This window comes from Argopecten irradians, chromosome 10 (genome assembly GCF_041381155.1).
Source record: "Argopecten irradians isolate NY chromosome 10, Ai_NY, whole genome shotgun sequence".
Lineage (NCBI taxonomy): Eukaryota > Metazoa > Mollusca > Bivalvia > Pectinida > Pectinidae > Argopecten > Argopecten irradians.
The window spans coordinates 40917297-41039192 of record NC_091143.1 but is presented as its reverse complement, the minus strand read 5'-3'; the positions used below and the strand labels follow the sequence as shown (position 1 = coordinate 41039192).

At 34.7% G+C, this 121896-nt stretch overlaps 2 protein-coding genes across 5 annotated transcripts; one reads left to right on the top strand and one right to left on the bottom strand.

Moving 5' to 3' along the window:
• The first annotated feature begins 17880 nt into the window (after positions 1–17880).
• LOC138332833 (uncharacterized) lies at positions 17881–20514 on the top strand. Its single transcript, XM_069280792.1, has 2 exons — positions 17881–18020; positions 18259–20514. The coding sequence occupies exons 1-2, from the start codon at positions 17943–17945 to the stop codon at positions 18679–18681; spliced, it is 501 nt and encodes a 166-aa protein (XP_069136893.1). The 5' UTR covers positions 17881–17942; the 3' UTR covers positions 18682–20514.
• Positions 20515–29482: 8968 nt separating this feature from the next.
• LOC138333921 (protein amalgam-like) lies at positions 29483–121089 on the bottom strand. Of its 4 annotated transcripts, none has more exons than XM_069282577.1 (9): positions 120833–121089; positions 96985–97291; positions 45313–45437; positions 39187–39397; positions 38766–38786; positions 37413–37445; positions 34933–35223; positions 34172–34195; positions 29483–33175 (listed from the first exon to the last, which is right to left on the bottom strand). In XM_069282577.1, exons 2-9 carry the CDS (start codon positions 97055–97057, stop codon positions 33033–33035), a joined length of 921 nt encoding a protein of 306 aa, XP_069138678.1. In that variant the 5' UTR covers positions 97058–97291; positions 120833–121089; the 3' UTR covers positions 29483–33032. The 4 variants fall into 4 exon arrangements, with proteins under 4 accessions (XP_069138678.1, XP_069138679.1, XP_069138677.1 ...); XM_069282578.1 differs by lacking the exon at positions 120833–121089 and adding an exon at positions 104801–105484 and having other exon boundaries at positions 29483–33169; XM_069282576.1 differs by lacking the exon at positions 120833–121089 and adding an exon at positions 104801–105473.
• Positions 121090–121896: the final 807 nt, after the last annotated feature.

Below are 121896 nucleotides of genomic sequence, written 5' to 3'. Positions count from 1 at the left end.
CAGACGTTGAAGGTACATGTAGGGAGGCGATCAAGTACAATTATCAGTTTGTATCATAGCTACCTAGTTATAGGTCCTTGTGGTTGATGACCTATAATTCTGTAAACATTTACATTCTAGCGAAGTAAGAACACATATTTTTTTATTTTTTATTTTAAGACAAACTAGGACTTGAGCACATCGAAGGTATTGTGCCAAAACATTTTACATTTATGAAAAGTATTTCTGCAGGTACTTCTTCAATTGTTTGGCCGGGTTTGACTTTATAAACGCTACATAAGAATGTCTATTTGACTTCGATATATGCAAATGGCGGTTATAAAATTTAATACAAAAGCCTTGCATATATGTAGGCTTTCCGAATGTTAAATGTTTTAATGCTATTAAATGTTATTGAAGCATATACAACCATTCCGGCAATGTCTTTCAATATCTAACATTAACTCACTCTTGTTGCTATGGGAACCGTCCTTTTATGGTGTTTAGATATTTTATAACAAATTTTTATTGGCTTAAACAAGTTGGAAAACTAACTTTAATCTAATTATTCGAAACATATTTATCTAGAAACTTGGGACCGACTTCGTGGGAAGTTAAGTAATTATATTACAAGTTTATGTTGTGTAGTTGGTCATCCTCAGTACTCTAGGGTTACTACCACTGACGTGAATATGGTAGTATTGAAATAATGCTTTGGACTAAAATGCTAAGGCGTAGTTTAACGAACATGAATTAACTTCTGACTTCAGGTATAAAATTAAAATTCCCTACAGGAGAGCATTACATTAATAAAGGAAAGTTTTTTTAGCAAATAGTATTACATTAACACTTGAAATGGTTTTCTATGAAAATTTTAAGTAACGGAATTCATAAAACTAAAGAAATAATTTATTATGCAAGATGTATAAGCATATTCCTTGGCTTTAATTTGCTCATGGCATTGCAACTAAGTTTACTTACAAAAATATCGATTTATAACAAAGCTACCCATGATCGAGATGTTGGTATAGCTGTAACTTGTGTTTGGAAATATACTCTGCTATAGTTAAAAAAAATATGATGCTTTAATAATGTACAACAACAGTTAGAAGATAATTGTATGTTATAATTATTTTAGATTAGAGTCTCTCATAAGCCAATAGAAGTTTGGTGTCAATTGACTTTTGATTTACTTTTATTTCTTTTATTTCTATGTGGGGATTGTTGGAGTTTAACATCCGACCCTCCAACAAAATAAAACTTAAACTTAAGCTCAAATGTTCACGGTACTGAATTATGGTACCATTACTTTGTGCTTTTACAAAAAGCACGCGCCAATAAAACGACCGTGAAGAGGCAGTGCACTAAAAACCAAAACTCACTTTTTCTAAAGATATTGAAAAATCTGACTGCAATTGTGTTCATACATGTACAGTATACTGAAAGACAATGAAGTCGTTTGTGTATGCTTTAAATAAAATTAACAATTGATGTTCTACTTGTTTGTAAGTAAGTTTCTTAACATATTCAGTGCAATTGTGTTAACCTTCGGTATTGTAGCAGAAACTACAGTCACTGGTTTTCAGTTACTGATTATACATCTTCTATGAAATAAGGCAACACAAAATCACAACAACATCACTATGAAGTATTGTGACCAGGATACTAATCATACATGCATTCATAATCCGTTCTATCAATTAAGGCACAATCCTATATATGTGTTTGTTTATTTTTATCTCTGTTCTTTCTTTAAAAACAACATTTTTTTATTTTTTTTTTTATTTTTTTTTAGAATCTATCAGTGGTCTCGTTCTTTCGTTTTCTTAATTTCTGCGTTTGAGACTAATTGTCTGCAAGAATTGCTCTTTAGAAGACGTATACCATGAGAAGACTCCGTGAAGGTTAGCGAATTTTAAAAAACGCAAAATTACCACATTGTTTGTTATTCAGTAGAGAATCGAAAAACTAATTTGTAAATGTTATTATCTTGTAATCACATACAACTGAAAATCGTAAAGGTAAGATATACGTCATTTACAGGATATCATTATATTTAGCATTGCCTGATATTACTAATCAGTTAATGCTTAACCTTGTAGACGTGACAATGAGAGAAACACAGAGGAGCATTATATATCAGAGAGAAACAAAACTGCTAAAATATTTTGTTCACGATAATTGCATATATATAACAAATTCGCATCACAATTTTAATTGTGTTTTGCTGCAGGATCATAGATTCAAACAATCAGTATACAGTATATGTTTATTCCGTCTTTGCATGTTACAGAGTTAGCTACCTTGCGGGCAGGTATCCATGGTTACATATACGTCATTATGTTGTGAGAACAATTCACGTCGTTTTCTCCGAAATATATGACGTTATACTCGCAGATACATGACGTCACAATCAATACCTACCTGCAATGCCAGATATTTCTGTAGTATGCAAATGCAGAATACTTAGTCAATCATAATGACATAACATTTTGTAACGCCATATCCGATTGGTTAAGCCATGTGTTAAGACTGAAGACCGTTTCATGATATTGAGGTTTGATATTCTTAAAACATTTTCTGCAATTATTACTTAAATCAACGATGCATTGGGGAGGGAGCATATATCACATTGCTAATCAAGATCTACATTTGATACCATAATTTCTCAAAATCGTCCTTTATTTCATTTTGAAACTTAAATGCGTTGTTCAGTCAAAAAGACAAGGTCGCTTTGTATTGTGTTTAGAACTGGTACGTGACAAAAAAAACCCCCAAAAAACTGGCAACGACAATGTGTATATTTTTTTATAACGTATTGCGGACTAAAACGTGTTATTTTGCTATTTCACAACAACTACCGGCCGAAATTCTTACATTTGACATAATGTTCTTATTGAACCAAGATTTAAGCTATGGCAAGTTTGATTTTCAACAAAAAATAGAGCCTGCATTTTTGGCTTACCGTCAACTTTGGCGTTATCGATCCGCAACCTTGTAGGCAGAATATACACGTATATTTTACTGGTACCATTAAAACCTACTTAAAACTTCAAATAGAAATAAAATATGTTTTCAAAGTTACACAACCTCACGTTTCCAGTAGGTTGCAGGTATTACTTGGCTGTGAGAATCGTTGGCGACCCATTACCTCCAACGTTAAGACATTTCTCTTCGTTTTTTTTATGGAAATATTTTTAATCGAGATATTCCGGTATAAACGCTTGTCCCTTTTGGCGTTTTCTGACGTACAAGGGAGGAGAAACGACAGTTGTGTTTGCCCAACACAGACATATATAAACGAATGATGACTCTGTAAAAATGAAAATAGAATTTAAAAAGCACGTGGTTATAGAGTTATGGACTGTTGTCTCCAAACCGGCACACTTTTTATCGACAGTATACTAGCTAAGTTGATACCATATAGATATATTTATTCTTGAGTTATTGAGTTATCTACATTTATCTCACACAAATAAGTAAGTATCGAAATAATGTTTCATTTGCAACTTACATTTTTCTAACGTACAAATAGGCTTTCTCATCATCAGAGACCAATGGTTTCTTGCACTACAACAACAATATCACTAATAAATGTGGCGTAGCGTAAAAAAATGTCACTGATAAGTAAAGCGTAGTGCGATATTACTTGTAGTGTAGTATAGTTCCATATCTGATAAGTGTAGCGTAGCGTAGTACACTATGACTGATAGTGTAGTGTACCGTAGTGCAATACCACCAATAATTATAGCGTAGCGTAGTACAGTATCACTGATGAGTGTAGTGTAGTGCAATATCACTTAAAAGTGTAGCATTGTGTAGCGCTATATCACTGATAAGTGTAGCGTTGTGTAGTGCAATATAACTTATTAGTGTAGCGTAGTATAATATGACTGATAGTGTAGTGTACCGTAGTGCAATACCACTAATAAGTATAGCGTAGCGTAGTACAATATCACTGATAAGTATAGCATTGTTAAGTGCTATATCACTTAAAAGTGTAGCGTGGCGTAGTTCAATTTCACTTATAGTGTTGTGTATCGTAGTGCAATATCACTGATAAGTGTAGTGTAGTGCAATATCAATGATAAGTGTAGTGTATCGCAGTGCAATATAACTGATAATTATATAAGTGTAGCGTAGTACAATATCACTGATCAATGTGACCCAGTGTAGTGGAATATCACTTATAAGTGTAGCGTTGTGTAGTGCAATATCACTTATTAGAGTAGCGTACCGTAGTACAATATGACTGATAGTGTAGTGTACCATAGTGCAATACCACACATAAATATAGCGTAGCGTAGTACAATATCACTGATAAGTGTAGTGTAGCGTACTGCAATACCACTTATAAGTGTAGCGTTGTGTAGCGCTATATCACTTATAAGTGTAGCGTAGCGTAGTGCAATATCACTGATAACTGTAGTGTAGCGTAGTACAATATCACTGATAAGTGTAGCGTTGTATAGCGCTATATCACTTATAAATGTAGCGTAGCGTAGTACAATATCACTTATTAGTGTAGCGTAGCTTAGTACAGTATCACTGATAAGTGTAGTGTAGTGTAGTGTAGTGCAATAGCACTTATAGCTGTAGCGTTGTGTAGCGCTATATCACTTATAAGTGTAGCGTAACGTAGTACAATATTACTGATAAGTGTAGTGTAGTGTAGTGCAATATCACTGATAAGTATAGCGTTGTGTAGTGCTATATCACTTAAAAGTGTAGCGTAGCGTAGTACAATATCACTTATTAGTGTAGCGTAGCTTAGTACAGTATCACTGATAAGTGTAGTGTAGTGCAATAGCACTTATAGTTGTAGCGTTGTGTAGCGTTATATCACTTATAAGTGTAGCGTAACGTAGTACAATATTACTGATAAGTGTAGTGTAGTGTAGTGCAATATCACTGATAAACTGATAAGTATAGCGTTGTGTAGTGCTATATCACTTAAAAGTGTAGCGTAGCGTAGTACCATATCACTGATAAGTGTAGCGTTGTGTAGTGCAATATCACTTATAAGCATAGCGTTGTATAGTGCAATATCACGTATTAGTGTAGCGTAGCGTAGTTCAATTTCACTGATAGTGTAGTGTACCGTAGTGCAATATCACTGATAAGTGTAGTGTAGTGTAGTGCAATATCACTGATAAATGTAGCGTAGCGCAATATCACTGATATGTTAAGTGTTGTGTACCGTAGTGCAATATAACTGATAAGTGTAGTAGTGTAGTGTAGTGTAGTCAATATCACTGATAAGTGTAGCGTTGTGTAGTGAAATATCACTTATAAGTGTAGCGTAGCGTAGTTCAATATCACTGAAAGTGTAGTGTGTAGTGTAGAGCAATATCCCTGATAAGTGTAGTTAGCGTAGTGCAATATCACTTATAGTGTACTAACTTGTGGTGCAATATCACTTATAATTGTAGTGTAGCGTAGCTCAATATCACTGATAAGTGTGGTGTAGTGTAGTGCAATATCACTTATAAGTGTAGCGTATAAGTAGCGTAGTTCAATATCACTGATAGTGTAGTGAGTGTAGTGTAGTGTAGTGTAGTGCAATATCACTGATAAGTGTAGCGTAGTGTAGTGCAATATCACTGATAAGTGTAGCGTAGTGTGTAGTGCATTATCACTGATTAGTGTAGGGTAGCGTAGTTCAATATCACTGATAGCGTAGTGTACCGTAGTGCAATATCACTTTAAGTGTAGCATAGTGTAGTGCAATATCACTGATAAGTGTAGCGTAGTGTAGTGCAATATCACTGATAAGTGTAGCGTAGTGTAGTGCAATATCACTGATAAGTGTAGGGTAGCGTAGTTCAATATCACTGATAGTGTAGTGTACCGTAGTGCAATTTCACTAATAAGTGTAGCATAATTATCACTAATAAGTGTAGCATAGCGTAGTGCAATATCACTTATAATTGTAGCGTAGCGGATATATACGTAGTGCAATATCACTTATAATTTTAGCGTAACTTACAGCAATATCACTGATAAATGTAGTGTAGCGTACTGCAATATCACTGATACGTGTAGCGTAATGTAGTGCAATATCACTTATAATTGTAACTTTGTTTAGTGCAATATAATCGACACCTTTTGTAAGTGTAGAAATGCGTATTACAATCCACTGTTGGTCTGCAGCGATGGGTATGTAGTATATAAATGGTGATATGTATCAGTCAAAAGTGACAAGACTATTGATTTTTACATGTATTTTCAACACATTACAAATGGACTTTCTTAGAGAAAAAAATCCTTTCATTAACTTTCTTTGCAACATTTTGATGGGGTTTATTAATTATTAAATCGGGTAGATTATTTAGGATTCATAGAAATTAATTCTCATTTTGTAGTTTGTTTTTTACGGCGGCGTATTAGGGCCACTACAAACTTTTATTTATCTTGTACGTACAAGTTATTATCTTGTACGTACAAGTTAGTATCTTGTACATATTATCTTGTACGTACAACTTAGTATCTTGTACGTACAAGTTAGTATCTTGTACATATTATCTTGTACGTACAACTTAGTATCTTGTACGTACAAGTTAGTATCTTGTACGTACAAGTTAGTATCTTGTACGTACAAGATAGTATCTTGTACGTACAAGTTAGTATCTTGTACGTACAATTTAGTATCTTGTACGTACAAGATAGTATAATGTTGAAACTCTCGGTATTAAAGGCTTTGGCTGGTTTACTCTCACAATGGCATCGCATGCTATACGTATATTACGTAAACTTTGTTTAAGCCAAAGGGAGAAAAGAATATATGTTGTGGAGTTGTAATGCTGTGATAAGTTTCCGAACACATATATGTAAATGTTTATAACAGAGTATTTACTATGATCATCATTTGAACAATAATTGATGTGTGTATATATGTCTAACAAACACAAAAACACATATGAAATATTTTGTTTTGCTTTTGTTGTATTTGCAATCAGTAACTCATTCGAATTAGGGCATAATGCCTAGGATTTTTTTCGGAGGCAGTTAATTATTTTCAATACTTCTATTCTGAAGTAAAATAAATGCTCAAACATTTCCAATAATGGCACCATTGTGAAGTATTTAACTTTTATTACTGAAGAATATTACGAATTTGTTTAATAGATCAAACTTATCATTCATCGGAGATGTATCATATCCGTTTTATCACTAAATATATCTTATCTATAAAACAAGCGACTATACAGTTTTCTCGAAAGGAACTATACAGTGTCAGTTTCAAAATAATGCAAGTGACTATACAGTTTCAACTCATAATCCGGCAATTTCAAATTACGATTGTGAAAAAGATATTGTTCTCATTAATATATATTCATATTTCTAATATTGTCTAATATTTCTAATACAGTTAATAAACCTGTGATCGTGCTAAAGGAATGTAAAGTAGACCGACTATCTTTAATTACGAAAAATATCAGGCGGGTGACTCAATTCTGCGGTGTTGAACAGCAGTTCAACTCAACTTGTATATTCAAGATACTAAGTTGTACGTACAAGATACTATCTTGTACGTACAAGATACTATAAGTTGTACGTACAAGATAGTAACTTGTACGTACAAGATAGTAACTTGTACGTACAAGATACTAAGTTGTACGTACAAGATACTATCTTGTACGTACAAGATAATAACTTGTACGTACAAGATACTAAGTTGTACGTACAAGATACGAAGTTGTACGTACAAGATACGAAGTTGTACGTACAAGATAATAACTTGTACGTACAAGATACTAAGTTGTACGTACAAGATACGAAGTTGTACGTACAAGATACGAAGTTGTACGTACAAGATACTTAGTTGTACGAACAAGATACTAACTTGTACGAACAAGATACTATCTTGTACGTACAAGATACTATCTTGTACGTACAAGATACTAAGTTGTACGTACAAGATACTATCTTGTACGTACAAGATACTAAGTTGTACGTACAAGATACTAAGTTGTACGTACAAGATACTAAGTTGTACGTACAAGATACTATCTTGTACGTACAAGATACTAACTTGTACGTACAAACTTTTATCATTCAATTTGGTACGGAAGGTAATAATTCTTCTGTGTGAAGACATAAGGATAAAACAGCGAAGATTAATGAAGATTGTCTGCAAAGCTCTAGGATGAATATAGACCATGGATGCCATAGGAAGATAGTTTAATGCTTAAGCATTAAATCGAAAAATAGCAACGAATAAGTAAGCTTATAGTCAATGATTAGATTTCTAAGAGACGTTTGAGAACCCAAGGGATCCATGACACAAGCCACTTCTTTCTATAAAGGCGATCCACCACAATTTGATTCGATGGAATTCAAAAGTTAAAAAAAGGTATGAAATTACACAATCCCGAAAGGATATGCTGAAATTGCATATAAGTGCTCTACCCCATTTCAAATGACCAAAGAAACAGCTTCGGCTATCGATGTGACCGTTTTCTGTATGTCTCACACTGTACTTCTTCTCGCATCAAGGATTAGATGTTTCTGTGACGTCATTTTTCACTCCTGATAACCTGTCGTCTGGACATTTAACCTTGTTGGTAAGTCCGTAGTGTTTTTACACAGCCAAGACCAAATTGACGATGGTCTTCATTCTCGAGCAGTGCCCAGACGGGTCTGTGCCATTACAAGTCCTTTTCCGATAACGAAGTCAGAGTGTACGGCGCCCGCCTCGAATGATGGAACTTGGCTTTGGCACCACAGTGTAAGTACGTAATAAGTTTTGTTGGAAAAAAGGAAATAATTCATATCTTAGGAAAATATTGACTACTATGAGGTATTTATTCATAATGGAAAGCATTTCCAGAGGACTCCACATCTTGGTAAGAGGTCATTGCTCCGATGACCTGACAAACACTGCTGAATTACCCATACACTATAAGTGTTACTCAGCCCAAATGGCATCCTCGATACTCCATGGGTAACTATCACCGACGTAATATCCACTCCTGGACTATCTGATGGTAAAACTGGAGGCAGTTTAGGAGAAAAAAATACATGACCAACCACAGGCCTGCAGAGACTTTAATTCCTTTGAAGAGATAATGACGCCCGGCAAACTTCAAAGTCACAAAGTCAATCTTTGTGTACCGTTACTTTAAACTTCTTTTGATGTCTATCAACGGATCAAATTACTGGTGTCTTCTGCTGCCTTCAGTTTTACCATGAGATAATCAAGGGGTGGATATAACGGCAGTGATAGTAACCCCTGGAGTATCGAGGATGTCCAAATTATGCTTTATTGGTGTGATTGTTTCAACTTCATCACTTGTTGTGCTGAGAAGTATGAAGTCAGGCCGAGTGGTTAAAATGTCCCGACATATTACCGTATTATACAGTTGCAGTAAATAAATTATCTTCCATTATACAGTTGCAAATCGAAACTCCTTGGATGTAAAACATTACACCGGATATGATAGTGTAGGAATATTTAAGAAAATTGTCTTCATCGGAAAACCTTATTACTGCGCATAAGAAAATAAATAGTTATTAAAATGTTCGAACTTCTGCAGTCGTATTTTAAGAAATTGAGATGGACAATATACAGTATTGATGAACTAACATTTCTCGAGGGGCTGTGTCCTCGGTGGCAACAAGTTGTTATGAAAATAGTTCCTTAGTTTTAATACGGATGCCTTCGTGTCACATCCGAGGTCAACAATATACGACAGTGATATCCGAGGAGTTCCGATTGATACAGTTTCAGTAAATAGATTATCTCTCTTTGATTATAAACTCTGTATCGCAGTATCATTTATAATTACGCGAAATTGTACATAAACACCATGCAACACACGTTACATCTACCAAACCCAAACCAAAAATGGTCACTCAACAGATGCCAACCATCGTGGACATGCTTAGATGATGCATGCAACAGTTGAACTGACATCATGCCTTTTAGCTCAATGAACAACCTCATAAACTGGAAGAACCTATACGATACTGATACCCAAACAAAATGCACGTGCCTTTAAAGTTCCGTGCGGTATTAGAATTACGATATATAGCTTCGGTTTATCTGTGAGATAATTTAAAACTGTTCAAAAATCATTTTTTATCCCTAAAATTAAGGTTAACAATTGAAACACCATATGCATTTTTTTCCTTTTCGATGAGAGCGTTACATAGGAATGTTCTGGCGTTCCTGAGATGGAAATTTCAAGGAAATTCAGAAAACAGTTAGTAGTGCTTTTGATTACACGAAATCGGAACATGTATCATAAGTCATTCTCTCAGTTTACACTACGGCAATTAGACTTGAATGTGTTGGTGAATTAGAAAGCTGCTGTGTGCATACTAGTCACTGCAGTGGCAATTAGTGCGACGTGTAATTTATTTCTAGCATCACCATGTTCATTGCTAAGTGTAGCCAAACTACCTAGTCCTCAGAAATTAACTTCCTATTACAAACACTGGGATGAAGTAATCTAGCGAACGGGGCGATTAGGCTAGAAAACGCAATGGAAGCCATTTTAGTATTCTTTGGAGACAGGTGCGAGTAATGGCAGTTTAATTGGGGAGTCAACTCGCTACAAGTAATGCTTTCCACAATTAATGCGCATCCTTTAAAACGTCTTCTTTAATTGTTTCGAAATTTAGGATTTTCAATTTTGCCGGTATCGCAGTGAAATATATTAAAACCAAGGGACATTTTATTACTCATAAGAGACAATCCGTGTTAATTGCTTCGAAATACCATCCTTGTTGATATTCAAACGTAGACAATACGGTTCGGGTAGAGTCTTGAAGACGGTATATCGGATGACGATGAACATTGCGTTGCCTTGACGACCAATTCCAGCTAGACCTGAAAAATTTGCAGCATTAGCATTTATTGCGGTCATGAGGGTCGTAACACAAAGAAAAGTGATTTTGAATGCAAAAGATTTACGAGAACCCGTCAATCAAACTTGAGCGTAATGCGGTGAATTCTTGTTTGAGCTTGTGTATAAAGGGAGATAAGTCGTGTTTTATGAATTGCAAGTCAGGATATTGGAATTTGACAGACATTGACGAAACAAATTGTGTAGTTAAATATCTGTGATAAATTTGTGTTCTTATGAAAACGTATTTCAAAAATGTCCAATACTCCACCAACCTATACTAAAATGTCTTAATATACTGATAAATGCAAACGCTATGATTAGGCAAAAAGATGTACAATGCATTTGTCTCATATGCTACATCCGTATCTCGTACATCTTGCTAATTCAATGACTATGGTCATTAGATAATGAAAAAAAACAGTCTTTTACATTTCAATATAACATTAATTTAGGTTCAACATATGTTTGCGGTCCCATGTCTGTTTTTTCACTTATATCAAAACCGCATGGTCAAGTTTGATCTGGTGTCATTTCTCAATAATTCAATATTTTCTACCACTTAGTTTGGCATGCATGTATTGTTGAAATTCCGAGAAGTTGACCACGTTAAGGTACATGTAGCTTATATTACAAATAAACGCACATGTACGTATACATGGTACATCAACTTCGCTAGCCAAGGGTAATAAGTCCGATTCTCTTCCTAAAGAGAAGTTGATGGTATTAATACCCTTGGCTAGCGAAGTTGATGGTACATACACAGGGGCCAACTCAATGAAAATGGATGTTGTCATACATTTTTTTGTATTTGGAGGATGGACTGATGAGTATATATGACAGTCATGTGGTGGGGTAAAAAATCCAATATGGCGACTGTCGTCCCTTTCTCTGTTTTATAGTAAATATCCCGATTTTTTTAATAATTTTTCAAATCTCGTATTTTTTTTAAAAAAATCACATGACTGTCATATATACTCATCAGTCCATCCTCCAAATACAAAAAAAATGTATGACAACATCCATTTTCATTGAGTTGGCCCCCTGTGGGTACATATGCTATAAATTTACATTTTTCACCAACCTCTCACTTACAAGATAGACATGAAGAGTTCGGTAACAGTTTTCGTCTGATACTAACTTCGTTTGGTTAAGTCAGTGGAGATGGCGTGATCGGAAACTAGCTCCGTACATTTTTTTTATGTCGCCTGGCAACTGATGACGTGATCGTAAATAAGCTCCGCCCATTTCAAAGCTGATTGGCTCGACGGAAATACCCGATTGCAGGTGAGTATCTAGCTAATGAGTTCGAAAGACCAGCACCCAGTTGACTGAGGAATTTTTTAAAAAAATGTAGGGAGATAGCAAATTTAACAAAGTAACGTTCATATACATGTAGTGAAAATAAAGTTGATCGAGGTACATTAAATCATATAGTTTAATGAAAACACAATTACCAAACGAGATAGCTTAAGACGTTCCGTATTAACCATGTCGACTTAATTACAGTTGCGCCCAGGTTTTCCATGTAATAAAAGTTGTCAGATGTCGATACCGCAAAGTTTGCCTTTCTGCATCCAATTCCTTAATTATCTTTCTCGATCTTGTTAAAATGAATATCTTCATAGGCATTATGTTTCCTTTATCATAGACTGTCATACGATAAAAAAAGAATATGACGTTGTCGTCTGTAACGCCGATTCCAAATGGCTCTCACGGTTGTGTAATAACTTAATAAATGGAGATCAATACTGTATTCTTATCTATTAAGTCCATAATGTATCATTTTCCATTTGAGTAATACTTTCTTACATCAATGAATCCCTTCAAAGATTCAAAATTCCACGGAAGTAGATTGAATGAACTAATAAATACCGTATCACATGTACTTATCAAGGAAACACTCCACGGTTTGTACTTTTCATCTTGTTATATAATATCTGCCAAATTAAGCTTATATTATTTTATCAAAAGAACGGAGAAGTGCAATTGTATTGTGTAGTGGATAGTTCAGATGATAAAATGAGTCCACAGATTTTAGCTCTGTACGTGTATAATAATAAGCATCCATAGGCAAGCATGTATATTGTATTATTTTTACAACCCTCAGAATATTGCGAAAACAGTTTCGAATCGTTATAATCTGTAATGTTAGCTCCGGAACACGATCTATAAATATACAAAATGATGTCTGGGAAATGGATTTTCATTCCGCCAGATTTCGTGTGATTACATCATCGACATGGTTGAAACAAGGTTAATAGTGGACGGAAGTGGGATTATTAAGTGCATGTACGTCTAGAAATGTGTTACACATATGTTTAAGTCGTTTCAGAAATTCGGCTGTGTAAACTTATCATTGATGTGCTCTAATGGCTTCGAAATGGTTGTATCACCAATTTGAAATAATCAAGTTGGTATCAATATTTGGGTTTTTTACCGAAATGAGTACCCATGATTTTAGAAGTGACAATCCGGAGTACTAGAAGTAAAAACACCTATCTACATGTATGACTTTGGTAAGTAACTGCTCCACTGTCGAGATCTCTGTATCATTGGATGCTTGAATATCCGTATTAATTCATATAGCAAAATACATGTACGTCTCTTTTCAAAATGTACTCTTTAATACGGAACTTTCATATGGGATTTTAACGAAGTAAGCAGTGGAAATTTTGTTAAAATTACACGCCCCAAAAAAATCAACAAAAAAATATCATTTGTACAAATTCCACATTGTAACATACGAATTATCCATTTATATACGAAGTGAATGACACGTAAATTCCAGTTCAAATGAGGGTTGCCTCCCTTTAAACCGAAAAACCAGAGTTGCTGATATTGAAAACCTTGAAATATTAATGTCGGTGATTTCTATGTATCAATTACAAGTAAAAAAAAAATAACATCATTTGTATTGTTTCCTACCATGGAATCAAAAAGTGAAAATAGCTGCAGCATAAATCTATGCATAGTCTTAATGTATCACCATATGCATACCCTATAAGCTAACCGATCCAGTGCATTGCACGGACGCCTTCCCCTGTTATTGAGGTCTACACATCCCTATAAAATATGAATAGAAATGTGTTATCCTATGTAAGGTTATGGTTGTATATTTATATATGTCCTTATTTAATAAATGAAAGCGCAGAGTTTGCGTTTAAAGTAGTGCAATTTGTTATGTCTGAATCTATAATTACATTCATATGCATGCTGTCAACTTAACGCAATAAAACACTCGCCAATCCATATTCATATATGATAATATTAAGGTTCTTCTGTTTTAGGTCAATTTGAATTGTATTTAAGTTGCGAGTAGATAATACAAATGAAAATACAAAAGATGATACACTGTACATTTATTTATACATTTTGTAATTATAACAATATTATAAATACCTTAATATTAAGGCCTATAGTCTATGGTACAATATTTGGAAAGTAAACATATTTGTAAGGATATGCACTCTTCATTTATGTTTAAATCTTTTCTCCATAAACAATATTCTTAATCCTTGGTGCTTACAATTGTAAAACCCGGTCAATGCTCTCTCTTATTGAGTTGGAACCTTTTACTTCAGATAATAGTTTAAGACATTATAATAATATATTTCACAAAATAATAAATTGATACGCCTTTTTATAAACAAAGCCATTAGGGAAGATGGATGGATTTTCGTGGCCGATAATGAAGTATGCTCTTAAGGTCTTCCTAATGATAGGGTTCGCCAGCTTATTCAATCTCAATAATAACAGGTCATCGTGCACAATAGCGTGCAAGGGCTATAGCGTTTTGCTTAAACAGCTGAGGACGTTCTTGATATGGGCAAATGAGCAAAGAAAATATATCTCTTTCGATATGATTTTGAAATTTTAGGACACACCGTTCCATTATCGTCTTAGAAAGGCGATGAAATATATCTGTGTCGAGCAGCTGAATACGTAAAATTACTATGTGCGTATAGACATTTGAAGATTATTGAGTGTTTAATGTATTATTCTCCGTGTTGAAGCCACTTCTATCCGAACTCTGGAATCCATTGTTTCCATAATGGATTCTAACAGTATCATTTTATCATCGGGGAAGGAAAAATGCTTTATGCATTCCCGCCTAGATTTTTTTCTCAGCGGTATTTTTTATTCTGATGTCAATCTTCCCATTACGTTGCTATATAAGGAGCAAATGGGGTTCAACGACGGAATTATAAATATTTGCATTAACGCGGATCAAGGATTCTTTTATTCCTTTCTATGTAATAAAATGCAAGCGATTCCACATGTGTAAAGTTCAAGGAAGAGAGATGAAAAATGAGACGTACAAATTTAATTTTTAGTAGCATGTAAAACATACAAGTAGTTTCAGATTTCACCGTAAAACGAGGCACATGTAAACATGTTTATAATGGAAAACTGATCACTTAGATACAATTTACTGGGGTTGTTATTTAATTAGATACTGAACAAATTATTGTCATCGCTTCGCCTTGCGAATGGGAGAATCATTTTATATTAATATATGCGTGTGCCAAATTATACGAAGTTTTATAAAAAACACGATCTTAACGACATTTCTTAAATGCATTTATACACAAAGTGATCGTTTGTATAACAAAACAAACAGTGCCGGTCTAAGTTCGGATCCTTGTGTTACTCCTGATGTTACGTTTGTCCAGTTTGATGCTGTCTGCAAGCGATCGAACCTGATGTCCAGTTCATCATTTCTTCAATTTTACATGTTACTTATGCGTTTTATGTGGAATAGTATGAGAGCTTTCTGGAAGTCCATGTTTATAATTTTTTTTTCTCTCTCATACCTACGTGTGCAATACTGGTGTGTATTTTGCGAAGTTCACACTTCACACTTCCGATTCTGTAGCGGGGTTGGACTGTGTCGATTATCGGTGACCAGGTACACGTGTATAGCTCAGCAGTAGAGTGTTCGGCTATGTGTTCGGAGGTCTGGGGTTCGAATCCCAGTCTGGCCGCTACATTTTCTCCTCTCCTGTTACAATTCTTTATTGTAACAAGTAACGATTAACGAGAAGCACATATCCATCCCCGGACCAATTTCTATTGAAATGCTGAAAAATGAAAAACGACTGTAGTGTTCATAACATGTACATTGTACATGTATAGACAATAGACAATAGACAATGTTTATTAAACCAATCAATGTCCCACACGGGACATTTACATACAAAAAATTTAGGATTACATAAAGTAGACTTCATACAGGACAAGGCACTTATATAACTAGAGATTCATGACTAGATAACTATAAAGGTCATATAATAGTATATATACAACCAACAGTACATAGATAGTTAAAATGTATACAATTTGACAGTTAGATTCCTAACTGTTAGCGACAACGAGAAGTGGCTGTGCGTTTCAGTGGAAAATTGAGATATAAAATTAACGAGGAAGGTTCCGTGAAATAAAATCAGACAGAGGCACGAAGCTATTCATGTTTTCGTTGTTCAAGAGCCATATAAATTGGTTAAGTGGAACTAAGCGTAAAACAATTGGACATACGTCATGGCATACATTTATTAATTTCTGACGTTGTCCTCTATATTTATCACAGACAAATAGAAAATGGACTTCGTCATCTATGTGTCCGTCATTACAATTTTTACAATGCCTTTTGTCCCGAGGTATCTTTAAAACACGCCCAGCTTCTATATCATCAGTCTATGCGCGGAAATGCGAAGTTTGGTGAGAGATCGTCTCGAATGGAATTTGGGCAGAGATGAGAGATACAGTTCTGTACCAAAATTACTTTTTAAATGACAATAAGTTGAGAGCTTGCCATCCTTCACCATACCGCGTGTTGTGTGCCACATTTTAATATAATGTTCACGAAGACTTTTCATAAGAATGCGTTTGAATTGATATTCAGATTTATTGATTATACTCTTATTTATGTCAGTCATTGAAAAGATTGAATTAATACAACTGAACCATGAAGATTACCGTATTCACATAATGATTTAGAGCATAATACAGCCTTATGTTGAGCGCTAAGCAGGAGCAGAAACTACCACTTTTATAGACTTTGGTGTGTCTCGGCCAGGGGACAGAACCCAGAGCTTTCCTCACAGGGGCGAACGCTCAACTCAAGGCCAAAAGTGAGCGATGCCATACATGGAGTGGGACGACTGGTTCGCCCGTTGTCAGTATAATGTGACCGGGTGGGGTGTTGTTGGGTCTTCGGCGGCATGCTTCAGTGATATAGCACTATAAAAAGGGCAATAGTTCCACTATACAGGAAGACACAACACGAATATACCGCAGTCTCCCAAAACACGCACCTCGCACAACATACACGCAACACTACGCATACATGGGAGGCCGTCCTTACATGACCATAGCTGTTAATAGGACGTTAATAAATCAAACAAAGAAACATAATACAGCCTTATGTAGCAGGGGAAATTAGTGCGCTGTATGTTCAAGATGATACCAGTACATGCCCATCCCCTTGATTATATTAAAATGGATCGGAAAGCGTCCAAGTTCCGATCGTACAGCGAAGTTCGTACTTGTTTTGTGTACACCGATTAGAAATTTGCAAAGTTTTAAATGCAGAAGCTTGCTTTCCCAATTGTTGTAGATATCATCTAGAGTTGGCGATTTTCTTTTAAATCTCGCTCGGTGCATTCGTATCAAAACATCCCCAAATTTCAGAACCGTATAGCAAAATCGGATTTATAAACGTACAAGTATATCGTACGCAAACTACACTACTTTTATCCATGTTTAACTTTTATTCGGGTCTACAGTAAACAATATGCTGATGAGCTGCGCTCTTACAAGGCATTGCCTTAATTCGTATTATTTAAGGTATATTTTCATTTTGACTGCGTATACTATAGAATGAACGCAGTTAATAAAGAACACATCCTTAAAAGCGCATATATTTATTTATAGATTCTTTGTCGTTTTTATTCGTGTTTCTGGCGATGCGTTACCACGTGATGATAAGATAATGTAAACTACGTCATCAGAACAGTTTAACTGTGACGTCATAATGTAATTGGTATCTATGCGTCATTTGTCTTATGGCGACATACATCTTGCGACTCACGAAAGCTAGAGAGAACCATGGGCTGTAATAACACAAAGAGCGAAGCAGACACTCAGAAAAGGAGATTTATATTCTTCTGGAGAAGACAGAACAAGGTAATATATATATCCCCGTGTAATTTTGTTAAAGTGTTTATCCGTAATCGACTGTAACAGGCAAGGAGAAAAAAATATAGCGGTCAGACCGGGATTCGAACCCGGAACATTAACCGAGTGTTTCTCCAAAAATAATTTAGTTAACAAGACATACGTATATGTGATGCTACCTGAATCAGACGAATGCTCTACCGAATGAGTTACTTTGTCAACACGTAAAACCAATATCATGTTTCAGGTCGTGGCCATCAATATTCCTGTACAAGATAACAGCGGGATATCGTTGGACTACGAAAGCTCAAATACCAGACGAAAAACTAAACAAACTGTCCTTATGCAATTAAAAGCAGAAGGGGTCGAACCCAGAAAGGGAAACGGGGGTGTTGCTTTCGTTGTGGAGATCGGGGGCCCGAAAGGCGGACCCTCCGCCTCCATAGTCCCCGGGGCCCCGGAGTACAGCTCCTACTCAGTAGGGGCGTACCGGGCCGGAACAGACTGCCCTCCCCGGCGGCTTCCGCCGATTGACAAGGCAGCTTTGGATAAGAAGCAGGAACGTGCAAGACGAAACCGAGAGAGGAAGACGGCGGAAAGGAGAGCCAAGTGGGCCAGGAAGTATGCCAGGGTTCAGGCGGGAATGAAAAGCCCAAGAACAGATGGATGAATGTCGACATATTGAACGCTACAGTTGATGTTAATGTGGTTGAAAATATAACACGACTTATTTAACTACATATACTTAGTTTTATGTCTACATCTACGATGGAATGAAATGATTAACGCAACTATCTTTTCAGAAATGTTTGGATAAGATGTTTAGATTTATTGCATCCACCTCTGGGTCGTAAGCAATCGAATTAAATCGTTGGTCGATGTTGTCCCGCGAGTACTCAGTCTTTACTCCATCTTCGTAATTTGTTGTGGTTCTAAGGTCCGCTACCTATCCGAAACCAACTGTTGATAGAATGTTCTTACATTGTAAAAATAAGAATAACACAAGAAAACTGATATTTATAGCTTAAGATCAGGTTACAACATTAAACAAACGCAAGATTACCTGCGTAAACTTTATTAACAGTGAAGATTCATTTCGCTGTTTTGCCGTTTGACGCCGTGGACTTTTAAATGGCCTTGAATGTTGACGGGACGTTATCCTACATGTAATAAAACTAAACTTAAATATCATAATGCTGCTTAGCAAACTATAGCTACTCACTGAAAACGAAAACCAATAGTTCTAACTAATTAGGTTTAGAATTTATATCGTGCTATGTGTGCGGATGACCTGATGGGAAATATAAATCGGGATTCTGTAGTCGGAATCGAATAATTTGGATCGTAGAGCCCTGCAATAAAATTATTTGAATTGCATAATGATTCATGCATGATGTGATTAAATTAGAACATATGACGTGTATGCTATGGAACAGAAAGGCTTAATAAAACGCGAAGATGATACCGAAACATATATAAATCAAAGTGTCATCGGAAGGCCTCTTGTGGCCCAAGGCCAGATTTATCAAAATAAGTGCCCTCGCGTGTGTTGTAATGAATGCATCTGTTTCAAGTTTTGTATTTTATGTCGCTGCAGCACTAACGATATAAATTCAACAACGCTCGAAAATGTCAAGTTTTTTTCAATGTTGACCTAGAACAGACCTAGTTTTGTTACATTTCTGTAATTGTTGTCGGGAACAGCTTAGTACTTCAGGGGAATGGGGTCGTAAATTGTATAATAAATATTTACATTATGATAATAAGTGCATGGAAATTATCTTGTCACTTTCGGCTTGAATAATTGATACATGTACATGCACTCCGACTGTTTTTATGAACTGACTTTGTGTGTACGAAGTGTCATTCAACGTTCTGTCAGGTTTTCTTTAAAAATATTGAAAGAATATATTTTAAAACGCGAAAAGGCTCACTGCAAATTCGGGGAAACATTATCATATACGCTTGTCTAGAATATTACCTGTCTACGTAGACCACCCGTTGTAGACAAGTGGTCGTTATAATCAGTTCAAATTGTGACGGGTCATTTGGGACTAAACGAAAGTACATTGTAGTAGTATTAACGCGGTGTTTATACAGGGGTGGTCGCTAAGGCAGGTCTCACATTTTGCAATTTATTTTGCGTGGCTTAATGGAAGTGGCTTTCTTTGATTACAGTAGTTCCAGTGAGACAAAACTATAAAGTAAGCGATATGACCGAACTACCCACTAACATTAATTAAAATGACCGTTTCAGCTGCGTCGTCGAATAGTAACCAGTAATGAGTGTAGTCAATTCTTTGTTGTCATCGTATAGCAAGAGAGATCAATATACAAATCTATAGAGCTTACACTGCGGGAGGTTGTTGGATATGGTATTTATTTCACCCCAGTGAGTTATGTTTTAAAATTTACGAAAGACATTACATTTAGTAGTTTGGAGTAAAGTTTAAAATTTCGACCAATCAAACGACCGGTAGGCTATAATCATGCATGTATATATTCCAGTAGTGATATATAGGGATTGGATTTCGTTTTTATGTTAACCATGCTTGTATGGAGCAATTCCTCTAAGAATATATTCTATGGGGCGCGAACATTTCCTTACGCAAGTTCAAAGTTCAATGTTACCATGCAGTTATGGTAAACAAAATCGGCTAGTATTAGCGTATAGTGACCAAGCCTATTATATTCCAGTAGTGATATATAGAGATTGAACATTGTTTTGATTGCGCAATCAAAACACCATTCAATGTAGCGCGTTATCGCTACATGTAGAATATGTCTGTATCCCATTGCGTTCATACCACCTTTAACGCAATCAAAACACTGTTCAATCTATATATTTACATATATAAATCCACTTTTACGTCAAATTTAAAACGGTGATGGTTGCTAAGTTGGGTAACTAAGGTAGTCAGGATGACTGAAGATATAGTTCCGATTGTTGAATGTTATAGCTGCAGTTTGGTTTGAAATACAACAATGACACTTTTCAATTATTTTCAAAATATATCTTTTTTTTCAATTTGATAATATATTGATAATGTCCAATTCGAATAAAAATTGAGATAACCAATGCGGAACGACTACCGGTATGCATCGTTGTCAGGGTAGTGAGGCTGTCCGGAGTGGAGCGAGCCGCCATATTTGATTTTCAACCGAGGAAAGTTACTGTGATGGTGTGACCGTTGAGCTGCTGAATGTTTGTCATGTATGTATCGGTCTAAGAACGCGATTTTGACTAAATTCTTCATAGTTATTACTTTTATTTTATTGTACGGAGGAAAGAAAAGTGTTTGCCTGTGTGTAGGCCTATTTTGAATGCAAAGACGGGGCTATTTAAAACTGATGATACTGTTTCGGATAGGTTACCTGTTTCACCAACAATTAGATGTTCTGTATATTTAGGTGAGATGAGTGACCGTACACACATGCATGTAGGCCTACATCTGACGTAACTATGGGATTTCCCGAACATTCCTGAGGAAAGCCCCCCGGTTGCAGCCCCGACGAGCGATTCATTTTGTAGTTTATTACCGTTACAATGCTTTATCACATCTTTTGTTTTGATGTAAAATACATATTTAATTGGATCTAATAAAAACTCTTTATTATTATTTTGAAATCCGTCAACTTATGACGCAAAATCTTATCGAAGCGTGAACTAGAAGTAGTCCGAACCTGCACTGCGTTTGTATTCATACGTCATTGCGATTACGCTAATTTGAACGCAACCCCCTCCCGTTGACTATACAGGGGCATACACTGTATGTAAATATATCAGTATATCTTTGCAATATCCAATACATTTTAACAATGACTCGCGAGTCGCAAGCCACGACGAATTGTGGTAGAAATACTCTCCGTTGATAACCTGTCTTGAGAGGTCAAGCTATGAAGCGACACTATTGTACACTGTATGTGAGTGCGATAAATCAAGATCATGATCTTCGACCGGAGCGAAATTTATTTATGATTGATGGTTAAGGTGGCAAGATATGGACATGGGCTTTTCAGCTTTATAGTTCATTAACCTGTCCTTTGTGGCTTTGCAGTTGGGTGTCGTGTCTAAGCATCACCTATGGACATTATGGCTTGATTCTGACATTTCGTCTTTTCGCATTGATATGTACAACAAGACGCCAAGGAAAAGAAAAAAAACTGAAATATTTTGCTTTTTCTTACACAACAAAGCGAAAAGAGGAAATGCACGAGACATCCAGCCATCACAGATAGAATGGTAATCATACTGTTGTCACACCCCCTCGGCGGACGTTACAATTAACAATACATTATAATGGATGTTGAGTCCTGCAGGACCAAACTTCAATGTTTTGAGCTGTTGATTGAACATGGAACCTGGAACGGCAAATGGCTATGTGAAAGTTTATTCACATTTCGTGTATAAAGTACTAGCAGGAAAACAATAAAAAGACATCAATATGAGATATCTGCTTTATGTAAAAGGTATTATTTACATATACTATATGTATCTATTAATGTGAAAATTACCTATTTTTGAGTATGATTATTTTTTGTGTATTTCCTGGGCAAACGGGTATCGCGATTTTAAATTTCCGCGAAAAAGTCTAAAGCACAAATAAAGATGTAGTGATCAATTCGAAATTAAATCAGCATAAATAAGCAATTAGACAAAACAACGCGAAATTAAACACGAAATTAAAACGACGTCAATAATTTAATTAGCCATTTGACAGAACAATCCAAAATTAAAACGGCGTCAATAAGCATTTTTTTTTTCAAAAATAACGCGAAATTAAAACAGCGTCAATAAGCAATTTGTCAGAACAACCCGAAATTATACCGGTGTCAATAAGCCATTTCACAAAACAACACGAAATTAAACTGGCGTCAATAAGCCATTAACCAGAATAACGCGAAATTAAACGGACGTCAATTAGACATTACACAGAACAACGCGAAATAATACCGGCGTCAATAAGCTATTTGTCAGAACAACGCGAAATTAAACCAACGTCACTATGACATAACACAGAAATACGCGACATTAAACCGGCGTCAATAATTTTATAAGCCATTTGACAGAACAACGCGAAATTAAAACGGCATCAATAAGATTTTTTTTTTTTTCAAAAATAATGCGAAATTAAACCGGCGTCAATAAGCAATTTGTCAGAACAACCCGAAATTAAACCGGTGTCAATAAGCCATTTGACAGAACAACTCGAAATGAAACCGGCTTCAATAAGCAATTTGACAGAACAACGCGAACTTAAACCAATTTGACAGAACAACGCGAAATTAAACCGGCGTCAATAAGCCATTTGACAGAACAACTCGAAATGAAACCGGCTTCAATAACCATTTGACAAAACAACGCGGAATTAAAACTGGCATCAATAAGCCACTTGACAGAACAATGCTAAATTAAACCGGCGTCAATAAGCCATTTAACAGAACAACGCGAAATTAAATCGACGTCAATAAGCCATTTGACAGAAAACGAGAAATCAAACCGGTGTCAATAAGCCATTTGACAGAACAACGCGAAATTTTATAACCTCCAAAATAAGTTGGACTACAGTGTCTTCTAAAGACAGAGAGCGGTTGAAGTTTTCTTACTCCAACCATGTTAGCAGAAACACGTCAAACACAGAAGTCAAAATATGTATTAGAATGTGCCTGCAATTACGCGATAATACGCGTTTAATATGCGTAGTTGTATTGTCGAGTTAATGTCTTTTTAAAGGTTCGTTGTTTCTCTATGTTCATTTATCCATGAAGCTTTCCGACGCTTTGACCTTGTTTCATGCAAAACCATAGTGTCGATGGAAATCACTAGAGTTGCCAAGAATTCCTGTTGATGGTATGCTGTCTTCATTGTTAAATCATGTATTGTTTTTCATCTCTTTATTTTCACATCGCACTTTTATTAACAAATACAGAATTTATAGTACAATTCCGGGGTGTACAGGTTTGTCATAAATGGGTTTTTAACTACGCAGTTAAACACACAGATATGCATATGATGGGTATATACCATTAATATTCATAGGCGTTATTAGGTGTTTATTGCCCTCTAGACGTTAAAACCGGTATAAAGAGATTTATGTATATATTGAAGTACATGCATTGTTATGCAGAAATCAATATCGCCATCCATTTTTGTTTTGTATTATCATATCCTATTGTCATACGTTTGTGACTTCTAAGCTTGCTTAAGATTTATGATCTATAAAAAGGATGATCTCAGGTAGTGATGGAAATTACATCAATTTAATTGAAACCCTAGTAAGCAGATTATTTTCTATTCGCGTTTGACATCTTAAATGGACCGAACGTGTTAATTAATGGACCATTCCGCGTGTTTCTATTTAGATTCTGACAATGCGTTCGTTTTATGAGAGTTATTAATAAGAAATTGTTTCACAGCTATAATGCTTTATTGATTCCCATTATCAACACATTTCAGGTGTCATTGGACCTAAACACAAGACAATCGCTCTCACTAATGATTCATCGAGGGATTCAATTCACCGTGGTATAAATAAAAAAAGCGTTTTACGTCATACGAATTTGTTTAAAATCAACCAATGGTGGTGTAGATATACGATGACTTAACATAAAAAGGATTATGATTAAAAAAAGGACTCATCCATTTAGCAGTATTAGAGGGTCGCTACAAGCGATCCGTTATGGTGCGGCAAAGTCATGATTTATTTCGACACTCGACACATCACAAAGCGAACTTAAGTACAAATTCGCATGTTCTAAACGCATTTGCAATGGTATGCGTTTGAAGTCTGGTGTTCAAGCATTCTTTTAGGTGAAATTAACAATTGCTTAGTATAAAGCAAGTTGAATTAATGTACCCTAGGGGAACACCATTGTAATGACAAGGTAAAGGATGTGGCATTGGAGTGAGAAAGGGGTAGTTTAAAAACGCGATTGAAAGCCTTTCTTTTCAAATGTGTTTTCCCGGCGTGACAGGAGTAAAGTACATATCGCACATAATATTGATGGAGCAGGTCATATCATTGACAGATTCATAAATATCCATCCTCTTCTATACAGAAGCTGTCAGCCATTATTGATTCATAATATATATCCACGATATTTATAAATATATCTATTGAACCTTCTGAGAGTATACTGTTTTAATAGTATCGTCTGCTTCATTACAGATGAGTATGCATTGCCTATACACACTGTTGCAGATAATTAATAAATAATCTTAAAATGATTCGACCTGGTTATAAATTGTACAAAACGGGGGATGAATTAAATATACCGTCAACAGTAAGGACACACTGTTCCCCGATAATCTACCATACATAAACAAATATGAGTATAACATGTTATTACTGTATATTCCAATGACGAAGCTTTACTAATGTTAATTTGTCAAACTATGTATTATTTATAAATATTTTCAACTCGAAGTTGAATAAAAAAAATGCATCTCAGTACCTCGACATTATACGTTTTTACGTTGCATTTACCTCAAATGACTGGTTCGCCCGTTGTCAGTATAATGTGACCGGGTGGGGTGTGATGCTTGGTGTCTTCGGCGGCATGCTTCAGTGATATAGCACTATAAAAAGGGCAACAGTTCCACTATACAAGAAGACGCAACATGAATATACCGCAGTCTCCCAGGGCACGCACCTCGCACTACATACACGCAGCACACCGCATACATGGGAGGCCGTTCTTACATGACCATAGCTGTTAATAGGACGTTAATTAATCAATCAAACAAACAAAAGACATGGTAAACTAGCTAATAATCAAATAGAAACATTATATAGTAAGTATACATAAAAGAGTGCTGCAGCTTTTCTCATTGATGGCGGTCCACTTGATGATGTTTTTTTTTTTTTTTTTTTTTTGTAAAGATATGTTTTGTTGTTAATGTCTGATCGATATATCTATTATTATGTGTGTGATACTCGATCAATATTCTTCTAACTCTATTTAAAGTTTAAGACTTAAGTCTTAATTTGGTGATTAGGGTGATCGAGTGGTGCAGTGGTTAAGCCGCTCGCCTTTAACCTAGCCGGCCGGGGTTCGATCCCCGGCACGGACGTGAAAAGGTTAGGGTCACCTTCCCGATCACTTGGGTTTTTCCCCACACTAAGACCCCTCGCGCGCTTACATCCGGGCCATCGAGAGTGATTTACATAAGTTGAATAACTTGTTTCTCAATCGATGTAAAATTAATAAAGTTCATATATTTCAAAAAAGACTTAATTCGAATAATTACAATGTTCCGATAGTAGATGTTTCGATTGTCCGGTGTTATTTCCTCAACATGCTTGTTTATAAAATAAATTTCAACGAATGGTTGTTGTTAAGATGACGCACATTGCAATCAAAGCAAGCAAAGCAAAACTGATCTCTTTGAAATCCGTTTTTCATCCACACATTCTAACAGAGTTTTCGACATCCTTTGGCTGTGTTGTGTTAGTGGGATGGTTATTCGGAGTTAACGCCTTTTCCGTAGCTTTCGGCGATAATCTTTGATATAAAGCCTGTTTGATGTGTGTAAAGAAAATCACACCGACTATCCACGAAATAACTGTATGTACTGCAAACCTATGTATGAAATCAAAGTTAGATCACAAGCTACAGTTTCCTGTACCTCATTACTTTTACAAACTTATTTGATTAGCACGAGTGTAACATAGCATGTATGTACCAATGTATCTTTCAGATTGTAAACATATATATCACAGTGTATGAACGGAAGTGTATAGTATAATCATTAGTTGCTTTTTGTATCGTCACTTGTGAGTATCGAAGCGGAATGAATGAAAACAGGCATGGTGTACAGGTCGGTAAAACACCAAATATCGGCATTATTCGTAACTACAAATATGTTTAACATTATAGACGTCTTCATAACATGTATATAAACAAATTCATGAACATGATTTTGAAAATAATACGTCGACTATACAAGTGTCCTCGCAAGCAACTATACATCGCCAGTTCAAAACAATGCAAGTGACTATACAATTTTAGCTGATCATCCTACAACTTCAAAATACGATTAAGTAAAAGATATTGTGTCCATAAAAATGTATTTATTTATGTGTTTTATATTGTTGGATTCATTTATAGACCTGTGATGGTGCTAGAAATAGTGAAAGATAGACAGAATACCTTGAAATAGTGCAAAATATTAGGCGGGTGTCTCAATTCTTTGATGATGAACAGCAGATCAACTCACAAAAAGTGTCTCAAATGTTAATGCTGGTTAACCCTCAACATTTCATTAGTCACTAGTTGTTCAAATTTCTATCCATTTCGCCGTTTATAACCGAAAATCACAACAAAAACGTATAGAACGAAAAAAATTAGCAAAAATTATCCATGATCGATTTTTTCATTTGCCTTAGCAAGTGACCGAGTACCGCTATACAGCTCGCAACTACGAAATTTAAAAAAATACTATACACTTCCGTTCATACACTGTGTATATGTAGATTTACATTGCATATACAGACCAATGGTATTTTTATATCGCTTATACAGACCATTTGTAAGGTACTTCGGTTAATTTCAGATACATTCTGTTCATTCTGATACGTTTGAATAGTTTTTATCAAGGCAGAAATCATGGCAAAACACCACCACCTATAGAAACACAGCTCCTTCATTAAGTAAGATATAATTTTATATTGGATCAAGTTTCAGTTCAGCCAAATCCAAAAGGGTGTTCGGTCTGTAAAGCGGATTTACAACGTTTTACGATTTTGCTATCAATTCTATCCCAAATGAAGTGTTCCTCTACATGAAATGACTGGCTTATGTCATAATTACACAACTATTACACTGTATCCAATAAAATATGTGAATAAAGTTATTGGTAATCATTAAGCAATTTTTCTACTGCCTTGGCGAAATTTTGCAATTTTAAAACAAATATATTATAGATTCTACATATTTATTTGTACTTCCTTTCAAGTTTCACGTTTTTTCCTAGTTTAGAACGACACTTAAAATAAGAGTTATGAGCATGCTTCTTAACGAAATTTATTTGAAAATAATTCAATTTTGCTTGTAACGAGCATTTTCATTGGCTTAAAAATTTACTTTATCAGTCCTTACAGGAAAAAATGGCGTTGCCGTTTGTGACGTTGCTTCTGATTGGCTGAGATGACGTCGTAATGATGTCATAGACAAAAAAGTCCAAAAATGAAATTTGAGTATTGAAGAGATCATCTTTAGTAAATTGAATTATAAGGATTAATTTGAATATATTTGTTATGTTATGGAGATATAACACAAAAATCTGAGTGCACTCTCATCATAAACCGCTTCGCGGGTCATTTAGAGTACACTCAGATTTTTGTGTTATATCTCCATAACATAAAAAATCTATTCAAGTTAATCCTTAAATATTATATTTGATGAGAAGCAAATTTTGCAAATTCACAGAATAAATAGACAAATTTTAATACATGTATGTTTACAAGAGAGATATATGAAGCGGTAAAATTATTATTTCGGTATGAAGAAATATACTTTCAATTTTCAACTTAACTCACAAGCAAATGATCAACATTTATTTTATCATAGGATACTGGTATTTAAAATTATTGGAGGTTTTACGAATAGGCAGTAATCAGCATACGCATCCATGCAAATTACGAAAAATACAAATGAAGCCAGCTTACAAAATACTGAACATTTTATTCAGATTTGCATCTTTAACGAATGCAACATATTCAATTGTCAACAATAAATTATTACAATACATTTTAGACTCGGTTTTTACTTTTATTTCTAATATATACAAAAACCAACCATTCGTCATTATATATATACATCATCTATTTTTACTGTTGCCATATCAATCACTGCCATACCGTTATTTTAACTTGTGTCACGAATTAATTTATCGAAACATTACAGTAAATAATCCAAAAGGTCTTTAAAACACGTAATTCATGGGATCGATTGGACTGAATAGATATGCCGTCGACTGTCATGTTTATATGGGGAACAACCCTCTAATTGAAAAAAATAGACCTTCGAAACGACCCTTGTGTATAGAGAAAATTGCGTCCAGTATATGATACTTGTCCAGACCACGGATTGGCTGCTAATTATGAATTTCAAAGGGAAAGTTGTTTTCCCGGACTTCCGTAGGTTATTCCTTAATTATTTCTAGGTAACGTAATAGTGATATCAATTTGGAATGTCGAATTTAAATTAGGTTCAAAATATCAAATTAGATAATAAATTAGTGAAACATTAGAATATCAGAATTCCCCATTGTAGAATTCACCTTATATAAATACCTTTGGTTACCATAGTGGGAGTTAAGGGCGGATGACAGAACATGACTTAATTTGATTAAGCAGTTCTAGTTCTTCGTTCTAAAACTTTAACACTGTGACGTATGGAAAAGTATGTAGTTGGTTGGTCTATACATACTGAAAGGTAAAAAGTACATTTTACATGTTTTTAAAAAAAAATCTAATTCGTGAAAACAAAAGAGTTAAAATATCAGTATGACAATGTTACAGAGAACAACTTGAGGACTGTCGATATGAAGACGAATAAATTTGAATAATGGAGAAAGGAAAAGGAAAATGATTGAAAAAATACTTGTTAAACTGGCTAGAATGGAAAAAGTCGCATACAGTATCAGGACAATAAAATGCAAATAATGACAGGGACGAATTGAAATGCAGATAATGTTGATGTAATAATTTCATGAAAGATCTTGCAAATTTGTCAAAGATATTTTGCAAATCAGCTCTTTTCAGTAAGGGCAGCAGGCAAACTTGGATTTTGTAAAAAATATTCTTCTATTCTAAATAAAATCACATATCGGTTTGTTTTTGTATTCTATAATTGCTTTGGTTAAATGAAAATTATAGCAAAATTGTTTTTTAGTATTTTTTGTTATTTTTTATATTTCAAAATTTGGCGTAAAAAATATCGAAACCAAAAACAATATTAAAATTCTTATATAAAATGAACAAATACTTTTTGCAGGTAGTTTCTTCGAGATATTAAACAAGCAAAATTAGTTTAAGACAACATTTTAAAGATCCATTGAAGGATGCCTATCTGGAAATTAAGATTACTTGCATAGTCAAATACGTCTTCAGGACCGGGCTAAAGCTTAAGGAAGAAAAAAAGAACAGTGAAACATTTTCCTTATACGTTTGATAATCATATTTAGCTACTAGATCTATGAAAAGACCAACTGTAAACTTGGAAGTTTACGCGAGAGGAAAATTTTAAGTTGATTAGGCAAAGGCTATTTTACCGCGAAAATTTTCCATACGCTTTATATTGTTTGAGTAGATAAACTATTTCATTAAAAGTAAGAAAGTACGGTATATCATTTGCGAAAATAACACTAACGCGTCGAAAGAATTATTTTTAAAAAATCGTGTAATTAAGCACTCGATATTCGTTTTTACATTTAGTAGTGTTTGACATTGTTGTATGACAGCACAGAATACGACATTTTTTTTTATTAAGGGAGACAGACATGCCTTGATAACATGACACACACGTTAATGTTAATGTGTGCATAATGGCGATATATACAAATGGCGAATTGCAACAAATGGAATGAACATAACACGTCATATTTACATCAACATTGCATTATATCAACATCGAAATATCGAAGTTTCGACATTGCAATTACAATATATCGACGGTACGATAGCCTCTATGTTTTTCAAACAAACCACACTTTGTTTTTCCGTCATGCACTACGTCTGGAGGAAGTGACGCATTCAAAATTTTCCAGCACAGCATAAAGGTATCACATTTTTTTCTCCTGCTAAGAACAAGTAAGTGGTTCATTATAGGAAATAAATAAGTACAGGAAGGAGTCATTTATAGTAACATATTATTGTAATTAAAATTAGGTATTCAATTAATAATCTATCCTATCGTTTTATCTAAAATGATCACAATCATCAATATCAAATATATCTTATCAATGTTCAAATGTCGGGAATATTTCATCTAATGAAAATTTAATTTTTTTCCTGCCTCATACCTAAGAAATATCTTATATTAACCTATTAATACCTATCCAACGTTGCAATAACATCTTGTCCAATTCTTTTGTCAGAAAACTAAAAGTAATAGTTCCATTGATGATTAACGGCGAAAAGAATTTACTGAAAAAAAACAACAAAAAAACTTACTTATATATCATTGTACTTAATAAGTGAAACTACTTTTACTGAAAGCGTACATGTTAAGACCATTTCAACATTTGACTTGAATTTAACGTTTATTTGGCGGGCCGATAGACATTATGAATACAATGAAATAATGTCAGGTTTTTAGCATTTTTATACTTTTAGATGTCGATGGAGATTTATCTATAGAAATGTTTTTAAATGTTATACATTGGCCAATCGAATCTAAATTAGTTTTTTTATTCCGCTTCATTACTATGTTCTACGATACGCTTCAATACACGGACCGTATCGTAGTAGAACATTTGGCGAACATTTCTTGAACTTCAATTTATAGCTAAAGCCATTATAATACGTTTCTAATACTATTGACAATCTATCCATCAATATTATAGTTTTGGGGTTCTAATTGAAATTATTATGATAAAATGCATTTTGGATGAAACATATATTACTCTTATGAAAATAAAAAAAATGCAACTATTAATTTTTATTTTATAAATTTTGTCGTCTTCGTCCTACCTGAATATTCACAAATCACATCACAACTACTCTCAAACAATGCTTTGGCAAATACAAAAATATTGTGTCATGGCAAAGAACGCATGTCGATTTGCAATAAAATGGACGATTCTGTCATTTCATAGCTCAGTTAGCTACTTTTCTCATTATGAAAGAAGACTTAGTGTTTTTCTTCTGAACTATATTTTGAATGATATATTTAATGATGAATCTCGTCGGAGATGCAAGATGCCGAATCCGTTAAATGCGACGACGTTTAAAATCTCAACAGGCACCCCATTCAAACACAACATACCGACAGATATGGAGGGAATACATTAGTCGTGTACCTTAGAACATATGATCGTTTTATACATACCAACTTTTTTTTAAAATTCTCATAACTAGAATTAACAAGCCGAATTCAATATATCATTACGTGGATGATTGTTTTGATAGGTAAAGTACGTACTTGCGAACTCTACAAAAATGTCATTGATAAATCTGAAAGAAATCGGAGAAAAAAAAAGGAAGTGTTGAAAACTGATGGAAAAGTCAGGCTGATTACCTCGGCAGTGTACAATATACTAAACTTCCATGATCCACGAGTCATTAAGGACTCCGAACGGCCCTTTGTACGTGTAGCATGTGACCCTTGCTTTATATCTATTCCCTGATACATTTAAATTATAATATGAGTGATACGAAACGACGGCTAAAATTCCAATGTTGTAGCCATGCGGACTCTATCAGTGGTAGTGAACGTCTGCTTTGTCCTGATCAGCGGCCATTAAACCTTCTGAATTTCCATGTCTCGTCAAACCTGGACTCTCTCGCGACTGATCAAGACCTTTAAAACGATCGGCGTTCCGTGTTATCCTGTAATTCCTTTCTGCAACGCACATGCGCAATCGTTCCCGTAATTAATCGGTCTGTGCTGGTCTGATCAATACAAAGCAGCAGACTTCCGTACCTTCCATACCGGAAATAAACCTGCCGGAAGTCATACAGAACATGCGGGACGTCATTCTAGCTTCAATTGCATAACGTTTCCGGGCATCATATTCTGACGTGGTCAACAACGGCAAGGCTAACTGTGCTTTTATTGTTCATCAACTAGGTTAAATCATATTCCTACAGTCTTTACCCGCCTTCTGAACACACGGAGCAGTTCGTTAATGCATTAACGACATAGAATTAAGCATCCTTCATAAATGTATTTTTTCTGTCGATCACCGGCTAGCCCAAGCTTATTGACGTCTCGTTTTTCTAGGAGGCACCAACTCAGTGTATGTACGTGTCTATAACGTGATCCAGCACGCGCACCACGTTGGGTGATGATTTCCTAGTGGACGTTGGACATTACATATGCCACACAGTAAAAGAACAATAGCACGTGAAGAGGCAGCACTTGTATTGTGCATTGTCCACTAAAATCTGAAGTTTTGCGTAGTTCTGATCCACCATTTATTTTTTCACCGTCTGTTCCTGAAAGAAAAACGGACATTAAGTTTCAGATCATACAAGGCATACATATGTACTTTATATATGTGTGTTTTATGTCGGTTTGTCTGGTTGTGTACACTTGTAGAAAACTTTAGGATTACTGATTGCATTTAGAAAAAAAAGTTATTTTACATAAACCATTGGTGCAATGACATAAGTATTAACAAATGTTGGTTTAATAGTTGTCGAGAATAAAATAATAATCATAAAATGTTCTTCTGCATTTGATAAGTATTATTTAAAAGTACTCGCACGACTAAGAGTGATGGTGTTTTTCTTATATAAGACCGAATCAATGACCTTCACACTGAACAAGCACGCATGGTAATTAATAAATATATGTTCTCGGCACGACAAAGACGTCATAACGTTGCGTCTGTAAGAATACGGGTTCATGCCAACCGGTCCTTATGTACATTTGTCACGTAACATTATATTTGTGGATAATTGCTTGTTTATTGTTTTAGTACATAAATGTTGTTTTATAAATATTTTACTTTTTCAAGTTATTTCCCTTTCTATACGTTTTGGTCGGTGTTTTGGACTTTGATCATTGATCTTGGAAACCATTAATCATTACGGCCAAATTTCACGTTTTCTTCGACAAAATCACATTCGATTTAGATGACGCTATTGAATACATGTATCTTTTATCTTCATTTTTGTTCTTTAATCGATTTGTATACATTGTTTAGATGTTTACTATTCTCCAGTTTGAGAAACTTATGTCCGAAAACATAATAGCCAATGTTCAACCTGATGCGAATGTTTAAAATGAATGAACGTTTGTCTATTTAAAATTGACAATACACATTTTGCAACACTAAAAGCAAGTTTGTGATGATCTACGGAATATCAGATCTGCGATCTTATTTATTTTATTTCAATTGTTGAAACGTCGCTCGCACTCGAAGCAACAAGAGATGATGATTTTACCATATAGAGATCTGTGACACATTAAGCTGAAATAGTACTCACCGCGTTTAATCTGAGTTGATTCCGCTGAAAAATATTAAAACATATGTATAAAAACTTTTGCATCATTTTTACCAGTGGTCTCAATTTGTATTAACTTTATCATTGATCTAACTTCTTCATAGTTCTGTTATAATAGTCAACTAGGAGATGAAAACCGTTTCAATATTATCTATTTTCTATTTTATCATTTTATCTGAATATTTGTTGTTATTGTTAGTGAAGTGATTATCATCAATTTCTGACAGGATCGGGACCTTAATCAAAATATACATGTATCAGAAAAACGAAACCAAAGAAAAATGAATAGTGTGTAAGAAAGAAACAGAGAATGGGATAGAATGACAAAATGAAAATTAGAATAAAAAAATTAAAACGTGCTACCAAATGAGTGTAAGAAATACGATAAAGAATATAAAAGAACGAATCAAGAAAGAAAGGAAGAACGGGAGAGAGGATGAAACAAAATAAAACGATACAAATACAAAACAAAAACCACAAAGAAAGAAGAGAATAAAACCCAGAAAATGTAAGAAAGAAAGAAAGAAAGAAAGCATACAATAGAGAATGAATAAATTGATGAATGGAAGAAAGGAAAGAAAGATTCAATCAAGTAGCTAACTAAGATAACATTTTTTCAAAGATATACAATTAATGAAAACATAAGAAAAGGAAAAGTACATTATGTCATAAAAATCATATCAAAAATATCAAAGAGCGTGTTTTAATTGCATAATTTGGGAAACGTTATTTCTGATACTTACAATTCAATACGCTGACGTAGATGCCTTTCACTTTAAGGTCTGTACTCCGACATATATACGTGCCTGCATCACTCATATTGCTGTGTTTAATACGTAGTGTACTGACTAACGTCCGTGTCACAGGCATCCTGTGTTTCGTAATTTGTATCGTATTGCTAGCACTGTTTTTTATTTTGATGCCATCTTTGAACCAGTCTATATCGTCCGGTGTCATCACTTTCCCTGTGGCATTACATGACAACGTTATCGGATTCCCTTTCTCTACGAAATCTGCTCCTCCAAGCTTCACGGCTGTAAGAGAATCGAGGAAGTGATTACATATTAGTATTTCACTTGATCGTATCTGTAACTTCTAATTGATATGCGATGCATTTTGATTACATATAATGAGTGATATTACATAATAAGAAAATAATGAATGTGATATTATATTGAATCATACCTTTTCAATAAAAAATATTTCTATCAATAAAATTTCCCAAAATAAATCGTTTCTTCATAGAAAACTAAGGTATCTGTTCGTGTAATAGAATGCAAGGAGTTTGGATGTCATTATCGTTTCGTTACCAAGGTCTAATATGTTTACTGATTTTGCAGGATGCATCTAGTAGCTAAAAATGTCCCGATTAGTCTGATATTGATACAATTTTCTCATTGGAAATGCCGTACAATTGTTTAAAAAAATAAACGCAAGTTCGATTTTAACATTCCATATTTTTGTAGAAACTAGAAGATTTAAATAGAGGGCTATGTACTGCATTTGATATTTCAGTATAAGCAAAATTTGTCATAAATTGAGGGGTATTTAGAGTTCTTAATACAAATGTTCTCATCGATACATCTTAAAATCATTTTGATACACAATTATAGTCTTAATCTAGATATAACGTCCATTTGGATAGAAATATCATATATTTGACAGAAGTAAAGCATGGTACCAAGCATGTATTTTTTTAATTGGTAACATTTATCTTTAAATTCGTATATGATAAAATCATTTTTGCAACATTCGCCGCAGTTATGGAAAAGAGTAGCGTATCGTTACATTGAAATGTAGTTATGAAATAATGTAATAATCATGGATATCTTGATTATGTTTCTAAATGAAAACTACTAAATTCTACTAATAACAACAATCATACGTTAGAAAGCTCCGAGTAGATTTAAACACATGCTAAAGTTAAAATAACTACTACAACATTGAGAAAAAAAACCAAATGATATCGCTGTGACCGCAGAAAGAAGTCATACTATAGCAGCAAACGAAAAAAATCAACTCTACATGTATATTCAATGTCAATGTGATTAGATTTCAAGTGAAAACTGCGACTCAACCTATTCATTTCTCACTGTTTTCCTTTCATGGCATTACTATATGGAGGGGCCAGGGAATAGGTATACGTTTGGTCATATTGTTTTCACGTTTGCTAACCAACTGATATTTGAACAACACATTTTGTTTCGTCTATTTGTGTGCGGAAGCATAATGATCAAACAGAAGCGACAATGGTTTTGTTGAAGAAAATAAGAATGCCCTATAACAGAAATAATAGGCTTACATACACTGTTGTGCTTTAAAGCATTATATTGTTTGAATGATAATTACGGTTATGGTTCTATAGAACATACTGTAATAGTAGTGAATTGAACACTTCTCAGTTTTTTCAGAGATGCGAAGCTTCACATAGTTATATTATCCCTTGAATTCTGTAGTACACGAATCGTGATACATTTAGACTTTCAATGATCGTCTTAGACAAATGACCAGACCCCAATCTAAATGGAAGCGCTATGTACTTTTTAAATCGAAAGAGTGCATATTGCTTGTTGCAATGAAGTACTAGACGGTTATCGATTTAAAAATCCAATTTAGCTTTGGTCTAATAAAATTGTATCGTTTGCAGTAAGGAGGTCATTTGAGGTTTTGGGAGACGAGAAGTATTACAATTAAAGTTTCTGCATGCACTTCTGTGGACAAACGGCTACATATATGGGTTAGATGTCTACGTGTTTCACAAGCTCGCAAAGAAACACAGTGGATAGGCACGCGTTAAGGATGTGAGTAGGTCGATGTGGTGCGGTAAAAAGATTATGATACATTAAACCATCCTCATTATTCCAGTGGTTACTATCACTGTCGTGATATCCACCACTAGACTTTTTCATAGCAAAAATCTGAAGGCACCCTATCAGACAACAGATAATACAGGTAGTTTGGTACTTTGATGTGCATTGGAGGAATCGAATAACGATACACTGTATGGTTTTAAAGATATGCGTCGCTCTATGTTAATCGTCGAACGGAGTCTCCGTAGGCCCGTAATATTTTCTAAATTTTGTTTTCCTAAAATGTCTTCAGGATTGCTATGACATAGCCTAGGAGTGAACATAACGGCAATGATAGTAACCCCATGGATATTGAGGATGACATTAAACTAGCATCTGTGTTCATGACAAACAAGTATACTAAATGTCTATACCTGGTAATAAAGCCTGGGGCCGTAGTGTTGGAGCTGCAATCAGACAACAAATAAACAGGAACGTAAAACAAACGAAACGAAAGGTGTAGGAAATGGCTACAGGGTGATAGACAGCATGGTCCAAATATAGGTCCGAACAGTGGAGGGTGCGACTTTTAATCAGATGGAAGCTTGCTATTGTCATTTCGAGATGGCTACATTGTACCACGATTGCTGCGCTGTGTTCAAAATACTAAAATGTATGTGTCTCAAAATATATGACCGCGAGTGTCATATATACTACATTCAAACATGTAAAAATAAAAAGTGCAATTTGGGATTTCACATAGAGTCCTACGTAGCATCATGTACATCAAATTTAAACAAAACATACATGTATGTACAACGTTTTAAATGAAAGTGAATTTTTTTCAAACGCAAAGATAGACGAAAGTCGAATAGTCACTACTTTAGTTTCAACTTCACAAATTCTACATTCTGCTTGACCATTGACAAAGCAATTGCAGCCACCGACATTCCAATGTACTTTCGTCGCCGTCATCACATTTAAATTTATATCTTATGGAAATAATGAATAGGAATTTAGACTATGGTCAATCAGAATGCAGCATTTCAGGGAAGCAGAGACTTGAAAACTGGCTAGGTGTCGACGTAAAATAGCAGATTCTCTTTTGTAAGTTGCCTACGCTATCGAAGAGGTGCTTGAATAATTAAATGCCATCCAAAAGTACGCCATGCAATATTTTCATTTTCGAAATCTAATTCCAAATCAATTTTGCCGCTGGAAAACAGTAAAATGTTGAAGGAATCATCTTTATGAGAAGCTGAAATGTGACGACAATAAACCAGTTACACTTTAAAGAAAAGCACCTAAAAAGAGACATTTTACGAACACAACTGAAATATCATCTTTTGACAACAGGATTTGTCTAAGATGGGCAAAAGCTGTCGACGACCTTTGGCCTATGACCTGTGAACTGGGGATACGCGTGATGTATAAAATACAGCTATGATTTACGACTTTTTCCAGTGTAAAAATGCTGTTTGGTATTACATTAAAATCAATTCCAGGGAAAACATAGGTGTAAATTCGTCGACAGCCCTTTCACAAGCTAATATCTGCGATTTATCCCCACTTGCCTAACATCCGGTCTTTCTCCACTTGCATAATTTTTGACCCAACTGGAACCGAATCGAAAACAAATGTGATGAAATCTACAACTAGTTCAGCAGTACGTGAAACCAAAACCAATAATGAATTTATAAAGGTAAAAATATCTACTCAAGACAAACTTTTAAGATTAAATTCAATATTTCTAATAATCCTAAGTGACTAAATGGGTGTTTAGTTACCTGGCGTTTGACTGTTAGCATCTGTAAAATAAGCAAAAAAATATATCAAAAAATGTCATAAGAATTTTATATTTGTTCAAAACTGTCTACGTAAGCCGAGGGGTCTTATCACATTTTATAAATTGAAATTTGAACGTATTTGTAGGACCATCAATTCCCAAACCTGTTTTGAGACTTCAGGAATTTATCAAAAATTAAGTTTAATTGGTTCAATTTACGTCTTCCCATGTCTCAACATTAAGACTTATTTTTAACTGAAATTATTTACATTTCTCCCATACAAAAAACAAATTGCATCACATTTTTTCTCAAAAATGAGTTAACATATAAGCTACTATGATGCATTTGCGATTTCGAGTTTCCTTATTTTATCATGAAATGACCGAAACTTAAATTAATTAATATTAATTAGTATACCTACCAAGCACAGTTAATGATACAGTCCTATTTAAGTCCTCCTTGGTACTTATTTGGCACTCGTAGTCCCCAGCGTGCTCCTTCTGCACGTTTTTGATAACTAGAGCCCATATTTGGCTTCGGTCCGCGTGTTCTACGGAGTACGAGTTGTCACTCGTGAACACAAAGTCCCCTATCGTCAAGGCATGCTTTTCTGACTTTCGCTTCCAAATTACCTTAAAAACATAATATACCAGAGTGATTATTTCAACTGTATACGTTTAGCCAAAACACGGTCTTAAAAACAGGTTTCTATAAATCTATAACTACGGATCCCCATGCTGATTTCTGCTCAAGATTCTAAGAAATCTTCAAACGTAATATATCATAGGGAAGTTATCCGTTTTAGAATATACATAAGTGTAGTTCAAGCACAATGGGATTAGTTGAATAATAACTTTCTTGTTTTGATAGAATTGAACCTTATTCCAGCACCCATTATACAAAGACATTTAAAAGTAACAAAGTAACAGGTTGGTTTTTTAACTAAATACAAAAATATGTGACGAAGATAGTTATTATATTTTCAACATAAAGAAAGATAACTTATCTATCGATTTTATTAAAGTCTTCACAAATCCTATCGTACAGTAGACAAAATCCGAAACAAGGCGACATGATAACGGAACTTAAATATCATGTTTACAAGGAAGAGACAACAGAGTGCTAACACATTAAACCAATGACTTCACCAGAAGCAACAAGGATGTCTTGAAAGTATTCCTACACAAAGTCTGCAATCAGCTCACATTTAATTTGCATACGGATATCGTCTGATTAATCATAGTCGCCCCCGGAGAGTTTAAATGTTGTCTTTAATTCCATCATCTGATGTGAGATCGACAATATTGTTATAACATTAATTTCCATGTTCCTTTTTGTTTTCGCGTCACATATTTCTGTTTTTCACTCAGGACAACATTTTGGCTACCTGCAGATTCAAGCATGATACAACATTCATAACTATAATACTAAAATATTTCATATCACGTTCTTTGCATTGATTAATGATAAAAAACAACGGTTCAGTAGAAATCGAACCAATTTACGCAATGATCTTATGAAAGATTAAAAAAGCATATGGCTTCCTAGGATTTAAACAATGACGGGAAACTCGTAAAGTATTCTCACGGGACAACTTAAAAGCAGAGAGATGATCTCTAAAGCACCCTCTTTACATCAAATTGCTGTTAGACGTAACAGCTATGACGTTAGGAAACCATTGTTTTGCGTTTCCTGTTTTGATTCAATCGAAAAGAATATCCTCGTGTCGCTCATTCGGAAACGATTCCCACATCCTGTGTCCTCTGGTCGGACCAATGGATACGTGTTTTATGGGCCAAGATATCCGTAGTGCATTCTACTATCGACCACGCACGATTTAATAAAACATAACAAGCGGTGATGCTACTAATATGAGGCTAACGTAGAATACATATCACCCGGTCGGCTCCTACCATCGACTTGCAATGCAATGCAATGCAATGTCCATATCAAAGAAATCAGTTATCTCTTTCAACAGTTAATGCAATACCGATACGATGACTTGCCCTTCATTCAAGGAGGGTTCTATGGATTCAGTTTCAATCAGAAGTAATTCTTTAATAAGTACGCAAACAGAATATTTAATTGTCCCAAGGAAATGTTCTTCAGTAATCAAGTGCTATGCGATTCAATCCACTTTTGAAGGGAAATACAAGATAATATTGGAAAGCTTTTCAGGAATAATGGAAATCAAGGTCCAGTGTATGAAAATAAATTTCCCAGTGAAAACTGAATGACATTATTTATTAAATATGTAAACAATATGTAAAGATAAGAACTAAAGACTTTATAAAGATATGTAATGTTTTGCTCAGACAAGCATGATCGCCTAATGATTCAGTGATCCATGTTAAATATTGTTATCATTATTTTTGTTTCTGAAAGGTGGCTATTGCCCTTAAGGTTTTAAGAAGTTTGGAGTTGCATTCGGTACACTTATTATGCATTATTAGTAATCTGTCTTTGATATAAACTATAATATAGAGAGAAGCTACGTCTGTAGTAAATCTGCAAAAACCTAGAAGGGTTTATGAAGATAATTGAATGGGTAGCTTGTTTGAGGAAATAATTAAATAAATAGCCATGCACGACATGACTTTACGATGAAAGAATGCAACATGGTTATTATTTCGGAACAAACCGGAAGTGCGCATACATCGTCTGATCTCAACAGGAAGTATAAAGCAAGCTTTTAAAACTTGCCGACACAGCCACGAAATGTCTAGGTGATTATGGCGAACAGCACATTTAATCTTAGCATTAGTTTTACATTGTATACCTTACACTGATTTCTTTCTTTGTTTTCTTATGTTTGTTATATACATTTGCCAAAATAAATAAATTAACGGGTACACATGAGGAAGCACCTTTTTATTGTCAGAGGACGGAAAGAAATATGATAATCGAAATAAAATGTGATATTTGCTGTTCAGTTTCATGTTATAAAGCGGCGGTATTTCTGTGTTCAATGGACGAGCCCTAACAATGCTTTATATTTTGCAACATTATGCAAATGTCATAAATAATATCAACCTAAATAGTTAAGTGGAATTGTAATGTCGAGCAACATTTAGAACGGCGTACATTATGAACATACCACATGATATCGCGGCGTGTTGAATGCATGCGAACAATATTTATTAACAATAGGCTAGGCTTCAGAAACCGTATCAAATTGTCTTCCGTTATTGTTGATCTGATTTCATGGTAGAAAGTGGGTAAATCCCCAGTTGCTATTATATGTTTAAGTTACGCTGTCTGCAAAATCAATTATTTAGCAACATTCACCTATCATACAACATAGCTTTCGCGACACTTTAATAGGTCATGTGACTAAGCAATTTGCATTCGCTTACATCTGATGATTTACGTTGGCCGTATCAGTGACAGATAATAAAACTCGAGTTACATATTTAACTTCTTGGTCCCCAAGGACCAATTCTAAAAAAATTGTCCTTTGTCTGCAGCCATCTCCACTTGTGACGTTTCTATCGGTAAATCCGACACGTTCGGAAGTAATGTTCCGTTATATTGCTATAGAGAACCGTCAATGTCCATTATTGCTCTATGTGAACTTTGTTTATAGCACAGAGGTACACGGTATCAGATAGGTGTTTCCGACTGACTAAGCTCTCACTTTCTAAATGTAACGTGAATCTTCTCTACGTAGAGTTTCATGTGAAAACATTTGATTTTATTGTGATTCGAAGTCGGGATATATATTGTTAATTTTGGATTAGTCAAGGGTGCATTTTACCCATTAAAATGTCATAAAAATTACATTGCAAAACGTGCAAATTCATCATCAGGTTTCACTTACTGCAAAATTTTAAATTTAATTATCATCAGAATAACCATTGCATTTTTGAAGTGGTACACCTCGCGTTGCTTTCGGATGACTGTCTGGTTTTTTTCTTACATTTACATTTTCTATCAGGGTCGCGGGTTTATGTAACGCGTCAATTAATTATTTCATCATTATCGGCTTCAGACTGACGTATGCGTTTTGCAAGCAACATATTCATGGACGCCATAATTAAATTTGAATTAATATTTCAATAGTTCATCACTAAAAAATTATCGACCTATTTAGTCACTGCAAAATTACCATAACGAAATATGATCTACACAAAATTAGAAAAAAAATAAAGAGCAAACAAACTCTTTCACAGCATATAGCGCCTTTTGAACGATTGCAGTCACATTTATTTCAACGGATTCTGATTATTTTTTCTTATAAAAACTTTTGACGTATTTTAATTTTTGTTTTGGTTTGGATTTATTAGTTTGACGTCCTTTTAACAGCCAGGATCATCTATGGACGTCCCAGGTTCGTTGATTGAGGAAAACCGGAGTAGCCAGAGAAAACCCACCGACCAGCAGTCAGTTCATGGCAATAGCCTCTCTTGTTTAAAGACGTAGACTTTTCACGTGAATGAAGATGAGGATAAAGCATCTGAATTTGATCATTTATTTGATTTCAACTTCTCTCGTTAGTCTATATCAATAGCCAAGACTTTGGAGAATTAATCCACATAAGGCAAAGAAAAATAACAAAACAATTATACAATATCGTCATCTCTCCAGAGTATAAGGATACCATTCGCGGATGAAACACATCGACACAATTTGTGTTGCTTGATATCGTTAAGAAAATATTTGAACGACAATTTTATTACTATTTATATACAATTAATTATCAGTTGAAACGAGCCGTATAATATCTTTAGCTTTCATACGACCTAGATAACGAAAAACATTTTTTTTTCGAAAGCGACTCCCATTCCAGTTAAAGATGTCAAATTTATTAAAAGCAATTTCTAAATTCGATAAGTTGTCAGAACTCAGAATCGATTCCGTCATAACTGTCATGTCTAATTCGTTCCGCAAGTGGTAAATTCAGTTTTAACGAAAAAAATCAGAAACTGTTTAAATTGTCACAAACTATTAATCTACCCCGCAAGCGAAGACGTGAGATCCCTCAGTACAGACATTGTATTGTTAATTATGTTTAACACCGCAGGATCCCTGGAGAATCCCTCTATCGTTTCCAAGGATGCTTCTTTAACGCTGACATCGCATTTTCAAATATCTAAAGATGAAATTGGATTATCCTGCTCTCTGCTAAACATTCACTAATTAATCAACTATGTTTTGATGCAAATCGAACATTAAAGAGAAAACGGTTGTGCTTTGATATTTTGTTTGAAGCCGTTTGCAAGATAATTTGTTTGATTACTTTATGTTCTGTATCTGAATACAAATTAGGCTATTTATGAAGATGCCATAATTATAATTTTCCTAATTTTTACGGCATGAAACATGGACATTTTAAAGATACTCCACCGCCGATAAATGTTTTTTTTTTATGAAAGACAGGAGAAGACGAAATAATATTCTTCTGCAGTTATAAACGTTACATTATTGCATCAACATTGAAAAGTTTGAGCTTCTTATTTTACTTAAAGAAAAAACCATTTGAAATAATAAACTGCGTCCCCCCCAAAAAAAAAACAAAAAAAAAAAGCATAGCACAATGCCCTTTTTGGAATGAATGACTAATTGCGTGTGTTCAAAAAGCAAAAGAAAGTATTTTATATATGTTTTTTGAATTAATAAGACATATATATATACGATTAAATGTTAACTATTGTTCGCATAATAGGTATCAGGTATGCTCTGTAGGCGAAGGAGCATCTTAAATAGTGAAAATATTGCTTGGTATAATTCTACTATCAGGTGTGCCCTAATTACATAATACTTTCTAGATATGGCCAATACTAATCAAACCGCAAGGATTTATTTATAATTTTAATTTACTTGAGCATCAAGGTGGAATTAATTAAATTAAATATTGATTTGATTATATAATTAGTAACACATCTGACTCAGCAAACTAATAGTTTCCCAGGATCAGTTTTGAATAGTTTTGTTATCTACAAAAGTAATTTCCTTTTCAAACGAGAAAAACCAAACTTGAGATAAAATAGCACAGTATTTCTTTTAATTAATTATCATATTCCGAAGAATTATCATGTTTCATCACATTGTGCTTTAAAGGGTATTACAGAGCGCGATGAAATAATATCCCGTGTACACATCGATGATTAACTGCACATTCAAAACATTAACGACGTTGAGTCATGTCCTGTTCGTTAATTTGATTGGTGATAGGCTCGGACAACTGCACAAAACCAGCCTGTGATATTTCCCCGTAACATGATTAATTTCCAAAGTCCATGATATCTGACGTTTTTCTGTTATCACTTTCATGTATTCTTAAAACCATTTAAAATGTTTGTTTTTCGCAAACGAACGATTGCTTGATATGGTTTAATCTCCATCTTACTTGCAAATGAGGCCGTTGTTTGATAACAAACGTTATGGGAGTGAATAAAAAAAACCTTCTTTTAGCCATCTGTCCAACATAGGCTGGTAACTCGCAGCCAAAAATCCAGGAAAAGAGACTTTTGAACATGTTGGCAATTCGTTGCGATCGTTACCCCCAAAAATAACAAGTAAAGACCATAATGAATAGTTAACTTACAGATTTGGTTCCAAGATTTCTGACAGAACACTCGAGCACCGCTGAATCTCCCACATACGCTGTTACGTTAGACTCCATATCATTAAACATTGGCCGTAGGTACCGGATGGCATCACTGGGAAGGGCTGCAACAGAAGAGAAACAATTAAGTGCATATTTGATGAAAGTGTCACATATTATTGTCTTACAATTAAGCATTAGCTGCCATATTTTGACATTCATTGGTGTGTAACATAAATTTGGGTGTTCTAACATAGCTTAGCGCACCATTATAGATATATGCTAGATATGACAACTAATGCTTTCATGAAACATCCACGAAAATATGCAATCGAAAATATGTCAGCAAGTTTATATTTTGATTCATTTTTTCATTCTACGGCGCGAAAATGATAACCCCGCGAATAATTTCAAAATTAGCATAGCAACATATTGCCTCCTATATAGCTATCGGGAGAATTATCAGTTATGTCTGAGCACAGCACTGAACTGAGTTTCCGATCCATTCTTTTAGGCCGACATTCAGATTCAATCGGGTATTCTTGCGATGGGCTATATAATATAACTCAAGATGTTAAGTAAATAACTGATTTATAGGAGCAACGGTTTCACAAGCTGTCAAAACAACAGTATCAATGACATTCTAACCAATCCAAAATGTAAAGTTCTATCAACACAACATGCGTTATATTTCGTTCATACGTATCTTGTCTCGACAAGGTAAAGTTTCCGTACTTTTTAACTTCATCATGACACAGGAATGTAGCAAATCAGCCAGAACTATGTTCAATCCTTTCTGATTGCGAGATTAACTTCTTGGTATACGCATATTGTGCGACAAAATTTAGTTAGTATTCCAGCAAATAGCAATCACAAATTCTTGTTTTTTTCTTTAATACCGCTCTTATTTCTTTCCATCGAATGTCAATTGGCTTAATTGTAGCCGCAAATAGAAATTGTCTACGGAAAACATCTTTTCAATCTTGACAAATCCTTTAATTACCTTAATGATAAAACACGACTGGATTCTGTAATGTGTTAATACTGCTTTGAATAGTTTACCGCAGTACTGTAACACTTCCTCTCCGAAACTATTATTAAATTACTAACGACGCAATGACGCTTAATCTTCCGTATAGCGTTTAGATAAGAATTCAGAGAGGTATCGAAAGTTCATTTCCGGTTTTTCTATATTGTACAATCATTTATTTAGCTTTCTACCCGCCGTGGGTTATTCTATGTGATCATATTTTTTGTCGAAGACAAACTTGCCTGCAATGATGAAATATCCGCTACCAAATCAAATATCACGGTCCACTTATGACTCAATCTGAGTGCGGTATTGTTTTGTTAATGATAAAAAACTAATCATGACATTCGATGACGTCAGACTGTGCGATGTACTACCATTCTGATGGTACCAGGTGACTTTATGGGAAATTGTCATGTAAACATCTATACGTTCAAGCTGAAACTGAATAAACTAGATATTTGCTTTTAAGTATTTCTAGAGTGAATTCATGAATAAATGTCAACCCGTGTCTTTTTAGTAAATATTTAGTAATCGTTACAATAATCGTTTAAAATGAAATGGCAATGGCTTAGCATTTAAATGCTAGAAAAACCACTATTTCAGCGTTGCGCATCTTCATTTAATAAATATTTGGAACATACGATAATATTTGCATTAAGACTTTATTCATTTTTTAATATGCATCTTTGGACAAATTAATACTGCAAGCTGTGCTAACTTAATTTATTTCAATCATATAACTATTATACAACTGTTTATTAACAAATGTTCATTGTTTAATCATTTAATGCCATGGACCTTTCTATTTTGAATAATCGATTTGTTTTTGCTTTTTGTCTGTTTATATTCCAAAGCTATACGAAATTAAATAAATCAACAGTTGACAACTCGTGCAGATGAATATTGAATTATTATTATTATTTTTTTTTTTGCTTTTTATCTGTTTATATTCGAACTCTCTATGAAATAAAATAACAGTGAACAACTCTTGCAGATAAATTTTGTTATGTACCAATCGGTAAATTATAGTACGAGCCAATTAGACGTATTTCATTCTCCCTCCATTGTCACGTTCTTGCTCTTCAGAATTTTAGCTACAAGCTATATCTATGCGGAATGGGAACCGTTTTGTGCCTATTAACCTTGAGTGCGATACAGCGTGTATAACAAGGCAGATACACCAGATACAGTAGGAAGGTGCCCGATAATTAGCGATAGGTGAAGCCGTGTCTGTAATGCTAACGGCATTCATCTTTTAGCAACATTTGTCTGTGACAAGCCTGACCTTTGTCATGGAGTACTGTGGCAGCCACACAGAAACCCGGAAACTGGCACTGTGTGTACACTACTAGGTTACACGATCTTCTTTTATATTGACACATAATGCTCCTGTTGCCGTTTTCGAACCGCGATACGAATCGCTATTCCAGCACGTACACCACGCGCGTAAAACAAGGAACAGTAAACAACGACATCAATGTCTTTATATATATATATATATGTATTAAGGGGGCTACATTATGTATTTACACTTAAAGCGCAATTTGGTAAAGCACTTTAATCTAAATACGTATTTTTACTCAATTTTCCAAGCAGGTTGAACATGAATATGTCTATTTCATTTTTCGCGATCTAATATTTATACAGTGAATTACACGTTTATCTTACATTTACAGAATATAATGTATCATACAATGAAAACAGAAATATAAATGTTTAGAATAGTATTTCACGTCTAAGCTAACGTGTAATTACATCTAGTAAATCATCTTTTATATTTGGAATCCTGCCATAGTGGAATGAACATTTTACACGCATTTGGAACTTTATACAACCAACTTGATATGATATTTTTTCGTATTTGTCGTATAAATTGTATATTCTGTTTGTTTTTACGATTGATAGAAGTAAATACTTTTTTTTACTTCCTTTACAAAAACAGATATTTTAAGCACATTATTTCATAGATTCGCATGTTAAATAATCTTTGTGATGCTATCATATTATGCATGTTTTGTTAATTAAATGTATATGTTTATATATATAGAGAGAGATTTTCCACACCTGTTAGAGTGTTTCATGTAATTCTTTACAAGCAGGTGCATGTACATTTCAAAGAGTAAATAAATTGAAAATTTTACTGCTGTTTCAAGTTGGATTTAAATCTGCACATGCATCTTGATACACTTAATTCAGCGAAAGGAAAGATACATATTTTTAATGCATTTGATTCATTATAAAACATTTGTTTTTCATCAATTTACATTTTTGCACAACAGTAAAATCATCCAGAATGATATGGTATTAATGATATTGCTTTATTGTCGAGAAATCACATTAGAGTTATATAAACATTTCCTTTCGTTTAACATTTTCCGTATAAGTTCCAGCACGTTGCTCTTCATAGCGTGATCTTGTTGTTGCCAAGTTGCCACTGGTCATATTCATGAAGCAAACCTTACTGTATTTCTAGGATCAAAGGATTTAAAGTCATCTGCTATTGTTACCGTAAAATTTGGCAAGCTTCATTAAATGGTTTCAAGAGTTTGGAAATTGTAATTCAAAGCAGTTGCGTATATGGGCTCATTGCCTATTTTGAAAAATTACACGGGCATGTCTTTGACGTATACGGAAGTTCTTAAGCAGACTTTTTTCGTTAAACTGCCACATGACGTGATCAAAACCGCATTTTATCTCTTGTCTTCCATGAACATAAGAGTATTTTTTTGATAGTTCATTATGCCGCTGCCACGGAATTAAATTTGGGCGCTATCGCATTGTCGCATCAGATTATCGACAGCACATGTGTGATACTTCTCCCATGGATTTATCGTCTACCATCAACTCTAAAACTGTACAATTTGCCAAGTGCAACTTGTATGCATGAAACGCTCGTTTAAGCAAGTGATCCTAACTTGGCTTCAAACTGGCATGATTGAGATGGAAGTCAAGGTTCCAAGTTGATAATAAGATTCCAACACTGGCTCCGTACATAACGATCCATAGATGAGGGCTTACTGGCAAGCATTACACATTCAAAGCACAAACACCGCGGTTTAGGTTCGCAATCCATGTCACTCCAAGGCCAAATGGTTTGTGTTGTCGCACTATACCCAAAGGTCTCGTATTCCCGACTGATAATCCTGATACGCATAGTGGTATGGAACGTTAATGACATAACTTTACAACATAGCTTTACAGCGACGCTAGATGAGTGAAGGAACTATGGCACTTTCATTGTTCTTACAGAGGTCGTTATAGCCTAGAGAACGATTTTGATACGAACGAGCCTTAAAGTGATGACCGATAATGGAGTGCGAGAAAGTAAGCGAGAGATACTATGTTTGACATTGTTATTAGATGTATTGGGAATGTTGTTCTCACTGGAATAGCGAGTTGCAATCTTACACCGTCTGTACCATCCATCATGGGCAATGTGTTTCAATGTTTAAAGTTAACGCCCGAATGTCTTTTTTGCTTTTCGTTTTTTTCTGTAAATCTTTTGTTTTTGATTTGTTACATGTATGTGTTTACTGTCAATGTTTACAGAACTGTGCACAAATAGATATTTTTATTTGAATCAATTCATTGTGACACCACTATGTTTACTTATAGAAAATAATACATTTTAATTTAGTTATGTACAAATGCACGGCCATGTTGTTTTTGTTACATTTATAACACACACATCCAAATACAGATCACTGAAATGCGACATAAAATTGTTATAAATGCTCGTTATTACTCATTATAGACACTTGGTAGTTCACGATTATTCACTAAATATTTATTCTAGAAAGATTACGATTTCATCCGAGGAAATCGCTACCAATGAATAAGCAATACAATAAGTCCAATGGTACGAAATATTGACTGTCGTTTTGTTTCAAATACACAAACATTATCGTTTATATATTCTTAACATCATTCAACACAGAACTTTAACTCAGGACGATAGTTATATTAACAAACAAATGAATTGACTCATGTGTGGGACGCCTTTTCTATTCAAACATATTTTGTTTTTGAGAGAGTGTTTTATTTGTGCTCGCTATCCTGAACATTTTTGGCCATTCTTATCTTTATTTCCCTCTCTAAAGTTCAAAGCAAATTAATTCATATAAACCTTTAACATGTAAATATACATTACACAATATATTCTGTTTTGCCCGTTCATTAAAGTGCAAAAACATATGTATACTGCAGCCCTAAAGGTTTGCTCAATACCAAACTTACGGTGTCGTTCACTCATGTTAGCGCAACCATTAGCATTTCATTGTATTGTTCAGTAGGCTTTAAAATAGTCATTGTAATGTAGTTCATAAACTAGGAAATTTAGGAATAAAGGGTGTTGTTTCTTACTCCCTCACAAAGCAACAAACACGTTTTGGCGCCAGCTAATGAATTCCTTGACTGTCTGCACTCCATTCGGAACCCCTTATCACACGATACCATGAATTTCATTAGATGTCTACGATTGCCTTGCAGACACGACTAACCCAGACTGTATATCTGAATAGCAGACATCGTTGTATAACATTACCAGTGCATTCAAATAAAAATGTTATGGTCATATCAAGGCAGAAACCTCATAGTAAGGTTTTCTATAACGATGCTCGTATTCCGATCAGCTCTATCATGGTGTCTCATTAAGTGTGCAAGAACAATGGTGTAATGTGTCAGAAATATTTGTTCTAAATTAGGTAGACAGCATATTGTGACAAGATTTTGGTGTCATATAAAACTTCTTTGTTTCCAAGGGAGGGAAATGCAAAATTGGTTAAGTTTCAAAAATGAAAATGTGCATCTTTCAAAAGAATCTGTCGTTGTTCAAAATCTGACCCAATTTGTCATTTATATATATATATCTGGTTTTCGTTTTTGCCTACACTTCTCATTGTCGTATCTAAAACAGACAATTCAGTCTAAGGTAACATTAAAATTTGCACATACATCAGAACCAATGGTTTTATGGAGATATGCCAGAAAAGCCAACTGCGGTGAAATGTGTTCGGAATGTTCAAACTCGCTCGCCATTCGCCATTTCACATTCTGTTTGGACGTCTTGTATGCCGAACCCTGGCCCTTGCCAGTGGAGTTAAGCAACTTTTCTTTAGAATTACTCAAATCGTTTTTAAACTCTTGTTTGTATCTTATAAGGTGCATCGACTGTATAGTGGTTAGGTATTGTATTTATATGTTATGTTTTTTTATGAAATGTAGAACAACAAATTTATGTCATAATTGGCCTCGTGGTTATGTAATAAAATTAGCCTCAATGATTTGTACTTTTAATTCGTTTTAAGATTAACACTCCAAATCCACGATTGCTTTATGTAAAATGTCATGGAATTTTACAATAATTCTTCCATTATTTTTCCAGATAACCTGGCTTTCCCAAATTTCTTAGCCTGAAAAGTCCTTCAAGACCCCGGCATTTAATTGGACGTTAAAACACACCGAAAATCAACAGCCCAAGAATGTGGTGACGATCAAAAGGTATACGTCATCCATTTTGTGTTTTTCAGTCTGAATTGAGTGTGTGTGTGTGAGTGTTCCAATAATGCAAGCAATTCAAACTGATATTAAACGTTCATGAAAATGTCCTCAACCACGAATGATTACAGATTAAAAGTCAAAGTGACACGTCTTCTTATCAAAAGAGAAATGTTACACACGGCACACCAATCGATGGCTAAATTGGTGGTAATTTACAATGTTAACTGCCGCAAGTGACACGTTTCAAGTATGATGAGATTAGTGATTGTTAGAAGTGTTTTTAATTGTAACGAGAGTTCAGTGATAATTAAGCGGAAGCGACAAATATCAGTCGCCCAGTAAACTATTGTGACATGGCATACACGCCACCATAGGCCGCAGTATTGGTTCTGGCTATGTTTTGCCCTTCAAACCGCCATTGCTTTTGAGGTTACGCTACGTGATCACGGTTGGGAAGATTCGACTAAAGGTTTTGGTAGAAAGAAAACGACAATTGGTGACGCAGTCATCGTAGAATGCCAGACATCCTTACATTGTTTTTGTAGTAATAAAAAGAAAATAAAAGAAAGAAAAACCCATAGAACTTCGAAATAGACATTGTCTTTTAGGTCACGTTTAAGGTTGTATTAGACGTTTGGTGAAATGCTTTTGTAGAAATAAGCAACCAGTAGGTGACAGAGTCATCATAGAATGTCAAACACTTTTTTTATTGTAGTAATAAGATATTTAACAGAGGGAAAACAAACAGTTTCGAAACAGACATGATGCTAGAAGACCTTTTTTTTTTAAATTTGTTAGTCGAGCTGATATTTGTTTTTGGGAAGTTGTAATGATATCCCTAAAATGAAGCATCCAAATAACACTGGAAGACAACACAAAACCTTGAAATGATCAAGACTATGTAGATGGGCAAAGATTAAAGACACAAAGGCAATGTATAATGTTCAAGTTTTAGGGCTCCATATATTGTAGGATTTCTCTTGCTATCATTTTCTATTTTTAATTTCTTTCGAACCCTTCGATACCGATACACTACTCTGGATATGAAACAATATATTCATCTTCTATTTATGTTTTTTGTGAAATATGTAATATATATATGATTCTACCTATCTGAATGTGATATTTGTTAACAGTTGAAGGTCTTTCCCGGTAAACGACTGATACTTAACAAAGTAACATCGCTCAGTGAAGTCATAAAAGCAGATGAATGCTATACCGAAATACCCCCTCCTAGTTCGAGTACGACTTTATTTTAGTCTTTATTGAGCAACAAAGACATATGAAACGAAGATCGGAGCACATAACTCTGCTCGTAACCTGCTGCTTGCTTGTCAGTGAAGGCTTCGGCAAAGACAGCCGGGAGGCCACAATGACAGCAAGGCTAAGTAACCCGCGGGAACCTTAGTACTCGGGCCAGAATATTTATGTCTGTGTTCGTATCCCGATTCTGCTTTGAAAGTAATTAAAACCATTAATCGTTATTGTTGAATCACAGATAATTGTACCACTGTAACCATGAACGTACGGAAACTCTGGGATTAGGGATTAATCAACCACCGGGACACTATCGATTTCCCGTGACGGTTTGACGGCTTACATTTTCCTAAATGCCCAGATTTATTGTTAGGTCGAGTTTGCGGTTATTCTACTTAAGTTTAGAATGTCAAAGTTAAAGAAAAACGGACAATTGGACTAATCTCACTAAAGTTGGTTTTTAATCAAGACATTCATGCGCGAGTTTCGATTATAATAAAAAAAACATAAGAGAAATACAATGGTATTGTTTCAACAAAACTGAATAGGGCGTATATTTACTATATAAAGAAATGTTGCTTTATCTAAATCAAACAGATTAAGTTGTTGAAATGTTGACAATGTATGACAATTAATTCTATAAGGAGTATAACTTGTTCAAGTTTAAACGTCGAAACACTATTCTTATCAGAAATTCACGGCATTTAGCTTAGGTCAAATAGACGGTAACATGTTAGATATTGTAACAGATGTATTAAATTTAGATATCTTAGCATGTTTATTCGTCAATTGTCGACGCTGGTGGTTCACCAATTAAAATAGTAATACTTTGTTCTGGCAACAAAGCTTAATGTAATAGTACATATTGACATGACCGATAAGTAAAGAAGAATAATTGATTCATTTTCTATCAAGTGTATGTAGCATCATATACTACCGAATAAATATACCTTGGGTTTGCGTAAATAAAGGTATGTTAAGCTATTTGCCATACAAATTGACTTATTGAATAATTTAAATGGCGCCGGACCATCAATCTTTCTACATAGATCATTAAGTTAAAAAGTAATTAATGGTAAATAATACCGATTTATTAACCATTCAACGGGACGTTTTTGAAGGAATTCTCATTAAATACTAGTCTGGTATCAGCACGTGCCTATTCAGGTATATTGTCTTTCGAACCCTGCTATTTTAATAGTATATCAGAGTGTCTACTTCCGAATAATGCGTAAATATGATATACATAGGGATGGGAAATCGTGGTGTTCATTGATGTTTATTACCGAAAGCATAACTTTAAACACGTATTTGATATATGAGTACGCATGTTCTAAATAGAGATTAATGGGAATCGACAGAGCGATGATGTGCTGGGTCCTGGTTCAGCAAATTTTCTTCACGAACAGGTGCCAACAAATGGTTAATGCATCATATAGTTGTTATAATTAGGTCATGCTGACAAATAATTCATACAAAATACACAGTGTGTGTAATTATGTATCTCGACTTTTTAAAAATACCAAGCAACGTCGATGATTTTGTTGCCTATGTTCACTGTAGCTTAGGTTAGTGACCTAAAAGGTTTTTAGTTTGACTACTAACGCAAATTGTAGTATGCTGTAAACCAAATTATTTCCGTGGCGACATAATTTTGCGTTTTCATGCAAAACAGCTGTTCCAAAACGATTCAATTTCGCAGTTTTGAGTCGTATGGGTCACCTGAGTTTAAAACATTTTCGAGGTGATAATGTTTTTGAGATTTCAAATCAGCAGCAAAATACACAAAAGTTAATGTACTTGATATAAGTTGGTTTGCATTAGTCGTTATCAAAACAGACATTGATCGGAGATGTTAAAAAACCTTTTTTATAATCAACGTTACATTTTGTAGATACTGAAATAAAGTTTAGCACATCTCATTTATACAAATGTAACATTGTATCAATTAACTAATACTTTTTTTTATTATCACAAGCGATTTTAAGGTTAGCCGCTGAATGTCTTTGCAAAAAAATCGAAGTCACCAAGGGGCACCCAACAATTTATCAAACGATATTGATACTAAATATGCTTTGCCAATATGTAGAGATGTATTTTCAAAATTTTGATTTTCATTTCATATATCTGATGCATTTACTACAAATCATCAACATATATGACAGTAATCATTACAATGATATCTGGAAGTTATATCTGGTTTTTTTTCTTATACATGAACTTCAAAGAAGTATCTATTTTAGGAAAGAGTGTGAAAAAAGATATAACATGGGATCTTGTCGAGGGATTCGAGGGCAAAAATCTTCCAGGCTATATTACGACGAACTCTATGACGGGTAGGGTGAAGAAAATGTCACGCTTGATTGATCACTCCAATCATACATATCAATATTTCTTTTATCCTCTTGTATCTTGTTTCATTAATACTACTTTACATGTTGACAAATTGGCCATCCCTGTTTAGACCGTGTCAACACTATCTAAACACGACATAGATTTGACCTTAAGTCGAACTATCGAAAGGAAAACTCCCAATAACTGTTATATACGTTGAGATAAATCGCATCTATAGACGCATCTATGAACTACTAGCACCCAAGCATGTTCCAAGGTTTACTATATTTGCGTTTCTAACTTAAACAAGCACGCACGTTGTGGATTGTAATTAATCAATAAAGGGACGAAGACAAATCGAACCAAGTGAGACTGCGCATGAGACTAATAGAATCTTACATGGGTCTGTCAATTTGACAGGGATATCTCAACCCGAGTGAAAGATTTTGGCTTGTCATTCCGAGGCTTGCCGAGGGTTGGCGGCCAATATCTTTCACGAGGATTGAGATATCCCCGTCCACTTGATAGACCCATGTTTGATTCTTTTTCTCCCATACTTTCACGAAACATTCTAAAAATGCAGTTTTAGGAACGTTTCCAAAGCGCCGCAATCAAAGAAACGTCACAGTGCGTCAAAATTAATGACATCGCCGACAATAGGCACCACATGTATTGATGACGTTACGTCATTGCTTAGCACGTGTAAGCTGTCTTTTCCATGCCACGGTAAAAGGCAGAGTTATCTTTCCCTAGCAACCGCGGGATAACCTTGACAAGTATGGGAGAAAGACATATCACTTAAAGATTAATTCACGCCTGAGGCTATTAAGAGAGCTCATTTCAATTGGTGACGTCCATATATTAAAGTTGTGTATACTTAAGCAATGAACTGCATTCGATTTGCAAGGAAGGTATATGGAATATGAATGTGTTATGGACAAGGACAAATTAAATACAGCACCCCAACATTGATATTAAATCGGTTGTTTTTCTTGGGATACTCCGGCCTTTATCTACATGCATCTCAAAAATCTGATATGTCTTATCTGAACATAATGACTGACAAGTCAGAATGGTTCAGTTTCACAACTCCCATCTCACGTGGTGTCTCAAGATCTCAGTCCCTCCCTGACCTGTTATATAAAATGCAAATCAAAACAATCAGCTTATCTCCAAAGATAAAAAAATCCGTTGAAGAATAGAGCGCCTAGTGCATGGTATTAAAATATTGATATTCAAACAAGCGACGGATTAAGTAAAAGATAATAGATTTTAGATTTTCAGTGAGACCCTCAAAGGAATACGTCTAGTACAAAAATATCGATCATGGTAGTAAATTTTATTCTTTGCTTGTACAAAAATCTGGTTTACGCTTTTTTGAAATATTGACCATAAATATGAGGTACTTTTTGTCGTTTTAATCCGTTTACTATGGCTGTGGATGGATGGGTTGGCCAAAGTGTCGTTTCAGGAGTCTGGGAGGAATAGATATAACCGATATTATACTGGTCATGATACAAAGAGTTTTAGAAAGTGTGGTGTTGTACGAACATAACGTATTTGAAAGCTTTACGAAAGAACGTCTGAATGTTCCAAATTGTGAAATGCAGGAGACTATATGACATACATGTATATTCTCGTCCAGACGTTTATAAGATGTATTTAGAACGATTTGTTGACTACATACTTGTTATTTTCTGCAGAATCATATGTCAAGCTAACTGATTAACCATAAGAATATGTATTTCCCTGAATCAACATAAAAGTCATGTTCTTCTAATTACCATAGATTATCCTCTGTACATGTCGACAGTTGTCAATTGCATTCACACTTATCAGTATATAAATGTATATCGAAGCGTTTAAACGACTCATCGAATGTTCTTATTGCGAGATGATGACGTTAGATTATAGTCAATTTCAGAGATATGTTGATGGCATACTATTGAAGTGTCCCAAAAACATTTTCTATCATCTGCACACAAAAACAAATGTATCCCCTATTTTTTCATACTCCATTTTCTTTATTTTGTTTATTCTTTTAATACCTCATTCATACAAATTGAATGTTTATCACTCATTTATTTATCGTTTTAGTAAATGTTATGGGCTCTCGATCTTTTTTTTAATTCAAACAATCAGCATCGTTTTTTGTTATGTCTTAAACTAAGAAGCATGTCTCTTTTTTCAATTTCCTTTTAGTAGTGTCTAACTTTCTCTGATCCTTACATATAAATTTCTGAAATTTAAAGTTTACCCCCCCCCCCAGACAGTGATACGAAGGCATAATCCATACTTTGTGTTCTTTCACCAGAATACCATATGAAACCTATTGTTCTGCCTGAGTGTACAATTATTCAAAGTGCGATTTTCACAACCAAACTCTATACAAGAGTTGTCAGATGTGCGCTTCCATTTCTTCCTTATTATTTTCTCCATAAACCCTGGGGACATTTTACAGAATTGTATGAAATGAAAACAAACAAAATAGAAGTCCAACAATATAAGAAATCATTTCTCAATGTTGGCATGTTGAACGGATACTGTAGATGCATTGTCCTTAAACTGATCAAAAGACACAAACCCCAGACAAAAATACAGTCAAATCTGCCTTAGCGAACACCTCTGTATAACGACCACTTAACAAGACCATTTGTAGGCGTCATTTGCACATTTAAACATCTGTTTAAAGACTACTTGGCTGTACTTTGAGGCCATGTGGTAGGGACCATCCCATTTCCTTTCCCTATGGTGGTCTTTATGGACAGGTTTGACTTTAGTTCACATTCTGCGCCAATTTACATTTTATCAATACATTCTACTCTGATAACTTCAACTCTCCGTAAAACACCGTATAAAAATCGCCAAACAAATGGTAGAGCTTAAGGGATACCTCGTCTGTATTCTCAGTGCTCTATCAATCAGCATACCAGTCCGATCAATGCACTACAATTAGAAACCAGAGGGAGAGAGAGAAACTTTATTCTGGCCAAGGTCGCTACCTCTTTCTCGCGTGCGTCACCCTGCAGCATCATGCCTAAACATGACCGCATTGGAAAAAGTCCAATCACAGACCAATCATTTCTGCGGTGACTGTGTCAGTCACATTCACGGCCGAAATACATCATAAATGATGAAGCATTCGCCTCACACGAATTAAATGACTTCATTCATAGGCATATTTCTGTTTATACATTGCGTAAACACTTTTATCATTTGTATTGAGCCTATTGCATACAGCAAATGTTTAAATATGACACCCTTAATGCAGAATAATGGTAATTGTATAACAAATGAAAATTATGAAATCTCGCAACCATACACTCCCGCTGCCAACGAATACGCCTAAAGAAAATGAAAGACCGCATAGATCCCAAATGAAAAATAGAAATATAAAAGATAAAAAAAAAACCAATATCTCAATGCATCCCTTACGGCTCTTTAAATACATAACACAATTTTCTTTATTACCTTTCGAATAGTAGGCTAATCACCACTTGACTTTTGTAAAACGCCAACGCATTATTCACAAAATTAACTATAGAATTCATATGCACCTGTTCCCATATAGACTCCTATGTCAAGTTTAGGTATATCATTGTAAGACCACTGAGAGGTCTCTGCTGACATACGCCAGGAACAGGTTGCGTCTGTCTTGCTGGAGACAGTGACATCAAACATTCTACATCCAGAGGTACAAGCGATGACGGAAGAAACGCTTGAAAAATTGACTTTTTGAGTGAGTCTAGTTACCGCTATTGTTAAACTGAGTAGCGTCTGAGAGCTTTCCACTCCCAACTCCCACCTGTAAATCATCGACACTTCAGCGTTGAAAAGGTTTTATATGAGTATCCTGAAGGCTGTGTCAATTAAAACTACGTAATACAGAAATCCAATAAGGAAAGACGGAGCCTCTCTGTATTGAAATGAACACCAATTATGAAAGTCATATGTCACTCATAATACTGTTTTGCTTTTGTTTCAATAAGGATTTCTTTGCAGAAAATGACTTGTCTTTTGAAAGAAAATCTCTGAATATCGTGCATGAAATTCTCATTCAGGCACTTATATAACCAATCATTATGTAATTGTTTTTTTTTTTTTTAATTTTCAATGAATATTATTTTTAAATGCTGATCAGCTTATGTATTCATTACCAGCTTCTTTACTTTAAATTACGCTTAACCACTTTTATAAATACATAACCAAAAGAGTTTTTTAAAGAACAATAAGACTTTCTCTGAAGCATCGTTTTGGAAATTTTAATGTATTTTTGTTTTTGAGGTTCCGAATGGCGTTTTCGGTTGTTGAATAAGAAAAAGTGGTACTAAATGAATTATTTTGTTATCATTATGTAATTCTTTAATACAGTTTAAAACTTTTCTATGACTTTGATCCATCAGGATTCAAGATTCACACTCATTAATGCCTGTAATAATTTTAATCAACACTCTCCATAGCACAAACAATTTCTTAACTTAATGTAAAACTTTCATCTTGGTAATAATTAAGGTCTCACATAATGGGAGATGTACAAATTGCCAACTTCAAAAAGTATTTAATTAAAGATGGCATCTCTGTTTATACAGTATTTTGTTATTCAGCAGCTGTCAGCGTTTAAAATCCTTCCACATCAGATTTAATCTCACTGAGACTGAGAATGCATCCAACAACTGAGGTTCCTTGTTACCGGATAACGTAGCATAACCTCGAACCCAGCCACAGAAATATCCATGTATCTATAGCCTCTAAGCTAAATGTGCATGTCTTTAGTGATTTGATTGTACAGTTTCCAAATTAAACTCCGTTTCCTGCGCCAGGCGCCGTTTAGTGATTATGCATTGTATGATGGATGTTGATGCACACAATTTCTACAACAATCATATCCTGGTTCGCCAGTTTCCGTAAGCACAGGTCATTATCTTGAACGCCGTTTCCTACAGGGGCGAAAATGATAGGAAATCCATAGCAGCCGGCAGTCTGACTGTGTTAATTAATCAAGTTTTTGTATTAATTTTGATATTTTTTTATTTGTTATGTTACTCCCACATCGCTGGGGGAATAAATCATCTTGACATGTGTAATGCCATTTCTATTTTCATCAGTTCTTATCAGCTCAGGTCACCGCACGAGGGCTTAATTCTTTTCTAGAGCTTGGCAGGGAAGTTTTGTTATACTGACAGTGCTCACCTCTCTAAAATTGTTTCTGTATCTTTTTTCTGGTTCGTTCGATTATCAGTGTTTTAAGTGAGGATAGACATAAACTCCCTATGATAGTATTGTGAGATAGGATTGTTAACGGTAGCGTGCGCGTTGATATGTATGTACAAAAAACCATGAAGCGATAGTTAAAAGCTAACGCAAGTAAATGCAGAAAGATTTATAAACAGGCGTTTGCTGTGGCGGAATTAAGACCCACAGAGACGGAAGACGGTTGAGATCAATGATATCGCTAGTGGATTAGTCGCTCTGTTTATATAGCTTCTGTGATAAATGTTCTATCATAACAAACGCATGTTGGTGGGATAATCACCGTACAATCAAATACGCCCGTTATAAACTCCGCATCAATAGCGAGCGGGAATATCGTATGTATTCTAGGATTTTATCGTGTAACTGTTCGGCTTGTTTTATTAGGGGAAGTTTATTTCTAGTCTATCATAGATTAATGTTTATTCCTACACATTTATTGTTCAAAAACTATCAAAATGATGCAAATGATGCCCGATTCTTAGAATATGCGATCTTAATTGCAGCATGTTATAGTGTCTGAATGATATATTAGCTGTATTTACATTAGGATAAAACGTATTCTAATGAGGGTTGTAAAACAGACGGAAAATGTTCATATGATATGTTCATCCAGATGTATACTTTATGCTAGAAAGGGAGTCTTTTTATTTTGAGTACTGCTGCTTTTCTTGTGATCATGCTATCGGAGAAAGTGTCATTAAGTTACTTTCAAACCTTGCTATGATAGAGACATAGATAAGACTCAAAACAGATTCACATAAAAACAGGTATATTGCATGCTTCCAAACGCTCGTCTTATCAACCGTACCTATGTCAGTGAAATTGACATTGGTATTCGCCCTTAAGTTTGAAACGTTTGGCGAACCGACACTTGGTGTTAATAACATACTACAATTAAAAACACGGATGTCATTAATGGGGTTTAGTTCCATTTAGACAGTCATAGAATAAATAAACCTATCAAAGATCTGTTTAAAACGTAGCATTGATTTGGCCCCCAGTGATGTTATCGTTTTCTTGTCAATAAGAGTCGGAGCCACCAAGATTTATTTCTCTGAGTTCTTGAAATATACAGCAGGTGTGGAAGACGTACAAATTAAGCGACTTCATTATGTGATCAATCAGAATTAGCAAAACATTTAACTTCAGGCTAGAAAGTGAATAAATGTAGCTAAGAAATATGTCTAGCTTGAAAACAATAATTAGATGGTAAAGTTTCAGTTATCGCTTGCAGCCATATGTACTGTCTATGTGAACAGCATGGGAGGTCTTCATTTCTGAGTGTTGGAAATTGAAAACGTCATTTTTTAGTTTCTTGTAACACCATGCCAATTTACAGAATTGGTTTCTGGTGCATGCGTTTATTTACCAGGAGAGGGGTATAGGTATACAATTTTCGAGTGTAAATGCATGCATCTGATTCAAAATCCCTGCATATGCCATTTCGTTAGTCCGTCTTGTTTATGTTAGCAAGTTGGAATCTATCCACATGTAATTCATTTGTCATTCTCCACTCCGTTCCTTGAAAGATTTGCATGCTTACAGTACCGTTAAATCATTTTGTCTACCAAATACGAGTAAAGCACATGCCAAACGACATTCTGTGTTAGAACAAGTAAATAAATCCATGAATTTGTTAATGGACTTAACAACAAAACTTAACATTAATCCCAAGCCTAAACAGATATAGAATGAAGACTCTAGAGTTCGCAATGTTTTCGAGATATGCATTAACTCTATGGATGTTCAAGTAAAGTTTGCTGTTTTTGATCCAAGTTTCTGGTTTTAAATTTGGCAACGTGGTATATGTTGTCTATATGCGAAGGTGCTTAAGAGGCTGCATCTAGATATACTGTTTGTTTTTTCTAAGGGGTGTTGTTTTAACAACACAATGCATCTCAATGAAGATGAGTCAAAACACCACTTCAACGTTTGTTCTTAAGCGTAAGATGCGGGGAACATTAAACGGATAAATCCAACACTTAGAGCTACTCTAACCAGAAACACATGGGCTGTTCGATGACGACAAAGCTGCGGGATAGAGGATCTGTCGGTCTCGGTTTTACTTCCGTTGCCTGCAGATCTGTAATAACCCCCATAAAACAATTAACCGTCTTAAAATATCCTGATATTTACAGGTAAAGTTCTCAATGCATTTACGTAAATGTCAAAGAATTAAGCTCTGATTTAAAACTAAAGGGATTTGATGCCATATAATAAGTCAAAGTTAGAGTAAACTTTAAAGCTATGTGTGATGTTGTCTTTCTTTGACAAGATTATATTATATTAAGATGTGCATGTTTAATGCACAGATTCGATAAAACCCGCCAAGTGACAAATGCACGTGCGTAGTTTCTTCTCTTCTACGGCACCCGCAATCAAATCAGCTTTCAGACCTACGCCCTGTGACGGGAAAAAATACTTGGCTTACCAACAAATACTGATAAATAGTACCATTCTCCACTTGTAACGGATAATGGTTATATCCCGGCTAAATACAAACGGTAAGTAATTACATAACTCATAAATACTAATCAACGCGACCCGATACACCTGAAACACAAATTTCGCCTGTGACGTCACCTGTTCACACGGAAACCATAATTAATCCAGCATGTTCCATCTCCGATCCCACTAATAGCATAAGAACCTTTAAATGAGATGCGCCTACGCTCTATGTAATACCCAGAAAATAATTACCTATAACCTTGTGTGACCTATAAAATAATAGGATACAAGTACAAAGTGTTGCTCTACAAAACACTGCTGAGATTTATGTAAGATGATATGCGTATTTGTATATTACAGTGACGAAAATTACCCGTGTGGAAATAATAAAATAGCACAAGCACATGTTAGTTATAATCTATTGTGAATGGGGAATACATTCCAAAACACACGCGGCCAATAAGCTTAACATTTCAAAACATTTTATCGCTTGTCATACATTTCCATGGTTATACGATGAAGATGTGGGTCATGTGGGGTTAATTATTACATAATTAGTGCAAACATTTATACATGACAAAAGAAAATGACAAAACAACATTCATGGTTGACAAAAGCAATAAAACATATTATTATGTAATTATACGTTCTATGTAACGTTTAATGACAGAAAATTGACTATGATTATCATCATTTAAAGATAGATATCAGGATGGCTAATGTCATATACATATGATAAGCTTATATACACTTAACTGTAACCTTTATTAAATTCAGTATACGGAGAAGTACTAGTACATGTTGGCTTCGAACCTTTACAGATATTCACAGTACATGTAACTGATCTACCAAAGACTTGCATAAAATGCTATTACCGAATTAATTTTTAGTGCAAAGTTTCTAGCATTTAGTTTGCTAAAATATAATTACCTCGACAAAATGGACTTGTATTATGGAAATGACGTTGTATTAACCCGTTCAGAAGGGCTGATAGATGGTTTTGTGGATGTAATAACAGACATGTAGTGATTGAGTAAACTCTCCGTGGGAGGCATCAAGGACTTACTATGTAAATACATATGTCATATGTTTATATATCTGATTCAACTATCGTGGGAACAGATGCAAATTGATTTTTAACACAGAAAAACAATTTGTACAATTTACAGTTTTAACGTTTTAAATCTAGTTTTAATTTAACGATTCTGTATTTATTTGGTTGACCTGGATTAGCCTGACATTTTAATTATATCAGAGATCTTAAGTTATTTTTTAAATGTTAATATAAAATTTTTCTTTCCAATACAGTAAATGAAAACAAAGATTGTAGTTAATTCAGATATATAGCTTAATCCATGTTTTATGATATAAAGTTCGTATTAAATTCTCTTTCATTACAGTTTTCAGTGTAACCCAGTTATTTATTTCAATATCTCTTATTACGATATCAAACAATGTAGTAGCGTCATATGAGTATGAGCAGGATATTGTGCAATGTTCAGTGGAAATTAAGTTAGCTTTAGATGATAACAAAGGGCATGTTAGAGAAAGCATTGCATTTTTGTTAAATTTTATCACCTCTGCATCCGTCATTGCAATACTTGAATTCTGTTGGTTTATTAAATCGATGTAAATTGAAGTGCACGTGTTAGCTAAAAGGATGCACTTATTTGTATACACCACTGTCAGTAAAACTATCTATTATCTAAACTACGCGTTTAGGTTTTTTAGATATTTTTCATCCAAAATAAATAATGTAAAAGTAAATTAAAGTAAATTTCATTATTTTTTACAATTTCATTCTTTTTATTTTCCATTCCCTTATTTTTGTCATCATTTTTCGTTTTTCTTCTTCCATCTTCCATATATGTTTTATCGTTGCATCTGTGTGTGTAATATCATAGACCACTTAAGAAGCATTCCTAATATTGTTACTTGCATGTTTGTTCAAATTAGTCTACTAGTATATACTTACAAAGGTATTCGAAACAGGTTACAGTGTCACTTCTCTAAACCAGATATTATCGCAGATGTAGCGATATCAGTTAGCTTTGAAGTGGACAAATGAAAAGGCGGATACACAGATTTTATTACTGAAATTGACAATGCATTTCTTAATGTTAATATAGATACGGAATTGCGATAGAATTGCTGTGTAATTTTTACTGGTTTAAATAGATTCTCGGCTGGTTCGGATGTCGTCAACGAAATGCTCCATATTTTGACACTACAATGTAAAACATTATTACGACATGATATAGAAACTTGATGCTGTTTTTAAAAAAGAAAACAAAGAAAACAAGCAAGAACTAAAACTCAAACACATGAGTCAAAAGAAAAGAAAGAAGTAGAAGAGGAAGAAGAAGAGAGATAGCGATTAGCCAGAAACCTAGAGTTATGCTATGTTGTACAATGTTATACAACCGAAAAATCCCGTCACAAGTTATTTACTAGGTCGATATACGGTGAAAATTACTACTTGTGCAAAATTATAATTTCTCGGAGTAAAGAATCTTTTTTGTCGTGTTCAAGCATCTCTCTGGACTACTTAAGATAACTTAAATATACATATTTTACCTGAAACGTCTTGTATCCTTTAAAATGTGTATGTAAAACTATTTTTTTGAAGATTTTGTGATTTTGAAGAGCCGCAAAAGTCAATGGCTTCTTGATAATACAACACCTATCAACTTTTCCTGAACATCCTACAACATTAAGTCCCATAGAAACCTATCGTTGTTTGTTTGCGTTTCCCAATGTCGGCCTAATTATCGCACAGCAGTTGCCTCGCGGCACAACAGTAAAATAACATCCATTACCTTGCATCTTACTTCATGTTGTACATTTTGGTGTTTCAATTGGTACAAAAATTATTTTTCAAATCTTGTTTAGTAGGTCTTTAAGGCTTTAAACAAATACAAACAAAAATAGATATAAATAAAAGTATTTACTTTCAAGGAAGGCAGCGAAAGGAAGCTTCTGATTTGTTTGAGATATGAAAGGACTTCAACAGATATTCAAGCGTTTTATGTTATTTCCTACTTATACGATGCAGACAAATACCTCATCCATGTTCCCCGTTCCATGTCTTCAACCTGCTGAGAAGAGACAGTGCAGCCTCAGCACTGTCGGAGACTAAAGCAATTTGAGACTGACATTGACATACCTGACATTGACAACCAAGTGTCTAAAATTTGATTCAGAGCTTAAAGTATACATTCCACGGTTCTTAATTTGAACTGACAGCAAAATGCAACCCGTTTTATTTTAAGATTTCTATCGACGTACCCGCAACTTGTTTGATAAAACTATATACATCTCTGAAGTATGCGTGCATCTCATATAGTTTCTGGTGTTGAATTTTCATCTTGATCCTTTTATTGGTTAGGGTTCTGTACACATATATTTACGTTTTAAACATTTTAATCTGTGCGTGATAAACTGCATTTGTACTCTTCTATTGCTACACCACAATGCGTTGATCCCAATGGACATTACTTTTGAAGTGTTACATTTTAAACAATAGCGGTACATTTAAATGACAGCATTTCCGATAAACCTGCATTCGATGACGTCATTGCACTATCACTGATACTTGCATGTTACAAGTCCATTTGTCATTCATTTAATAATACGCAATAAGTAATCTAGAGGGAATACTAACTCCAGAATTTAGATAACGACCGAAACAGATTTCATTGTAATGCTATCCCATAAGTCCCTTGAGGGCTACTTCCGGCGCGTGCACTATGCCAATATACAATTAGAAATACCATGGCGTAATTCAAACTTGTGTATATTCAGACATAGTTAGAAAGATAGCGTCTCAAATATCAATTATATGTAATATGGAGTTCATATGTCACAGGACCGTGGAAGGATTCCCAACACATTTGAGGAAAAGCAAATTTCATCATTTAATTTATTTTTTGCCTTTTTTATACCAAAATCGCGATTGCAAAACAGTTTAGAGTATGCTTTATTCTTCTTCCAGTCTTCTGATATCAGTAACACTATGTAGGCTTCATGACGAATGTACCACCGAGAGCTATCCGTCGGTAATTTTGCTTTTGGTACTCTGGTTTTCTTTTCATTTCAGCATGTAGTACGTTCTTCAAAGGGCAGTGATAGAACAAGCTCAAATTAAATAAGGACTCATCTGTTACCACTTTCGCATCTAAATTTAAAAACATTTAAAACTTTAGAATTGTGCGAGCGGATTCTTTCCTTGAGGTACATTGTTTCTTTATCCTCTTGTGGATTTATCCGAGTTATGCTACTGGCAAAACTAGATTTCAATACAACCAATGATAATATTTTAACAACAAGATATTGGCAATGTAATGATAATATCCTATTTTAGTCAGGGGACTGCTAGGCATGTTATTTGCGTTCTTTGACTCGGTAGCATAATGGGATCGGGGCCTAATTAACGAGTCGAGGGCCTAATTAATGGGGTGTGATTAAGTTCTAATATCGTATCCCGCCGGCTTCTCGTCAATTGTCTTGAAGAACATTAGGTGAGATAATACCCATATCCTTGCAGCGGTGCATTAAGAAATCACAGACAAATGGAAATCACGGACAAGGAAAGGCATAAACGTTTTCCTAAAAGTGTGTAAAGACATTTATAGGATTTCAAGCTAAATGGAAAAATGTACTTTGTTTTACGTAATGCTAGTTCGGCTAATATTAAGTTCATTATGATTAGTGTTGTTTGCATTTAAGTGCGTTAAGTTCACGAGGTATTGATTCTTGAGCAATAGTTTCATTATCTTCAAACTGTAGTTGTTTTAGAATATATTTCAAAAGGATATCTTTATTTTTTAATGTGGATGCAAACAAGCAAATGGTTTTACCTGAAGGATTACGTGATATGGTTCTACTAGATATTTTGTTGTATCACATAATCGGCCCGATATCTAGTGACATCGCCCCTGTAATATATTTCCATATGTTACTATATTGGCTGGAAATCCATTGTGACGTCAGCAAACAATGACGTGACGTCAGGATTCGGGGAAGTCTAGGTTTTTAGCAATACATTTCGCAAAGGTTTACAAAACTAAATTATTTTCTAAGACTCGTTATATAAAATCTCATATCAAATGAACACTAAATGTCCTAGTGAACTTGCTTTTGCATCTAACATCACTGTTTATATAATGTAAATATATATATATATATCTATTTTGAACAGTCAATGTAACACAACGGTTTTTTTCATTTTTTAACCGAAACAATATCTGTTATTATTCCATTGCACAAGTTGAATATTGGCTGCAGATCAACTACTTCAACTACAGATATCAAGAGTGAACAGACATTGCTTGTAAAACAATATTTCAAAATATATTTATAATCTTTTCAAGAATGATAAGACACACAACATTTATTTATAGTGTAATATAAAGCCTGAAATAAGAAAATACGTTGCACTTTGATAGGTCGTTGACATGGCGAAGATGTATACGTACTGGTCCATATAAAACCGCAAGACTCGGGAAGTGGATATTATCTGGTACGGCAAAGAAGGCGTCTACTTCAGTTTTTCTATGCATTTTCTCCTTACACAAAATATATTAAAACGCATTATTTTGCACAAAAATCGTTATCGTTGACAGTGAAACAAACCAGGTTCCTTGATACAGTTTATCCTCAGATTTAAATGTATAAAACACACGACTGTAAATAGTTCGGCTTGCGTGAGTGTTCGACAGAAAGTACAGTCATGGGCCGTTAGCTGGCACTGTTGCGTTTAATGTGTTACGCATGCGTAGTTCAATCGTTTAGAGACTATTATTGTTATCTGATCAACGTTAACTAAACGTTTTAATCGCTGTTTGATACTAAATGAAAGTGAATGATGAAACCCAATTATATAAATTAAAAATGTCCATTATTTGTTATCTTTAAAATAAATGTGTATTAGAAATGGGCGCGTGTCCCTGTCAGTGACACTGTCACGAGATATGAAAATGAAACTGGAAAATTAACCAAAATGTACATGGTCTCAAACGAAACACAACAATGAATATACAATTTAAGTTCAATGCATACATGGCCTTGGTGGAAATATTCACGGCGTCCAAGTTTTCGATTTCATAAATTCTAACGGAAATTAGCCTTGTAGGAACATAAAAACAAATGCAGGTTTTACACATAAATAATCTCAAACAAAAACAAAAACAGATCGAAGATTGTCATATTGCACACAGTTTTATGGCTAACTCCGTGAAACTTGAACGGATGACATTTTCTCACCAACTTAAACTGATGATGTTTTTTGTGATTCACATATGTAATAACTGACATATTACACCTGATATTGGGGAATAAAGGGAGGCAACCCAAGATTTACAAAGACGAATTCGTCATTAAATGTAAAATTATCAGAATACAAATAAAGCATAAAATCAATAAAACTTAATCTAACGTCGCTATAGTGCCCTGTTATAGCACAAAACTAGAAATGTTATTTGTGTTAAACGAGAAACTAATGGTAATGTTGTAATTTACCCAGAAACCCATTAAGCATAGTTTTAATTCACATGGTTACAAGGATTTATCATTTCATGTGACATGCAATAGTGGCTTAGTCATAGGTGAGCTGTTTGTAAAAGTCGGGAATTCGATAATTTTTTGTTCACTTCACTGAGTCCCTTCGCAGCTAGGTTTACTAATACATGATTTAAATGGAATATTTTGTATTGCTAAGGTTTGCATGAAGAGAGTGTAACTAGAATAGTAAATATACAGTACATTTGTACATCTTATGTCGTTTTGATGAAGGAAGCGCTATAAATGCTGTGCAGAAATCTGAAAATTGATTCAAACGGGAGATCTTTTTAGTCCAAAATATACTTAAGCCACAAATGATACATTTTACACAAATAAGATTTATTGAAACAAAGGAAATTAATTACATTATATGATGACAGATGTACATACACCATTCCATATATCCACTTTGAAACAATACTATGTCTAATCAATTTGCAGAGTACATTCTTATAAGAAGCACTGACCAGATTGTTGTGGTATTGATTTAGGTATAACCGGTTTGCCAGCAGATGTAAGTATATATCTGTCTAGTATACAGGCATGATCATTGCAAGCAGATACGTTTCCTGTTGTTATTCTTTAATATTTCATTTCTTCTATATTCCGGCTAAGAATGGATAATAAGCTTAGATTTCTTAATGTTTTGTATCTGGCATCGATATTATCCAAAGATGTAAAACATTTAGTTTAGAGGAAAAAAATTAAAAATCTAATTTTAAAAAAAATCTTCGGTATTGAGAAACTGAAACAATTTTCCCCATTAGGGAGATGCACTTGAACGTATTACTAAACTTTAACCAAACATTATCTTTGCATCACCAGTGAGCGCAAACAAAACGCGTGCATTCTCATAAAAGTAATTTATTTACTGGCCTTGAAGAAAGCATTCTAGTAATTTTAATGTTAGCCTGATGTTAATGTAACACATTTGTTGTCGGTTATCAGTGCTACTGTGTGTAAAAAAAGCAAATGAATCAGTTCTACATATCTTCATTGCAAAACAATACGATGGTCTATATCGCCTTGTAATTATTTATGAATCTTGATTGTCATCTATGAGGCCGAAAATAAATTTCATGCGATAAGCATCGCCATACAAAACACATGGTGTGGAATGCCATGTGCTAGACTGCAGTGCAAGGCAGTGGTTCTCCAGAAGCCCGCAGCAGCAAGGTGGCTGTGCCGATTTGGATAATACTACGTTAAAATATTCTATCGCTTTCACTGTATCTGGTGTGCAAATAAAAAGGATATTTATCAGTTGAGATGTCAAGATGATAGCAGTTGTAATGTCTGGTAGCGTATCGTCTCTAATACACCAGTACACAGCAGGCATTAACTCGCAGACTGAATTTGTGGTATTGCTTTAGTGTGATGCGTGTCCATCGGCTGATGACATATTAACTGTCTTATCTGGTTATAGATATCCTCGATATCATGTCATGTAATGAATATAACTACAATATGTGTTCAGTCTCGATTTCTGTTAGACGTCACGTCACAGGTAAAAGTGCATAATCGTTAAGAGCGGCATTCCTCTCAGGTCAAAAACAAGTAAAATACCACCAAATGTTATCTGGTGCCCTACTTAAGTGTAACTTTCTGATTCTACATGATGTCACCAATTCGTCGTCGCGGAATGATGTCATATACATACAAAACTCAATACATCAAGGTTATGAATGACATGAAAGACAGTATATCGACAGTCTGTTTGGTTTGATTAGGTAGGTTAACATATGACGTAAATGAAAGATTGGCTACCGAAGAAAAAACACCGCCCACCGATCGGTACCTAGCAAGTGCCCTGCATAGGTTTCGTCATCGCAATCAAGAGATGGCGGTCTTGTGATAGATGTCATAACCGTTCGGCAACCAATGTCGGTTATATTAGATGTGCTGTCGGGTAAGAAAAATATTGAAAAGTCTGACTTAAGAAAATGCCTTATAAAATACTTGTTAAGAGACCTTATCGTGCATACTGATGGTAAAGATATCCTTAGTTAATCATGGCCAACTATGTAGTCAAAACACGCATCCATTTCACACAACATCTTCAGACTGTTTCGAAATATTTTGGCAAGAACATTTTGTAAGTTGTCAATAAAATAAAATATATTGCCTTTTCGAATGTCCGTTATGAGAAAAAGCAGACCAAGCCCAGTGTGAGTACCACGTCTAAGACTGACACGCAGAAACTTTAAACAGAAACACGGGTAAAGGTAGGACGTACTTTTATGTAGATATATAGCTAATGGAAACTTGTGGTTAAATATAAAGCACTCATATTATGTTATAAATTACGTTAACATATGTTAACTGATGTTATTTCAGTTGAGAACACAGAATAATCCTGATATGTAAGAACTGGTTTTCATCAGAAGGTATCAAATAATCAAAAATGACAGTTATTGCTTAAACGTAACTATAAGCACATTTGGAAATAAGATGGCTAAAAAAATACTATTGCTATAATAAGATCGGATAAAGCGTCCCACTTGATGTTTGTGATATGAAATTTCAGAGAGATAGCATTATACTCATTTATATGGATCACAGAGAACACTGCTCCGAATTAAAGAAACAGACAAAGACAATAATTATTTGTATTCCACTTTAAAAATGATATCTATCACTTTCATGAGGACATAAATAGTCCAAGTTAAATCATGTTAAACTTCTATGTAACCGTTACTACAAACACAACCAAAAATATGTTAAACGTAAAGAATCATTATAGATACCCCCGATATAAAATTTCCAGGCTTACTTGTGAAGTAATTAATTTCATTTTCGTAAGCTATACTATTCAAACAACAACAAAAACAGCAAATTGGTAAGAAAAGATGTAGGATTTAAAGAATATTCATATGTGTCTTACTAGTAGATCATTTAACAATTAATTTAACAATCGTTACATCCTCCGATATTATAAAACCACACAGCAAAACCTAGAGAATGTTATTGTCATCGCGCATCACCTCAATTTCTGTAACCCACGTAGTTGTATGGTAATAGTTTTACCCATTCTATTACACAATGTATCTTAACAAAATCAACACCTGTATACCATTATTATGCTATACAATAAGAATTCTCTTTGTACGAGGTAAATACCCATATGATCTAACACACATAATCTGATATGATGGCAATTTGCATTCGTATTTTCGTTATAGAACTCTTTACCAGTTTATATTAAAATAATGTCCATGATGATAGTTTTTCCATTCTTCAAAGGACTTTGTAATTTCGTTTGTAGATTGGCAATGCAATTGATGAATTCGCAGATGTGTTTTGTATAGTGACTTAAGTGGTTGTTGTATAAACCTTCCGTCGTTCTTGCTGAACATGAAGACATTAAGAAGTGGTAGGTATGCGATAACACAAATACTACATATACAATGGTAGTTGTATGATTAAACACGTGTTTCTGTATTTGCGTCAATTTGTCTAACCTTTTGTAAGTTTAGTTTAAACTATTTCGTGGCCACGTAATCAAGATGTATGTCTTGTTGGCAATCAGCGGCACTGACCTTGCCAATCACATGTAAAATTTAAAATAGCTACTTGAACCCATATTTGGAATCTATTTATAACACGGTGTAATGAACGAGTTACGGAACGTACATGCACAATGTAAATTGTATATCATATTAGGTGATGGTATTACTAATGAAACATTATTTTATCTTTCGGTGTTTTTGTTGAATTTCCCTTTTATTTCTTCCTGACATGTCTATGTGTTTTATTACTAAATTGAAATGGTCATAAGACATGAAAATAAAAATTCTAGCACATGATGGTCTGCGATTTTATTCTGTACGGTATGGTTTATTACGTAATCTGATGTTCTTGATAAACCAGGATGTTTAGCAAGGATACATTGGCACAATTCACCTCTGAAATACCACTAGGTTAGACGGATTCACAAACACTATCTTCCTACCCTCCTAAATGTCATTTTAACAGGGCACCATTGAGTCGTCCGCCATTGTCAACTATTTTCTTACGTATCCGCTGTTTTAAATGTCATCTATGGCAATTAACTGCTGTTATCGCGAACTGATGTTGCTGCAAGCCGAGGTTTATCAGACATAGCTTGCTCTATGCCGGATCTTTCCTCTCAACACTGTTCCTCCTCATCATGGTGATACGCGCACCTGCGTTCTTCCCACGTCTCTCGTTGGTTTCTCCACCTTTTGGATTTATGCTCCCCGGTAATATAACACTTAGCATTCTATTTTACTGAAACGTTATCTCAATGGTTGACGTGTAAATTAATCGAGTGATTTGTTCACTTAGAGATACCTCTGCGCCATATGGATAGTAATTCTTATCAAATTTATTAAGCTTGCTTATAAATGGGTTCCATTTACATAATATAATTAAAAATATCAAATACACATCTAAACGCCTACATTTTTACTTGTTAGCACGGCTACCGTTACGACAGATTGACAATACACAAATACCATAGGTCTAGTATCGTGTTTCATGTCTAGGCACACTTGAGCCCGAACTTCCGATTTAAGCTATTTCAGACTTTGCTTTAATACTTATATCAATAAACATGATATAAATAAATATCCTATGGCATCATATCCCGGATCATTGCTTTTTTAATATAATATATTAGATGCATATTTAAAGCTATATTAGAATATAGATTTTATTTTCAAATGATGACATAAGGCTTATGTAAGCCTTTTTTTATATCATAATTGTTTATGTTTTTTATTTAATCAAATGTCCAAATTGTCATTTTCCGTCAATGTTGTTTAATAGAGGCATGGTATCTCTTAGTAAATTACAGAAACAGTGCATATACCTATATTGGATCTAATGCTATAGGTAGCTATTGTCATACCGGTATTTGAAATTTCATTTAAAGACGTGAGTTATGGTTTCTAATCCATCTGGGTTTTACTAGGCAAATAGATATGTTTTAAATTTCTTCTTGTTACAGATCACTTGGGTATACTATTGCGTGTGCTGTCATATATGTAACAACATTTCATATCTACACGAATGAAATTATCATAACGCAAGCTGACGTAATGCATTGAAAGTGACACTATTGCGCCACCTCGCGGAGACAAATTACGAGATAAGAATTGTTATATAGAAGATACGTTGTACTATCTCAGACAGTTCATTTGTATGTTTTGAAAATTTCTATCTTTCCAAATCAAACATGAACAATTTCCCCAATGATTTGACTGTACTAGATCATTTTACTAAGCCAGCCTAGTGACTCTGTCTTCTGTGTCCAACAGCAACACTTAGCATATATTTTACGCTTCAAACGGGAACGTTTCCTTAAATTTTTGTCAGAAATACTACACCAGGGAGTCGAACGCGCCGGAGAAATGTTCCAGGCTACCGAACAACTCGTAGACACAGTGATAATGTCCCATGTCAATGAGATATACATTCGGATGGAAGTTTATTGGTTCAGTATGTCTACTTATTTACAATAAAAACGTGGTAAACACGTCCAAATAATGTTTTCTTTAAACGAAATTACATTGTCTTTAAATTATAAACATACAATCAAAGGACATCTTTATAAGCAGGATAATTCAGGTTCAGATACTTTTCTACGAAAATAACAATGGAAAATCACTAACAAGGTTAGTTAGATCATTTTAAATTCTATGACATTATATTTTCAAAACTGTGAGTTAAAATTATATAAGGATCCTTACAACTTGGCTTTTTTATAATTTCCTTGCTATTTTGGAAGCAGGCATACCTTGAAAAGTATATATATTAGATTAAAGAGCAACTAAAGCATCTTGGAATCAATACACCTAAAGCAATGCGTTTAAAAAGCCATGTAGACTCCGGTAGATGTATATGTTTCGGGTAGTGGGTTTAGTGACCCTTTATCTGTTTTCATCAGTGTAACATTTCCGTGAACAGTTGGAGCCAACGATTGATAACGGAGACTTTATCATGTAGTGCTCCCTTGCTGGAACATCAACTAGATATTAAACAAGTCAACGCGCGTGTACATGTTCTATATTTAATTGCCTACAAGACATTAAGACATCATAGAAATTGTGGGTTTGTTTTGGTTTCGACACTTCTGTATATATATAACTATATACATATGCTTCTTCGCTAACGTTGGAGCTGCCGTTTTACTATCAAAGTCAATACTTCATAGTGGGAACTTGTAGATTAGTTATAACAGTGTAGGATCTGATTTTAGGCACAATTAAACCGAATACTCACAGAAACCGATAACGCTAAAGAAAAATATCATTATGTTCAATTTCTCACTTTGAAATAAAAATATATTGACGGCAAAGTGACATATCATGACACATGTTTCCCGCTGGAACTTGTTCTTGTCAAAATACACGCTCTTTTGTGTCAGCTCGAAAGAAGGCGTCATGTTGCTAAAGTAATTCTTGAATTTTATTACCGATATCTGACATGGCGTTTACACACCGTGGCGAAAATCTCGGAGAACATGAAGGAACTAGAGACATTTTTCCCCAAGATCATTCCGAATCTTCGGGAGGTGATCCGACAATTCAAATCGTCAGATTTGCAATCAATATTGCAACTGTTGATTGATAGTTCATCTTCCATTTTAAAAAAAGTCTCAGATTGTCACGGATGAGTCCATTCCTATCCTCTACGGTGGGAGTGAGACTTCTTGGAAACTCTTATTCCGGAACTCCAATTACCATCTCGGATCACCCGTATCCGAGGAATAATGACAAGTGTCGGATATCTTGTGATTTATCGCCGAAGCAAAAACTAAAAATAAAAAAAAAACGTTTTATCATTAAAACGATTTTCCCATGGTTTCTTTTCTCCAGTGACCTTCGAAAAATATTCAATTTTAACACTTTACAGCTGCATCGCTTCGGGACAGTCTCCACTTATCTGTTTCTTGTCAAATTCGGTTTGATAAACGTTGGAATACGTCAAGGCCATAACTTTCGACTGTTAGCGTACCGTAATAATCTAAACTCATTTCTTTCGTACAACCTGAAATCATATATCAACTGTTTGAATTCTAAAGCCTGTGTTGGCAATCACCTCTGTGCTAACACACAAGAAACAGAAACAAGTTGAAGTCGTTATTTTAATGAGATTCTTGGTACCTCGATAGTGATTGAGTTAACTTGCTAGGAAACTTTACCGAAGAGTGACGCAGTTAGGAGTTAGCTGGTATGTTTAAGTTTAAGAATTCATTTTAATAATATAGGCTTTTATTAGCACTGTTTGTTCCTAGAACAATACAGCAATTTTCTTAAGTTTAAAATTTGTTTATTTCAGAGGTAACAAATTAAGATTAAGACTTGCGGATTATGTAAAATCAATGATTTGATTTAATGTCCACGTTGCATCAAACGTGAAAAGTAGCTTGATTTAGAACAATCTTGTCCAATAGATTGTTTTCCCAAACAATAACGAATTCCATCGCAATTATCAGACTCAGCTTTCTCGAAACAAAATACAGACTTCAGTCAAAACTTTACTTCCATGAATATGTGAATTATTTGAATTTATATAAGTTTTTGACTTAAGTTTGTTTCGTTTCGAGAAATCGGGATATTATTGCATAAGTTTGGCAGTGTATACCTCATGACAACTTGCATTGCTGAAAAGATTAAAAAATGGACTTATACTACAGTCGTGTTTTGGAGAACGTCTTAAACAGGTGTCTGCAAAGTAATTTGTCCTCTGAACCATGTGAGCATCAAGAAGTCCCTACAAGTTAAGAAGTCATGATTTTGGTCGCATTAAGTATTACTTTTCAAAAGGAATCAAACGCCTGTATAACATCAATAAAATTAGGCCATCCTTAATTTTACAGTGCAACAGCTGTAGGCCTATTGGTAGCTTCAAAGACGTCCCGCTGAAAGGGTTTGGTAGCAAAGAAACCTGTTAGGATAAAAAATATAGTTTGTTTTGATCATGATATCAGAAACTTCAAAAATAGTATTATGAAAAGGACAGCACAGAGGTCAACTGGTTGTGGTGTTGAACACTTCTTTATATTACATTCACATAAGATTTTCCCAATAAATATGTCGGTCGGTGATTTTATTTCAAAATCGGATATGTCCTTTAGCAGATATTACTGCTGATGGCATACAAGCACTTGATATAATCAGAATATGAATTTATTAATTGTATCCCAATACAGTTATTATTGTTCATGAATTTTAAATATAAACTAATTTTAGAAAACAAAAAATATTAACTTTAATTGATCTATTTGAGTTAAAACGTTTTCAATATTCATAATAGGATACTGTCAATGAAAGATACTGTCCATGAAAAGTAGTGGGTGTATTTCTATTTGTAATTAGCAGCATATGATTTCTATCTGAGCATTCCGGTTTCCTCCCAATCTAAGACCCCCTGACGTTTACACATAGGACCGTTAAAGCTGATTGCTTATGAAGTTGTGTAACTTGTTCCACAATCGATATTCTATGATAAACGTTTTTTTTTTTTTTTTTTTTTTTTTAAGGAAAAGTCTAAGAAGGACAAAACAGCTGTGCAATGCATTATTTTTTTCAATGTATGATAAAGTCGTTTGAACATTAAGTGTATTGATAGCAAACAATGACCTAACACAACTTCTACTTTGAAGTAAGAAAACTTCAAATTGAAAATAAATGTATATGTCGATACGTTCAGAATAATGGCAATGCAACAATTTTAATTTTGCTTATTTTACGGTCGATATGCATCGCTAAATTTTGTATATAATCTTCGGGGACACATTGAATAAAAAAATAATAGCTGATAATTTTTCCAATCGCTTATTCTGTCCTTGTGAAGATCTCACGATTACAGTTTACGTGTACGAATGTTTCATCGCCAACAAGATAAGCTTGATCTCAATACATGTGTGGCAAATAGTTCGGAATATATTTATAAACACCAGAGAGAGATTTTATACTTTACTAATGACAAACAGCTGCATGAAATAGTCTATAGTAGATAATATATGGCACTGCAATATGTACACTTAATGACCTAACCGCATCAAAGATTCCGGTACGTATATTATCCCATTGCCTCACATACTTGATACCACTGTGCACTTTGAACCTACAGCTGTGATTGAGATGACCGTCATCTTAACTGACACAAACACTACGGGAGAGAAATATATACTACATCTTACGTTTACGCACGTGCGTAGTGATCGCACTCAAACATAGGTGCACTTGGGTATTCATATTTTGTATATTACTTCAAGAGAAGGAACGTTCGGTGAAAAAAAAAGTTGTCAGTGATGTTGTTTTATAATATGATAGCATCAACGCATCCATACGTACCTAACATTGGATTTCAAAGAAGTTATACTGGTAAAAATTTCAATTCCCAGACAATAAAATTTCTTATTTTATTTTAGAATTTGGCAGCGAACTGAAATAATGTTGATATACATATTGATGGACGTTTCAGTTTCAATCCTTTCCATTTTCAAGGTTTTTTGACATATCTTCGTACGAACATGTTCTGTCAAATAAATGCAAAATCTTCAATATATTTTCTTCATTTTTTTCAAACCACATAACTTCTAGTTCTTTTAATATAACATGTATAATATATATATATTTCCTATTTACGTTTTAACACGAGACTGTACTATCACGCGTTATCAGTCTAACGGACGAACATCAAATCTGTCAAAGATGTCCAGCTCCCGACGCCATCTGTCAAAGACGTGAAAACAAGGGAAACTGATTGTTTTTAGATTGATGTCATGAGTCTGCACTTCTCTAGAAGCCTCCGACAATAAAACTTCAAATATTTCCATGTTAATGTCAGAACTCTATAACAGATAAATCATCGTTGTGTATTCAAACTTTATGATATGATTTCAATATCAACGTCAGTACGAATAAAACAAAAAATATCCGAATGACTGTGTTTTGTCCAACAAGACATTTTTACCGGACTTCCGATGATGGGCAAATCCACAAAGATCGGAGATAAAGCATTGATTTCCGGGGTTTGGTATGGAAACAGAAAACAGCCGAGGTCTCTCGAGAGACAAATACAGAATACAAGACATTAAAAGGAATGACAACCGCATTGCAATCGACTCTATACATTACTATCAATTGAAAAGGTTTGCTATATGATGCCGTAAGTTGAATGACAGGAAACATTTTTTAGTATTTATCCTTATCTTCACTATTATGGCCGATAGAAACGCTCCCAAGACATGCATAAACAATTCCTTCATATATAACATGGTAACATTTATATCGCGCACGCGCAATTCCGGCAATCATTTTAGGGGTTCAAATGATAAAGTTGTTTTGAAGTGTTTCGTCTATGTCAAATGATATATTTCAATTCGTATATGAATCGCGTGGGATGGAACTGTAAGTACGATAAAACAATAACCTGATTCTCTTAATATTGTGGTTTTATTTATTTTTCGACATCCCATTCACCGTATTCCATAGAGGTTTGTAAAAGTCGGTGAAACCATAACAACCGTATACATTGATGCATTCAGATTGGATGCTAAAGTTTATCCCGTTATATCCCGTTATATCCTTTCCTCATGTATCTGGACAAGTTTGAATATCAATGCCAGACGGTCAAGGTCAGTCCCTATAACCAATCCGAACTGACCACTATCGTGTCATTCTGCTGTAAACATTAGATTGTACATATAGAATAACATAGTCTGGACGTATGTCGTTAAGGGTGATTATAGCGATAAGCGAAAGGAGTACATGTGACGTAATGTCTAAACTCTGGTACATGACAAGTACCAATGAACATTGGTCATGCTACAATAGGTATAATGTGTATATTTCATCATTTTTGTCTTTAGATAAGTACAAACATGCTGATATCACTTGTGTATTTATGAAGGCACAACAATATTGATAATCGAAAAAAAACTTATTTTACTTATACAAATATGTTACATTTGTATATTATTTAGTAACAACTAATTAAATAAATGTTAAAAATATGTAAGTACATATGCATAGTATGAATCCAAAATCAAAATGTGTTTTCCCCAGAAAAGAAATGTAATTGAAATAGTGAGAAAGTTTGTCTAAGAATTTGTTGTTGCACTAGCGGAATCAATAACAAACACACATATTTTAAAACGTTGTCGAATACTTACTATTGTTGACAACACAAATGACAAGAAGTTGTCTTGGGAACAACCTGTATGTAAACAAGCCGACGTGTGTGATTTCTAACTCTTGATTCTATCTTACAAGCAATCATTTTCAGTCTGTAGGCAAACGCGACACTGAAATCTAACTCCTTTATTTCCTTGTCTCAAAAATGTCTCCCGTAAATTGGATTCTAAATTGGGGGTTATATCGACTGAAATAACAATTATAAGTAAAATATTGTTCTGGGTTTTTCGATTCCCTTCCGGTAGTGAATTGATACAAATGAGTATGCCGTGTCGGCTGAGTCGAGTCAATACCAGCACGAATACAAGACGCTAGGACCTGGCTGTTTGGCAGGACGAGGTCTACAGAACTATACTATAATTCATTACATCTTGGTACTCCAGCCGGCAAACAACCCACTCAAACTATCCCGTCCACTCTGGCAACAACAAGATCAACAAAGTCACCGACAATGAAAATTTAAATATTAATGCTTCTAAAAGAGAGATTTTCCGCATTTGAGTTTAAACAAAGCGCTTCTTTATGGTCAGTGCTCCAAATAATCTCACTATCCTGATTTCCATGAGTAGTCATGGTACGGTGGGTCCTGAAGGTCAATCGGCCATTGTATAAACGGAGACGCCAGAACAATGCTGCCGATTACCATCGTTATGCTATTCTTTCAGCAGATATCAATAGCCATACGTCTGTCCGGCATCGTAAACAAGTTAACAGCTATTCGATGGCCTAGCGATGCACATGATCTCTGGGATTCTGGTATTCATTGAGATATTGACATTGGCGATTTGGCTATAACTGCAATTGATATCAATGCAGTAAACAATGTGTATGTACCAGTGGTCGTATTGCATGACGCTGGGCCGCATGGTCACTTCACGATGGGCAGCTCGTTATATGCACCGAGCATGTGAATAAACAGAAGTGATTAATTCTTGGTACACTGGCAGGGCTCGCCGACGTCCAGCAGACAATCTATATGATGTTATGTGAATGCAAGAAGCCAACAATAACATGACACTAATGGATAGGGATAGGCCTTGGTCATCAGGTTGTATCATCAGGTCACATCCATCACATAGAAAAGGGAATGATACTGTAGGTTCTTTGCCAACGAGGAAAGATAAAATTGCATCAAAATGCTAATTGACACATATTGTATCGTATAATGTTCCTCCCTGTGATATTTTAAACCTGATACAAAGTATGTCAATATTTGTTTTATTCATTTTGAATTTATACAAATTTCTTGTCTCGAACTTTATCGCATCTCCGTATGACAGTTTCTGTCTAATCGCTTACTCATGTTATACATTCTTAAAGACGGGAATTAATACTTCGATTTTTATTGTAATTATTGGCTAGTATATCAGCACGTGTATGTCGAAAGCATACATGTATTATTGGGTTTCCCATTTTTTTTTTTTAATTTCATTTTAAATAGCATGTCAAGAGTACTTTTTATGACATAGCAGTCGAGTAATAATGTGTTTTTTGAAAACATAAATATCTAAATATTTTATGCCAATATGATATATATGTATATAATACCGCCCTAACAGAATATTAACTAATGACATTATTCATTAATATTTATACCAGGGTGGTATAACGCAATATTTACCTCAGCCGTGGTCAACAATTGTTTAGAAGCGTGTCTTCAAGTTTCGATTTATGGAATACAATATTTCATTGAGAGAAGCAATGCAGGAGTATAAGCGATATTGAAGAAGGAACGATAAACAACAGAACAGAAACTGATGCCATTTGAACGCGAGGAACACATTCTATTGCGTTGCTTCTCAACTAGATATCTCACGAGAGCAATGGGTAAAAAATCTGGCGGAGTAAAACACATATAGAAAGCTATTTTTGGAAATAATTGGCATTCTACAGCTGACGTGGCAAATATGGCAGGTTTTATCTGAGAAGAGGAACAACCGACGACGCAATAGCAACAGCATTAAGACGAACTCTTTGCTTAGTCTTTTTGATAGCTGGTTAGGTCATAGCATATTTATCACAATACTACTTAAAACAAAACGAAAGAGTGAATCTTGGATGCTAGAAAGCAAAGGTCACTGTTCATAATCAACAACAAAATTATATTTTCGTTTTTTGAAAAATAAGATTAATTTTCATACACTAGAAAATGACGAACAAATCTTTTTGATGTAAAATGACATTGCAATAGTTTACAAAGTTAAACCATAATGACATTAGTTCAGGTAATATCGGTTTGTTAATTAAGATATATAGCAAATTCGGTATAAAACTAATGCGATAGGCTTACTGAAACATGAGAAATAAAAGCAAGTAGAAGCGATGATTTTCATAATGGATAAGAAACCCAGGCAAAAACAATGTCTTCTTTTTTTATCAATGATAAATCCTCGTGAAGTTCGAGAGGTACTGTATTAACAACTAAGGGCACTCGACAGTTTTTCGTAAGCAATCAAAACAATAGCATATTGTTTCAAACTTGATAAAAACAACATATTCTATTTTAAACGCGTGTGTAAACTCCAGCTGTTCATATTTTTCATCGTACATTGAAGAATCACTTGTGGTGCATGGATAGGTTAATCTGAAAACAATTTCCCATTGCAATTCCAGGTTACATGAATAATGTGTATTTCTCCGATTGTTTGTTCGGCGGAAATGAATGCATGAGCACAGATGTGTTTCCGTGTTAATCAAACAATTGTCCCCGTCACGTAAGCTTGATACAAGCACCAGATGGCGGCCATATTGAGAGTTAACGAGGACGCCCATCTCATCTATGTTCTATTTATACGGGAACAGATGTGACAACGATTCGTTGATTTAAGTCAACAATGGCGCTGGCCCCATTTCCTCTGTCATCTGTTTACATGGTACAATTTATCTTAAAGAAGATATGATGGACACTTCTCGTGTCATCTTCATACCAATCTATTTTAATACTAATCAAAATATTGTCTCAATTTATTCTTTCATCTGTACTTAGTTAGCTAGATTGTACCGTGTAATTTTGTAGATTGCTTTGATGAGCTGGAACCAATGCGAAATAGTTTATGGTTAAAAAACCGCAAAGAAAATCCGAAAGGAGTCTTGAAAGACACAGATTAATTAGACCATATTAGATATGCATTTGATAAACTATTGCAAAGAAAACTAGAGTGGGGTATCCTGATCTTTCAGCAAGACCACACTTGTTTTATATTTAGGGTATCATTTAATTATGGACATTTGTTGAGTACAGCCCTGCTAGAGACTTATCGGATATTTGAACAAGGCGATATGCATATGTACATGGGACAAAATATTGACCACGTGAAATGTATTACAAATGTAAAATTTACAATAGATATAGAATTTGTTTTAAAATGGCAATACTATCATTTGATGCGAGATTAAATTACTGGAAGAACTATGGCCCTAGGACGCCACCCTGAGGAACTCAACGTCTGGACAGTGTGAGTTCAAAAGCATAACACTGATCCAGTTGAAATATCACAATAGAAATATTGACAAGGCGTTTCTAAAAATAAAATACCGAGTTGATATGCTAAATATCGATCTCAGTGTGATCGTGTATAAATTAAGGAGAACATATCTAAGATATTTGAAATTAATTCTAAAATGTTAAACAAATCAAACGTTCTACAGATTTAAAAGAAATACTGGCCATAGACTTGTTGATAAAACTTCGATAATAGAACCATGCGTTACAGAAGAGAAATTGCTCTTCTTTTACCAATCACACACACAGCCATGCAATCAAAGGGCTAAAGTTGGTTCATATTTAACTTGCAATTTCTTATTGAAAGTAATGACGTGTCAATACGAGGTGTACAGTAAGACCCAAGTACTTAATAGTTTTATATATAATTTTTTTCCTGGCAAGTGTCTGTCACATATCCTAAGATAGGAATTGATTTTACATGAACATATTTCTGAAGTCACAGTCAGTATACGCCAACACACATCCATAATATACTAACAATTTGCCATATCAAGGATAAGCGGAATTTGCTGATAATTATTGTCTAATATTGCCCTTGACGTGAAATCGAAATTACCTTTCTTAGACAATTTGTAGTGACACTCAAAAGCAAGTGTAATTACCTCGGAAGCGCCATTTTCTGACGTATGCGCCGAAAATGTCTAAAATATTGCTTCCAGATTTTCAAATATTTCTTTATTGGAGATTATTATTGGCTCCTGGTAGGGAGCGAGGCGAACTGTGATAGTTTCTTTATTGATCAGTCCATAAATCTTCTGATTATACACAAAAAGGTGATGCTTTACAACCGGGGGCCTATCTCCTTATTCCCTGATGAAGTTTCGCGCGAAAAGACTGACCTAATTGGAACAAAACGGAATAGGGAGAGGTTCCTTTACGTGTCTGATACAACCCTCTCCTCCTAAATGGGATTGCACTTACTGCTTTGTTTGATTTTGACGACGTATTGCATCGTCTTGTTGCACCGCGCTTCGCAGACCAAGTTTTAACATCTTGTAACTTGTTAAGTCGCACTTTTCATTAATTTATTGCATTGGGGTGATCTTTGAACTTTGCTACTGCGATACCGTTTATAGACGTTTAGTATGATTTCACTCAAATGTATAGCGTAGTCCGTGCGTAATATAAAATACCAAGACGTAATATTTGTAAAACTTATTTTTATTTTATCAATTCTATATTGATAATTACGTTGGAAGAGGATTTTATTATCATACATATTGCATATTATCTTTTTCGTGGTAAAAGACAATCTCTCATAGTTTCAAAACATACAGAACATCTACCTTCAATATATACATTGTATATTAAGGAATATCCGAATAGACAGATATTTACGCATCATTGCATGTATGTATACATTAATTCTATGACACGTTAAGACATTTGTAAGTATGTGATTCCGCATGAATTATACTGTCTTGGTAATTTGTTTTTGAAAGATGGCTATGTAAGCGAATGACTGGATATCTAATTGTTAAACCTTGAAATGCAACAGAAATCTAACGACATAATTATATTGTCAAACCAAACGTAAAATTATGCAATTCCATGTTCGTAGAAACAAAAGTAATATTTAAATGAAACCTGTATCGATTCAGTAATTTGAAACCCTGCGACAATGCAAAATATAAGTGTTAATATGTTTAAAAGACGAGAACTTAGAAGTGTATTGATTTCACGTATGTCAGCGGGAAAGTGTTGATTAAATTTCAAGACCAAAATGTCGTATTGAGAAGAGTAATCAAATTGCATTTCTCCGTAGGGAGAGCGTTCCGCACATTTCGGAGTTCGGAAAGGACAATATTGTATGATCGAATTGACGGTAATGATATAGTGCAGTGATATCTCACATGCTCTGTACAGCCTGTCCTTATGGTATCCGATATATTAGCGAAATCATATTTCCGGGGTGTTTCATGCTATGTAATTATTATCAGATGTATAGTTCATCTTTCGTTGCTAATATAATCTAAAAGAGGACTCATAAAAAATCGTGTCCTGCGGTGTTTTGCTTCCATTTGACCTTTGACTGACAATTACACCAGATTGAATTATGTCGCTATTGATATTTTAAGCTCTGAAGCACATCTCTGTAAATAGCTGGCATGGTATTTTAGAGTGTAAGGCAGTAAACTCTTATACATTACTATGACCTGGGCGTTTTTATTGGACACGAGCAGGCAGGTAAAGTGCTAAATTAGCGTTTAACGACACGTGACGGGCAGTACGTCACAGCACGTGCATGTTACGTCGTTGATGTGTCAGTAGAACTATTCACAAAAAGAGCATAAACGTCATCGGATAAAAAACGATCTTAGCAAAGAAACTTTCATGTAGATGATGGATGAAAAACTATGGGATAATGTTGGGCAGAGTTATTGTTCTTCTGGTGTTTGATTTGTGCGTTTTGTCAAGCTAAGCTTCCAGTCTTCATAAAATATACAGATATACAACGCAGGTTTTTGCTGCTATGTACAGTTGTAAAGTTATTTTCGGATTGGTGAGTAGATGGATGTCATTCGGTGAGATATTGTAACAGGTGCTCGTCGAAATGCCTGTTGTTCTCGTGAAAAGTGACGTTGCATTATTAAATCGGCAACATTCCAAGCTTTTGTGGGAGAACGGAGGGGGATCTTCTACCTACCACACATAAATCTTTGTAGATATATTTAGTTGAAATGCTAATCCACTAATTGTATAGCGTTTCATGTAATAACTATCAAGTATGCTTTAGCTCTTGGCGAAGAAGTGTGAATGCACGGAGACAATGCGGGCGAAGAATTGTCTTTTTTCCGGCTGCCGGAACCTACAGTTACACGGCTAATTGTAGCGGAGATGGCACCAAACCGATTGAGGTTCTCTTGCCGAAAATGAAAGTCTGACATGTACGCCTAGTTGAAATTGGGAATATGTCTTACAAAACCCCTGCCACTAACGTACAAGTTAATGCAAAAGAGTTCCGACCACTGTCTGGTTTTAACAATAGCTATTTGGGCCTAGAGGGAATCTGTAGACGCTCTAATGTGTTAACACATCGAGGCCGTGTCAATCATAAGAATTTGAAAGTCGTATTGGAAATTGATCGCTTGGTAGTATAACAGTACGTGACGGTTTCGAAACGTGTGAATTCCTATCAACATAATAATGATTCAGTCTTGGAACAATATAGTCTCCCTGGTCGTTTTTTTGGACGAGACAGAATTAAACGCCCTTAAACCTTCATGAATATAACGTCCCAATGGGCAAAGGAACGTGCCATGCACGTGCGTATAACACGATTTCTATTTAGTCCATTGTTAGGGCATCACAGGTTGAAAACAACTGGACATGAATGACCAAGAAACTGTCCAGCAAACACCAATTTAGAGTTTATTGTTATAAGTTGTGATATTTGGGACAAGGCTGAATTGAAAATAGTATGATGACAATGGATAATTTCAGGACTTGTAGTTAACACTATAGTTAGTGTTAATAAAATGGTAAAATAAAAATGATATGATATTTCTCTTTGGTATAAGTATGCATATGTAATATATTACGTGACTATATCTATAAATAAGTTCTTTTCAGTCAAGGGTAAGAAAACTTTTAGAACTTATGATATATGTTTCGTGTTTTAGACAAGTATCGGGATAAGCAAAACAAATCGTTCACTTCAGAGAAAATCAAAACTAATATCTTTTACAATTCCATCGCCGGAACAGTACAAATCTCTGACGTCATTTGTGATTCTATCGTTGTGCACATTCGGTTGGGATGCACACTACATTACCCTGTAGCATTTAATCGTTTAGCATGTATGTATGAATGGACAAACAGTTAGGAATGTGCATTGATAGAAATTCCCCTGTGGTCACTGAGGATCATAGATACCATTGAAGCCATAGTACGTTCTAGATGGTTTAGAAGAACTTTCAGGCATTGTGAATATTGGATTTTTGCCAGTGTATTGGTTTAACAAGACTTGGAATAATCAAGTATTCAAAACATCATCTTAAGATAATATTTAACTAGATCACCTGTATTCCAAACATTACGAATTGGGATTATCAAGTATTCAAAACGTTAACTTAAAATATATTCAGCTAGAGTACCTGTATTTAAAATAAAACGGATCTGTGAGAAAATGTCATGACACTTCTCATCACCCTAATCCGTATTTCTGGAAGACAAGTGTTTGGAATTGACATTGATCTTGCTGAGAGTTTGGCACTCCGAGTTGGCCAAGACGAACACTCAAGGGTCCGTGAATGCTAATAAAGACCTGATGAATTTAATAGCGCTCTCTAACATCCATGGCCTCCCAACCAAACACGTCACCAGTATAACGACCACTCATAGAGGCGAGAGTAAATGTTTGTTGACGTTCCTAACAAACACAATTTGTTTAACGATTTGGCGAGCAAACATGATATGAACCACTTGAATACATTGCAGCGGCAAATATATCTGAAAGGGTCATGGTCTTCGATTCGTAAAGCGACACAAACCAAGTAAACCTCCCCTTACTTAAGGTCAAAAGATGTTACAATATTGACTTAACGATCAGAATGTATTTATGAAATCGGTATTTTATTCTCCTAAAGAGCTTCGTCACGGTACGGGAACAAATAAACTGGTTATAAACAAATATATAAATATACTTAAAATTCATATCCTGGACAAAACAACGGGTTTATGTACCCTTATGTTAAAGTCAGAGTAGAACTTGGTCCACATTGCCGGCTTAATATTACGAAAGGATGGCTTAATCCCAGTAATGGGCGTTTGATTATGATAGCGACGGGATCATCTGTTGACGGCGATACTCCACATGGACAAGTGCGAAGTAAACATAGCCGCGAGAATCGCGGGAAAAATGCAGTAATTAGCTGTCCTGTTAAGGACAGTCGCTACGCCACCTATGACCACACCTGATGAAATTGTTAAACAGGTAGAACAATATAATGAGTCATTGTGATTTCTCTGATAACAGATATGTGAGAAGATGTCTGCATACAAAATGTAAACACCTGTACTTAGTCTTGTATATAGCTGGCTAGCTTAGTATTCAGTGAATATGTATTCTTTTCTTTTCTTAAAGGCCTACTATCTACCCAAAACAAAACGTTAAGAAATCCTTTAAAATAAACCAATAAAAACATAAGAAAATGTCTATCGATAACCAAAGATGAGGTTACAACACCAAACAAGTGCAAGATTTACTTCGTAGTCTCTCATTATAGTGAAGAGTCATTTCGCTGTTTTGCTGTCTGGCTCAGTGATAGTCATCTAACGTACGATAATTAGGACGACGGCGGGAAGCATAAGACGACCCGCGTTAAGAAAAATAATTAAAAAAAAAGATTTATTTTAAATAAATTGTTAAGTAGGTGATGATAAGTGTGGTAATAATGGTAAGCTAATCACCTTGATTAATCTCATTTTACATTCTCATTTTAAATTAAAAATTAAAATTAAAAGCCATTTCGGAAAGGCAATGGACCTTTAAACCTCAACTTGCTCGGTTATTACAAATTGATGAAACGTGAACATTTCAACGATGTAGATATCAATTCCATTAAGACAAATAACATTTCTTTCATATTTTTTTCGTTAAGCAACCCATATTATCAATACTTTATGAGAAAAAAAAACATATGATCGAAATTCGGAATTAAGAAACCTAGAGCAAATAAAATGCAACAAAAACAACATATGTGGACTATAATGATTTGGATTAAGTTACAGCCTGGCATATGGAATCAAATGCCAGTAAATCCGGTAACATTCTTTCTTCGTGCCTTTTAAAATAAAAGCATCGTCAGTATTGTGTAATAAACCAATTGTGGGCATAAACTTTGCCCCCTGGCTTGATTATTTCGTAATAACACAAAACAGTTGCGGTACAGCAGGCAAACTGCAATTGCTCTACGCATAACCCGCTGTATACACTGAATGCCGTGTATCCATGAAGTCTGTCCGTAAAGACTTAACCTGCAGGAACCTTCAGACGGAAGGTTAATAAAGCGATAGTGATAAATCTGGCCTGCAAACTAGTCTGATACGGCACATGTAAATTGATTAGCGGTTCTGGCCATACCACACATGTCGTAAGGCCGTGTCAGATAGCACGAAACTGGTCTGTATTACGTCTAGCTAAGGCCAACAGCTTCTCTAATGCATGTTGCAGACGGCGTAGAATGAACCACGCCATTACGCTTGGGGTCATCCCATCGCCCTCTCGTGTCAATAAATCTGAAATCATTGACTATACAATCTACGCATGAATGTTTTAAAGGTCTAATATAAGCAGTTATTGTTATATTTAGACTTAAAATCCATTCCTTGGAAATAGATTCCCTCTCTTGTAAAAACAAACCGGCATTATAAATGGACAATAACGTTATACGTACAGTAGTTGAATACGTGTAAGGATATACCAACACGTAGAATCCGGTTTACTGAATGGCATTAAAATGTTCTATATCAAACGCCAAATCTCAATATTTATAGTAACTGTGCCGTCAATAAAATGACCTGTATCTAAACACTTCACGCCATCGGCAGATATAAATCACATTTATCAGAACACTATTCACACTATGGAGCAATGAATTTGGCATCACAGCCAAAACCAAAGTGTTTAAGAAAGACTTTCAATTGAGTTTGCCTTCTGAGATATACATTGCACGACTTTTAACCAAAACACAGAGCCGTGCGGTATCCATACGACTTCTCTCCGCGTGAAAAGTGTGTATAATTTCATTTGAGAAGTTTGGCTAAAGGCAGTAATTTGAATTATTGATGCAGCATTATCGAGTTATAAAGGTCATATATTGCATTTAATCGCCCCGAATGAAAGAATTGAATACAGGTTTCCCTTTCGAATACCGATCAACCGAGCTGTATTAAACGGGTGCCCTCGGCCGTGCAGATTTTTTGCGTGACATTCAAAGCAGGTTTATGATCAGCTTGTGTTTAGTACTTCCAAGCTCTTCCAGTGGCTCCATCTACATCCGGCGTACGCTTCCATCACGATTTCACTCTCACTTGTCGGAAGATACTGCAATCAATATGCCACCGATAGATCAGTTTCCGGAATCGATTTATGGCCAGTTTTTGTTCGCTTATGTTGTTAAATTAAATAGATTATTGCTGATGCAGGTACAGATGGGTTCCTTAGCGAAAGGATATTTTAATCTAACGTTATCACAAGCCATTAAATCTGGTTAATGTTTCGTTTAAGATTTGAGTCGGGAGCATACTCCTTGTAATCAAATTAGGTAACACTCGAAATATTGTCAATAGTTCTTAATATATCCCCGTGAAAGAACATTAACGTGTCAACACTTTTTTTTTTTTGCAGCCGACACTCTCATGTTTGGTGCTACTCAATAAAAGCACTAGAAAACTTCGACCTTTTAAATACGCAGCAAAATAACCTTGATGTCTGGTTAGTTTTCCAAGTCAAAGGTTCACTCTTTGACCCAGATAATAGAATCAATTTAGATTATCGTATAATCGATCAAATTGTCGGAAAAGTTTCACATTCTGTTCAATCAGAGATAAGTAACAAATAGTCAATTTATTGAGAGTACGTTAAGTAATATTCACAGAATTGGAAACATCAGTCAACTGAAAGCCATTAACTAGAAATCTAGAATCAATATGCTTTCGTCCGAGTACGTATGCTAAAATTGAAGTGTTCAGATTGTTTTTCCTACAGAGGTATCACAGACGGCAATGTTTCAGTAGAGAAACAAAGCAAACGATTAAACAGGCATCATACAGTTTCTTTGAGAGGACGAAGAATAACACACGATCAAATTTATATTACAATTGTAGAAAGTTTCTTCTAGAATCTGAAAGAGCAAACGGAATAATTGGCATTACATAGTTCTAAATATCAATTAAAACCAGAAAAATCATCTTGGAACGTGACTTACATGTACGTGTTAGCAAAGTCTCGTCTTTTTCGCAAACGGTGTGACCACGTATGCGCAATGTACACCAATGATTAGTACCCACAAAACAGTTATAGGTATTTTCCCATACTTAAGCTAGATAACTACTATTAAACTTGTATTTGGATTTGGCATATAGAATAGTCCCACTTTAATTTTGTCATGTTTAAGACATCCCTCCATTACAATCTCTCATGAGATGCCTTAGATTAATGACGCATCTTTGAAATGTGTACCAAATAATCCAAATCAAATTAAATCTCAGAACTCCATTTAAAACTTCAATTTTTTGTGTAAAAAATATTGCAAATTCCTTTGGGATGCCATTGTCCTATTTAATACTCCATTCACAACAAACTGTCGTTGTTACGGAAATGGCACCGGGGCTCTGACCTGATGTATTGCATTCGGGTCACGTGACGTAGCTCGATGAATTGAAAGTGCACGTGACTCTATTCACTAACCCCAGTAGTGTGTTTAAAACTCTAAAACTCACAATTTTGCTTGAAGCTACTTCATGTCGACGGTGGCGGGTGTTACAATATGGGAAATTGTCTAACACCAATAGAAAGGCAGGGGTCTGAAGCTGTAGGCGAAATACGATCAGAGATCGGCTCAGTGTTTAAGAAATACATCCACCGCAGATTGACTTGCTGACAAAACCATGTGTTGCGTTGCACTATAGTACATTTTGTACAATACAATTGCACCATCCTAGCCATTACTACATCAAACACCTAAATAATATCGAGTATACTCAGCATAGATTGATTGATCGAGGAATTCGAATGTTTGTTGATGTTCGGAAACCCTCGTATAAATACACAATACCCTTAGCGAATTTGCTATACTATCAATATGTGTTCGTTACGAAATAATTTCCGATATTCCATATCTTATAATGATTCAATTGCATTTATCTATATAACTTCGACAGCATTCCATAACGGACGCAAGGTTCTTTAACCTTCTACTTATGGACAAGAATGCAAAGAACAATATCTTATCACTATGCCCTTGCAAAGTCTACATTTATATAGTGAAATATTCATGTGATACATGTATCTCTATATGTGTTGAACTATTAAATCAAACCGTGAAATTATGACCGTAAAACACTTGTAATGAAAGCATAGAATATGGGAGAAACAATACCGTTTTTGGTCACGATTGAATTTCCCTGCATAACTCTTATTATTGCTAAAGATATTCTAATATACCATATTTTTTATGACTTATGGGACACGCGTAGCTGTAATTTTGTAATTTATCTCTTGGGTGCCATTAACCATTCGAACAATTTTATTAGATATCATACAGCGTTTAATTTCAAAGTTAACTCGCAAATTTATATATGAACTAGTCATGTGAGAGGGGTATGGTTTCAAGAAATTCGGGAGCGGTGTTTCGATTGACATGCTGACAAATATATAGAAATCGCCCACACAGCGCGTGCTAGAGCTCTTAAAAACCCATTAAACCAACACATCAACTTAAATATGTTTGTCAGAATTCAATAAAAATATGATTTTAGCTTGCTTCCAACCACGAAAGCCGGGTGGCGGTCAGGCCAAACACATGGCGAGAATAGGAACAACACGTAACCATAGACAAGGAATTATGGTTACGATAGACAAATCAAAACAATATTTTACGCTTATCACGCGCCATTTGTGTACGCATATTGTATTTTTTATCTAATAATTGTCTATATGTACAACAAATGAGGAATTTTCATGCTACATCGTTTCTGATCTCTCTGATATACGGAAAAAGCTTGTGAACAATTCCAATTACTGTCTATTCTACTTTACCACAAAATATAAACGACCACCATTAATGAACACATTTTTGTGTATAGTTTATAATGCGAATTTCGCGTATCCTACACTGGACGTAAAGCACCTGTTTTTTATGGATTACATGTGTAGTCTTTTGTAGACTGTTGTTTTCTGTAACATATACCCTGACACTTTCTGATCCTGTTATTCGATACTTCTATGGCTTTTGTGTGAGAGGCCAACCCTCGCGTGACAGTGGTTCGTCTCGCGTTAGCATTTCTGTACAATCCGTAACGGAAGACACTAAATTCGGGACTCTATGTCTTAAACCTACACTGTCGAAACAAATACCGCCATTCATGAATGATTCTATCGGTCGTTGGATATATCCGTTATAAAATTACGAGAATAAAATTCAGTGCGATCATTCTTCGCAGTAATGCATTTGTCAGTGATGAATAAACCGCAGAATGTCCACCTATAATTGTAATCCCTCATAACGTGTTCAGAAGACAACACCCTTAAAGGATATAACCCCTGACCCTTTAGTTGTATTTTTATCTTCCTCACAAAATCAGTGATTAATGCAGTGGTTTCCGTGGTATTTCAATATCAAATGCGTCACTATCGTAGTTTGATGTAGACGTCGACATTTGCGCCTTCTTAAATCATCACCGTAACGTCAGCATTTAAGAAATTTTAACATTACGTTAGCTCTCAAATGTATTCAATTTTTTATTATTTTGAAACAAAAATAAAACTTACTTTTGTAAGAAATACTATATAAAATATCAAGAAGTTCGTCTCTGGAATTTTAAGGAGCTCTTAAAGGCACACAAAATATTAGCGAAATCACGTCATAAGTTTAAACTGTCCATATACAGTTACATATATATTATGTATCTGTTACATCTTTTTAATCAAATGAGGCATACTTGTACATAACATGTATTTTAAAATACACAATGATATACAATAAGTAAGTAAGCAGTGATTGACAGATAAGAACGGAAGGGTAAATACTTTTATTTGAAGTTAAATTCATCGGGTACAAATATCCATTCGTTAAATGTAGGATAGCATGACAGAAATAAATGATAACTGTCGGTAAAGTTTATCTAGATACCTAAACGACTTAAGTGCGCACAGCGGGGAGCTGTGACCTTAAAGTGCAGGGATATTTTCCCGGGGCGCATTACCGCCGTTGACAGGAAATAAATGTGCCGATAACATAGTTTTTTTACGGTGAGTGACACTATCAGATCATTTCGAGACATGTCGCGTAAGTGACGTAATGATTAGCGAAAATTGTCACCGATAATACCCCAGATGCGTATCTCTTTTGTTTTTATGAAAACGTGTGAAAACATCGTTGACTTCATAAAGGGTTATAAGACCAGTTAATGTGTGGACTACACAGTTATTTTATGGGGTTCATATATCACACTTTCCGCAGCGATGAAAGGACACGTTAGCCGATTACGAGAAAATATTAACGCAAGGAAATTGATTGCGAGTCACAGCAGAAGTGCATGTTACACTCCAACAGGGGTTCCGAGATAACGAAAACTTTCATGTAAACTTATGAAACCTTTAAACAATTTCCTTGTTTGCCGTTTATCAGCATTTCGCCTGTCATGAAAATTTCCTTGGGAAGGAAGATGCGATTTTGAAAAATTGCAATATTTTTTTCTTCAAATACAAAACAACATTTTTCTGCATTACGTATTTTTCCCTGTACTTCGAAACGGAGCTATAAAGAGTACTGATATGACATCATAAAACAACATAATTATAAAATAAAACTAATTAATTTTAATTGTCTAAACGTGATGGACCAATCATATTACCTTGGCTTAGACCTTTTAATACCTTTTAATATTTTAAATTCACATTTCATCATTTCAACAACTCACGGATGAATCATATAAATCAGTAATTGAAATTTATTTTGATTAATTCAATTATTTAGGATATATCTCAAGGACAGGATATCAAAATAACAGTGGTCTTAATGTATTGCAAAGGATCACAACACTTATATGATAAGAGCTTCATATAAGTATAATAATAACGCTAAAAATCGGAAAGAAAAATTAATTAAACTATAATCTTCCCTTGGGTATATTATACAGCCATAAAAATAACTGACAAGCGTAGAGAGAAAGAAAACATTCACTGATTTTAACCTCTTTTTGATTGGCAAATTTTCGAATTTGGTGTGTGTCGCATTAATTAAAAATTTCTTAAACTTGTATTACTTAAATCATAGATCTACACTATGTATAATTATGACGCACAATTGTTGAAGTTTTTTCAACTGAAATTATTTCAACTACTTCAATTTCTGTTTTAATCTCTCATTTTTTAATGTTTAGAAATAAAAGATTGTATACTTATTCTAAAGTGGTATATTAACGAAACCATAACTCTAAATTTGCAGTAAGACACTATCTATTGTCGTTCGTCCCTACTTGATTATTGTCCGTTGCCATTTTGCCGCAGATGGCATTATAAATGTTCGTTTATTGTATATAGGTTTACATATTATTTCTATCCGACATATCTGTACCGTTACGTCACCCAGCGTAAATGTCTGATCCCCCACTCATGATGTTTTAGTGTGTCATTATGGGGACGATTTCCCTTCGGGTCATATTAAACCTTATTACGGTTGACGTTTTTAGTTCCGATTTATTGTCAAGCAAGGCAGAGACATACCAGAAAATTACGTATCCGTACTCCGAATTTGCGACACGTAAACAGCGAAACAGCATAACATTTTATTGGTGTACGTGATATAAAGTAATGGGGCACGTCTGTCGCCATAGATGCCCCCCCTTCTCGCCCTCCCCTAATGTTAAGTAATATTTGTACTTACCACTTAGAATCATTAGGGCTAGTCCGAGCGCGGTTGACGCCAAAAAATTGCCACTGACCGGCAGAACCACCATGGTCAAAGTAGATACTCCAAACAGATGTGTAATTACATTGTAATCACATACACAATTCCACACACAGTTGAATATATCCCCAGAAAACAACACACAACAATTTGTAAATATAATCCAAGGGTCCAATATCACGTGACAATCGTTGCAAAATGGCGGACGGGGGTGTCCCAACCCTCCTCCCGTGGTCTAGGTCCCTTCATCGCCGCGATGACGTCACGTCATAGCCGTCATTAGCTGTAACATATAAATGAATCACAACAATTAGATATTTAGGAGCTGAATGCACATTGCAGGGAATTACAAATTGATGAAACGTGAGCGGACGAACGACGGATTTACAATACGGTTATAGCATTGCGGCGAAAATCTAAATACTTGAAAAGATCACAGCATAAAATACGGTGACATATATACAGAGATGGATCTGTGGACGCTCATTCACGGAATCAGACTAACTTTACTTCGACTTAATACAAAGATAATATGTTTACAGGGACAATCCCCCATAACATTGTCATCCCTTTCTTATAAAAATCTCCAACATCTGTGACACAGTTTTTACAAAGCTAGCTGTGTCATCTATCCAGGTGCTTTCGTTATGTATCGTTTATCGATTGGCGAAGTTCACAATGTAAATATTTCACGGAATTTACACAAAACTTAGTTCCTGTGATGATGGCATCGATCTTTATCAATGTTCCTAATGTAGATAAAACACAGCGGAATTTCGCGGAATTTACACAAAAGAAAGTTTCTTGTGAAGATTACATCGATCTCCATCAACGTTTCTAAAGTAGTTTAAAATGCAGCAGTAACGCATCAACAAAAAAGTCCATTGCTATATGTTCCTCCACGGCCATCAACTACGTATGGGTTGTAATTTAATTGTTCATTTGTCAGTCAGATAATACCTAAGATGAATAGAATTCAAGTGATTTTATCAATTCCATAATTGTAATTGTTCTAGACTTAACTTAAAAAAAATTAACAAATGTAAGCTTATCAGCACAGTCATCAGTATGATTGTAAGTTTGTACTTTTACATCTTGTGCAATGAACAAAATGACAAAATTTTGTATTTATGTTGTATTGTTGCGCCCCGTCACCGAAGGTTAAATGAGCCAGATAACGACATGATCTTCTGAAGATAGACATCAATAACATCGTCAAGTCGTATTGGTATCAATGACAATTGATCTGTTTACTTACAACACGGCTCTTGTTCTTTGGTCTTTTTTTGCGAGACACAAAGAATCCCAGACATGTCCATGTATGTTAATGACAACTGCCCGGGATCAATTGCCGGTTATCTGATGATTCAAGGTCTGTCACATCAGTCAATACAAGTGGTAAATAATCTTTTCTTATTTTCCACTGTGTTGCCCAAATTGCAGCAGAATCAGTTTACCTTTGATTCGAATCTGCCCCAGGGAGGACAGGCGTGGTGGAAGGTGATTTAATTTAAACATGTAGCCGTTTAAAAGTCAACGCGAGGGTAAATGAGCGTACAGACAATTTTTGTTAAGGTGGTATTGGTGTGCGATGACATGTGAAGGATCCTCCCAGTATTCAGGCGGGTGGGCAAGCAACATCCCCTTTAAGAAACCTACCTTAATGATCTCAGGTAATTGATATACTGTTCATAACACTAGTCACTAATGTGCCGTGCCGTTAAGGAGATGGGTTGTTTTCCTCTGTAAAACTTTTGACCCGCATTAGCAAGTCGTTTCTTACCAGACATGATCAAAGCTTGCACCACTCGGAGCGCAAACTTCTCCCTAGTCGTTCCAACAGGCGCGAGAGTTACGCTCGCAGGAACAGCAAGAGCCGTCAACGTATTTCACTCTTCAAAGTGAGACCGTGGTTTCCTCATTATCGTTTTACATATTATGGCATACAACTTTCACAGCAAAAGGGGCATGCTGGAAATTTACTTCACCGACCTCTTACCAATATATGTATTTTGATATCCAGCCATATTGTGTACCGCTGGAAACTGGAAACCGAATATTTAGTAATAGATGTTTATTTTGTCTGTGTTTTTTATGATATGTCGTTAAAAAGATTTGTATATAAGGAGCATTTTAATAGTTATTGTAACATGAAAAATACTGTTATGCCTATAATACATGTACAAATCTGAGGAGACATACTTTATGTCAAATTCATAAAAAACACGACACAAAATCCAAACAGACATGTGTTAAACAATAAGCCTACAAATTATGCCAATATCATATTTGTACAATAGTATATATATGTCTTTTATATAGTTCACGGTCTGGGACATTTTGAAAGATAAAAACCAATGTGTTCAACCTAAAACAAATAAAAGTGAAAAGTTTACATCCAAAACATACTGTTGAACGATAATGATTATATAAATATGATTTTTTTATAAAAAAAAATCTTCCGGTAGATGCTTTATGAAGAGTGAAACACCTTGGCTATGCCTAGACTCCCAGAAGGATATTGATACCATATACTCAGTCATAGTGTAATATCACTGGAATTACATTTCAATTCGTGATACATCTGTGCGCATTTTTTAAAATAAATTAATCATTCGTGACTCTTCAGATTTTAACGTAATTTTAGGGATTTGTATTTAATCGTCTTGATACAGAACATATGGCGCTTCACGGGGTTTCCCGACACCTGGGAATATTTTTTTTTCATTTTTTTTCAGCGTAATCAAATACAAAATGTAAACTTTATATGTGATTTTTCTTTTCTTTGTATCAATTACTTTTTATTACATGATGCAAATCTTACACACATTGATTTAAGCAGATGAAACTGCACTCATGTTCTTTAATGTTAGCTAAATGTTGCATAGACGAATTCGATAGAAGATACCATTAGTACATAATAAAACATTTACATTAATGTAAAAATGTACATTAAGTAATTAAAGCATAAGTTTGGTGTCGAAAACCGTCGTAGTTACTATTTCATGTAATGTTAAGATATGCGTGTACATAATGTATATATAGAATATTACAGAGAAGCGAAGTTACCATCGACCAGGAAAAAATACAAACTGATGAAACATCGTGGAAATATTGCCAAAAATACAAAAGAAAATCGGATAGCGCTATTATACAGAACTGAACGATCTTTCCGTTGAGTGTTTCCCCACATTCTAGATGATGCAATTCGATTTCAGCCTGTAGAAAAGACCGCAACATTACATCAAGATTTATTTGCGAGGGATACTTGTATTGCGAAAAGAATTTGGGCAAAGTGCTTACAGTTTATGATCTTGTAAACTTTGAATTACTATATGAAACGAGCACAAACAAATCTTTCAACATGCTGAAGAACGGTACGTTCCTCCACTGCATGACTGCTGATGTAAGGAAATGAAGTGTTGTGTTTTTAAGAACACAGAAAACAGTCAATCTCTGTAGATGCTGGAGTTGAATGTAGCTCTACATTTGCATCCTGTTATCGTAGCTTTGAAGAGGATAAAAAAGTCATGTGTTTACATGAGGTTCCAATTAATTACGGATCGCAATAACATCGCGTTTAAATGAACTACAGCTTCCCCTACCGGAAGTCCTAAGTAACGTTAGCCGTAATTTTATATTATTATGAACCAAACGTGAAACCTAAATGGAATGGTATTTCAGACAATATTCAACCATTTTAGCAAATAACATGTAACACTTTCGTCATCAATGTTGCGAACAATAACAAGCCACTAATATATTTCTTTCTGAGATGAATTAATTGAAATTCTATTTTATCACGTTGAGGTAACAGCTAGAATATTACATTTATTTCTGGAATCAATTTGAAATTCCAATCAAGTTCTTCATTGCGTCTCTTGTTTGGAATGGTATTTTTATTTCATTTTCGCTTTAAGTACAATGCTCGATTAATTTTGGAAACTTCGATCGAACAGGAGTTTTTGTATAGCAGCAGGCGCCAAGTTTTTGTTCTAGATATAGTTCTCAACGGATTTTCAAGAATGTAGCACGATCCCTTATGCTGATACAATAATAAATTTCTATTTCCCGGACATTTCAGACAAGAATGAAATGAAACAAATAACTGTCGGTGCGTCCCGATAAATTCTTAACACTAGAAAAGCCATTAAGAAACTTCAATAAACATACATTATTAACTAGACAAGTTAATCAAAAATGCAATAATTTGTTTTAAAAATAAAAATGTCAAAATTGGGATTTATTGTGAACATCACAGTTAAACAAAATTCTTAGTTTGCGTTTTCTATTGATGTAAACATTGATTGAAGAGGTGTTTGAGTCGCATATAAATAAAATGTCATTATCAGTTTAAAAACCATAGAAAAATGTTTTATTTAAAAAGAAAAAAGCATATTTTGGATATTGATAAGAGTTGGTACGTTAAACACATCCCCAAACAATTTAAATAGTCTTGAGCTTTCAGGTTAAAAGTATTTTGCTAAACAAATACCATAAATCTCAAATGAAATCAACTTCTAAGCATCACAAATATGTGTGTTACATTTGCGATAAAATATCACATTTATCAGCATGAACGCAGTTACTACAGCGATTTAACATGGAGCCTACCTGTCATTAAGGATAGAAACCCGTCACAAAATTAAACCCTCGGACATGGATCGACGAGTCCCTTTCACACCTGTCTTTAACTAGATCTATTTGTCATACCAGTGATCAGAGTAGATAATGAGGTTATCTTTAAAGTGTGGGTGCTGGGTTAGAAGACTATATTTTAAGATCTAGCATAAAGGGCGAGGTAGCGTCCCTGTCCGTTATATTGACGCTAGCCTATTCAAGTGCTAATGGGGGAACCATTTTAAGATTATTCATAGGAAGTGCTAATACACTTTAAGTTTGCATGTGTAATGTTGATTATTTTTCTAATGTTTTCTCCAGGGAGATAGCAGATATTGAAATGTATAGAAAAAAATAAAATCATACAAATAAATGTTGAAAAGAAGATATTCCGGCTTGCCCGAGATAGTGCATTTGAACACAACAACAGTTTTGATCCAGAAAAAAATCAGAATTGGATTCAAATTCATGTGGAAATGGATTTTCGATGTTCTATCGGGAATATTACTGTAGAATTCAATGCTAATTGTGGGAAGCTTTGCTTGAAATGACAGGTGTTTGCGACATCGGATCATTCTGACGACTGAAAAATATTCCACTTTTCTAAAACAACCTATTTTTTTCAGATACATAATTGCTCATGGAATTTCCTAATGCCAAATCGCTCCAGTTTCCAAATGCGCTTTCAGATGTAATGGCTTTTACGGGATTCTAATGTAATGTAACGGGTTTTTTCTCTTCCTAGTTCAATACAAATCAAATTCTACGTTCTACCCGATCGAAAAACGTTACAATTTTATCAATATCCCGTTTTGCATCAAAATAAATGACTTGAAAACAGATTTAATGAATTACTTGCAAATCGTAGGTGTTTTTGATTGATGGTCAATTCACCGTTACAAAGACATTCAATCCATTTTAATTTTTGTGTTTCCAAAAGTTAAAACAAAATTTCTGAAAAATACAAAGCCTAAATAATTGATCACAGATAGTCTACATAGATACGGAACATACATTAATACTGATATAAAACTTATCATGACTTTATTCTGTTTTTGTTTCCAATACCATTATGATATTTTCCTCTCTCAGGACTTTCTATGTCAAGTTATGTTTTAATGTAAACGCTGCGCGCCACATCAAAGCCAGAATGCCAGTACTATGATGCATGGGATTACCGATTAAATCTTTAGCCAGTGTGTAAACCCTATTCGTTTTGATTGTCATTGCTTTACCGAAGACGTGTAAAGTGTAGGCTCAATGTTATCAGTTTGTTTATCATATTTATTACATATCTGATACGGTCTTTTTATAAATTCATCACTTTAAAAGTCCGCTTCGAGCTGTCTGCGCCCGTTGCCTGGACGCCTCAGTAATAGGCATCACGATACACAGGTAGAATCCTACCTAAATTTAGCTAAACTATCATTGCTATATGTCTTTTATCATGCAATGGTTGCAAAAGTTCATTTACAATCAGAAATACTTGAAACCCCATTTTTGTTCGTCTTCTTCGTTGTGTCCTGAAACGGGATGGACACATGTGTTTGTAATTACGGGTTCATTTAAAAGACATTCCGACATTTTAAGCAGTTTTAACTATGCCTTGTGGCGCATGACCAATATAACATTATCATTAGATTAAGTACCTGTAGGTTATTAGGGTTGTCTGTGTCCATTACAACTACCGAAACCTAACCCACCTAACCGTCGACACAATACAGAACATTAAGTCAGAAGTTAAATCCTACTGAGCGATTAGTATTAAGTGATTTTACGATCGGCAAATGTATTATCGCCTACCCTACCCCCTAATCGACAAACTAGTACTTGTTTACATATGTCTGTTGGTACATGTGGTACACATTTTGACCAGTGTGGGATGACGTCACCCGACTGAGAACACGACGACAGGTATGGTGCAATACAATACAGGTTGTGTATGTTATATGTTTGTTCTTAGCGTTATCAGTGTATTGTGACACTGAGATAGTTATTACATACTCGGTATACCTTTCAAATTCACATAACAAAACATTAAATAGAAATTTAACTAGATACAAATATTATCCCTTTCATTGAGCAAGACTGTTGAAAAATAAAAGATATATATGTATGGTATCGTGTTCCGTTAAGTACTTACATAGGAATTTTGAGAGTTTGCATATGTAATATTCTATTAAAATATTTACTAGAGCATGAATTCGTTGTCGAAATATTCGAAAAAACTATAAAAAAACTAATTGCATTTTACCTAGCGAAAGTAATTTCATTTATTAGAATGCTTGATTGTAAAACATAATTATTTACATTTTAACAAGCCTATCCTTGATTTAGCTGAATTCAGCATAATGTCACACACTGCAATAAAAATCCATTAAAATGACATCTATTTGACGGTTATAAAGCTTCCCCAGTTCCCGTTGATTTTTTCTGGCTTTTCCTGATGCAGTGCACATTTGATTTAGGCGACGCAAATATCACCTTCTCACTTCCCCCGTCGCTGTGACATTTGGTGTATTGAGATAGGAGTTTAAACAATTATACTGGAAATTTGCTTCTCGCCGTTGATATATGATCGCTGTAGTTTGAAATTAGATTTCCGAAATGTATCGATATACTAGTTTAAAAGGAAATGGACACAATATTTCACGGAAAGGTTTAACAAATAGAATATCTGCACTCTACCAAAGTCTTCAATCTTTCGGAATAAAATTTAAGTGTTCTAATACATCACAATGATATGGAAAAGTTATATGGGCAAAACTATATTATTGCTCAAGAGCAGTAGAAAAACTAATTAGAAACTGTCCACAGTGGACAAATAATGTACCTAAATCATTGAAAATCGTGGATAAAAGTATATAAAACCTTATCAATATACATATATTTAAGGTTACATAATTTACAAAAATAGCATCGGATAACGATTTTCCTCATAAGACTTATAAAGTACATTGTAAATAGTCTCTCCTTGCAGTATTATTTGGTGATTTTAACATCAGCGAAACACTTTATACAAAATTACACATAAAATTCGTAAGCCGTGACGTAAACATATAAAGGTTATTTGGGGTAAAGTTTCTTATATGACACTTTCATCATGAAATGTTAAGATGGATGGGGAGAACTATTTGAATTACCCGTCAAATTCGCACCTGTGTAAACTTACCTGTCGGTGTTAAAACTATATATCCCACGTACATACAAACGTTAATTCCAGTGATATCACTCGGTCTTTCTGGCCATCAACAAATAAATAATTCTAACACTTGTCGTTAAACTTCTCTTTCTCACTTTGAACAAGTTAACTGTTATCCATAAGCGTTGAAACACTACCCGCGTCAGGGATCCATAAGAGAAAATCTCGTGTTTGAAATCTACCCCGAGAGATCGGACGCAGAACCAACTCGGCTAAATAATCTCAAATTACACTGAGCAATAACCAGTGGAGAAGTTAGCCCTTACTATATTTTAACACTACGTGATTTTATCCATTTCTCCAATCGCTTGGTGCTGTGGAAGAGACCATGGAAAAGCCCGTCATGTGGGTTGGTGAGCGTGAAACATACCTAGTTCAACAGTGTTCATACAACGAGGAAGGCAACTGACTGAGTACCGGCCTATAAAGGACTGGTAGTGCTATGAATAAAGATATCTAGATCGCCTCTACCGGAGCGCAAAGCACACTAGAAATGGCAGTACTGTTTGCTTGCCCGACTGACTCGCTACATCACATAACTAATTGGCTCGGCTTAGTGGTTATTTATCAGTATAAAGTGCTTGTCTTGTGGATGACAGTGGGATGGTTGAACTATAGTGTGGCGGTTATGCTATTGAACTGCATGTATCTGATCACTCTATTCATTGATAATTTCACTTACATGGGGCTTAAATACACATATCACTGTCGGTTTCATAGTGCAGTCCTAAGCTCAGTAGCCGTAATAGCTGATGGTTGACTCCACTATAATACGGTCGGTCTATAACTAAGGATAGGATATTGTGGTCGAAGAAATATGCTATTAACGTTCCTTCCATCAATGCATCAATGAGTTTCCACTGCAACATACAATTTCCCTGTCTTTATCTTTTAATGCTTTAAAGATTTTTTTTCCCATTTGAGATGATAATGACTTTATGGTAGTGACTGCTAGTTCAGTGGGTAAACCGATCCTCGCATGATCTAGTAAATGAGCTTTTCACTCATTGTTTGAACTCTAAGAGCGAACTGGAATCAAAATTAAAAGCATTTGCAATATGGTGTAGCTTATTATTACATTATGACTCATTATATCTCATCGTTCATATCATAAAACGAAATAATCAATTAGTACCTCACAGTGTGTTTTAGCATTAGACACGTGTCGTCTGCCCCGCAATGGCCGACGTCCACCGAACAATGAGTCCGGTCTAGCGTACCTTGATTTGCCTTGTCCGTATAGTCGTTATCATCAGCGTAGACATTATTGATGTGTTGTATGAATAAAAATTATCGCGATATGACTCTCATTTTATTGTGATTAAATACGGAATCATATTTAGAAATTATGAACAGATGTTAACAGACTGTCTAGCTAGGATTGTCAGCGTCGCAGAATCGTTCGATACTTTTTCTTCCTGTTCCTTTCCTTTTTGGAGATGGAACAATCGGAGACACACCTGAAGAATAAATGTGTGTTAAAGAAAATATAATTAGAGAGTTAAGCAATGTATTTGATATCAAGTTAGCAATCGTGTTTGTATGATTTTTCTATATTTGGAATATCCATTCACTAAAAGGATTAATTCGATTTGCCCGTGTAGCATCAAATACGCCTTTATATAATTGGTGAAACATGTAGTGATTGAATCAATACCATATACCATTCTTAGCTTGAGTTATATTTGTTTTTCTATGTCTTGGTACCTGGACAATTTTACATAAGTATTCGTTTAAAAGAGACCATGTAAACAGATTCCAAGGGTGAACAGAATATGTTTATGCTGTTTTGCTTTATGTCTTCTGTCATATCAGAAGTAAGTGAAATTGTAACACGTGTTTTGTAGGGTGATAAAAGCCACATTACCATGATGTAGAAAAACGACTTCGAAATAAGAAGCGTCTTGGGTTTATACCTGGCAGTAATCGGGCCTTTGACCTAGGCAATCACGACATCGTCATTCAAATTAATAAAAAAAAACTTTAAATATCATTTTGTTTCAAAAGCATTATTTTACATAGGATAAAGTAAATACGTGATTTACAAAACCTTGAGCGGGATAACAAGTCAAATTGTCCAGCACTGAACTTAGATAAGTGATTAAATAATTATGTTATGTGACATAAGTTTAAAGAATTAGAAAACAGAATAATCAGATATGACCTCAAAACACAATGTCATCAACATTTGATTTCATGATTTTGTCAAAATCGTATAGTTTGCCCTAGGAAATATCGGGCTGCACGGTATAAAGGTACGGTGCAACCCATCTCTAGATAAATAGCGACATATCTAAAAATGCATTTAGCATTAATATAGCTTCTAACCAATCCGAAACAAACAAATAAGTCATGAATGTGTGCACTAATTCACCTTTCATTATATAAATTCGCTACCAACATTATATATTCGGTCTTCGCAAAACACGAATTTAAAACTAAGGAACTGAAGCTCTTTAGGGCAACATGATTATATATAGTTTATAGAAAAGTTTACAAAAAGTTAAACATTGGTAATTTGTAACGCTACATATGTTTTATAACCTTTCCTTTGTTCTTATAATTCTGAAAATGCACACATGTATTCGTAAAATATTTTAAAAACAAAAACGAGGGTTTAAATGTCATGTCCTTTGCTGCTAAACAGTTGATTGGCCATAATCTGTAATGGATATATACTTCACTACTTTTGCTGCTAAGCGTTTTATTGCTCTGGACTTTCTTTGTGTTTCTTCCGCTTGCGTTCGTGCGGATGCATATCCAAGTTAAGATACACTTTGATAATATAACAGTAGCATTGCTACTGCTATAGTTTGGTTGACTGAACTTATCTTCCCAAGAACAGCAAATGTCATTTAAGGATGACGTTCAATGTACAATTATGCAATATGTTGCGTGTGTATAATGCATGTTTATAATGTATCAGTATCCATTGCTGGGAGACTACAGAATGTTCTTGTTGTGTCTATTTCTCAATAGCGGGATTTTTCCCTTTTTCATAGTGTAATCTCACTGGAGCATACCATATAATACACTTACAATAATACCTCCACATTGTCACTTCTACAACGGACTAACCAGTCGGGCCATTCCCTTTCTAACAGTTTTATAAGACTATGATGTATCTCGGCTAAAAGACAGAACCTTGGGATTTACTCATGAAAAAAACTGCCCATTTTTTCAAAGTTTTAGGTATATATACAATATACATCATAACTTCCCATTTCCATTGTTACGTTAGATGATGTGGCCACTGCCGGTTTTCATTTTGATTCAATCAAATTTTTTTTATTACCCACAGAGCTCGCGTTGTTTGTCGTCAGGTGGGGAGGATGTATGTAATGTGAGGCACGGCAAGATAAAAAAAACACCTTCAAACACCAAAGTATTGGGTCTGACAGAAAAACCTGCATTGTAAAAGCAGACGAGAACAGACCACTCTCATTGTCTGGGTGTAGGTATGGCGGAGAGGCTTAGATGCGTAACATGTTTAACGTGTTTGTGTGTTCGGGCGGCTGTATATGCTTTATGTGATAATAGTTTAGCCCTGTGAGACATGTCAACGCGTTCCTGTACGTATAGTCAGGGGGAAGGTGTCCTTTCATCGCCTCCATCAATTCTGCATTTATGATATAACGGAAAACGTCTACTTTTCAATAGAAGTACAAAGTCGGTTTCACGGTCGACTTGTTTCGTTAGATGACAAATAGAAATACCGTTATTACTGATCTGCTATTGCCGCTATTTCTTCGGTATGACAGAGTGTTTCCTTTGGATGTTTTTACATACTACACAGCAACATGTTCATGGTATACGCTCTCCATTATATTGTAGTGATGAAAATATGTAGTTTTTTCTGTTAATGAAAACTAATACTCGGGTTTGTGGGAGAGTACATTTTGTATCTGTGATAGATTTATGATATAGATACAGAATTTCATTTCTGTCTACACTAACAATTGGAAACTAATTTTATATTCTTGTACAAACTCCCAGGCTCTCACTTAAACTAAATACATTCTGCAGTTCATCTCAAAAGGTCACAACTACTACACCTGAGACTTCGCATATAGAAGTATTTTTTATAATCTTATCTAAATTTCAGATTGTCATATTTCTGCAAAGTATAATAGAGTTCTTTTCTGAAGGGTATCCTCGTAACTGCTCATTTTTCAACATCAAACTATTTTGAGTACGCTTTATGATTCGGATTGTTTCTGTATTTGTTTTTATTTTCCTAAGCCCATATCAACACCACACGAAAGGGTTTCTGGTAAGCGTGCGCGGCGTTGTCTTATGCTCATTTTGTTTTTTTCTTAAAGGTAATTTAAATTCATTTTCATTTATATTTTCCTTTAATAATAATTTTATGAATCGAGCACGGGTATTCTTCTTATCTCTACATACTGGAACTCATTATCATGTCTATTGCATAAAATCACTTATGATAGCACAACAAGATTTATGGGATATAAATGCATAGTGAAACAAGTTTATAGGACACTTTATCATAGCATAATTACGTTTCACTAAAAGTGCATTCAATACACGTTAATGTTGTACAGCAGATATAAATCATCAAGCATTTTAATATTATGACAGGATTTAAGGTAGAGATAAGGGTTAATGTAGCAAAATTAATTAACTTCGTCTACAGATATGTGCCCCACTACATCATTGTCTTGGGAACAGAACACGTTGTACGATTGCAAATCTTCATGAAGTCTTCTATCAGTATCCATTGCAACTCACATGCATGCATTAGTGCAAGCCAACTATCTGATACCGGTACCCTACAGGCTTAAGACAAAATAATGTGCATTTTCACTTTGATATCATAAGCTACGTCCAGAATGAGCATGCACGCGGGCTTTACTGATAAAGCATGATCCATATAAGCATAGGCAAACATACTTTAAAATCGGAAAGGTTTGTTGGATGGTCTACACGGAAGTAAGTATACAGATGTAAGATGATTTTAATTGATAATTACGGATGTTAACATGACGGATATTAGCGACCCGAATGATGAAATATATTACAAGCGTTAGTTTCAGATTGATTTGATTAGTTTAACGTCATATTAACAGCCAGGGTCATTTAAGGACGTGCAAGGTTTGTTGGTGGAGGAAAGCTTGAGCACCCGGAGAAAAACCACCGACCAGCGGTCTGTACCTGGCAACTGCCCCACATGGGATTCGAACTTGCGACCCAGAGTTGGAGGTCATGTGGTAATATGTCGGTACATCTTAACCACTCGGCCTCCTCGGCCCCTAGTTCCAGATCAAACATCAGTAATAAAAGCAATGCTTTAATGAATAGGTTCTGAAAAAAACCCAGCAAACAAACACAACAACATAATCTTATATTGCTTCATCCATATCTAAACAATATCAATAAATATTATACAGAAAATAAAGGCATCCTCTCATGTAATTCAAATTTTCTAAACCGTTATCGAGAAATGCTCAGACACTTACTTCTTTATCTTACAAAATGTCGGCTTTCTATGTCTTGCGGAAGTTTACGTTAATGTTTTTACTGATTGAATGTGTTATTTGAGTACACCACTAATATCAACAGGTGTACATTTAATAGTTTAACGATGCATTTTTTCGTCATTGCATTAACGGGGGTTCTTTTTCTATTCGCGTGCACAGTATAGTGTAGAGTTAGCGACTAATCGGCTTAGTTTTACTCTCCTAATCTGCATGCTATTCGCTGTTAATCCGTTGAGATTATACATATTTGATTACTATTCCATTCTGGTTCAGTTGTATGCACTTTTACCTAATTCAAACATAGGATTCACAGTATTTCTAAATAAGCGACAGTGTGCAATTGTCTATTTCCAAACCTAATCAAAATGCAATGAAATAATGTCTAATTAACTGTACTAAAATATATACGCGCGGAATACTGCTGTAATTTGTAGACTATTCGATATTACGAAAACTAATGAGCACTTCTATAAGTTCAAACAAAAACAAATTGATTCCTTTCAATCTATCATTTGTCTGTCTTCTGCCTTTAGGCCCAAACCGGTTAACAAGTGCATGGATCTAAATCTTTAAGTAAATGTTGCAACGATTGCATCTGGAGCGTGTAAGGTTATTTAACGCAGAGAATTTATATATATTAGATAAATACTTAAGTTGAGTTCATTAGCGTCTGCATTTGTGAAAATCTAAACTATGAAATGTAATGAAAACATTAATCAATATGCGTTATTGCAAAGCATACTGATGTGGTTGATTTTACGCTAGGAATAACAAGGGCGTCGATATTGTATGTGATTTCGCTCTAAGATGATTTATGAATACAAATATAATTCTTGAAACGGTTTATAGTGTTATACTGTTATATGATAGCGTTTTGTCAGTGAAACTAAAACAGTACAACATATAAGAAAAAAAACCCAAACATTTTGTGAACAAAAAGAACAGAAAAAAATAACAATTTCAAAACCATGGGCTTATTTAAGTTTTAGACTTGTTTTGATAACCGCCAAAGAATTGAAAAATATGAAGTGTACATGAACCAAAAATCAGTTTAAGTAAATACCGGAAACATTTCCGATGTTTCGACTTGCAACCTACATTAAAGCCTTTTGGCATTGTGAAATTTCGGTCGCCATATCGGAGGATGCGTGTTTCGGAGGAGAAAGCGTCTTTGCCTCTATAAGAACCTATGTTTAGTTAATAATAACTTTAAATAATGTCCCTTTTACACTCTTTTATTCAACCACGGTTAGCAAATTGCCAGTCAGGATGTAGTCACGCCTCATGCTCGCACATGCACCTGTACACATTCAATGTCGTAAAATAACGTGCCATAGGTAAAGCTAAAATTCAAAATAACTTGCTGTACCCGAGTGGTTTAACTGACAGCTGGAGAACCGTCAATTGTTCTTTAATGTACTCAACTTCACAATTAAGATCATCAATTAGTCCTATTATCACGGTATTTGTTTGTTTAATCTGAACTGTGTATCACTAAAAACAAATAAAGCCTATGCAATATAACATTGTGTGTAAACTATTCTACTGTTTATATATTAATATATGATATAATGATGCTAACAGTGTTCTCACAAAGGCGTGCGACACATTTATACTCTACATAAAGACCTTTGCGATGAGAGGCTATCATCATTTCTATAAATTACTCAAACACTATTTGATGTAACAATCCCTATAAAACATCGGACTTAGGACTGGTTATGCATCCAGTCATTAAGTGAAAGCTTTGGGTTATATATAATTCAACAGGGTCCTCCACAAATCAAAGTCCGACAGCGACGACCTTTGAATTAACATACCAACGCTGGATAAACATAAAACATCTCTTCATTATAGAATTTCAGATAGAGTCGATAGAACATGTTCCATTTCACTATGAGTTGCTGTGTTTAAGTAACAATTGATAGCACCAGCAGAAGTATTGATTAGCAATTAGTGGATATTGTTATTTCATTATCAAACAATCTATTTTTGATACTGACTGTTTACGGATGATTGATGTATCTACCCACATATATTGCTGATGACGTTGAGTGTACTATCCCCCACACTTATTCATATCCTCCCCTCCTAGACTATTGACAAAAAACAAAATATCAGTATTACAAAAAAAAGACTTGTAGAAAAGTAATTGGATGACTATTTGATAAATAAAATAAAATGTAAATGACTCCCAAAGAAAACTTCATTCAGAGAAAAGGTCAACCGGAAATAGGGTAAAACGGAAGTTCTGCGTGCAAGTAGTGGTGTTTACCGGAAGTGGTGTTTACCGGAAGTGTGTCTGTCTGATAGAAGTATACATCATAAACAGTTACGTAGATTTGGTATGATTGAAGTTTTTTTTTTTTTTTTTATAAAAAAGGCGTGGGGGGCGAGAGGGAACCATAACTGATTCATCAGATTTCTGCCAGTGGTGCATTTATGGAATACTAAGGTTATTTAACGTTTGTTTCACTGAATCCCTATATGCATATACTTGCATCTTAACAAACACGATGATGTAGCTCAGCTAAACGTCCTAAACGATTATTCTAAGATATGCGAAAAAAAAAATAATTATCTCTAGCAGTAATTACCCGAGGAAGTATTGTCTTTGAAGAGAGAGAAACTCATCTGTTCACGATGCCTTATCATCAGATATCAGATGTCTGATTGCAGATTGAAGATTGAAATAATAAATTGATCAGGGAATTTGTCGATAAGGACGAAGTCAGTAATCTCTGAAAAAGCTCTAATCAAGACTTAGAAAACCATTCGATTCTGCTGAACAAATGATTCGCAAACAATCAATTTTTATGAACGTTAAGTACCTTGCACAACACTTGCAAAGTGTAATGTATTTATAATGACGATCTTTCGAGTATGAATGTGTCTTGTAAATGTGACATTTTATTCATGATCTCCTTGTGATATAGTGATACATATCTACTTGACCTACTTGAGGATAAATGCTAATTCAGTTACATGCACGTAATCATGAAAATCGTTCGTTTTATTCGGACTAAATGCACCCAATATATATTAATCTTGATTTTTACCCGGGGTATCCGGGGAAATATCTTTAGAAGAATATATGGCCTTGAACCTATTCGAGTCCGAATAAAAAAGTTGGCGATACAACTCAGTCACAACACCACACTTAATGCTACACCACTGAAATAATATAAACACGATACACAACAGAACACCGTATAGATCACATTTTTCCGATAACAGGTAAATCAGTCGCCCGAATCATGCCCAGTGCATGGAGTAATCTAGAGTAATCATTTGGGTTGCAACTTTCCGTATGTAGAAAGACCTAAGTTGTGAGGGTGTGGCAGGCCTAACAATTCCATGTTTAGCAAAAGTTTTATCATAGTCAACGACACGGAATTACTATACATCAATTTAACTTCGCGGGCGAACTCAGATGCCGTGGAAATCAATTGCCGCAAAAAGGTTTCACACATAGGTACTGATTGATCAAAGTTTATATCAAGAAATATAATTTACGTGAAATCATCATAAAGTCAAATACCGCGAAATTATGTCGGTACATCTTAACCACTCGGCCACCGCGGCCCCAACAAAAATGTATGAGTTTACAGTATATGCGAGTATGATGTATGAGTAAATGTAATGTAAGATACTTTAGATCAATTCTAAAGTTGATACTTACAGAGTCTATATGCATGTTAGGTACTAGGTACAAGAAATCAACACATTGATGTATTTACTGGAATGTCATGCATGTATCTTACAGTGTGTGTCTGGGAACAGTTTGCATAATATTATACACATATCATCTTTAAATAGCATATGGAATTGTGTTCAATAAAGCAATATCCCTGTGCATATGTATCCGATAATGGTAAACTGATATTGCGGGGTTCGATTGGACTGTCTGGCCGGTTTCTGGAAGGTGTGATTTTACCCCGATATATTGCTTATATTACAAACAACCTTACGACGTTATTGACAGTTTATTCTGGAAAATATATCAGTGTCGGGGATAAAAACATGTCTCTAGAATCAATAACAGCATACTTGCCAATTGCTGTCTCTAAGATCTAACTGTCTATAGTAAATAGACATCTTATTTTGTCCATATTTTATTGCTTTGTCAGACTGGAGATAACACAAGACAGCAAAGTAATATACCTACGTGGAGTTTGCGTTTTGGGTCTATTCTCTTTATGCGTCCTATTCACAGCCATGGTCATATTTAGTGCCGATTCAGGTGGAGGGAGAACCTCGGATCCCGACAAACACCCATACCTGCAGTCCGTGTCTTGCTTATGCCCTCCATGGCTCGTTACCCAAAATTGGAGGATTATTAATAATATGTCAGGACATCTTAATCATTCAGCTATAACGTCCCCGAATATATAAGATATGCTCCGAGTTTCCACTATTCTCATTGGCTAATACATGATTACGTGACTTTCAATATATCAACATGGCGTTTCCACTTTTAGAAACACAGAGTCAATGTTACTTTGTGAACTTCATTACGCAATCGTTGAGTTCCTCAGGGTGGCGTCCTTTGGCCAACTTTTTTCTTGTAATTAAACATTTTAGAATGTTTTGACATTTGTAAATGAACACGCATACCTAATATAAAATTGAAGGACCTTTGGTTCGATGCATATGGTGTTATACTACCCTGGTAGATTTTAAATAATGACATCGTGCTACTCCGTCGGTCATAACAACATATGGACCTTAATAAAGGTCCTTTATTGAATACATGAGTATGTCCTTGTGAGATCAAAGTCGAGAAAAAAGTAATGAATTGATTACCTGTTATGTTGATGTTGACATGCAATTAACGGTTTAGTTGGAATACCTCCGAAAGTACTTCACTGAACATTGTAATAACGGACGTTATTGCAATGCATTTTTGTGTTGTCTTATGGATTGTGCATTAAAAAGAAGTCAGCAGCATATCAAAATAAATTTTTTTTTTATTTTTTTTTTCATACCATATCCGACTTTCTGATTGGTAGATCTTTTTTCTTTATATACTATGAAGAAAAAATCCGAGAATGTCGCGAAAACTCGACGTTATTATGACGTCACAATAGAGACGTCGACGTTGCGTATTGACTTATATAAAATAATCCATTGGAAAATCAATTGAATTGTACGTTTGAAAGTATTTTCTATTATCAAATAGTCTGAAAAATTGATTATAAGCATTGATGTAACTATTTTTTAACTTCATTGGGTTATGAAATAAATTTTGTTTGCAAGCTTTTGTGAGAATCTGCTACGCGAATTCACACAGTTTGCAAACAACCCGATGAAGTTAAAAATAGTGACATCAATGTTTACGTAAACAAGACAAAATGTACATCCATTGCGAACACACGAGATAAACCATTGATGACTTAAGGCTTGTGTTCTTGGTTGAAGCAGGAATTGCGACATGGTCTGTGTGCGACAAATGTTATATAAAACATCGTACATGTAGGTTGATTCATCAAAAGAAATTGGTTGATCGAAAAACGGTACACGGTTTTGCCCTGAGCGTTGCTTCTTTGTAATTTTCAAAGAGGCCTTTGTAGGATATGATTGGTCAGGTTTTTCTCCTGAAAAGTTTTTCTGTATCCATAATTTCGAATAGTGAAATAATCTCGAAGATGATGGTATAAATGGATTTGTTGTATTGTTAAAAAATAAATGTTAAAAGTGATTTAAAGTTATTCCCTTTCTTGTAAATATGACCCAAATAATAAAATCCAATGCATTTAAAACCTCGCTTTCTGGTTAATTGCATAGCATGTCCTTCATTTGAATTACTTCTGAATGTTAATACTGAAAACTGAATTTACATTTAATTTTGGGTTTAATTTTGTGTCTCCAAACGGTTGATCTCTAGGAAAGGGATTTAATTATTGATATGATGTTTTCAACATTGAAAAAAACCTTCATTGCTAATGTCAAATGCCATTTATTCTGTGTGCAGACTTCTGAAGATTTCATTAGAAGATTATGGAGGCCTTGGGATGTCGGTAAATATGTTTAACTGTGACTTCACATTCGATTAAACGAAAACATGTGGGGCTAACCTGGTTTGATGTAATTGTAAAATTACCCGTCTAAGAATTTGTTAGAATTTACCGAAATTTCGAATATGATTTTACCTAAAATTTATTTATGATTTCTATCGTATTAAAAGCTATGGTCTCATAAGTATGCTATAGCTTATTGTGCAAATTTAAACTCGGATTAACCGAAGAAAAAAACAACGCCAACAGGTAGTGCCGGATAACATTTCGTTTCTCAAGAGTAAAATATGGGGGAAAGGGGAGGAGGGGGTGTGGGCAGAAGATCAGTAAGGTTCGCAGGTTCCTTTCCATCTAACACCTTTTTTTTCTATACGATGCATTTGTTTTTGGACATCGTTCAACAATTTTATTTTTTTTATGTTTGTGGTAGCTAGATTCTGAAAGATATGTACATATGAAGTTTTAAGTAGCCTTCACTGTCTATGGTCTAATTATAATTTTTTTTTCTTTACAGAATGTCTATTGTTATAATTCAGTACTCTACCGATTTTACTCACACTCGTAACCACCCTACGATACATTCACAAATTATCGAAAATATATCAAAAAGCTATAATCTTTTATGAAATAATGTAACAAATGTACGGTAAACGTATTGTTTTCCATAAAATCATATATAAAACTTTCGTTGACATTCGGAATCGAATTCCATTCAACTAAAGGTGCATCTGTCTCAATTAAGAACTGAATGACTATTTCTGGATTCTGTTATAGACAATTGTCCATATTTCAGTTTTGGCTAGTCCATCTTTTGTTAGGTAATAAGTGTTTTGTTATAGTATTTTAGTTTAGAGTCTAGGGTACAAGGCTTGGTAATTTAACGGTAGAGACACCGGCTGCACTCGTAGGCTTTGTCAGGATGTCAGACGCCGTAGATAATGACGTGTCTTGGCCATTCCAGTCCGTCATAATGATAGAACATCCGATCGTCTGAATGTGGCAGAAATCACAGACTTAAGTGTACATCTGACAGGTAATATATAGCTATTTAAAGATATAACGAATGAATACCTAAAGATATTAAAAACGTTCTTTATTTATGTTAGAAATCTGTGAGAAATGAGCTGGAGAGGGGATCATCATGTTTGCGTCAAAAATGTTGTTGCTAAATTCAATAACAATGCACCTTTTTATGTATTATCGTATAAAGGAATTTCATTTTGTTGTATTTTCGTTCGGTATACGCCCTTCCAGCATTCCAAGCCACTGCGAACACTTTTAAATGTATTACTAAATGAATGTGATGACTTTAATATTTCGTTCTGGATTGAAAAAAAAAATCCCCTGTCTCCCAATAGCGATGCGATTTGAGACTGTTTTATAGTGATATCTTACTGAAATATCACGGTTTTATGAAATTAAACGATTATACCAGCCGTTCTGCTCCAACCAATCTGATGGCTTGACATGCTGAGATGTAAGCTGAGAAGTAAAATAACTTTCGTTGCTTATAATGATTATATTTGGTGTACCAGCATTTAACATTTTAGCCATTTCTTCCAAAACATATACATTTGTATTGCGTCATGTTTCTGGTCAAAACGGGAAGCTCATTTCTTCACACGTGTTTACACTTCCTTTAATTACTCTTCGCTTTTAAAAACCAATAAATGTCCATTGCAATTCATAATGTTAATGTTTATTTGCGTTTGCTGTTGCGCATTTCGGTTTCTGCAGATACATGTGCACAAAGGTGTATCCGGCTACTACCTTGTTGAAGCAAGTATTTACTAAAAAACATTTGCGTTTCGGAGGTAAATTGTGAAAGAAATAATGTAGAAATAATGACAAACTAATATTTTCACTTCAATGTTAGACCCCTATAAGGTAAATATGAGGCACATACTATATACTGATGGAGTTTTGGCATTCTTCAAACCACCTGGAATTGGCAACCCACTCTATGACCTTGCTGTTTTGGACCTAAACAAAATATAACCAACATCCTCTCCGTGCATATCTGTCTGCACACTTTGTTTTTCATCTTCAAATGTATTAACATACCTCGGCCCTCACGTGATGCAAGGCTACTTTAGAAACTATGAAAGCGTATTAGTGCCTACTGCGTTCTGAAATTGTACTCCATAACTTACGGCGCCACCTAGGCGTGCATCTTATAATAAAGTTGTATATTCGCGTGTTAGGATATGATAAATTAAAATATAAGATTTACAGAAATTCCGTTAACATTGTAATTGTATTGTATTGATCATAATATCGAAGATGCAGATCCGTTTTCCCTACAGAGAATATTAATCGATTCAAGATTTAAATAACGTTTCATTCATATGGTTATCAACGCGGTTTTTTTCTGAAATGTGTATCATTACATCTTCTGTATCTTCAATTTCCTAAATGCATAAAATATGTAAATCTTTTAAACGCCAAACACAATTTCCTTTGACAAGTCTTCAGAATAAGATAAACTATTGATTGCAGTCATAAATATTTAAGATTGCTATTGCAAGACAAATATATTTCCCAGTAGATTGTACTTTATATTACCTTTAACTATCATGTCATGAAACATTATTTAGATCCATATCTTGCTGAAAAGATGTAAGAATTGTATCTGAACATCTCATCTATATCGTAAAACAAAATATAAAACTGGATCCTCATTTTATCATCTATCTCCTACCTCAACGGATGTCTTCTGTCTGAAGTACCTTTTGACATTGTGTAACTTTCTGCCTATTGCTGAACGTTTCTTTAGAAAGAATTTCATTTATCTTCAGGTCTAAGGGTCACATAGTCTATTACGTATGTTTTTGCTTTCACAGCTAAATTAATATCACATCAGAAGCGAAAGATAACTGGATCATTGTTCGAATATAACATGGTCTTTTACGGTGTCATTCACATTGTCGTTGGTGTCGCAGATTACAATGTCAACTCATATCTATGATGCACATTTTACTTATATCTCGATACTGCATATCACTTTAGATTCGCGCGTTCAATATTGCGCGTTTTTCGTCAACAAATTCTATTCGCCGGGAGACTAATTTCGCGTTAAGTAGATTTGTTCCTTTTAATTCAATATTCACATTTCAATAAAGTTTCCATAGTGCCAATGCTATCAATATTTTCTTTGCAATTATGTCTCGAGCATAAATGCTTGACAGCGTTGCCATGTTGGATAAGGTACACTGTAAACAAAGCCCTGGCAATGGTATATTATATAGCAAATAGTTCACAATGTACTGAAATCGCGGATTTCAATAAAACCGTCATTGTAGCGAAGATAAACTACCCACAAAAGTTACCCGTTATATAGTATATCAGCGATCATTTTTAATTTCTTAACTAGTCCTATAAAATTTCCAAAAAAAACAACAAACAAAAAGTGAAAATGAAAAAAAAGCAATATATTGATACATTAACGTTTGGGTGATCGGGTGGTGTAGTGGTTAAGCCACTCGCCTTTCACCTAGCCGGCCGGGGTTCGATCCCCGGCACGGACGTGAAAAGGTCAGGGGTCACCTGCCCGATCACGTGGGTTTTCTCCGGGCACTCCGGTTTCCTCCCACACTAAGACCCCTCGCGCGCTTACATCCGGGCCATCGAGAGTGATTTACATAAGTTGTATAACTTGTTTCTCAATCGATGTAAAATAAATAAAGTTTATATTTTACATTAACGTTAATCCATTGAAATTTATGCACACGATGAAAAAGTAACGAAACAAAAATCCATAATGTTAAACCATTGGTGAAACGATATCATATAGAGTTATAATCAGTATAGGTACAGACTACAAATACATGCATACTTTACGTACTAATGAAAATTAATGACCATGTGTGTTAAACAGGCGTGGGGAGACAAGTTACAAAAAATAATAACATACAATACAAACATTGCATTTAGGACGAATCTTTTTTTTTCAACTTACCTCAGGCAAATTATGCATTTAAAATCGCAATATCATACCGCTTTTGTGTACATGAATACGTTTGGAAAATTTGCCAAACGGTTATACATATAATTATATTTCAATGTAATGGTTGTGTCAATTATGGAAATCAGTCATTCCATACTTACATAAGTACACACATGTTCTACAAATTATTTTTGACTTATTATTGCACGGCATGCATATTCAATATTACATAAATCTTCACACAATGGTATAGATAATCTCACGAAAGTCACCGAGTTCAGCACAGGTAAAGATAACAGAATATCGTACCTTTAATTTTGCTAATAAAATGGGCCGTTCATAGATAACTTATTGCGTTGGTAGGTCTAAGCTCGGGACGTGTTTGGGTTTAGGTGAAAGTGAACGTCATATTACTTACAAAATCCGGTGTATTATTTTAACGATCACTTTTATCTCAAAATTGAATTACAAAGCCCAAAGTTTGTAAACAAACATTAAAAGTTTTATAATGTAATGTCAATAAGGATCAAACACTTACCTTTCTTTGTCGCCTGCAACGTTAAGATCGGTGAAACAAGTATATACCTAAGGTATCCCTGTTTAACTCTTTAATTCTCACATGTTTGTCCAAATAAACCTTCCCATATATCAATTGATTACACACATTCGACTTACAATGTGTCTACATTTTCACAGATGTGTGCCACAAATTAAAAACCTGGTCTGAAAAACGGACAGCACAAATAACACCGCGAATGTAATTCCGGGTTTGTAAGGCGTTTTGTGTTTAGTCGGCTCTCGCTGCAAACAATGTTATGTCAATAGACCTAACTAAAGCGTATATTAAAAGCTACGTCCCTCCTCACTTCCTCGCTGTTGGAATCCACATATAGTTCAATGTACAAGACACAAGGCCTGGATTTAAAATAGGTACTTATGGCAAAAATTCATTAGCTGGAAAGGTATAATCAATTTAATTTCCATATAAAGTATAATTTGTTTCTTCAACATAACAAAATAAATGTTTGTTTAAGTCGCCTTAAGACTAACTTTTAAAGGCGTCAACATTCAGATTAATTCATTTTTTGTAATGTTGTTAGCAAAATAATTTGAATGCATTTAATAACATTTCATGAGAAGCATGAGATTTTCGTCCCTACTCTAGAAAGTAGGCATGTTAATTTAACTCATGGCCGTCCGTCTAGGAGACTCGCATCCTTATTTACAATACTCTCACGAGCTAGTAATAACATCATGACCTCGTCCTTGACTTCAAATACATTATAAACTCGTAAAATATTTCATTTTTAAAATTTATAATTGATTTTGGGTACTTGTAGCTTACAGAAAGAAGCCCATATAATATATACGTCATTTACAAATATATAAGCATAAGAACGCACCTGTCAAATAGTTTGATGCGTATATACCTTGTTACTAATCGGGAAATAGTCATAATAATACTCATACTGTAGAATACATGTAATGTAACAATAAAATACACTGTACGTGGGTATGGAATTACACCATGAACTACACCAAGAAATGAAAGGAAATATGATTTAGGCGCCCCTTACAATCATGCAATCAGGATACATGTAG

Coding starts and splice junctions, on each gene's coding strand:
- LOC138332833 (XM_069280792.1), top strand. CDS start 17,943: ATGGGCTGTAATAACACAAAGAGCGAAGCAGACACTCAGAAAAGGAGA. Junction 18,021..18,258: donor TCTGGAGAAGACAGAACAAG/GTAATATATATA, acceptor ATCATGTTTCAG/GTCGTGGCCATCAATATTCC.
- LOC138333921 (XM_069282577.1), bottom strand. CDS start 97,057: ATGGTGGTTCTGCCGGTCAGTGGCAATTTTTTGGCGTCAACCGCGCTC. Junction 37,446..38,765: donor TGCTAACAGTCAAACGCCAG/GTAACTAAACAC, acceptor GTCTGATTGCAG/CTCCAACACTACGGCCCCAG. Junction 34,196..34,932: donor CTACGTCAGCGTATTGAATT/GTAAGTATCAGA, acceptor AATATTTTTCAG/CGGAATCAACTCAGATTAAA.